The sequence below is a fragment of the Pipistrellus hanaki genome (assembly GCF_964339955.1).
Source record: "Pipistrellus hanaki genome assembly, chromosome: 11".
In the NCBI taxonomy this organism is placed as follows: domain Eukaryota; kingdom Metazoa; phylum Chordata; class Mammalia; order Chiroptera; family Vespertilionidae; genus Pipistrellus; species Pipistrellus hanaki.
The window spans coordinates 68,960,402-69,103,862 of NC_140513.1; the positions used below are offsets into that span (position 1 = coordinate 68,960,402).

Below are 143,461 nucleotides of genomic sequence, written 5' to 3' on the forward strand. Positions count from 1 at the left end.
GCCTGTGAAGATCGTGGTGGCAGGGGCACAGCCCTACTTCAACGCTGTGCTGCGGGTCTTCGTGGAGCTGCTGTCCCACCAGCCAGCCCAGTGGCTGGACTACCTGCGCTTCCTGGTCATCCCTCTGGGTTCCCACCCCTTGGCCAGCTACCTGGGCTCCATGGATTGCCGCTACGACAACTTCTTCCAGGACCTGTACTGGTGGGACATGTTCAACAACCTGGAGTCTCTCAACATCTTGCAGGACACACAGGACGTTGTGTCAAGAATCACAGAGTACGTCACTGGGGCCAACTGGGTCTACCTGCTGCCCATCGCAGAGGCCGTGCTCATGTCTAAGCAGCAGCGTCCCGATGAGACGTCCTCAAAGAAGTTCATCCCCTTTGTGGGGGCAGTGAAGGTTGGAAGAGCGGACCCATCTTCAGCCATGTCAGCAGACTCAGATGATGCGGGCCCTTCCTGCTCCAGCGAGCTTCTGTCCCCCTCTGCCAGCAAGGCCTCATCCAACACACTTCCCCCCCCATCAATGAGCGGGGGCCTGTCCTCCCCCAGCCAGAGTGTCCATGCAGACATGATGGAGCTGCGGGTGGATTACTGGACGGCAGCCCAGCCAATAGACACAAAGAGAGTTGCGGAGAAGAAAGATGCACTTGTCGCCAAAAGCACACTCAACTGCTTCTTCCAGTCTGTCCAGGTCAGCAGGCTGCCCAGCGGTGGTCAGGCCACAGCAACAACCACCATGTCCATGACAGTGGTCACCAAGCAGAAGACAAAGAAGGCGCCCAAGAAAGCCAAGGACGAGGAAGTGGAGTGCACAAGCCAGTGCATCCATGGCATCCATCGCCTGGTTTGCAAGGCCAAGCACCAGCGGAGCATGCTGCCGGTCATCATCGATGATGTGGAGTGGAACGACGTGACATTCCTCCAGCTGGCAGCCCAGTGGTCCTCCCAGGTCAAGCACTTCCCCGTCTGCCTCTTCGGACACTCCAGTTCCACCTTCTAGCCCGCCCCCTCTCCCTGCCCTTCACCCTGCCTTGGACTTGCCCAAAAGCTGCTTTTCTGTGAACAGTTTGGTTTAGTAGAGACACAGACCCTGGAAGCACAAAGAGAAACCATTTGGGGTTTCGAATGCACTCACAGCCTGGAACCTAAGGCGGTTGCCCCTCACTCGGAGCTCCTCACGACTCTGTTCAGTAACCAGGACGCTCTGGCGGGTGGGATCCAGAGGGCAGTGCTGATCTGGAGAATCACGGGGGATGTGTTTTGGCCTCAGGACGTCCAACATTCCCGGCGAGAGGTTCTGGCCTTGAAGTCCTGCCCTTCCTAGAAGCCAGGACTCTGCTTCCCCGGCAGCCAGCTCCAGCCTGTATCCAGCCTCAGAGCCGGGTGGCAAGAGGTCAAGGGCTGGTCTCTGATTGGGGGCATCTGAGCAGAACATGGAGGCCAGTCAGCCAAACCTTAGGAGCCAGCTGCCAACCAGACAACTGGCCCCAGCACTACGTACTCGGGGTTCCCAATGAAGTTCAGCCTCACAGGGAGGAAAAAGAAAACAAAAACCAACCAGTATGCTGCACATTTCCTGGGACACTGGCGAGACAAAATGGTTGAATTTCTGAGCAAGGAACCCACCGTCGTTCCTGTCTGTTACTATAGATCGTCTGCTACCACCCAACAGCTGTGGGACCAATTCTTTACCAGGTGAGTCCCTCCCCTGCAGAGCACATGGTCACCAGGCCACCTGTTGGCTGTTGGCCTACAGGTCACTGCACTCTCTGAGTGTTTGTTGCTCTGAACCCTCAGTGAACCCGGGAGCCAGCTCATAGGGTTATTGTTGGGACTGGCTGGGGTCGTCCAGGTAAGTGTCCTCTGGGTGCCTAGACAGGGGAGAGGTCTGCTGGAGGGACTGTGGTTTAGCCAGTAGGTCATTTTCTCTTCCAGTTGAGGAAGCCTCTGCCAAATTTGTGATTCTCTTTGGGGCTTCGGGCTGAGCTCTTTTCTCATTTCATAAAGAGAACCCTGCCAGCGGTCCGTATCCAAGGTGAATCCTGATCAGAGAGGCCAGGGGTGAGGAGTGTGGCCCTAGGGTCACCCAGGTATCTGAGATGGGGCTGGTTTGGGCTCATTCATTCAGCAGATGTATTAGAAGCCCTGCCAGGTACAGACACGTCTCTAGGCACTGACCATAATCCAGTGCACAGAGCAGACCCCCAGCCTGCACTGCAGAGCTTCCTTGTAGTTGGGAGTGATTCAGTCACGCTAGGTTGCAAAGCTCTTAGTGTCCACAGAACAGCTGATGTGATGTCCTCCTGGCCTCCTCTACCCATGGCTGCGTCTTCCTGTACAGTGAAGAGGAAGGTGAACCTCTGTTCGAGCAGAAAACGTGAGTCAGTTTTGGGTCAGAGCCATGAGCGGAGTATGGGGCCTGTGAATTGAAGGTGCTGGCAGAACCCTGGATACCACACATGGTGGGATTTCTGCCAGAGTGCAGAGGTCTGAGGGCTTCTCCTAGACTAGAGAAAAGGACAGGAGTCAGAGCGCTGTGCATATGGATATGGGATGGGTGGTGCGGGCGAGTAGTGGGAGGTCAGTGAGAGAGTCAGACCCTCAGAAAATCTTTATCCTTTCGATCCTAATCCTAGCCCTCCCTGCACCCCTATCCTGAGGCCTTGCTAACTAATCTGGTAGAATCTCCTCAATGGTGGTTTGGAGGGTGTACCCCACCCTGCTGGAGTTTAGTTTCAGTGGGAGGCAAAGAACCACACAGCACAACTAGTGAATTATCCAGCATGTCGGTACAGCAGCCAAAGCTTGAGGTGATAGGAAGGCCCCGAGCTTCGTTGTTTCTCCATTGGTCGGTATTCCCGAAGCACCTACTCTGTGCCAATGAGTGACATGAACAGGGTAGACAGCAGCCCTCTCAGTTTAATGGGAGGGAACAGGGACACTGAGAGACCATACCAGGTTCCCTTGAACAAGGGGACAGGTGGTTCTCTCATTGATCCAGATCTGTCAGGTAGGAGTGCTTTCTACCAGACCCTTCTGGGTGACCAGGCACATCTCTTCCAGGACTGCCAGAATGAAGGTGGACAAGGAGTAGGTCTGGCTTCTATCGATAGATGGGCAGGAGCAGGAGGCAAAGGACCTCTGGGAGGAAAGGGCACACCTCATACTCTGCTTCCCACCTATCTCTCTCCCCAGGGCCATCTCCTGCCTCCTGGGCATCTGGCTGGACCAGCACCTCCAGAATTTCCCAGCCTGATGATGCTGTTGGCCTCCATAGAGCTCAACTTTCCAGACCCTGACCTGCCAAACCAGGCCCGGTGCCTCCAGCCAAGGCTGGAGCACCTGAGCCCCCTGAGGCTGAGACAGGAGGAGGAGGAGGCCTCTGGGGCGGTGTGGGTGAGTGTGCCTTTGGAAGGCACACAGCAGGCAGTGAGGGTGGTAACATGTCCTCTTCTTGGATCTGCAGAACCAGCTCCAGAGCAACATCAGGAAAACCCTCCAGAGGCCACGCCACCCTAGAGGACACACCAGAGCCACAGCCGGATCCAGGCCCAGCTTTCACTGAACTTCAAGAGGCAGAAGAAACAGCTGCAGCATTTCAGCAACTCTGCCAGCTTCTGCGAGGCCTGTGGTGCCAGATTCTGGGCCACAGCACATATCAGCTGCAATGGCAGAGAGGGCGCCCCATCCTCATTTAAATACATTGTTAAATGTTTTGTTTTTTTTTTATTCATGTTTTATATCCTTACAATTTTACTGAATTCTTATGATATTTAGTAAGATAGAGTGTATTGTAGAGAAAATTTATTGAAATCTCCTAAACATACCCTTAATTTAGTTTCTATAAAATTTAACCCTATAAACTCTCAGAACTGTGAGCAAGTCTGTTTTTCTGGACCCTCACCCACACAAGGCGAACTATCCTCACCTTTTCTACCTGCCCTTCCTTGAGCCAGGACTCTGTTTCCCAGGGAGCTGGCTGCCCCTGTGCCCAGACTCAGAGCTGGGAGCCCAGAGAACAAGGACTGGCCTCCCTGTGCGTCTTCCTGAGCCCAACATGTATTATAGGTCAGACATCCCAGCCCTGGGCCTTCATGTTGACCCCAACACCACTCACTTGGGCTTCCAAATACACTTGACCCTTGCAAGGCAGAAATCAAATAAAGGATGAACAGTGCAGGCTGCCAGGAACAGTGGGCAAACTGATCAAATACTTGGTGCCCAGCTTCCTAGGCAGCATCCCCGCCTTGGTCCCAACCCACCTTTCCGTGTTCATACAGAACATTTGCTACTAAACAACGTGGGTGGGACCAACCATGTACTAGATGAGCCCTGCCCCTCCAGAGCACAGTGGTCACTCCGCCACCTGCTTGCTGTGAGTCTTCAGGTCACTGCATCTCTCTGAGTGTTTGTTCTCTGACCATGGGGAATACTGAGGCCCAGCCTCATAGGTTATTGTAGGGAATTGGGGTGGGGGGTGTTCCCCTGGAAAAAAGGCCCTGCCAAAATTGGACACTGGAGAGGTGTGCTGGAGGGGCTGTGGTTGTCCTAATTGGCCATTTTGTCTTCTTCTTAAAGAAGCTTCTGCCTTATTTGTGATTCTCCTCAGGCCTTAGGCTGAGCTATTTTCTCTTGGGATAAAAACATTGGAGATTCCATTAGGGGTCCCTGTCCTGGGTGAAGCCAGATTAGAAATCCCGGGGGTGAGCAGGGGTCCCCCGTGTCATCTAGCTATCTGAGATGGGGCTGGTTGGGCTCATTCAGTCAGGAAATTCCCTGACCCCAGGACTGCACCCAAGAGCTTCCTTCTAGTCAGGAGTGATTCAGTCACACGAGGCTGCTCAGGCAGGTAGTGTCCACAGGACAGTCAGTGTGGCTTCTTTCTCCAAGTATTGCTGCATTTTCTCATGTTTTGAAGCAGAAAGTGGATCTCTGGAGCAGCAGAAAAAGTGAGTGGGCTTTGGATCAGAACCTTAAGGGGAGTATGGGGACTGTGACTTGGAGGTGCTGGTAACATTCTGGGTCCCATGCCTTGTGGCATTTCTTCAAGAGGACAGAGGTCTGAGAGCTTCTCCTGGAAAAGGAGAGCTGTGCATGAGGATTTGGTGGTGTGGGTGAGCGGGGAGGGGATGGGGCTGCCCACAAGGAGATGAGCTCCCAGAGGCTGGGGTTAGGTAGGAGCGCAGAGTCGCACAGGTCAGTGCCCGTGGCCTGCAGTGTGGAGGGCTCCGGGGTGGGGGCTTGAACTGGGACTTCAGTGATGGAGATGGGAGGTTCCCTTCCTTGGAAGGCACACAAAAGGCAGTCATGGTGTAACATGTTCTCTTCCTGGATCTACAGAAGCAGCTCCTGAGCAAGATCAAGAAACACCTGAAGAGGAAGTGCCAACTCTGTGTCCTCTCCAGAGCCAGTGCAGGCTCCAGGCACAGCTGCCCTTGAAAATCCAGATGTGGAACCACCTGCAGCATTTGAGCAACTCTCCTCAGTGCCTATGAGGCCGGTGGTCCTAGATCCTGGTCCTAGATGCCACGGCAGGGAGGGCTCCCTCCTCTCCTTTATATGAAGTGTTAAAATATCTGTATTTATCATCTATATGTTTATAACTACTGTATTTTTGTTATACTATTCAGTAACATACAGTCTATTTTAAAGAAAATGTAATGAAATACTCAAACATAAATTCAATTTAGATTCTATAAAATGTAACTCCGAGTAACCTCTGAGCAGGTCCTGTGTGAGGAGCAGGGCAGCCTGACCAGTGCTGCTCGCTCATTGGTACAATGAAAGAGGGGGGCGGGGTTGCTCGAACAGGGGGCGGGGCCAGGACAAGAGCTCAAAGAGGTCAAGTCAACGAGGGGGCGGGGTCTGTTGAACTGCTGAAGGCAGTCATTTCAACAAGGGGGCGGGGCCAGGTGAGGAGCAGGCAATTGTAAGCAGGAGAAAGGCTAGTCACCAGAAACACAGGGGAAAGGCCTGCCGGCCATCAGGCAGACCGCCCAGCAGCAGAGACCTAAACAAGGGGGCTGGAGGTTTTGGGGTCAGGCTAGGTGATCAGCCAGTAGTGGCCAAGCCAAGAATGGGTTGGGGCCAGAGGCAACACCTGGAAGTGGTCCAGTGGATAAGGTCATGGGTCCCTGTGAATGAGGATTGGGGCCCGAGTGGCCACAAAAGCCCCATCTTCCTGTGGTCCAGACTGGATGCCAGCAAGAAGGTCCCTTGTCCTCAATGAAAGGCGTTCCCAGTGAATGGGGCAGAAAGCCGGCCCTCAGGGCCCGGCGGCCAGTAAGTACCTCAGGAGGGGCGGGTCAGTGCCCCCAGAGTGGAAAGTGGTTTTCGGGAACTTGACACAGCTCTCTCCCCGATGTCAAAGCCCATAGACAGGGCTGTTGGGGTCCCAGACACTCCATTTTGAGATGCCCTGTGGTGGGGGCGATGGGGGCCCCCGGGGCTGATGGAGGCCCATGGCTGTCTGAAAGGGGAGGGGGGGCGCTGGTCTCCCCGTGCTTGTAGACCTGGCCCCTGAGTGGGAGGCACCTATGAGCAGGCCATCTGCAGTTGGGACTTTTAGGCACCAAACACCACCTCCAGAGGTGGGGGGTAGGCCCCTGTGTGAGGAGCAGGGCAACCTGGCCTGTTCTGCTCGCTCATTGGTCCAATGAATGAGGGGGTTGGGTTGCTGGAACAAGGGGGCGGGGCCAGTCTGAGAGCTGAAGGAGGTTAAGTCAAAGAGGGGGCAGGGCCAGGGGAACAGCTGAAAGCAGTCATGTCAACAAGGGGCGTGGCCAGGTGAAGGGCCAGCAGTTGTGACCTAAGCAGGAGAAAGGCTGGTCCCCAGGGACTGGATGCCAGCAAGAAGGTCCCTTGTCCTCAAGGAACGGCATTCCCCATGAATGGGGCAGAAAGCCGGCCCTCAGGCACCGGTGACCAATAAGTACCTCAGGAGGGGCGGGTCAGTGCCCCCAGAGTGGAAAGGGATTTTTGGGGACTTGACACAGCTCTCTCCCTGATGACAAATCCCATAAACAGGGCTTTGTGGGTCGCAGGACACTCCGTTGTGAGATGCCCCATGGTGGGGCGTTGGGATCCCCTGGAGCTCATGGAGTCCCATGGCTGCCAAAAGAGGGGCTGGTTTCCCCATGCTTGTGGACCTGGCCCCTGGGTGGGAGTCAACCTGTGAGCAGAAATCCATCTGTAGTTGAGGCTTTTAGGCACCGAACACCACTTCCAGAGGTAGGGTTATAGGTCCCCGAGTGTGAGGAGCAGGTCAGCCTGGCCAGTGCTGCTTGCTCTTTGGTCCAATGAATGAGGTGGCGGGGCCAGGTGAACAGCTGAAGGCAGTCATGTCAACAAAGGTGTGGGGCCAGGTCAACAGCCAGCAATTGTGAACTAAGCAGGAGAAAGGCTGGACACCAGAGACACTGGGGAAAAGCCTGCTGGCTGTCAGGCAGGCTGTCTGGCAGCAGCAACCTAAACAAGGGGGCTGGGTTTTTGTGGGGCTGGCTAGGTGATCAGCCAGTAGCACCCAACCAAGAATGTTTGGGGCCAGGGGCAACACCTGAAAGTGGTCCAGCGGATAAGGCCCTGGGGCCCTGTGAATGAGGACGGGGGTCCCTATTGGCCACAAAAGCCCCACATTCCCATGGTCCAGCCTGGAAGCCAGCAAGAAGGTCCCTTGTCCTCAAGGAAGGGCGTTCCCATAAATGGGGCAGAAAGCCGGCCCTCAGAGCCCTGCGACCATTCAGTACCTCAGGAGGGGCGGGTCAGTGCCCACAGAGTGGAAAGTGATTTTGGGGGACTTGACACAGATCTCTCCCCAATGTCAAAGCCCATAAACAGGGCTGTGGGGGTCACAGAACACTTGGTTGTGAGATGCCTCGTGGTGGGGGCAATAAGGGCCGGGGCTCATGGAGGTCCATGGCTGTCCGAAAGGGGGGCTGGTCTCCCCCTGCTTGTGGACCTTACCCCTGGGAAAGAGGCAACATGTGAGCAGAAGGCCATCGGCAGTTGGGGTTTTTAGGCACCAAACACCACCTCCAGAGGTGTGTGTGTGGGGGGGTAGGCCCCGTGTGTGAGGAGCAGGGCAGCCTGGCCAGTGCTGCTCGCTCATTGGTCCAATGAACGAGGGTGAGGGGTTTCTGGAACAAGGGTGCGGAGCCAGTCCGAGAGCTGAAGGCGCTCAAGTCAATGAGGGGGCAGGACCAGGTGAACAGCTGAAGGCAGTCATGGCAACAAGGGGCGGGGCCAGATGAAGAGCCCCTATTGTGACCTAAGCAGGAGAAAGGCTGGTTGCCAGGGACACGGGTGAAAGGCCTGCTGACCGTCAGGCTGACCGCCCAGCAGCATTGACCTAAACAAGGGGGCTGGGAGGTTTGGGGGACAGGCTAGGTGATCAGCCAGAAGCGGCCAAGCCAAGAATGGGTTGAGGCCAGGGGCAACACCTGGAAGTGGTCCAGTGGATAAGGCCATGGGGCCCTGTGAATGAGGACGGGAGTCCCGAGTGGCCGCAAAACCCCACCTTCCTGTGGTCCAGACTGGATGCCAGCAAGAAGGTCCCTTGTCCTCACGGAAGGGCGTTCCCCGTGAATGGGGCAGAAAGCCGGCCCTCAGGTTCCAGCTACCAGTAAGCACCTTAGGAGGGGCGGATCAGTACCCCCAGAGGGAAAAGTGATTTTTGGGGACTTGACACAGCTCCCTCCCCGATGTCAAAGCCTATAGACAAGGCTGTGGGGTCGCAAGACACTCTTTTGTGAGATGCCCTGTGGTGGGGGCTATAGGAGCTCCCGGGGCTCATAGAGGCCCATGGCTGTCCGAAAGGGGTGTTGGTCTCCCCATGCTTGTGGACCTGGCCCATGGGTGGGAGGCAACCTGTGAGCAGAAGGCCATCTGCAGTTGGGGCGGTAGGCCCCAATGTGTGAGGAGCAGGCAGCCTGGCCTGTGCTGTTTGCTCATTGGTCCAATGAATGAAAGGGCAGGGTTTCTGGAACAAGAGGGTGGGGCGGGCCGAGAGCTGAAGGTGGTCAAGTCAACGAGGGGGCGGGGCCAGGTGAAGAGCCGGGAATTGTGACTAAGGAGGAGAAAGGCTGGTGGGCAGGGACACGGGGGAAAGGCCTGCTGGCCTTTCATATGCAGGCTGTTTCTTTGTCTCTCCATGGTTTCTCTTTTCAAGATGTCTGGTTATGTAGTTCTCTCTCTCCTGTGTTGATTTAAATGCACAAAATACAACACAACCAGGTACAACACACAAGGCACTGAACAGAAATGTATTTGTGATATAAATAACCTGTAATAAAGGTGACCACTAGAGAAAGGCAAATTAGGGGGTAGGAGAGAAAGAAGAGTAAAAAGAGAAGGGGGTGGGGGGAAAGGAGTGTCAAAATGAAATTGGGAAACATGAAAAAAAAAAAAAAGAGAGACAAGAAAGAGACTAAGAGAGAAAAGGGGAACTAACTATATATATATGGGGAGAAAATTCCAATAGAAAACCACTAATCCCAGCAAATGCTAGCAACAGTATTTGGAGATTAATAAAACTACAACACCCACTAATGTCAAGCAAGGCAAGGAAAAACAGAAGAAAACCAAACAAACAAAAACAAAGCAAATAAAAAACACCAAGCAACAACAACAAAAGAATAAGCAAAATAATCTCACTAAAAAGCATAAAAATTCAATATAATCAACATTCACGCAAACAACAACAAAAGGACAGAGAGGAAAGCAATTTTTTTTTTTTTTAATAAGATGGTGAAGAGAGTGGTGTATAAGTACTTGGAGCAGGGGATTGAAAATTAGATATATAAGTAGGGTAAAATTTTTAGCAGGGGGTAGACAGAAACAGGGAAAATCTAAAGCAGGAAAGGGTTGAGATAAAGAGGACACCAAAAGGGGAAAGGTTAGGAAGAGAGTGATGGTGTAAAGGTCGTGTTGAGATAGGGTTAAATGATGCTAAAGAAGAAATGAAAATAGAATGAAGAACACTAATTCCAATGTAAAATAAAGAGAAAATAAAATTGCACTTAATAAAAAGAAAAGAAAAAGGAAATAAAAAAGTTAAAATAGCAGTAGTAATAATGCTGATTGAAACTAAAAATGTAATAATTAAAAAGATAAAATCAAGTGAGGAAAAAGGAAAAAATTTGTTTCTTAAGTAAAAGATGCAAAAAATGAAAATAAAATAAAATAAATAGCATAAAAAATGTGCAGTCGTGAAGGTCATTCACCTCCTCTGTTATTCTGTTTGGCAGATCAGTGTGATACTCTCTTTATCCCTGTGATACTCTCTTTATCCCTGTTTCTCAGTCCAGACAGTATTGCAGTTTCCTGCGTTTCACTGCACCTCAGTGTTGTAAGCTAGTCCTTTTTTTAAAGTAGGCAGTTTCTCAGTTTCTTGTGTTCCTTTATTTTTGATTAAATAAAACTAATAAGCCGAAACCAGGTTGGCTCAGTGGATAGAGTGTCGGTCTTCAGACTGAAAGGTTCGATTCCAGTCAAGGGCATGTACATTGGTTGCGGGCACATTCCCAGTAGGGGGTGTGCAGGAGGTAGCTTGTCGATGTTTCTCTCTCATCGATGTTTATAATTCTTTCTCTCCCTTCCTCTCTGTAAAAAATCAATAAAATATATTTTAAAAATAAAACTAATAATAAAAGCAGTTAGTTTGTAATTCAGCCCCTCAGTGGCAGTGTTTCTGGACTAAATTCCACGTCTTTTTGGCTGCTCTAGCCTTCTTTCTCTATGGCACTCAATACCGGTTTGTGGAGGTAGGCTGCCTCGGAGCTGGCTCCCAGATGGTCTCTCCCCACTTGATCCAGAAAAGTAATTTTTTCCTGCAGTCTCCCAGGGCATGCCAAACTGGGTGGTCTTTACTTAGTACTCAGAAGCAAGAGGATGCAGGGGGAAAAGCCCAGGTGTGCGAAGGATGGGTCTGTGCGCAAGTTCAAGCAGACTGCACACCTTTCAAATTCTTATGCCCTCCCTCCATGTCAGATCAGAGACCCCCTCTGTTAGCAACCTTGAGGACCCCCTTCCACATTCACAGATCACACCAGACCCAACAGCGGGGATTTTTGCGGGCACAGACTTCCCCGGTCCTCAGGGTCTTGCAGTGCGGCGTTTCTCTCTGCCACCACTGCCGCTGTTGCAGCCGTTGTGTCCGAGCGGCCGCCGCTGCTCCCGGGAGCCAGATCCTTCACCTTATCCCCGGCGAAATCTGACCTTTCCATGGCGGAGTGAAGAGCTCCCTTGAATCTGCAGGTTTGTGCCGACTGGGGCCTCACAACTGTTTTGTGGTCTCCACAGTTGTGGGTTTTTCAGGCCTCAGATACGATTCACTTTTCCTTGCATGATGGAACAATTTTTCCTCTGAGCCCTAGCTCCGGGAGAGGGCTCCGCCGCAGTGCGGGCTGCTTGGTCAGGGAGCAGCGTTCAGCAGCCCCCGCCTTCTCTTAGAGTTCTGCTATCCCTGAGCTTGCCAACAAACACTCCCCGAGCGACTCTCAGGTGCTCCTTTTATCTGCTGCAGAACCAGGATGGGAACAGGTCTGTTTATTCTGCTGCCTTTTCTCCCCCTATTGTCTACAATTGGAACTTTGTAGCTGGGAGCAGAGCCAAACCTGCTCACTCTGTGGAGGCAGCTATTTGTGTTGGGGTTTATGTATCTTCTATAATTGAAACTTTGTAGCCTGAAGCGAAGGCCAAGGCAGGCCAGGGCTTCAGAAGCTTGGCTTCCTCCATCTCCAGGGGCAACCCCAGCCTCCTGCTCTTTCCAGCTCCGTGGCTGCTGCCATTTCAGTTTGGATTTGTTTACCTTCTATCACTGAAACTTTGTAGCCTTGAGTGGAGGCCTAGGCCAGCAAGGGCAGGCGGAAAGCTTGGCTTCCTCCATTGCCGGGGAAACCCAAGCCTCCCTCCTGCTCTCTGTGGCAGCAGACATATTGGTTGGGTTTATTTGCATATTCACTCCTGATTGGCTGGTGGGCATGGCTTGCGGGTGTAGCGGAGGTACTGTCAATTTGCATATTACTCTTTTATGAGATAGGACTTTAACTTTTTTAACCTGATTAGAAGCTTATACATTTTATTGATCTTTTCAAAGAACCAGCTTTTAGTTTTGTTTATTTTTCTCTATTGATTTTTTATTTAAAATGTCATTGATTCTGCTATAAATTTTTTTTATTGCCCTCCTCTGTTTACTTTGGATTTAATGTGCTCTTCTTTTACTAGTTTCCTAAAGGGGAACCTTTTCTAATATGTATTTAATAATATAAATTTCCCTTAAATCAATGCTTTAATGCCTAACATTAATTTTGCTTTTATTTTATTTTTAAAATATATTTTATTGATTTTCTACAGAGAGGAAGAGAGAGGGATAGAGAGCTAGAAACATCGATGAGAGAGAATCATTGATCAGCTGCCTCTTGCACACCCCCCACCAGGGATGTGCCCTCAACTAAGGTACATGCCCTTGACCGGAATCGAACCTGTGACCCTTCAGTCCACACTCTATCCACTGAACCAAACCAGTTTCGGCTTGGTTTTATTTTTATTTACTTCAAATTATTTTTAAATTTCTGTTGATTTTTTTTTCTTTGACCCATCTGTTATTTAAAAGTATATTACTTAATGTACAAATATTTCAAAATTTTGTCTTTCTGTTACTGATTTCTAAATTCCACTGTGGTCTGAGAGCAGACATTGTATGATTTCTATTCTTTTACATTTGTTAACGTGTACTTTAGGGCCCCAAATGTGGTCCATCTTGGGAAATGTTTCATGTGAGCTTGACAACTGTATTCTGCAGAGTCTGCAATTGTCTGTTGTGTCCAATTGATCAATGGTGCTGTTGAGTTCAAATATGTCCTTGCTGATTTTTTTACCTTTGGATCTATTTCTGATAAGAGGGGTGTTCAAGTCTCCAACCAAAATAGTGGATTCATCTATTTCTCTTTGCAGTTCCACCAGCTGTTGCCTCAGTGTGATACTCTGCTATTATTGCAGCCACATTAAGGAGTGTTATGTCTTCTTGGAGAATCAACCCCTGTTGTTATGTAATACTCTCTTTATCCCTCGTAACATTCTTGCTCTGTTCCTTCTGAAAGTAATATAGCTACACCCACTTTCTTTTGATTGGTGTAGCATGGTATAGCCTTACTTTTAAGTTATATGTCTTTTATTTAAAATGGGTATGTGCTCTTTTGAGACAACATATATTTGGATCTTGTTTATTGGTCCTCTCTGACAGTATGTCTTTTAATTGATGTATTTAAACCACTGATGTTTAATGATTACTGCCCTGTTCTTTGTTCCTAAATTTATCTTCGGCCTTTCTTCAAATATCAATTATACATCTTTTCCTTTTTTAGTGGTGGCCAGAGAGTCTGTAGAATACATTCACAACTAATGAAGTCCATTTTCAAATAACACTATCCCACTTCACAGGTAATGCAGTACCCTAAAACAAAATATTCTTTTTCTTTTTTAAAAATATATTTTATTGAGAGAGGAGAAAGAGGGATAGAAAGCTAGAAACATTGGCCAAAACCGGTTTGGCTCAGTGGATAGAGCGTCGGCTTGGGGACTGAAGGGTCCTGGGTTCGATTCCAGTCAAGGGCATGTACATTGGTTGCGGGAATATCCCCGGTAGGGGGTGTGCAAGAGGCAGCTGATCGATGACTCTCTCTCATCGATGTTTCTAACTCTCTATCTCTCTCCCTTCCTCTCTGTACAAAATCAATAAAATATATTTAAAAAAAACAAAAATTAAAAAAAACCAAAACCCTGTATATATATAAAAAAAAGCTAGACACATCGATGAGAGAAACATTGGTCAGCTGCCTCCTGCACACCCCCTACTGGGGATGTGCCCACAACCAAGATACATGCCCTTGACCGGAATCGAACCCGGGACCTTTCAGTCCGAAGGCCGATGCACTATTCACTGAGCCAAACTGGTTTCGGCCTAAAACAGAATATTCATAATCCTCCCCTCTTATTCCTTTTATCATGGCTGTCATTCATTTCAGTTATATATAATCTACCGTGTTTCCCCGAAAATAAGACATCCTCCGAAAATAAGACCTAGCGCATGGAAAGATAAGACATCCCCTGAAAATAAGACATAACGTAAACTTTGGGAGAAAAAATTAATATAAGACACTGTCTTATTTTCGGGGAAACAGGGTATAATTATTTTTAAAATATATTTTTATTGATTTTTACAGATAGGAAGGGAGATGGGTAGAGAGTTAGAAACACCAATGGGAGAGAAACATTGATCAGTTGCTTCCTGCACATCTCCTTGAGGATGTGGCCACAACCAAGGTACATGCCCTTGACTGGAATTGAACCTGGGACCTTTCAGTCTGCAGGCCAATGCTCTATCCTCTGAGCCAAACCAGTTAGGGCCATAATCTATAATTATTAAATGCATTATAAGTGTTATTATTTTGAAGAACTGTTATCTATTAGATTAAGGAATAATAAAAGCTTTTTTTTTTTATTCCTTCTCCAATGTTTTTCCTTCCTTTATATTGATCTGAGTTTCTCATCTATATTACTTTCCTTCTCTCTGAAAAACTATGTAGACATTTATTGCAAGGAAGGTCTACTGGCAACAGATTTCCTTCATTTTTGTTTGTCTGAGCAAGTCTATTCTTTTTTTTTTTTTTTTTAAATCAATCTTTATTGTTCATATTATTACAAAGGTTCCTCATTTCTTCCCCCTCCACCAGGTTCCCACCCCACCCTCTGCCGCCTCCCCATCCCCCATTGTCCTCATCCATAGGTGCACAGTTTATGTTCAGTCTCTTCCTCCCTCCCTTTCCCCGATAGTAAATCCCTTTTCAGATAGTAAATCTGTTACTTAGCATTTTCTCATATCAATAATACCTCCTCATGCCCAATGATACACTTCACACAAAAGACATTTCCAAATAGGTCAACCAGCCTCATCCAGGCCCCACCCAAGGCACTCACAGATCAACACCCCAGCGCTATACTAACTCAACACATCCAGATCTAAGCCTTCATCACTTGATTCAGCAGACCCTCAAGTTCCCGCAAAAGTTTCCAGCCATGTCTGAGAGGCAGCCGTGGGCAGGGACAGGCGAGGAGCGAGCTGTTTCGGGCCTGGCTGCTCCGGGCCTGGCCTCTGTTGCTCTGGTTTGTTCCACAACCAGCTGCTCCGGGTCTGGTCACTGCTGCTCCCGACCTAGTTGCTCTGGACTTGGCTGTTGCTGCTACAGGCCTGGCCGCACCCGACCCAGCTGCTCTGGGCCCGGTTGCTCCGGTCCCGGCCGCTCCGGGCCTGGCCGCTCCCAGCCTGGCAGCCGCTGCTCTGGGCCTGGCCACACCAGACCCGGCTGCTCCGGGCCTGGCCGCTCCCAGCCTGGCAGCCATTGCTCCGGGCCTGGCCGAACCAGACCCGGCTGCTCCAGGCCTGGCCGCTCCCAGCCTGGCAGCCGCTGCTCCTGGCCTGGCCGCACCAGACCCGGCTGCTCCGGGCCTGGCCGCTCCCAGCCTGGCAGCTGCTGCTCCTGGCCTGGCCGCACCCGACCCGGCTGCTCCGGGCCTGGCCGCTCCCAGCCTGGCAGCCGCTTCTCCTGGCCTGGCCACTCCCAGCCTGGCAGCTGTTGCTCCGTGCCTGGCCGCACCAGACCTGGCTGTTCTGGGCCTGGCCGCTCCCAGCCTGGCAGCTGTTGCTCCGGGCCTGGCCGCTCCCAGCCTGGCAGCCGTTGCTCCGGGCCTGGCCGCACCAGACCCGGCTGCTCCGGGCCTGGCCGCTCCCAGCCTGGCAGCTGCTGCTCCGGGCCTGGCCGCTCCCAGCCTGGCAGCCTCTGCTCCTGGCCTGGCCGCACCGGACCCGGCTGCTCCGGGCCTGGCCGCTCCCAGCCTGGCAGCTGCTGCTCCGGGCCTGGCCGCTCCCAGCCTGGCAGCCGTTGCTCCGGGCCTGGCCGCACCAGACTCGGCTGCTCCGGGCCTGGCCGCTCCCAGCCTGGCAGCCGCTGCTCCTGGCCTGGCCGCACCAGACCCGGCTGCTCCGGGCCTGGCCGCTCCCAGCCTGGCAGCTGCTGCTCCGGGCCTGGCCGCTCCCAGCCTGGCAGCTGTTGCTCCGGGCCTGGCCGCACCAGACCCGGCTGCTCCGGGCCTGGCCGCTCCCAGCCTGGCAGCCGCTGCTCCTGGCCTGGCCGCACCAGACCCGGCTGCTCCGGGCCTGGCCGCTCCCAGCCTGGCAGCCGCTGCTCCTGGCCTGGCCGCACCAGACCCGGCTGCTCCGGGCCTGGCCGCTCCCAGCCTGGCAGCCGTTGCTCCAGGCCTGGCCGCACCAGACCCGGCTGCTCCGGGCCTGGCCGCTCCCAGCCTGGCAGCCGCTGCTCCGGGCCTGGCCACACCAGACCCGGCTGCTCCGGGCCTGGCCGCTCCCAGCCTGGCAGCTGCTGCTCCGGGCCTGGATGCTCCTAGCTTGGCAGCCACTGCTCCGGGCCTGGCCGCACCAGACCCGGCTGCTCCCGGCCTGGTCGCTCCCAGCCTGGCAGCCGCTGCTCCGGGCCTGGCCGCACCCGACCCGGCTGCTCCGAGCCTGGCCGCTCCCAGCCTGGATGCTCCGTGCTTGGCTACTGCTGTTCTGGGCCTGGCTGCTCCCAACCCGGCTGCTCTAGGCCCGGCTTCTCCGGGCCCGGCCACTCCGTGTCTGGGTGTTCCTGGACTGGCCACCCTGGGCTTGGCTGCCTCTGCCTCAGGCCTGGCTGCCACTGCCCCAGGTCTGGCTGCTCCAGTGCTGGCCGTTGATGCTCTTGTTCTGGCTGCTGCTGCTCTGGGGCCTGGCCACTGCTGCTCCTGGCCCAGCTGCCACTGCCTTGTGCCTGGCCACTCTAGGTCTGGTCGCCGCTGTTCCAACATTCTGTCCCTTTTTTCTCTTTTTTTTCTTTTTTTAGGAAAAAAACAACACATTTATGTTGCAATGTTGGCTGGTGCGTTGAGTTCTGACTTAGTCTTTGATTTTTCAAGATCTTCTTTGTATTCTTTCTTAAGTAATTTTACTATTTTTTGCTATCACTTGATTTCTTCACATTGAGAACTTCTTTGGTTTCTTCCTCCTTGTCCTGGGAGCTCAGCAGGTTGGCCTGTGGCACCCCTTTGTTCTCCGCGGGCTCCTGCGCTGCTTCAGCCTGTTACCGGGGTCGGCGCCGCCCAGGAAGCAGCCCCCATCCTTGGCTCCGTTGCCCGTGCTCAGCAGTCGAAGGCTCAGGGGCACCCCCCCCCCTGGGGGCCCCGTCACCCGGCTCCTTGCTGGTGCCCGGCTTGTTGGTGTCTGGCAGGGGCTCCTGCTCCTCGTTGCGTTCCTCCAGTCTGGAGCTTTCTTTCTCCCTCCCACTAGGGGAGTCCAGGATCAGAGTCAACAGACTGTCCTCTGCGCGCAGTGTGCGCGACTCTGGGGGCTCGGCCTTTCGCCACGCTCCCAGGACTCCACCTCACAGTCCCGTCTCCCCCTGCCCAAGCCTGGGTCCCCAGGGACTGGCCCAGACCTGGAGTTCGGGGCGGTCTGGGCTGAGGCTCAGCGCAGCCGCTGGAGGCTTTGTTTCTTCCGGCTAGGGTAATCCAGCATCAGAGTCAACATTCAGTCCTCTGCGCACAATGTGCGCGCGACTCCGGGGGCCCCGCCTTTCGCCGGCCCCCGGGATTCCGTCTCACAGCCCCGTCTCCCCCTGCAGGAGCCTGGGTCCCCAGGGTCTGGCCCATAACTTGGGGCTCAGCGCTGCCGGTTCGGGGGTTCAGCCCAGGCTGGGGGTTCTATTTCCTTCCTGCTAGGGAACGCCAGGCAGCACCCAGCCCTCTCCTCCTCTCCGGCTGCGACCTCTCCGCGTGTGCGTGCGTGCGAGCGCGCAGCATGTCTCCGTACCTTAGGCTTTTTTCCAGCTCCTCTGATTTTCCTTCTGGTTTTCTTCCCTCCTTCCTATTGTAGAGTTTTCAGTCAGTCGACTACCTGTGGCTCTGGGCAATGTCCACTCTACATTTTAGTTGTATTCCATTGAAATTGTTGTGAGCTGCTGCGGCTAGGTGTCTACCCGAGCAGCCATCTTGGATCCTCCGCAAGTCTATTCTTTACCTCTCAAGAATAACTTCACAGGCTACAGTATTCTAGGGGTTGTTTTTGTCTCTCACCAGTTTAAATATTTCACTCCCCTTTCTTCTTGCTTGCTTGCTTGCAAGGCCTCAAGAAGTCAGATGTCACTCTTATCTTTGCTTTGCTATAAGCAAGCCTTTGTCTACCGCGCTGGCTTCAAGATTCATTGTCTGCAGTTTGAGTATCATCTGCCAAGGTGTAGTTTTATTTTGTTTATCCTGCTTGTTCTCTGAGCTTTTTAGATCTGACAATTTTGGTAAATTCTGTCACTATTGTTTCAAATATGCTTCTCTTCCTTCACCTCCTGGTATTTCCCATTGTGCTACACTAGGGGTGTCGAACTCAATCAGAGAAGGGGCCAAAATCTAAAATCCAGCCTAAATCGCGGGCCGAATGGTTTACTGAACAGTCATAAACTGACAATGTCATAAACTGACAGCGGAGTGCAGTGATGACAGCGCGGTGCGGGCCACATTGCAAGGCCTGGATTTGGCCCGCGGGCTGGATTTGGCCCACGGGCCTTGTGTTTGACACATGTGCGCTACACCTTTTGTAGTTGTCCCAGTTTTTGGATAGACTTTTCCATTTTTCAGTCTTTTTTGTTTTGTTTTGGAAGTCTCTATTGACATACCCTCAAGCTTCCCTCAGCTGTGTCCAGTCTACTTATGAGCCAACCAAAGGCTTTATTTCTTAGTTTTTTAATTTCATTTTTTATTTTCCTAGATTCTATCTTTCTGCTTATAGTATGCATGTGTTCTTACACGTTGTCTCTCTTTTCCATCACTGCCCTCAGTATGTTTATCTGTTATTTTATGCTAGAGGCCCGGTGCACGAAATTCATGCATGGGGATGGGAGTGTTTCCCTCAGCCCAGCTTGCACCCTCTCCAATCTGGATCCCCTTGAGGGGTGTCTGCCTGCCTATTTAGGCCTGATCCCACTGGCAGTCAGACATCCCTCCTCACAATCCAGGATTGCTGCCTCCCAACTGCTCGCCTGCCTGCCTTCCTGATTGCCCCTGCTTCTGCCTGCCAGCCTGATCACCCTAACCACTCCCATGCCAGCTTGATTGATGTCTAACTGCCTGTTTGCCCCCAACTTCCCTCCTCTGCTGGCCTGGTCACCCGTAACTGCCCTCCCCTGCAGACCTGGTCCCTCTCAACTGCCCTCCCTTGCAGGCCTGGTGCCTCCCAACTGCCCTCACCTGCTGACCATCTTGTGGTGGCCATCTTGTGTCCACATAGGGGCAGGATCTTTGAGCATGTGGGGGCAGCCATACTGTGTGTTGGAGTGATGGTCAATCTGCATATTACTCTTTTATTAGATAGGATAGAGGCCTGGTGCATGGGTGGGAGCCAGCTGGCTTGCCCTGAAGGGTGTTCTGGATCAGGGTGGAGTTCCCTTGGGGCGTGGGGCAGCCTGAATGAGGGGCCTGTGGTGGTTTGCAGGCTGGCCACACCCCCTGGCAACCCAAGCAGAGGCCCTGGTAACTGGAATTCATTTACCTTCTACAATTGAAATTTTGTAGCCTGGAGTGGAGCCTGAGCCCGCAGTGTGTGGAAAGCTTGGCTTCCTCCATTGCCAGGGAAACCCAAGCCTCCCTTCTGGCAGCCATCTTGGTTGGGTTTATTTGCATACTTGCTGATGCGTGTAGCAGAGTGATGGTTAATTCGGATATTACTCTTTTATTAGGTAGGATTTCTGGTCTGGTACTTGCAACATTCTTGCCATATTTAAGGCTGTTTCTAATGCTTGTGTTTTTTCTTTTCTTCCATTTATTATGGCTAAGTTTTTGTTGAAAGCCAGACGTGATGTGCTGGGAAAGGGAACTAATGGTAGTGTGGGGAGAGGAAGAGTTCTATGGCTGATTGATCTGTTATCAGTGCCCCATGCTTCAGTTTTTTCTTTTCATCTGTTAGGTGGTGAAGTATGGCCAGAGGGGACTTGGAGATGAGTGTGTGGGAAAGGAGTTTGTCCTGAGGGAGGACCTTGTTAAGAATGCAAGGCTGGCGGAAACCAGTTTGGCTCAGTGGATAGAGCGTCAGCCTGCGGACTGAAGGGTCCCGGGTTCGATTCTGGTCAAAGGCATGTACCTTGATTGTGGGCACATCCCCAGTGGGGGGTGTTCAGGATGCGGCTGGTCGATGTTTCTATCCCTCTCTTCCTCTCTGTAAAAAATCAAAAAAATATATTTTTTTAAAAAATGCAAGGCTGTAGGGTTTTCCAAATGGCTCCTTTCCTTCTGTTGCTGGAAGATTTCCCTCCAGTCTTTGCTGTGGGACCTGGTAGGGCTCCTGGGGGAAAACTCAGGTGTGAAGTGTGAGTGTCCCCAGGAGTTTTTACCGTTCGCACTTGTGTGCACTGAGCCTGCGGAAGTCTGCCCTTCCCAGGCACTGGTCACACCTACTCGGGTAAGTTGCATTCTCTGTACCTGTCTCTACAGTGCTGGGAGGCATGGACAGCAGTGCACCGTCCTCAATTCTGTGCCGGGTCTAGAAAGTTTTCCAGTTTGCTTAGCACTTATTGTTATGGCAAAGTCATGAGTTCCAAGCTCCTTACAGGCTGGCCCAGAAACCAGAAGTCCTGTGGGAGGAGTTCTGATTGTTTCTTGTTAGAGCTATTAAGACTATTTCTTTGGAGTCACTTTTGGTAGGTGGTGTGGTTTGATTTGCCACTTTATTAGTTATCTAATTTGTTGACATTGTTATAATATTGTGTTATAATCTTTTCATGTCAAATTATTAGCAGTGTCCCATTCTCATTGCTGCTTACTATCATCTGTATGAGTCATCTGTTGTTTTTTTAAAATGTATTTTTATTGATTTCAGAGAGGAAAGGAAAGGGAGACAGAAACACCGATGAGAATCATTGATGGGCTGCCTCCTGCACGACCCCCATTGGGGATCGAGCCCCCAACCTGGGCATGTGCTCTTGATCAGAATCGAACCCGGGACCCTTCAGTCCCCAGGCCAACACTCTATCCACTGAGCCACACCGGCCAGGGCGAGTCATCTGTTTTTGTCTAGCTAAAGGTTTGTCACTTTCCCAGGAAACTACTTTTGTTTTTTTATTTAATTTTCTTTTATTAAATTATCTTTGTACATATACCATTGCCCACCTCTTCCTATACATGCCTTCCCTCCCCAGAGGAAACTACTTTTGGTTATCTTGATTTTCTCAACTGAGTTTTCTATTTCACTTACCTTTGGTCTAGTGTTTTCTATTTTCTTCTTGGCTTGTGTTTAGTTTATCCAATTTTTTTTGTATGTGATTATTCACAGTATTCTTTTGTAATCCTTCATATTTTTCCAAACTCGGTAATAATTTCTCCATTTTCATTTTTGATTTTTGTAGGTGTATGTTTACAAGACTTAGCATTTTTTAAAAATATATATTTTATTGATTTTGTACAGAGAGGAAGGGAGAGAGATAGTTAGAAACATCGATGAGAGTCATCGATCAGCTGCCTCTTGCACACCCCCTACTGGGGATATGCCCGCAACCAAAGTACCTGCCCTTGACTGGAATCGAACCTGGGACCCTTCAGTCTACAGGCCGACGCTCTATCCATTGAGCCAAACTGGTCTCGGCAAGACTTAGCATTTTTGATCATCTTTTCAAAGGTATAACTTTTGGTTTTGTTGATTTCTCTCTCCCACTCACATTTCCTATTTCATTTTCTCCATGCTAATCTTTGGTTTGAGAGCTCCTTGTCCTTCCTCTTGCTATCTTCTTCGTTCCATTATTAAAACATGCATTATCTCTTCTACATATATTTGTGACTTTCCTACATTTCATTATTCCTAATTTTATTCCATGGTCATTGGACAATGTTTAACTTCAACTTTCTTTAATTCCTTGAGATTTGTTTTGTGGTTTAACATATAGTCTATCCTGGAAAATGTTCTGTATGCACTTAAGAATATGTATTCTATTGTCAATTGGAGTGTTCTATAAATATATTAGGCTTGGCTTACACGTCTGTTCAAGTAATCTTGGCTTACAGTTCTGTTGAAGTATTCTATTGATATTTTGTCTTGTTCTGTAACTAAAAATGGGGTATTAAAGACTATTGTTGAACTATGTCTTCAATTTTGGCAGTTTTGCTTATTGTATTTTTGGGCTCCATTGTTTGGTGCAACCAAAGGTCTGGCTCCAAACCAGCTCTGTTGTCTCCAGCTCAGGAACCTGCTGTGGGAGGTGGGCGGAGCACTGCCCCGAAGAGGGAGGAGGTGGTGGGAATGAAGATGGTCCCGATGGAAGGGAAGGCTGAGCAGGCCTTTCAGCACCGAATGCCCCTCCCACAGGCGCCCAGATGCTGCCCACTTGGGAGGCTGCCTCTCCAGCCCTGCAATGCGCAAGGACCCAGAGCACACCGGGCAGGGAAGGTCTTGGCATCTGTGCTTGTGCAAATCACTCAACGCCCAGAAAGGACTGCTCTGCCTGGCCCAGGGCCACGGGCTCCTCCTCAGGGGCTCCTTCAGCTCTGCCGCTGAAGGGGCCTGGTGGGGAACACCAGCCAGCAGAGGAGGGCGATCCCAGAGTTAGGAAAACAAGTCTCTTTTGAAAGAAAGCTTCAAACTGAAGATAGTTCCAAGCTACAGCTACTAAAGAGGGATGGGACTCAAAAGAGGCAGGGGCCCTAGTGACCAGGAGGCCTGGGGCGATCCCAGCGGGACGGAAGGGTCCTGGGAGAGCCAGGGCAGAAAGACGCTGCCTCGGATGCACTTCCCGAGGCGTGGACAGAGTTGCTCAGGCCAAACTGAGGCCGTCGGAAGCGGGTGGCAGAGTATCCTGAAGCTTCCTGTTCCCTCTGCCAAGAACTGTCCCCAGCCCTCACCCAGCAGTCCCGGATGGAGCCAAGATGCCTTACGCACATCTCTGTAGAGTGTAGAGCAGTGTTTCCCAAACTTCTCTGTCTCAGAGCACTAGTTAAGTATACAATTTTACCTATATGTTCTCAAAAATTCTAGTTTAGCACTTCTTAGTTGGGATTCAGGAATCTGTGTTTTAACAACTCCACCAGGTGATTCTCATCATGAGAGAAGGTTGGGAAACACTGGTGTAGAGGAATAGGATTTGTGATGACAAACAGATGAGTCTTGTTAGCACCCAGTCACTCTTAGGCTCAGTGAGCACGAGTCTGGCCAGCAGAGGCCCCTGTGTTATGCAGATCTCTGCTTTCTGGCCAGGATGGCGTGAAGGCAGGGTGCTCTCCTACCACCGTTCGGGTGCTCACAGCCACCCACTCCCCATTTACTGAAGGCTGCTCCCCGCTCCCACCACAGGGCTCCCGAGGGGCTGGCTCGCTGTTCCAGGTGCCGGGCCGGTCATCCGGGGCAGTGGTCAATGCAGCACAGAGGACGCCTTGCTTGTCTTACTCTTTGTTTATTGGTCCCACCAGTGACCCTTCACCCAGGCCCACTGCTCCCACGCGCACCGGCGTGGAGCGGTTTCCCGCCACGCCTGTCCCACATCGTGACCGACGTATCTTCCCATTCCTTCTCCGTTCTCCAGCATCTGAAGCCACCGCTGTCTCTGTGGGTCTGCGTAAAGGTTCCTTGGCAGGAGGACATGCATACGATCTTAATAAAGACAACACCACTCTGACACTAGGCAATGCATAGAAAAAAATACAGTACTCAGACATTGCAAATAAATACCCCATATAGATGAAGTTATCATAAATGTAACATTTCTTATGAATCAGCACTGTAACAGAAGGTACAAAGAGGGTCCCTACAACTAGGAGTAAGAAATGCTCATTCCAGGAAACAGAACTCTTTCTATTCTTCCTACTTATTAGAATTTGTCCTGTATTTTGGAGGAGAAAGGACATTTGTTCTTCCTCTTTGAGTACCAATATGACCATACGACCTCACTTGGCAAACTGGGCAACCTAGCTTGCCAAGAAGTTTTATTTAGCAAGTTCTGTTTCCTGAAACTAACAGTGATTAGGTACACCAAGCAAGAGAATATATGACATCTTTTTCTCACGTTTGCGAAGAATACTATGGCCAGCCCCTCTCCCCACCGCTTCCTTGCTGCCCGTGGCTCTTCGCGAACACGGCACGGTCCTCACACCGCCTGCTTGGCTTGTCCCACAACGTCCGTTTGGTTCCTCAAGGCTTGTGTCCACTTTCATTGCTCAGCCCCTAAATCTGCAAGGGCCTGCACAGTAAAGGATCACTGACTAACAGAATTCTGTACAATTGCTGTTTTCTTCCCCTCAATGAAGATGCCCAGGTTCAGGCGTGAAGTGTACCCCCTTTCACACCTATTAGTCCCCACTGGCCTTCAACATTCCCAACTAGCTCTTCACGGTCCATTTTAGAGAATAAACTAGGCTGGGACACCTCCCTTAACTGATGAAGGCACTACTGGCAATGATTACTAAGAAAAAGGTGTTGAAATAAAACACCCTAAAATTTGACGGCTGTAGAATTTTCTAAGTGTACCACAATTTGGCACAAAACCAGAGTAACAAAACAATTCCAATTTGGAATCTTACTGGTACAGTTGTATAAAATTCTGTTAATCAGTCATGCTTCACGACATCCTAAAACCCAGAAAATTCTGGAATTTGTAGGTAATACTACTCATTCAATAATTTATCTTTTTTTTTCTCAAGTGCCTATAACTGTTTAACCAGAGCAAAGGTCAAGTTTTCTTCTTGTTACATTGAACTATTCCTAAGAATAATAATAATACAATATGAAAACCCCAGAATCAGAACACCCTGGATTTCTTAACGAGCATGGCGTTTGAAACTGTTAATTTCAAACATGAGCCACAATGCCGCACGAGCTAAAAGCTGCTGGCCTGCAGCATGGGTGTGAGCGAGCTCCCTGCAGTCGGAGCCGCACACTAGGACACTCTGCCACACGCTGACCCCAGGACAAGGCGACCACAGCATGAGACCATCTCTACGCAAGGGACTAAGGAAGCAAATGTTATACCAAAGTATCAAAGTGCACGGGTTGCTCAGTGAGAAGGAGCTTCTGTAACGGGAGCCCAGTGTGAGCGTTTCTAGCGGGTTCCTAAGTGAGCCTGGAGGCCGCCGTCCCAGCAGGTTCTTCAAGCGCTTGTGCAAGAGCCTTTCCCAGCAGCGGCTGCAGCTTTCTGAACGTGAAAGCTCTTTCCTCTGCCATTAAACACTCAGCAATGCTATCTGCAGTGGCATATCCAAAAACGTTTCTAAGTGGACTTTAGGCTGCCCTTCCTTCCTCTGCGTGGGCCCACGGGAGGGGAGGGAAGGGGTTGCGGAGTGACAGGGCCGGCGCCGAGTTCTCCCGGCAGCTAATCTACAGCTGAAAACGGGAGAAAACAAGACAGCGTTAGAACACTCAGTCACTCGTCGGACGGCTGAAGCTCTTGCTGAGCGCGTTAGTCAGCAGCGGAGAAGGCCTGCGTGTGTTAGGGAAGCCGCCAGCTCCCAGTGCTTCGTGAAGATTCCTTATCAGTGCGGAGGGAAGCTGTGTGCCGGCTCAGCGAGGGGCGGCAGCAGCTGTGGAGTCCTGGCCCCAGCAGTCCTGCTTGCACAAGGTGGAGGGCCTGACCCTTCTCTAGTGGGAGGGGAAGAATCCAAAACCGCCATCCCCTCAGCAAAGCCACCCAGGACCGGGCCAGGCACACAGAGGGGGCAGGTGCCCAGCCCGCATCTCCCCACTCCCGTGGTTGGCAAAGCCCAGGGAGGTCTGTGCAGCATGTGGAGCCGGGCGAGAACTGACACACGAGGGGACCAAGGGGAAGAGTGGCGCTGGGGCAGGCAGCTGTGTGAGCGGGCAATGCCATCTGCCCCTGAGCCGGAGCGCCCTCAGGGAGAGGCCCCGTGGGTGAAAGGGAGAGAAACACTGAAAAAGGTCCGCTTCCGAACGTGGCCAGGCCTGGTGTGGCAGCAGCTTCCTCTCCTGCCCGCCGCCAGCGGCAATGACAGTGACTCGGGAGGACCACAGCCCTCCTCAGCGAGTCCTCGGCCTGGCGGGCCTGGGCCCACCCCGTCTCCTGTCCCACACTGGGCTGGGCCGGCTGGGGTTCCAGAATACTGTTTCTTAGGGTCTGAAGCCCCTGGGGAGGAAGGCCTGATTATGGGAAGCTGGGGACACCCTGATACAAAAGGATGGGCTTCCCCCAAGGAAGGGACTCTGGTCAGGCACTTGGGAAGATTTTCTCAGGGAAAACCCCAGGCTTCGGGCCTGCTGCTGTGTTACCTCGCAGGCCACCAGACCAGTGCGCCCATCTCAGAGAGAGGAGCCGAGGCTCTGAGCTGATCTCGGTGTGGCCGGACGTGCCTCTGCTGCGCGTGGCTGGTGCTCGGCGCACACACATGCCTGGGCTGGAGGGCTTGGGGCTCAGGGCTGTGCTTTCTCTGGGGGAGAAAGTTGGTCCTTTAGTCCCGAATAGGATTTGCAGTGAGATGGTGTTCAGAGGCAGCAGCCGGAACTCTCAGAACCTCTGACATGCTCCCAGGTGCCGGCAACACAGCTGCCCTACACACATGCACATTTCATCGCAGCCGATGGCACCCAGGCCCTGGAAAGCCACAGTTTTTCAAGGACTCCTGGCTCTGACCCCATCTCGACCCCTACCCCTTCCCACAGGACAGCCGCTGCCATGAAGGGGGTCATACGTAGGGTGAGCTGCAGACGCCCAGCTGCACTGTCAGTGGAAGGAAGCACCATCTCAGTCAAACCCTTCCCTCCGCGTTAGTCCCGGGAAGACCACCTAGCGCGCGATCCCGCTGCTGCTGGGTTAGTGGAGATGAAGCAGATAGGTGGTGGCGACAGGTGAGCTGCGGTGGGTGGCCCGGAGGCCTAATCGCAGCAAACGTTATACTTCTCGCCGCAGAGCACCTGGGCAGTGAGCCCGGCGCCCTCGGTCCTGTCGCTGGCACTGGCACAGGTGTGACTTACGCTTGGGGTGCTGGACTTGACTTTGGGGGTGGCCTTGGTACGGCCCCGCCGGGTCTGCTCATGGTCCAGCTCCAGCAGCTCCAACCGCTGGGTCAGCGCCAGCTTCTGCTGGATGGCCATGCGCAGCAGGGAGTTGAGCGTCTTCTTCTCATCCTCGGCGGCCGCCAGCTGCCGCTGCATCTCGTCCAGCTGTGTGATGTATTCGTCACACCTGTGGGGACACGGAGACGCGAGTGTGACTGAGGCCCGGGAGGAACGTGGGCGCTGCTCCTCAGGCTGGGAGGGAGGACCTGCCCTCAGGAGTGGCTTCCTTTGGGAGGGACTCCACAGAGCTGGTCTTCGCTGACGGCCTTCAGGTAACCGGGGAAGATGGCTGGAGGCGGATGTCACCTGGCTCTCTGTGTGGGGTAAAGCCCGGGAAGGGACGTGGCTCGCTCCCACGTGAGCACGTGCGCCCAGGAGGAGCTCGGGAAACCTGCACCCAGTGGCCAACCTGAGCCTGGGAGGCGCACGTGGGTGAGCGAGCAGCCCTCGGGTCTGTCCCGAGGAGGGAGTGGCCTGGGCAGAGCTGCCTCCACGCTCTCCTTTGCCGGGGCCCCGGCCACCAGGGAGTTGTTGCTCTTGCCCGGAGGGAGCAGTGCATCTCCGCTCCGAGAAGGCGGCTTGTGAACGGGTGAGGAAGCGAGTGTCCATGTGCCAGAGCTGAGTGACCCCCTTCTGCCCACTCTGCCCAGGACAGCACGCTTCCCAAGGAGCCTGGTACTTTCTTTCCTTGTCCTCACCCTCCCTCTGGACAGCACGGTCACCCAGCACCAGGGGGAGGAAAAGCAGGCCCTGAGCTCATTGACAACCCATAACACAGGGAGCCTCCGACTCCTGACCCTGAGGGCATGCCTGGACCATCTTGGGGCTCCGGCCTCTGACCAGGGTCTCCTGAAGCCGGCAGCAGATGGCACCAGGCTGCTCCAGATGGCAGTAACACCAGGAAGCCGTGACCTTCCCAAAATCCCGCCCCCCCCCCCCCCCCCGCAAATCTCTGCCAATCAGAAGGAGGGGGGATGGGCTGAGAAAGGCCTTGCTTCTTAATCCACAAACTTCCAGCCAAATTTGGGGGGCAGGGGGGAGGAGGGGGCAACTCCTCATTTGTCAGTTACTGGCCCCAATCTCCCCACTAGGGACCTGTCCTCTTTAGCTTTTGCCTTCAGCTTCCTCATCCAACGTGAACACACACTATGCCCTCTGGGGTGTTCGCAAACCCAGGAATGGCAGGTCCCGGGGAGCAGGTACCTGGTGGCGAACATGGCGCGCAATGAGGAGAAGGTGGCGGCGTCCTCCTTCAGGGCCTTGAGTTCGTTGCGCAGCTTCATCATAGTCTCCGTCACCATGGCCTTCTCGTTCTCGTACTTGCTCTTCAGGTTGGCAAGGGCCACCTCGGCTGTCTGGGGGTCAGAGAGACACAGGTGGCGGGTGAGGCGTCTGCTATTTCATGGAGTGCCATAGCCAAGACCCCAACCTGTCTGGCCCCTCAGCACCCAGCTCCTCCCCATGGCACTGAGTCGAGGCTCTCCCACCTTCAGTAGCACAACCAACCCGATCCATAGCCTGAGGCCTGAGCGGACCAGGGGCAGGGAGGGCGAGCAGCCTGCCAACCGGCGGGCCGAGCGCACGCACCTGCTTGTTGGCCTTGAGCACGGTGCGCAGGGTGGTGATCTGCTCCCGCTTGGTGCTGAGCAGAGACTTGAGCTTGAGGATCTCCTCCATGAGCGCCTCCCGGTCCTTGTCTGTGCCAGGGCCCAGCTCCTGGGAGGCCAGGCGCTGCCGCGACAGCTCCGTGGTGCGGTCCACCGCCGCCTGCAGGTGCCTGATCTGGTCACGGATGATGGCAATCAGGTTGTAGATGTTCATGGGCTCCCGGCGAGGGTCACTCAAGGGTGAGGGCAGTGAGAGGCTGCTGTCTCCAGCCCCGCCCTCTGCAGCCAGTGGCCCCTTGGACAGGACTGGTGAGCGGTGTCCGTGGGCTTCGGGACTGCAGTGGCCTGCGCCAGCTGGGCCCTCGCGGTAGTAGTCCAGCACGACACGGGTGGGCGTCTCGTTGTTGCACATGCACACGTGGTGGTAGAGGCTGGCCAGCTCCTCACTGAAGGTCACCAGCTCATCCTGGGCCACACTCAGGCTGCCCTGAGTCTCACCCGCGACGTCACTGACCTTCTTCAGCTCTGTCTGCAGCCGGGCCAGCAGCTCGCGGTCCTGGCCGCTGGCCTTCTCCAGCAGAGACACCTTCTCGGCGAGCACCTGGCTCTCGGCCTCGTGGCGGCCCTTCTCCTCAGCATGCCGAGCCTCACTGGCCTCGTGTGCGCTGCGTAGGGCCTTCAGCTGCTCCCGGAGCTCGCCGGCCTCTGCCAGGGCCACACGGTACTTGCAGGCCAGGATCTCAGGCCCGTTGATGTCCACCTCGTAGTAGTCGCCATCCTCATGGCTGTCGCGCTCCTTCTCACTGTCCAGGGCTGTGCGTCGCTCCTTGCCAGCCTGCAGGCGCTGCAGAGCACTCAGGCTCTCGGTGAGGCGGCTCACCTCCTCCCGCTGCTCCGACAGGGCCCCTCGAGCCTGCTCCAGCTGCTTCTGTGCGTCCTGCAGGGTCGCTAGCAGGCCAGCCTTCTCCCGCTCCATCTGCAAAGGCACAGAGAGGGCCCGTCAACAGCCCCACCTGTCATGCTGCTGGCCTGGCACTGAGACGGGACAGGGTCTCCAGGCCTGGGCAGTCTTACTACATGCTGGTGTGCTAAGTGCTAAGTGCAGCACAGTGTTTTGCAGAAGCAGTGGTGAACAGGATGAGCTTGATAGGCACTCAGCCTGACAAACATCTGCAAAGAGAACACCAAGGTGTACTTGGCAGTGTGCTAAGCAATGGCTCAGCCTCCTTCCTGCAGGCAGCACCGAGGCTATGAATCCCCTTTACTTGCTGCAACTAAATAAAACTGCCTGTAACAACCACATCTCGTTTTAGAGCACCCCGAGTGCAGACCCCTTGAGTTCAGTAACATGCCTACATGGGGTGCTATGAGTGGGTCCTCCACTGTTGGTCCTCCCCTGCCTAGGCTTGGGGGGCCATGAAGGTCCCTCAGAGACATGGGCAAACTGCAGGTAAGACACTGGGGTTCTGTTCAGTCCAGGAGAAAACCCTCTGAGACATGTCCACAGGACAGAGAGGAAGGCTGCACGTGCACTGCAAGGGGCCACGAGAATACCTTGGCCAGCACGCAGAATTCAACCCCATAACCAGGAACCCACCCCTCTGGGTACCTTTCACTCGTAATGCTGCAGTTGCACTTACACCACGGTGAAGGTGGGACAGAGGGAGGTGGCCCTCACCTGCACCACCGTCCCCCTCTCCGCCCACCTGCTCACCTGCACCAGCTGCTGCGTCAGCTTCTGGACCTCCGAGAGGTTGAGCTCACTGAGGAGGTCGGACACGAGGCCGGGGCAGGGCGGGGCCAGGCCGTCCTTGCTGGGCGTGGAGGTCTTGTTGTCCAGGGGCAGCTTGGCCAGGCAGCCGTGCTCAAAGCCGTTGGCCAGGGCCTCGGCGTCCTCGCTGAGCTTGAGGCCATCCAGAGAAACGTGCAGGTGGCTGGTGTAGAGGGAGTCGTTGATGCTCATGTAGTGCGACAGCTCCTTGCGCAGGCTGTTCTTCTGCTCCCGCTCCGTCTTCAGCGTCTCCAGCGCCTCCTCCAGCTGCCGCTCCGAGATCTCCTTGAGCCGGATGGCGTCCTCCAGCTGGCTGTTGAGGTACTCGGTCTCCTCCTCCAGACGCTTGATCTCATGCTTGAGGCCCTCAAACTCCACCTGGGAAAGAAGCCAATCTGTCTCAGCCAGTGATGAGAGGAAACACCCAGGACAGTGTGCACAGGTGTGTGCAGAGCACCAGCCAGGGCTCGAAGCAGAGACCCCATGGGAATCTAAACGTAATGGTTTAGATGACGTGATGGTTACCAAGTGTCTACTGACATTGAGTGCTAAGCAGCTACTGCACATCAACAGTTTAAGGAACGTAAAATACGTGTCTGGATGTGTGCTGCGACCACTGATCCCAATGATACTTCAAAAACAGCCCGCAGTTCCCACGGAGTCAGGATGTGCTCAGCACACCCGCAGGCAGCCCGGGGAGGAGGAGGCGGATCCTACTGAAACTGCGTGTGCAGATGGACGAGGAAGGAGCAGGCAGAAGCCTGTGCTGGACATGGGGGGTGGGAGATCAGGTCTACGCGTAACTTAACAAAACACTGCTAGTTATTATGCGAGATTTGTGAGAAATAGAAGGAACCCACTGAGAGGCAGTAGTGGGCGCTTCTTGGATGGCTGAGGCCAGAGGACAGTTCCTAAGATGGAGCTGGATTCCACTACATGCCACCCAGACTGGAGGCGAGGTCTCCCTTTCTTGGGGCCCCTATGCAACTCGAGGCAGAGCTCTGTGCCGCGTTCTTGGGGAGAAGTGTGCTCTCTGCTGGCTTTTGCAAACACGGAGGTTCTGTTGTTGGGATAAGCACATGGCCCACACCCCCTCTGCAGAATTCCCACCGGGGGAGGAGGCCCCTCAGTGCCCACTGTAGAGGTGCCAGGGATAGCACTGAGACCCTCGGGCCAGAACCACCTGGTTGGCCGGTCACAGGGGAAGATGAGCCTCCTCATCTCACCCATGGCTGAGTTACGAGGACAGATGATGGCTCGAACATCCCCACTGCTCCTCAAGGCAGGCCCTGTCTTTACCCAGAGGGTCCCTCGAGGCCGGGACCACAAAGGACCACAAGGCCGGCACCTGAGACAGCAGGAGGGATGTGCAGGCCAACACCTCCCAAGCACCCAGGGCACGGAACATCGGGCTTCCTGTCAGCACCTCGGAGGGGACTGGCTAAGCTGGATGCCCAGCATCTGAGAATTTTTGGTGTCACCTCTTCAGCAGCGCCCGCATCCCCCATTTCTGCTGGCCAGGAGGCCGAGGCCCAGGCCGTGCTCAGCCAACACTGAAGCCAGAGGCCCTGTTCTTACGGCCGTGGGGGGCCCAGACCCTGCCCCACACTTCCTGTCAGCATTAGTGTGTGGCATTCTGACAACGCAAAAAGGCAGAGTGAGGGGGTGTGAGGGTCGCGGCCCATAGCTAACCCGGCCGCCACTTACCTGGTTCTGCCTGAGCACAGACACCTGCTTCTGCAGGCTGATGTTCTCCTCCTCCAGCTCTGAGTAGTCCTGCAGCAGGCGGGCCTCCCGGAACTTGTATTCCTTGATGTCATCCCGCAGGCGGCCCCGCTGAAGCTCCACGTTCTGATTGATCTGCCGGGAGGAAGGCAGGTGTGCCCAGCTGGCCCTGCCACCCCGGGGACTTGGGGGGCTCAGCGCAGTCAGGCCAAGCGTGGCTGCCTGCAGGGGAGCAGGGGCCCCAGGCAGGGTGAGGGGTGAACAGGGAAGGGCTCTGACCCTTGATTTCTTCATCTGTAAAATGAATTACAGTGGTGTATCCTGTGGGAATAGCTCAGCAATTACCACCTGCCCTGGCAATGTGCTCCTCAGCTGCACCCCGAGAAACGAAAGCACAGACTGAAGAACAGAGAAGCACATGTGGGCCAGCGTGGCTCAGGTGGTTAAGCAGTCATCCTGTGCAGTTTGATTCCAGGTCAGGGCACAGGCGAAGACTTGGGTTCAATCCCCAGTTGGGATGCGTGCAGGAGCCAACCGATCAATCTTTCTCTCTCTCCCCCCCTGCCTCTCTCTAAAATCAATAAAAACATTTTAAAACATTCATACAATTGACACAATGCCACAACCCAAATGAAAACATTATCATGAGGAAAAGAATCCAGACATAAGAGGTCATGTATTGCATAATTGATTCCGCATAAATGAAATGTCCAGAAGAGGCAAATGCAGAGATGGATAGTAGATGAGGCCAGAGGGTATATGAGGTTTATAGAAGGTAGGGGGAGATCGGTTTGGGTGGGTGGATAGTGTCTGCTAATGGGGCTTCTTTCTGGAATGATGAAATGTTCTAAAACCGATTGCTGATGGTACATAATCTGTGAATATACTAAAGCCCACTGACTTTAACACTTTAAGTGGGTGAGTTGTAAGGATGTAAATTATCTCGACAAACCTGTTAGAAAATAGTTCCCGCCTCCAGATTGCCTGGAGGATTCAGGTGTCCTGCAGGGAGAGGCTGCGTGTACACCATATAACAGAACCTGTCCCTTGGCCCTCGACTCTGCGACATCCTGGGGTCAGATTTACGCCGAAGGATGTTTAGTAGTTCCCTGCCCCCTGCCCCCTGCCCCCCAAATGCAGCCCCTCCCTTGTGGAAGCAACAGAAACAGTCTCCAGACGGAGCCAATGACCCCTGGGACGTAACTGACCCCTGGACACACTGTCTCCCCTCCCTACCCTGTCGCTCCAAGTGGCTCCCTGTATATTGGCAAAGATGCCGCCGCCCCTGGGCCCTGGCACTGCAGGGCCCCCAGCTTGCTCGGCCTTCTCAATGTACAGGCCTCTCCGTGGGAACGGGGGTGGGGGTGGGGGGCCCTGGTGATGGCCTCCATGCACCCAGGGCAGACCCGATTCCCAGGCCCACGCAGGCACACACACAGCAACGTGCACTATTGAATGAAGGGGATTGTAGCAGAGCAAAGAAAAGCCACAGGGGTCATCACGTACACTCCCACTGACAAAGGCTTTCCACCACGACCTCTAGCAAGTGGAAGGGCGCAGGCTCTGCAGAAGGGCCCTAAGGTGGGTGCCGGGAGTCAGCACCAGGGGCTGCTGGAGAACAGGCCCGGCCCAGAGCACAACTCCCGGCAAACAGGCAAAACGAAGCATGATGGCAGCATGAGGGCCGCTCCATTTACCTGGAGAGGCACTGGATCTCTATGCACACGCAACCTCGCACTGGGCAGCGCATGCGCGTGCGCACACACATCCACACCATCTCCTGCACACACCCTCCATGACACATACATGTACACCGGCCATCTCACGCACTCACCCTCTATCTCACACTCATACTTTCCGTGACATACACTCTCTGTCTCATGAGCACACCCGCCCCATCACGTGCACACCCTGTCTCACACGCATACCTTCCATGATATACACCCTCCGGCTCACACGGCACCCTCCATGACACACATGTACACTCTCCATCTAACACACACACCCTCCATAATACACACATGCATACCCTCCATCTCACATGCCACCCTACATAACACATATACACACTCTCCATCTCACACGCACACCCTCCATAACACATGCACACCCTCCATGACACACACGTACACACCCTCCCCATCACTCCCACACACATCCCTCTCCCACACACACCTCGTCGGTCTGATTCTCTACGAGCCTCACCACCATCAGAATATGGGCTACGGCACGGTTTTGTGAGGAGGGCGGGGTGCTCCTCCCTGCAGGTCAGCCTTCCCTGGGCAGACAACACATGTGGACAGCTGCCCGTTCAGTGTGAGGAGACTGGGGCAACGGAAGCAAACTCTGTCCCTGTCAGTGGGCTTTGTTTAAAACTGAGCAACTCTGGGAGAAACCAAGATGGCAGCATAGGTAAACCCCTAACTGCAGCCTCACACAACAATTTCAAAAATACAACTAAAATACAAAATGGACATTATCCAGAACTACAGGAAAGTTGACTGACTGAAAATTCTACAACTAGAAGGAAAGAGAAAACCAGAAGGAAAATCAGAGGAGCTGTAAAAGCCTAAGGTATGGAGACACAGAGCGCACGTGGAAAGAGGACTGAGCCGGAGAGGAGGGACGGCTGAGTGCCTGGCTGGCGTTCCCTAGCAGGAAGGAGATAAAAGCTCCGGACTGTGCTGATCCCCAATTCGGACTGTGCTGAACCCCAGTTCCGACTGTACTGAACCCCAAATCTGGGCGAGACCCTGGGGGCCCAGGTTCATACAGAGGGAATCTAGGCTATAAGGCGGAAACTCAGGCGAGCGGTGAAAGGTAGAGCCTCGTATGCACGCAGAGGACAGATTGTTGATTGTGCTGCTAGACTGCCCTAGCAGGAAGGAGACAAAAGCTCCGGACTGTGCTGAGCCCCACTTCCAACCCCACTTCCAACTGCACTGAACCCCAGTTCTGGGCTCACTGGGGGAGAGACTAGACTGTCTGGTAGCGGGCGAAACTCGAGGGTACCTTTCTCTCAGAGGTGCTTGCAGCGAGTATCGAAGGGCACTGAGACTCAGGAACCTCATAGGGCAGGGCTGATGGGAAGCCAAGGCTGAAGGCTCCACCCTGAAACTCCACCCCATCCAAGCTGAGCACAGAGGCTTTGCAATTTTCCAAGTCTAGTCTAATAAGGCTGTCTCCCAGCATAGACACAGCTGATCCTCACAGCCAATTGGCTTGGAGGTCAGTTCCTCACAGTGATACCAACAAAAATCAAGACTTAACTACAACAAGGCTGTATACACAGTCCACAAAGGGGTGCACCAAGAGTGTCCACCTCAGGTAACTGGGAGACTGACTCACTGAACCATATAGGACACCTTAGCACACAAAGCCACCCTACCAACTCAGGGAAACTGTGAAAATGCCAAGACAAGGAAACAGATCACAAACGAAAGAAAAGGAGGACAAGCGACTGAATATAGAGTTCAAAACCACTGTTATAATGTTCTTTAAGAATTTCCTAGAAAAGGCAGATAAAATAAATGAGTCCTATGAGGATATGAAAAGGGATCAACTAGAAATAAAGAATACATTGTCTGAAGTAAAAAATATTATACAGAGTCCCAAAAACAGAATGGAAGATTGTAAGAATCAAGTCAATGATTTGGAACGCAAAGAGCCAGAGGATACTTCTCTGCAGAAGCAAGAAGAGAACAGAATCCAGAAAGTTGAAGATAGTATAAGAAACCTCTGGGACAACTTCAAACGAACCAACATCAGAATTATGGGGAGGGGGGGGTCCCCAGAAGAAGAGAGAGAGCAAGACATCAAAAACATACTGGAAGAAAGTGACAGAAAACTTCCCCCACCTGGTGAAAGAATTAGACTTACAAGTCCAGGAAGCCAAAGAGGACCACACCAAGACACATCATAATTAAAATTCCAAGAGCAAAAGACAAAGAGAATATTAAAAGCAGCAAGAGTAAAGCAGGTAGTTACCTATAAAGGAGCACCCATATGATTGTCAGCTGATTTCTCAACAGAAACCATGCAGGCCAGATGGGAATGGCAAGAAATATTCAAGGTGATGAATAACAAGAACCTACAGCCAAAATTACTCTACCCAGCAAAGCTATCACTCAGAATCAAAGGCTAGTTAAAGAGCTTCACAAATAAAAAAAAGCTAACGGAGTTCATCACCGCCAAACCAGAATTATATAAATTGCTGAAGGGGGTTATTTATTTATTTATTAAATATATTTTATTGATTTCTTACAGAGAGGAAGGGAAAGGGATATAACATCGATGGGAGAGAAACATCGATGGGAGAGAAACATTGATCAGCTACCTCTGCACACCCCCCACTGGGGATGTGCCTGCAACCAAGGTACATTGCCTTGATTGGAATCGAACCTGGGACCCTTCAGTTCACAGGCAGACACTCTATCCACTGAGCCAAACCGGTTTTGGCTGTGAAGGGGGTTCTTTAGGAAGAGGAAAAAGATAAAGATAAAAATTATGAACAACAAATATGTAACTATCAACAAGTGAATCTAAAAACCAAGGGAATTAAAAAATCTGATGAACAAAATTAACTGGTGAATATAATAGAATCAGAGGTATGGAAGGGGAATGGACTGACGAAAAAGGGAAGTAGGGGGTGCGGGAACACTGAACATAAACTGTGCACCTATGAATGAGGACAATGGGTGGTGGGGAAAGGGCAGAGGGTGGGATGGAAACCTGGTGGAGGGGAGCAATGGAGAGAAAAAAAAAATGAGGAACATTTGTATTGTAATAATATGAACAATAAAGATTATTAAAAAAAAAAAAAAAAAAGCCAAACAAAAAAAACAATAACTGAGCAACTCCCCTCAAGTGGACCCGGTGCTGAGCTGGATCCGCACAGCCTCCTTTACAGCCCCTGCTCTTCATGGCGGGGGCGTCACACACCCAAAGGGCCGCCCACAGAAAGCGCAGGAGCCAGCAGCCCGCTGGCGCAGAGCTGCACACCACCACCCAGCGCCAGGGCACCGTACTGCCCTAAAAGGAACCACACGGCCATTAGCGACCATGGGCCGGACGGGGTGTGGACCTGCCTGGCTCAGGACCTTCACCGGCCCCGTCTCCACGGGCACTGTGCTGGGGCTTGGCCAGTGAGGAACTCCCTGCAGCTGAAGCACCGCAGGCGACCCCCAAAGAAGATCCCGGGTGGGGGAGGGACAGGGAGCATGTTGTGCTGCCGCAGAATCTGTCCCCGCAGCACGGCCTGGGTGCCGCAGGGTGCCACCTGTGCGGGTGTCCCACAGCCCGAGTCCCAGCCCTGAGCTGTGGGGTGAGCACAGGAGAGGGGACCGCTGAGGAAGAGACAGGCATGGGGTGGCCACAGGACTGACATGCCGAGGCGGCCACCACCAGGCGGGAGGCTCCACAGGGGCAGAGCCCTGCTGGCACCTTCATTTCAGACAGGAAATCGAAGAGCACAGTTTCTGTCTTTTAAGCTGTGTTCTGTGCCAACCTGTCAGAGAAAGCGAATGCAGGCTTGCTACTAGCAGCGCTGCTGTAACAAACACCTGGGCGTGGAAGTGACCATGGAGTCGGGATCTGAGGCTGGGCGTTCTGAGCATGACAGGAAGAGGCCACTGCCCCCGCATGGCTGCCACGCCTTGGGGAGCCTCTCAGAGCCTTGTCTCCATTCTGAAGGCTGTGGCAGGGAAGCACTGGCTTTGTGCACATCCATCCAAAGCACCTCCAACCCGCTGCAGCCGCACCACAGGCAGCACCAGCTGCAAAACCAGTCTTCCCACCTCATCGGCCGAGGGACGCCACGCCATGGCTCTGCTCTCCCGTCTCTCCCCCCTGGTCCCCCGGCTCTCTGCAGGCCGTGGCTGTGCGCCCCGCCTCCTGCACACACAGCGGCGCGCGCTCCTGAGCTCACAAGCAGGGCTTGCTTATCCTCTGCCGAAAGGTCTGATCAAACCCTCCCTTTCCTTGCTCAGTCACGCACCTGGCATGCAGGAGTGCCCAGACACGGGCAGCACCCAGCCAGGGCCACTGCAGAGGGGAAAAGAGGGACATGTCGGAACCCCACGAGCTCCCCAAAGATCTCTGCACCAGGACTGATAACACATACGGACCCGAAGGCTGTGGAGAGAAACTCGGAGGAACGGCCCATGTGGGGGTGCAGACTTGACTTTCCCAACTGGGAACTGGAGTAGGTGGTCCTGGGGCAGGGCCTGTGCGCTCCCCAGGACCCAGGCGCCGTGTCCTGCCTTGCTACAAGGCAGACCTGCAGGTGGGCCTGTGAGCAGTGAGGCGAGGCACCACATGGCAGAGGGTGGCACCATTTGCTGAACCTGCAGGACTCACAGGCCTGCACGTGGTTCCCATGGCAACCGGGCTTCCTCCCTCCACCATATGTGTGGGCCCCTCCACTCTGGATGCCTGGCCATCACAGGCCCTGCATGCAGCTCGGCCCAGCTCCCTCTCTATGCTCCCTTCTCTGATGCTCCCTCCTGTCCTTGTCTCCTTGCTTCTCCCAACCCCCACCTTATCTGTTCTGGGGCCTGGCACCTGCTGGTGCCTCTCACCCTGAAGCCACCTCCCTGATGGTCCCAGGATAGGCCAAGGAATGTGGTTCCACAAGAACATGGAAGATTCCAGAGCTCTGCTGTACACACTGCAGCCACAAGGCATGCACGATCAGGGGCACTTCATAAAAACGAAGTGTAACCTATATATTATATAAAAGCCTAAGCAACCATCTGACCATTCAACCGTTAGCTATGATGCACACTGACCACCAGAGGACAGATACTCAACACACGGGCATGGAAACATGGAACAGATTGATGAATCGCAGAGGGAAGGGGGAGAGGGGAGGGCGGGAAGCGGGTAACCATGATCTTATATGCATATTAGAGACCCGCCAGTGGGGTCCCTCAGCATGGCCTGTGGGGATCAGGCCGAAACGGGTAGCCCGACACCCCCCCGAGGGGTCCTGGATTGCAAGAGGTCACAGCCCAGGCCGAGGAACCCCACTGGTGCCCTGGGCCTCTAGTAAACTAGAATTCATCTCCCAGGAAGTTCCAGTGCCCAGAGCTGAGAGCCAGGCTCTGAGGGAGCAGGCGCATCTGCCTGGCGCTGGGGGCAGCGTTCCCTGGACGTCTGGGAAGGCGCGTGTTTTCACGGGCCATTTTAGAGCCTGGGAGTGGAGCGAGCCTATCCCATGCAGGATGCCTAGGCAGGGCATCCCCCGCCCCCTGCGGACCCTCTCTCACCAACTCCCCGATCTCCTGGGATGGCACACCAGAGCACTTCAGGTCCTACTTCCTGGAGGAATGTGTGCTTCCTCATGGGGTTTGTTCCCTCAGGAACCACATCGGAGCCCACAGCTCCTCCACCCCTGCAGGGCCCTACCCCTGCTAGCTCCTTCATACCCTCTTACCCCGGCTGTCTGCTGACATGACAGCCCCCAACTTCTGTCCTCCATTCTGGACCTAGGCATCTACCCCACAATGCAGTGCTCACCTGGTGCCCGGCACTGCTGCTCCTGACCCGCCACACACCTCAGCTTGTGACCAGACGCCCTGCTTCCGTCCAGGTGCTCCTGGGGCCCAGAGGCCACCACAGAAGGAAACAAGCCCTTTCCTGGTGGTTCCTGGCCTGGAGTGGAGGGGACATCCCTGCCACTCACTCCTGGAGCTGAACTGGGCCCAGGACACAAAGGGCCCATCAGAACAGCAATACCAGGGGGTAATGGCCTCCAGGACAGGAAGGCCATGGGGTAAAGACCCATAAGGACAGGAAGGCCAGGGGGTAAGGGGCCCCACTTGGTAGATGAGGCTGACCCCTCTCCCAACAGCAGTCGTGCTTCTCAAGGGCCATCCCCAGCATATACACAGGCCTGGCTCTGCCTCCAGCGGCTGCAGACCTGGACCTAAGCGTCTACCCACACTGCAGTGTTCACCTGGTGCCCGGGGCTGGCCTCCTGGGACTCTACTTCTCTTCCTACAAAATGGAGACCAAGGCCACGTCCCAGGACAGAAGCTAGCTGGCCTGTCTACATATAGTTCAGAGGTCAGGACCCTAGGCTACAGGGTCCCCTGGGTTAGCGGGACACGCGGGACACAAACACCTAAGCCAGTTGTCACAAGGAGGATAGACAGACTGGTTCATCATCACTGGACATAGGTCAGGACTGGGCACCAGGGAACACAGATACACTCCTCATGAAAGGGGCATCACGTGGGGTGACCCACAAGGTCTGTGCAACTGGGTTATCCTGAATCAGCTGCAGGTTGGTGTTCATTAGGGACAGTGCTTGGTGTTGTGTCCTCATGATCCAGGCTCCTTAGCCAGGCCTGAGCCCTGGCACAAACCCTGTGCAAGAGGGGTTTGGCCATGCCAGAGGCACAGAGCAGCTGGCACAGCAGCTCGGGGAGCAGCGGCAGGGCCAGGACTGGTAGGAGAGCCACAGTCTCCTCGGGCTGGGAGCAGGATACGAATGGAGCCAGCAATGGAAGGGACTGACCAGGACTCGGTCCAAGCTGGTGGCCGGAGGGAGCTTCCTCCGCGACAGGAACCAACGGCTCCCCATGGCCTGCACCACAGAGACTTTGGGGATACAGGGTGTGCCTCAGGAGAAAGGCGGCTGAGGGCTGGGGAGCGGCAGGCTTTCTCCTGAGGCACTGACAGGGATAGCAGGGGTCCCGGGCCCACCAGACCTGTTCTTCTAACAGCCTGTGGGACCAGCTGCGCTCACCTCCTGGCACCCAAAGCCAGGAGTCAGCAGGTCCCAGCACTCTCCGCACAGCCCAGGACAGGCGCCTCTGGGAGAGGGAAGAGGCAGAATGAACCGGCTGGGCCATTTCTCACCCTAACAGCCCCGCCCGCAACCTGGACCAGGGCAATCCTGTGGGAGGAAATGGGATCACACATTCCAGCTCCAGGCCCACAGGGTTGTCTGCCTCCAGGTCTAAGCCAAGCTCCTCCTAGGCTCACAGGCCGCAAAGCCCTCGGACCCAAACAAACCACAGGGGGAAGGGCCGGTTCATTTGGGTCAGAGGTCATTGAGGCTGGCCCAAACTTTGCCAGTGTCCCCTCCCAATCCTGTGGGACCATCACGTCTAAGGTGTGAACCCCTATCTAGCTAGCACTCAGAGCCGTATGCCTGCCTGTCACTACCCTCCCAGGAAACAGAGGTGGGCCTCTAGGCAGCCAGACAAGCTCGTTGCTCGCCCTGAGCACCTGGCTCTGAGAGGCCACGGCCACGGGTATGGCTGCAGCTCACAGAGTCCCAGCTGACCTGCGTCCCTGTCCAGCTCTGTTTAGAGGTCAGTGGCCCGCCTTGCCCTACCAGGGTGGTGGTGGAGCTTGGTCCCAGTGTCATCTGCAGTGCCCCTTCTGACTTCTTCATCACAAGATGGCAGGGACGCTCCATCCCACTTTCATCTGAGGAACGAGCTGCGCTGAGACCAGGATGCACAGCTCAAGCGGAGCCAGGACACTTACTGGCTGGACCACATGAGGCTGGAGCTGAGCAGGTGGGACAACTGGTGGTGTGGGCACCCCCCGCCCTGCCCCCGTGCACACCGGGGCTGCCTCCTCACGCAGGGAGCAGTCTGCCCGTGCCCAGCCCGAGGTACCTCCTTCAGCTCCTGTGCCACCGAGGCCAGGCGCTCGCCCTCCGACTGAGCGTTGGCGAGCACGTTGCGCAGCTGCTTCAGCTCCGTCTGCAGCTCCAGCACCTTGCGCTCGTAGTATTGCTCCTTGGAGGCCGACTCCTGGATCAGACTCTCCTCCCGGCTCTCACCATCCGCGGCCACCTTCCTGTGGTTTGTGTGCACCTGTCCAAATGCCTGCGGGGGAGAGACACCGAGTAGGTCAGGCCAGCACTCCTGCAAGTGCAAGTGGAGCCAGACATGGGGTGGAGGGTGGGGAGCGGGGGTACTGACTGTGGATCTGCCCACTCATCCTGGGTAGACACCTATGCCCAAGGGGGCCAGGCCTGCATGAAGGGACCAGAGCATGAACCAGGACACTCAAAAGCAGCCAACAGGCCACCACATGTGCCTAATGTGAGAATCCACCTGCCTGCCCAGGACCTGGGCACAGAGCTGAAATTGTCTGACGGGAGAGGATGCCGCCACCCCAGACCCAGGGAAGAGCCCCCGTGGGTGAGACGAACGAGGCCCGAGTGCTGTGCCGGCAGGCGCCTCCCATCGCGCTTGTCCTCCAGGCAAGTGGCAGGCCCAGGAAGTACCTCTACTTCTCCCTCCCGCCCTCCCATCCTGTACATCCCAGCAGGCAAAATGGAACCCCCACAGGCCAATGCTGTGTGCCCTCCCAGTGCCCGCTTTCCACAGGCTGCCCTATGCACACCTCAGGAGAGGGGGAGACCAGTCCCTTTACAGGGTTGAGTAGCAAGGAAATTAATGCCTTTATTTCAGGAGAGAAACAAGAACATTTCCACTCGTTTACTATAATCCAGGTCTAGGCTAACATGCCAATATGACCAGACAAATTATAATACTAAGTCCAGGAATTTAGTCCAAGAAGACAGTTGGGGAAGCAAAGTTATGTATAAGATGCTACTAGCAAGAGTGTTTCTAATAGAACAAATTAAAACATAGTGACTGGCCAGCCCTGTCTGGTTTGTCTCAGTGGCTAGAGCGTCGACCTGTGGACTGAAGGGTCCCAGGTTCAATTCTGGTCAAGGGCACATGCCCAGGTGTGGGCTTCATCCCCAGCAGGGGGAATGCAGGAGGCAGCCGATCCATGATTCTCTCTCATCATTGATGTTTCTCTCTCTCCATTTCACTTCCTCTCTGATCAATAAAAATATATATATTTAAAGAATAAAGTTAAAAAAAGAAGTGACGGGCCAAATAAAGGAGGGTCTGGCTAGGGTTCCGGCTCGCCCTCCGAGGGCAGGTCTTGCTTACTGTCTCCAGCCCTGGCACAGCCATTCGGTAAAGATACTGGTTTATTTTCAAACCAAGTTAGTCAGCCCTGTGATTTCTATCATCCTCCTCCTCCCCCTTCCTTCCTCTCCCCACTCCTCCCTTTACTTCCCCTCTCCCCGCATCCTGGTCAGGGAAAGCCCAGAGCACAAATCATGTCTATGCGGATCTGCCCCTTCCTGGGCTGCACACCAGCCCGGGCCTGCCAGAGCCTTGGGCTCCAAGAAGTGCAGGAAGCATCAGCCAGCCATGGTGTCTCTCCAAACCTCCAGACAAGCCTACCTGGGCGAACAGAGCAGAACACACTCACGAACCTTAAGCCAAAATGCCAACATCTCACAAGGCATGGAGTCACCCCAGAGGCGCTCCAGAGGGGGAGAGGCACACACACTTGCAGCGCCCAGGTCTGCCAGCTGCAATCTGACCCTCAGCCTCAGCCCAGCTCCCACTCCCGCTCCTGCTGGGGGGCCTCGGAGCACCCAGGCAGCCTTTCCAAGGTCATGGAGATGGAGACTTATCCCACCTGCCAGGACGAGGCTGTGGCAGGGACTGATCTAACTGGGAAGTTGATGTGACTGAGCAATGGTTTTCCAAGTGAGAGGCAGGCACAGGTGACAGTCCCAGTCCCTCCCAGAAGGAACTCCAGCCACAGAACAGAACGAGAGCAGGAGGCATCGCGGAAAGTCTGTGGCCAGGCAAGGAAGGCAGCAGGCCTGTGGACAGAGGGCCTCAGCAGGGGATGGCAAACCTGTGAGTGAACCCCCAGAGCCAGAAAGGTACCACCAGCAGGACAGGGGAAACCATCCCATCACCCACAGGCCTGGCCAGAGTGGAGCCAGCAAATCCTCAGTCCTGACCAACAACACTTAGGCAGAGCCTGGAAGGATCCAGCCACATCTCAGAACAAAGCACAGAACATCCACAGCCAGAGCCCAGCTCACCGCAAGCCCAGGGCTCACAAGGGCAGGGCGGCCCAGCAGCACCTGAGACCTGAGTGCGGTGACAGCTGTGGAGCCCCCCTGTGGGCAGGACAGACGCCACAGGTTCAGGAGGCCCAGGTACAGAAGACGAAAGACAACATGTGGATGAAAGGGGCCCTGGGTGGGATTAACGGCGACCTGCCTAACAGAGAAAGGGGAAGAAACCTGAAGAAACAGTAATCAGACCACCCAAATGAAACGCAGGAAGAAGACTAAAGGCCAAACAACGGAATGAGCTGTGGCCTTCAAGGAGCCGGTGCGCAAGTAACCAGAGTTCCGAGGGGAGGGGGGGAAGATGGAAATATACTTGAAGAAATAATGGCTGAAAACCTTGCAAATTTGATGAAAACTACAAATCCACAAACACTAGCATCGCACCAACCCCCCAGCACAAAAAAACATGCAGAAAACTATATGCAAACTGTTTAAAACAAGCAATGCTTATGAACAACAAATACGTAACTATCAACAAGTGAATCTAAAAACCAAGGGAATTAAAAAATCTGATGAACAATATTAACTGGTGAATATAATAGAATCAGAGGTATGGAAGGGGAGTGGACTGACGAAAAAGGAGAGTGGGGGGTGCAGGAAGAGACTGAACATAAACTGTGCACCTATGGATGAGGACAATGGGGGGTGGGGAGAGGGCAGAGGGTGGGATGGGACTCTGGTGGAGGGGAGCAATGGAGGGGGGGTGAAATGAGGAACATTTGTAATAATATGAACAATAAAGATTTATTTAAAAAAAATAAAATAGAAAAAAATAAAAAAAACAAGCAATGCAGAGAAAACACTAAGAGCAACCCTAGGAAAAAGAACACTCCCTCAGAGAAGCCAGCACACAAGGGCGGCGGGGTCTCGGCCAGCCTCCTGACAGTGGCTGTCAGGAGGACAAAACCAAAAGCCGGTTTACACACAGTGACAACTGCTCACAAACAGGTGAGATACACATTTCAAATATACAAAAGCAGACCTGCGTACAAGATGTTAAATAAAATCCTTCAAGCAAAACAAACAAGAAAACAATCCAAGATGGAAATCTAGATTTACAAGGAGTCTGTGTGGGTAAATATAAAAGACTTACTTATCTTAATCTTTAAATCCCTTTAAAAGATAATTAGCTGAAGATGCAATGCAACCCCTATCAAAACTCCAATGGCCTTTAAAAAAAAAAAAAAAATATATATATATATTTTATTGATTTTTTTTACAGAGAGGAAGAGAGAGGGATAGAGAGTTAGAAACATTGATGAGAGAGAATCATTGATCAGCTGCCTCCTGCACGCTTCCTACTGGAGATATGCCCGCAACCAGGATACATGCCCTTGACCGGGATGTATGACCTGGGACCTTTTTTTTTTTTTTTTTTTTTTAAATTTTTACATATTTTATTGATTTTTTTTATTGCCCCCATCCTTCCCTCCCACACATCCCCTCCCTCCCCATAGTTTTATGTCCATTGGTTGTACTTATATGCATTTATACAAGTCCTTCGGTTGATCTATTATCTCCCCCTGATCTCCCTACCCTCCCCACTGTAATTTGACAGTCTGCCTGTTGCTTTACTTTCTCTATATCTGTCACTTGGTTCATCAGTTTATAATAATCTTTATCATCCACCAATGTGTGAGGTCATGTGGTGTTTCTCTTTCATTGATTGGCTTATTTCACTCAGCATGATGCTCTCCAATTCCATCCAGGTTGCTTTTCTGCACAAATGAAGTTCATATGCAACTGTAAGGGCAGAACACCTAAGACAATTTTGAAAAAGATCAAAGTCGGAGACCTTGAATTCTCAAATTCAAAACTTATACGAAGCTCCAGTGATCAAAACAGTATGGTGCTGGCATGAGAATAGACAAGAGACCAATGGAACAGAAGAGAACAGAAATAACTCTCACATATGTGGTCAATTGATTTTGGCAAGGACACAAAAATAATTAAGTGGTGAATTTTTCAACAAATGGTGCAGTACGAATGGACATCCATGTGCAAAATTATGAACTCAAAATGGATCAAAGATCTAAATGTGAAATCTAAAACTACAACACTCAGAAATAAAATCTTCATATCTTGCCCTAATTGGTTTGGCTTAGTGGATAGAGCGTCGGCCTGTAGACTGAAGGGTCCCAGGTTCGATTCCGGTCAAGGGCATGTACCTTGGTTGCAGGCACATCCCCAGTGGGGGGTGTGCAGGAGGCAGCTGACGATGTTTCTCTCTCATCGATGTTTATAACTCTCTATCCCTCTCCCTTCCTCTCTGTAAAAAATAAATAAGATATATTGGGAGGAGGAGGGGGGAGAACCCGACAACAGCCAACACAATAGCTGTCCGATGTGAATGAATTAAATTTAATATATATATTTTTTTTATTGATTTTGTACAGAGAAAAAGAGAGAGAGATAGATAGTTAGAAACATCGATGAGAGAGAGTCATCGATCAGCTGCCTCTTGCACACCCCCCACCGGGGATATGCCCGCAACCAAGGTACATGCCCTTGACCGGAATCGAACCCGGGACCCTTCAGTCCCCAAGCCGACGCTCTATCCATTGAGCCAAACCGGTCCCGGCTGAATGAATTAAATTAAAAAAAAAAAAAAATCATCTTCATGACCTTGTTCACAATGGCTCTCACAGGTGACACTATAAGCATAAGCAACAACAACAAAAATAAATTGGACTGCATCAGAATTTTTAAAATGTATGTATCAAAGGACACTATCAAGTGAAAAGACAACATACACAATAGAAGAAAAGATTGTAAATCAGCCCTGGCCGGTTTGGCTCAGTGGATAGAGTGTCAGCCTGCAGACTGAGGGTCCCAGGTTCGATTCCCGTCAAGGGCACATGCCCAGGTTGTGGGCTTGATCCCCAGTAGGAGGCATGCAGGAGGCAGCTGAGCAATGATTCTCTCTCATCACTGATGTTTCTTTCTCTGTTTCCCTCTACCTTCCTCTCTGAAACCATTAAAATATATTTTAAAAAGCTGTAAATCGTATTTTTACAAGGATCTAGTATTTAGAACATATAAAGAGCACCTATTACTCAACAATAAAAAGATAATGGAAAATGCTGGCCAAGATCTGGAAAACTTGGACCTCGTACACTGGTGCTGCTGCTGTGGAAAAACAGCACGACGGTTCCTCACATGCCAAACACACATCACCATGTGAGCCTCAATTCCTCTCCTAGGCTGAGCTCCCAAAGAAATAAAAGTGTCCACACAAGCACCTCCTGGATAGAGCTGTTTATCACAGCCCAAAGCAGAAGCAACCCAAATGCCCCCCACTGATGAATGAATAAATGTAGTCTACCATAAAATGGGAGTACTGGTTGTTCACAAAAAGAAATGAAGCACTGATACATGGTACAACATATAGGAGCTTGGACAATTTTCTTCTAAGTGAAAAAGGCCAATCACATGGGACCATATGCTGAATGATTCCATGTACATGACATATCCAAAACAGGCAAACCTACAGACAGAAAATGTGACTGGCAGTTGCCCGGGCTGGGGAGGGAGTTGGGAGGTAGGAACAGGTGAAAGCGAAGGGTCCAGGGTATCTAACATGGGTTGTGGGGATGGCTGCAAAGCTCTGTGACTGTACCAAAAGCCACTGAATTGTATTAGGTGGATTACAGAAATAAGTAAAGCTTTAAAATACAGCTGTTTAAAAAATTTAATGGGTGAAAAAAGAAAACCATGTTAACACTCATCAAAAGAAAGCTAGTCCTGGCCAGAGTGGCTCAGTTCATTGGGTGTCACTCAGTGCATCTAAAGGGTACCAACCTGAATCGTGGTCAGGGCACATGCCTGGGTTGAAGCTCGATGCCCAGTAGGGAGCATGCAGGAGGCAGCTGATCAATGTTTTGCTCTTCTATCAGTCTCTCTCTCTCTCTATCAAAAAAAAAAAAAAGGGTAGGGTGCTCTGAGCCCCAGGCTGGTCCCGAGGGACACTAGTTCCAGGCTGGTGTTATTGCCAATGAGCTTGGTGACTGGCAGATTACTTATCTTCTCTGGACTGCTGTTCCTCATCAACAAAAATGGAGATGGACTACAATAGGGATGGTCAAACTCTGATGTGTGTACGAGCCCCTGCTCTAGATGACTGCTCAGCTTCCCTTACACAAGGTCACTGGCTCAGAATAAAGTGCTTGGTAGCAATGTCTTTGTGGAAGACCCGACAGCATTTCCCTTTGGCACATAAAAAGAATGTGGACCCCCCCGGCCCAAAAAAAGGGAGATGAGGTGTTTAATTGGTATTTAAATTGTCCTCAACCAATACTAGATGACCGCCTTCTCCTTCCTTCAACCCTGAGCAATGTTAAGCATTAACACTGGACTAGGAATTACATTTATATTTAAAAAAAAAAAAAAAGTAGAAGGGTTCTATTAATATCAAATAAAGATTTCACAGCAAAAAATACTACCAGAGATAGAGGGTCATTTCATAATAAGAGGTTAATTCGATGAAAGCGGTTTGGCTCAGTGGTAGAGCGTCGGTCTGCGGACTGAAAGGTCCCGGGTTCGATTCCGGTCAAGGCCATGTACCTTGGTTATGGGCACATCCCCAGTAGGGGGTGTGCAAGAGGCAGCTGATGGATGATTCTCTCTCATCGATGTTTCCAACTCTCTATTCCTCTCTCTTCCTCTCTGTAAAAAATCAATAAAATATATTTTTTTAAAAAGAGGTTAATTCACAAAGAGAACATAACAATTCTAATTGTTTGTATACCTAATAACAGAACTTCATAATACATGAGCAAAAACTGATAAAAAAAAAAAATACACAGTCACTAACTTGTAAATAGCAGCAGCACATATATTCTTTTCAGGGGCACATGGTACACTTACCCAAATAGACCAGATTCTGAGCCATTAGACATGTCTCAAACTTAAGAGAATTCAAGCCATAAAAAGTATGCATTCTGACCAAAGGGAATTAAATGAAAAATCAATACTGAAAGACATCCAGAAAATTCCAAAATATCTGGCAATTAAATAATAGACTTCTAAGTAACTCATGGATCAAAGAAGAAATAAAAAGGGGAATAGAAAGTATCTGTAACAATGAAAACGAAGTGATATGGGGTCTAGGATACCCTAAAGCCAAGAACTCAGGGTCTTCACAGCACTAAATGACTGTATCGGAACAAAAGAGCAATCCAAGCAACAACCTCCGCTCCCATCTGAAAAACCAGACCAGGACCGTGTGCAAAGCACAGCTAACAACCTATGGGGCTGAGCCCTTTCAACAGATGAGAAGACTGAGGCTAACAAGGCCGCGAGCCTGGGCCCTGTTCACAGCTGGTAAGAGCCTGGTGTTCACCCCAACTCACTCACTCACTTGGTTTTCTCCAGACAACGCTCCCCCAGGCCTTTGCCCAAATGGCTTGTGGGCCTCCTGCAGACCAAGGGATGAAGGCCCCAAGTCCTGCCTGCCAGCCGCCATGCTCCTCAGCTCTGTCCCAGACACCACAAGCTCACTTGTCCGGGACAGAAAACCCACGCCTCGCTGAAGCACGGTGTTAAACCCTCCACACAGCTGCGAGGTCTCCGGAAAGGGGCTCTTCCTGTTTTGGCTGGTCTTTGGGCCCAGATGGTGTTCAGCCAGCCCCAGTCAGACTCTCTCTCTTCACAGTCACCCAACAAACACTGAACAGCATCATGGACAAGGCCTGCCAAAACCCTCCTGAAATCTCATCTTCTGGTGGTGGGAGTGTAACTGCAACAACCACGCAGGGAAACTGTTACTAACGCTAAGGACACACCTGTGCTCCAGGACGCTTGCACATGTGCGTGGGAGAACGCATTTATAGGAGCATTATCTTCAGAAACCTCAAACCACAACTTCCCAAGTGTCTGTCGACAGAAGAAAAGATATAATCACATGACAGAATACTACACAGAAATGAGTAAATTACTGTTATACAGACAACAAAGAAGAATCCTATCCTATCTAATAAAAGTAATGTGCAAATTGACTGTCACTCCAACACACAAAAGGCTGCCCCCATGTGGTCAAAGATGGCTGCCACAAGATGGCCAGCAGGGGAAGGCAGTTAGGGGTGACCAGGCCTGCAGGGGAGGGCAGTTGGGAAGGACCAGGCCAGCAGGGAAGCAGTTAGGCGTCAATCAAGTTGGCAGGAGAGTGATTAGGGGATGATCATGCTGGCAGGCAGAAACAATTAGCAGCAATCAGGCAGGCAAGCAGGTAAGGGGTTGGGAGCCAACAGTCCTGGATTGTGAGAGGGATCCCGGATTGGAAAGGGTGCAGGCTGGGCTGAGGGACACAACTTATATATATAAAAGCCTAAGTGACTATTAGACTGGTTGACCATAACGACTGGTTGCTATGGCACACACTGACCACCAGGGGGCAGACGGTCAATGCAGGAACTGCCCCCTGGTGGTCAGTGTGTTCCGAGCACAGCTCAACTAGAAGCTGGGCTCATGGCTGGCAAGCACAGCTGCAGTGGCGGCAGGAGGTGGTGGCAGGTGGCAGGCAGTGGCAGCCGGTGCAGTGGGGCGCCCAGCCCTGGCTCAGGTTCCTCCCCAGCCACCTGCCACTTTGGCACTGCTACAATCCCTCAGGGGATGTCGGACTGCCTGTTTTGGCCCAAGGGGTCCTGGATTGTGAGAGGGCAAAGGCCAGGCTGAGGGACCCCACCGGTGCACGAATCCATGCACCGGGCCTCTAGTCATACCCAATAATAGACAAACATGTAAACTGACTGTACCTCTGCTACGCCCACAGCAAGAGTATGCAACTTAACCCAACGAAGAGGGAGGTTAATTTGCATACGTAAGTGCCCAGCAGCCTGGCCCCTGGGAACTTTCTCAGCATCCAGGTCACTCTCCGAGGTAGGCCCCGAGGGGGCTCCTGGGCAGGGGTGGAGCCAGGATCGGAGGGAGCTGGAGCACCCCTGCCCAGACCCGAGGCTTTAGTCCTTGGTAGGGTTGGAGCTGGAGATCGGAGGTGATAGGTGTGAACTACAGAGGAAACACCTTTTCTGACTGCGCATTGGCTAAGCTTTCTGTATGCCACTGGTACTATTCTTGGTAACTTAGGTAATAAGAATCCAAAAAGGTGATCTAGGGTTTTGCCACCTCACACCTGGAGAAAAAAACAAAGCTCCGCTGCCGGAGGGCTAAGAAATGTCATATCCTGCCCTAGCCGGTTTGGCTCAGTGAATAATGCCCAGGCTTGCCCACTGCAGGGTCCAGGTTCAATTCTGATCAAGGGCGTGTATCTAAGTTGCAGGTTCCTACCTGGCCAGGACCCAGGTCAGGACTCATGCAGGAGGCAACCAAACAAAGTGTTCCTCTCACTTTGATGTTTCTCGCTGTCTTTCCCTTTCTCTTCCACATTCTCTAAAAATCAATGGAGCCGAAAACGGTTTGGCTAGGTCGATAGAACATCAGCCTGTGGACTGAAAGGTCCTGGGTTCGATTCCGGTCAAGGGCATGTACCTTGGTTGTGAGCACATCCCCAGTAGGGGGTGTGCAGGAGGCAGCTGATGGATGTTTCTCTCTTATCGATGTTTCTGGTTCTCTATCCCTCTCCCTTCCTACCTGTAAAAAAATCAATTAAAAAAAATATATATATGAAGACTTGCAGTTAAACCTTAAAAAAAATAAGTAAGTAAATAAATGGCTAATATGCAAATCCACCAAACAATGATGGTCACTGTGCTCCCACGTGAGAAGCTGGGCTCACGGCTGGCGAGTGCAGCAGCGGTGGGCGGAGTCTCTCCCACCTCCGTGCCAGCACTAAGGATGTCCGACTGCTGTGCGGAATGGGCCTAAGCCATCAGTTGGACATCCTCCAAGGGCCCTGGGACTGCGAGAACACAGGCCCTGATGCATGTTTTTCATGCACTGGGCCTCTAGTCTCACATAATGTTGAATGAAAGAAGCCAGACATAGAAGTGTGATTCTGTTTATAGATACAGTTGCAAGAATAAGTAAAACTAACCTATGCTAGCAGAGGTCAGGGCAGTGTGAGCCCTGGACTGAGGGAGGGTCAATTCCTGAGCAGGCTCTTGAAGGGACTTCTAGGGCTGGAGACAGTCTGATTCTTGAACTGGGTGTTATGTGTGTGTGTTCAGCTACTGAAAGTTCACACTTATGATTTATACTCTATAAGCTTTTTCTCAATAAAAAGTAAAATCAAATAAACTAGAATAAGAGCAAAGGAAACCCAGTAAAAACTGATCAGAGTAGAAGTCAAAGAAAGAAAAAGTAAAGAGAAAAATCAAAAGCAAGTTCTTTGAAAAGATCAAATCGATAAACCTTTAGCCAGCCCTAGCCAGTTTGGCTCAGTGGCTAGAGCTTCAGCCTGTGGACTGAAGGGTTCCGGGTTTGGTTTGGTCAAGGGCATATTGGGTTGTGGGTTCGATCTGCAGTGTGGGGCGTGCAGGAGGCAGCTGATCAATGATTCTCTCTCATCATTGATGTTTCTATCTCTCACTCCCTCCACCTTGCTCTCTGAGATCAAAATATATATATAATAAAAAAAAATGTATACAAAATAGCCGAAACCGGTTTGGCTCAGTGGATAGAGCGTCGGCCTGCGGACTCAAGGGTCCCGGGTTCGATTCCGGTCAAGGGCATGTACCTTGGTTGCGGGCACATCCCCAGTAGGGGGTGTGCAAGAGGCAGCTGATCGATGACTCTCTCTCATCAATGTTTCTAACTCTCTATCCCTCTCTCTTCCTCTCTGTAAAAAATCAATAAAATATATTTAAAAAAATGTATACAAAATAAATGAACCTCCAGCCACACTAATGGGAGGAGGAGCACAAATTACCAATATCAGGAATGAAAAGTAATAGCAGTACAGATATTAAAAAGAATAATAAGGAAGCTTTATACCAATAAATCTGGTAACTTAGATAAAATGAACAAATTCCTTGAAAGACAACTACCAAAGTCCACTCAAGAAGAAACAGAAAACCTGGATAGTCCTTTATCTGTTAAAGCAATTAAATGTGTAATTGTTAAAAACCCACAGAAAACATGCTGGGCCCAGATGACTTCACTCCTCAAGTCTACCAAACATTTAAGAAAGAAATCCAATTGTACACAAACTCTTCCAGAAAACTGAAAAGGAAAAAATACTTCCCAACTAATTTTATGATGTCATCATTACCCTGTAAACCAAAACCAAAGACAGTACGAAAAAAGAATACAGATGCAAACAATTCTTCAAAAAAGTTTGTCAAATAAAACCCACCAACATATAAGAAGGATAAGAAATCACAACACAGTGGGACTTATCCAAGGAATGTAGGGCTGATTAACATTAGGGGGGGAAGCAATGTAATTCAATATATTTACAGACAAAAAGGAAAAGCCACATGATCTCGAGAGATGGAGGAAAACAATTTGACAAAATTCAACATCCATCACTGATAAATACCTTCAGCAAACAGAAAGGAGCTTGCTCCACCTGATTCGGTAAAGGCATTTCCAAAACCTCACAGCTGACGGTATTTAATGTGAAACACAGAGCCTTCCACTTCTGCTCAGCACTGTGAAGGGTTCCCCGCCTGCAGTGCAATGAAGCGAGGGAAACGACTTCCAGATTGGAAAGGAAGAGGTAAAACTTGTGTGATGTGTTTTAATCACGTGTCACATGAGAGTCTATACATAGAAAATACAATACAAAGGAATCTACAAAGGAGCCACTAGACCGAATAAGTGATGTTAGCTAGTTTGCAAGATAAAGGATAAAATGCAAAAATCAAACTTATTTCAATATACTAGGAATGAACAATGAGAAAGTGAAAACAATTTTAATGCTATTTATCAGAACATCAGAAATATTAAATGCTTATAGACCTGACAGAGGATATACAAGGCCCACACATCAATAGCCACAAAACACTGTCAGATCTAAACATAAGTATTTAATATTTTTGATGCTCTGGTAAATAGCATTAAAATTGTTTTCACTTTCTCATTGTTCATTCCTAGTATACTGAAATAACACACTAAAAACATTGCTGGAAGAAATTAAGTAAATGGTAAGATATACCTTATCATACCTTGTTCATGGGCCAGAAGACTCAATGGTGTTAAGATGTAGATTTTTCACAAATTGATTTTTCAATTCATCACAATGCCAGTCAATCCCCACCATTTTTTTTGTTGTAGAATTAGACCACCTGCTTTTAAAATTCATATGGAAATAAACACTACCTGATTTCTATATTTATCAACACTGGAATAAAGATAGACAAATAGATCTGATCAGAATAGAGAATCCAGAAATAGGTCTGGATTTAATAAGTGTTTATTTACTCATATAGCCAACTGATTTGACAGAGGCACAAGGCAAATTGATGGAAAAGGATATCCACCCATACCTCAGAGCACATATGAAAATTAGTTAAAAATGAATCATAGGCTTAAACATTAAAAGCATAAGATATCCAGGAGAAGACAAGAGAAAACGTGACCTTCGACCTGACCCATAAAAGAAAAAGTTGGTAATTTGGACTTTAAAACTAAGAATTTATGCTGTTTGAAAGACAAGTTATAGACTAGGATAAAATCCCTGCAAATCACACATCTGATTAAAAGACTTGTATCCAGAATATAAGGACTCTCAAAACTCAGTAAGAAAAACATCCCTACTACCACCACCAAAAAAAAGGAAAGTGAAAAAAAAAAACAGTAAAAAAATTGGCAAGAAGACTGAACAGATGCTTCACCTACAAAGATATGTCTATGGGAAAGGATGACATGAAAAGATGCTCAACAACAGAAAATGACAACCACAAGAAGCTCCTACTACACATCTGGAATGCTGACAACTACAATGCTTTGCCCTACCGCGTGCAGACACAAGGGGGAGCAATGGGAACTCTCCTAAACTGCTGCTGGGGAATGTACAATGGTGCAGCCCCTGGGGAAAGAATTTGGCAGACTATTTTTTTCTTTTTTTAATCCTCACCCAAAGATATGTTCCCATTGGTTTTTGAGAGAGAGAGAGAGAGACAGAGAGAGAGAGAGAGAGAGAGAGAGACAGAGAGAGAGACAGAGAGAGAGAGAGAGAAACATCCACATGAAAGGAAAACTTCAATCAGTTACCTCCCCAAGTTGGTAATGAACCTGCACAACCTATCCTATATAATAAACAGCTAATATGCAAATGGTCATCACGCCCTCAAGCCGAGACTGCTCAGATATCACCACTGGGGAGAGAGGATTGGGGACCAGCTAGGCACAAATGGGCTCACAAAGGAGGAATGGGGACCAGCCAGGCTGCGGCCCAGGAGAGGGACAAGCCGCCTGCCCCGCAGTCCTGGGTGCCAGCAGTTGTGCCTGGGCCTGTGGTCCAGAAGAGAACAAGACACCCACTCTGCGGTCCCGGGAGCCAGCGGCTGGGGCTGTGGCCTAGGAGGAGAGGGACAAGCTGCCTGCCCATGGTCCCCTGCAGCTGAGGCCAGCCTGGGTGAAGCCAGCTGGGTCATGGGTGCCTGCAATCAGCCAGAGGAGGGAATCCTGGGTCCTGGGTATGGGGCGAGGCAGAGGTGGTTAGGAGTGATCAGGCCAAGAGGGGAGCAGTTAGGGGACTATCAGGCAGGTAAGCAAGCAGGGGTGGTTAGGAGCGATCAGGCAAGTAGGCCAGAGGGGTTAGGGGCCATCAGTCAGGCAGACAGGTGAGCGGTTAGGAGCCAGCAGTCCCAGATTGCGAGAGGCAGTCGGACATCCCCCGAGGGGTCCCAGATTGTAGAGGGTGCAGGCCGGGCTGATGGACTCCCCCACAACCTGTGCACAATGAATTTCATGCACCGGGTCTCTAGTATAAGGACATGCCCTGACGGGGAATTGAAACAACCTTTTGGTATATGGAACAATGCCCACCTGACTGAGCCACCCAGACAGGGCTGGCAAATTCTTGAAATTTAAGAATGTATCTGACATATGGCATAGCAACCCAAGAGAAATAAAAGCACATATCCATACAAAGACTCAGAGAGAAAGATTTCTAATAGCCAAAACAAAACCAACCAACCAAAACCACCCAACATCCATCACTAGGAAAATGGACTTTTTAAAACTGGTGCAGCCACACAACAGACCACCACAGGCACACCTCATTCCATTGCACTTGGCTTTGCTGTGCTTCGCAGATGTGTGTGTGTTTACAAACTGCAGGCAAGCCCCTCCACCAGCTGAAGGATGGCAACTGACTTTATGCTCACTCTGTGTGAGAAGTCTGGAACCCCACCCCTAATGCCTCTGAGGCACTCAGCAATCCAAAGGGAGCAGCTATTAATAAGCACAAACAGATGCATCTCAAATCATGCTTAGTGGAAAGCCAGACCAAGAAAACAGTACATGATTTCGTTTATATAAAAACTAGAAAATGTGAGTAAGTATTCCGAGCTTGCCTGGAGAGGAGGGAGAGATTGCAAATGGCTCCAGAAAACATGTGGCAATGAATACTTGCATCATCTCTCCACTATGTTGTTGATCTCCTGAATACACACACGCATGAAAAGTGACCAAACTGAATACTTTTAATATATGCAATTTACTGTTTTTTCAATTATGCCTCAATAAAGCTGTTTAAGACATCTTGGGTGTTTCTGAAGCATTCTACCCACAACCTGCAGGATGTGAACCCAGGATGTGCTCTCTGCTCCAGTCACAGGCCAGGAAGCTGAGGGTTAGAGGTAGAGACCCTGGTCACTCGGTAGACCTGTCTGAACAACTCCTGACCAAAGCACCCTCACTCCCACCTTGCACCATCCTGTGTGACCTTGAATCCATCTCAAACCTGCCTCCCCATCCTGGGAAGTGCTCAGAGCAATGACATTCACCATCTGCCTGGCCTCCGCCTCCAGAGGGGGTCCCGCCTGGCCCCCTCCCCAGCCCTGCCCGCACACTTGGGAAGAAGGGCAATGTCTTCTTGACTGCAGGACACTTGTTTGGGCTTCAAGGAGTGGTGGCATTGTCTCTGGGATGTCCCCAGGGGACGCGCTGGCTGTGGGCAGCTGACTGCTGCTCCTGACTCACTGCTTTGAAGCTGCCCAGACTGGGCAAGCCCCGACACAGCCCAGTGAGCCCAGGTGTGAGGTCACAACTGGCCTCCCTTCAAGTTCATCCACACAAAGGGACACTGCCCAACGTCCCGGCTGAGTGAGCCCCAAGTCTGGGGGAAGGCGCCGCTGAAGGCGCCACTGATGCAGTGAGGCGCAGAAGCAGCTGCCTTTGAGCCCAGGGGTGACACTGCCTAGACAGTGCCAAGAGCATGAGGCCAGTGCCTGAGGAGCCCACAGAGGAGTGGAGTGAGCACAGGGCCCTGGGCTCCTGCTGAGGTGTGCTGAGCTACAGTCCACAGAGTCAGCCACCGAGAAGCTCCACACCCTTGTCACCAAAATCTATAACAGTCATGGTTCCCCAGGGAAACAGAGTCAAGAGGACATGGAGATACATACATACACACATATATATACACGTATATACATACACAAATACACATACATGAGCTCCAATGCCCAAGGGCAGGAGACGGATGTCCCAGATCAAGAAGGGACAAAACTCCCTTTTGTTCCATTTGGGACCCAACAGACCGGATCACGCCACCCACATTGGGACGCATCCACTGAATCGAATGCTGGTCTCTTCCAGAATCAGCCTCAGACACGCCCAGAAATGATGCTTCACCAGCTGGCCCCCTCAGTCCACAGACGTAACCAACACGCAGGCACGGGCTCTGCTGCAGCAGCGCTCCACTCCATTGCTGTGGTCGAAAGCATCCATTAGCATGTGCAATCTGAGTAGAACGTTCTTCACAAGACCAGGCTGAGGGCCGGATGTGACACGCAGGGGCCAGGGCCTCATCACCTGGCACCCACCTAACAGGCCCTAGCACCCGGCAGCCGGAGAGCAGTGTGAGCACCATGATGCCTGCGGCCTGGGCCCGTCCTGGCTGAGTCAGGCAGGTCCCTCCCGCTGACTGGGCCTGGTGTAAACTGGGTCATTTGTGTGGCATGCCCAGCCCAGTGCTGAGGCAGCTGAAAGGGCCCGGTCCACAGGTGAGCCACGTCAAGCCCAATTATGAGGTGTGCCACGGCTGGAAAGCAGCCTGCGAGTTCTGCCCCTGAGCCCCGGTGGGCAGTGGCTCACTGTCTGCCCAGCAAGACAACAGCGTGGACATCTCTGCATCGCGCACTGGTCTCTGCTCACAGAGGCTGCTGATCAGACAGCTGCAGCTGGAAGCGGTGCTGCAGGAGGGGAGGGTGGCCTCCTGGCCCCGCAGGGAGCGGGGCCTGCAGTCTGGCATCTGAAGCAGCAGGCACGCCACAGGCCAAGCCAGGAGCGCTGACTTCAGCATTCCCACAAGGAAGACAGGGATTCTTACAGAAAGCAGAACCCACAAGGAAGTTGGCATTGGGCATTCTCAGCTCCTTCCTGGGCTGACCCAGCCCCACTCACCACCAGCAGATCCCAACTCTCCCTTAAAGGGCCACCAGCCTACGCCTGGTAAGGGCAGCCCAGAAATTCCTGAGCTCTGCCAACTGCCCATCTTACCCTGCTGCTGAGCTCCTTGCCTGATCTTCACGGGCTCCTGGACCAGGGCCAGGAGGCTCATGGTGTCTTTCTATGCACTCACACCCTCCCATGCAGGCCTGGTGGGGCCTCACCAGACCTTACCAGTGGCCTGCTGCACCTGTCGCCCCTTACCAGTAGCATCGACTGCATGCCTGGCCCCAGATGAGTGCTGCTGGTGCAGACACCAGACATTGTCAGGACCCAGGACCCAACTCTGTCCCAGCTGAGACCCCAAAGCCAGGGATCCTGGGGAATCAAATGACCAGAATCACTGTGTTAACATAAGCACAGTCACACCTGTGAGGAGTTTTGTGAGTTTACTTGAGTCAAACTGTCAACAAATGCCAGGTACCCAGCGGACTGCGAGAATGGCATTTTTGCACCTTGTGTTACACATTGCAATCAACAGAGAAGACTGACGTATATGAGTGAATGAAATCCATTGGTGATAGGTTAGGGAGGCGGAAGAAAACAGAGTAGGGAAACCTGTGGGATTGTATAAAAAGCAAAATGATAGACACATACTTCTCTTACTTAGGTGGGTGCAGGAGAGTTAACAGATAGCAATAAACTCAGTAACAAGGAGAGGGTTTGTGCCTGTTTGAGGGATCTGGGCCTGTGGGCAGAGCTGGGCCATCGGGTGTGGTGCTCAGGAAAAGAGAGCAGTCACCATCTGCTGCCAGCCCCACGGAGCCGGCTGAAGATAGAATTCACTGCCTCTGCCCTGAGGGAGGAAAACTTAAGCTCCATGCTGGCCGGCCACACTCTGCTCAACAGATGCTGGTGGACTAGCGATTCCCACAAAGCCACAGGGCTCATCACTCACAGTCAGAGGGGGGCCTGGCCACGCTGAGGACATGGTATGCGGGGGCCACACTTGGACGTTTCTGTGTGGCCAACTCCCTCGGCAAGGGCCCGTCGGCCTTGCAAAACCCCATTTCCACTCACCAAACTCAAAAGGGGGCTCCGTCCGGTGAAGGTTAAGGACATTACTATTAGAGAAAGATTTTATAGCATTAGGAGATTAAAGTCTTTGTCAAAAGTCGATTAAACCTATCAACACTGCATTTGCTGGCCCAAACAGCGTAGTTACGTAGTAATGGCAGACACACAAAAATGTTTGACTAGGGACCTGGCATTTAGCAATCGCAATCTTTCCCAACACAGCACAGAAGACAACAGCGGGCTGAAGGACACAGCTTCTTCCAAGGCAGCTCCCTAAGGAAACGGCGTCCCGAAGGGCGGGCACACATCCCAGCAATGTAAAAAGGGAAGACAGGACACACCGCTGTGCACCCACCAGAGGAGAACAAGATGAACGTCTGTATTTAAAAGTTTTCTCTTCACCTAAAACTGCCCTATAAGAAAGCCAAAGATATATTAGCATGCACCTAAACCCATGAAAATTGATCTCGTCAATACTGTCTATATCAGAGAGGGCGGACAGAACAGCACAAAGGAAACTACATTAAAAAATAGAAACATCCATTATCAGACCCGGGGAAATCACTCCAGAGAGGCGCTGCACTAAAAACACACGTGAACGGTAAAGAAAGGCAGACACTGAGCAAGGAAATGAGGTGCACGCCTCCCACAGGGACAGTGGCACAGCACAAAAGGAAAAAGAAAAAGCAACCAAGCTAATCTATTTTCTCAACCGGCAACGATTTTATCCAGAAGCCGGCAGGCCGGGCTTCCTCCCACCCCGGCTGGCAGGCAGGCGCTGGCCGTGGCAGGACCAGGGCTGGGACTCGGCCTCCTGTCACATCCCCTCCCAGCAGGAGGCAGGAGGGGGCCGGGAGGACATCCCGGTCAGCACAGGCTCAACCAGCTGGGCCTGGCACCAGAGCTCCACACACCCTCCCTTCAAAGGAAGGCTCCTCAAGGCCATGCTGACTGAGCAGGCGAAACCGCAGCACACAGAAGCATCCATCTTGAGCATCATGATCCAGGAACACAAAGCCAGGGCAACATTAAATTCAACTTGAAAAGTATCGATCAGGCACTGGCCAGGGGTCAGGCTACGCCGAGCACAGGGGCGGGGGAGCCCCGACAGCATTGTGCAGACCGGGGGGGATGCCCTCTGCACTGGGACGGATTCCCTGGGACTGGCCGCACCCCTCCACTGAAGCTTCAGAAAGTGCACGCCATAAAAAGAGCGTTATGGCTACTGTAAATCTGCCCACACAGATTTAAAATGACAGCAAACAGCAACAACGGACAGAACGCATTAATAAACAATGGACAAGCACTGGTGTCACTCCCCTCAGAGGCTGAGGCAAGAAAACCTCCCCCACACTGTACAGAGAGCAGAAGAGAGGGTAGATTAATTCCACATTGTTTACAGGTGATGATTCCATCTTCAAAAAGATCATTTCGAGACCTCCAATCCCCCCAAATGAAACTTGGTAAGGAACACATAATAATAAAAAAAAAAAGCAGCAATTACATTTATAACATCAACATTAAAATCATTACCACTTGAATATCACTTTAACTAGTAACATGACTCAGTCAAAGAAAAGGATAAATACTCTAAGAAAGGCTGAACCCAGTCATTACATAAACTCACGTGACATGGGCAGCAGGCTGTAAGGCTGAAGAAAACTGCCCAAATCCTCTGGGACTACTTCAGAGTAACAGTCAAGTTTAACTAGTCCAGTTAGCAAGCAAAAAGACTCTCCTCTCCCCCTCATCGCCACTAAAAAAATTTAAAGATATAATTCACATGCTCTAACATCCATCCTTTTAAAAAATACTTTTATTGATTTCAGAGAGGAAGGGAGAGTACATCAATGATGAGAGAGAATCATTGATCGGCTGCCTCCTGCACTTCCCCTACTGGAGACTGAGCCCACAACCCAGCCATGTGCCCTGACTGGGAATTGAACCATGACCTCCTGGTTCACAGGTCAACACTCAACCATTGAGCCCCGTGGCTGGGCTTACAGTCACCCTTTTAATATGTATAATTCAGTGGGTTTTGGTAATTCACACGTTTGTGTAACCATCACCACTATCCAATTGCACATTTTCTTCACCCCAGAAAGACCTGACCCATTACCAGTCACTCCCAGCTCCCCTCCCACAGATCCTAAGAACCTCCCATGTATTGTCTGTTTCTATGGCTTCTTCCACTGAACATGATTTCAAGGTTCACCATGTGTACCACTGAGACAGGCTGAGCTTTCCTTAAAGATGCAAATGCCTTCAGTGATTTTTTGAGCCTTTCCTCAATTTGCTTAAAGTTCTCTTCAAGCACTCACTCCCCAAAGAGCTGCACGCCCACCTGCACCCGCTGAGACCAGCCCATGGCGGGACCGGAAAGCAAAGAAATCTGTTCTGCACTTGAGTGAAGAACACAGGCCAGAATAAGTTCGATCCAGCAGCAGTTCAAGGAGCCGTTTTCTTTTAAATTTTTATTTACTGATTTGTTTGTTTGTTTTAGAGAGAGTAGAGGGGAATGATGGGGGAGGAGAGAGAGGGAGGGAGGATGTTCTGCTTATTTATGCATTCATTGGCTGATTCTAGGATGTACCTTGACTAGAGATTGAACCTGCAACCTTAGCATATTGGAAATGACGCTCTAACCAACCAAGCTACTGGACCAGGGCGCCATAATCTTCACTAGTGACTGCTCCCTTGATGCATCAAGTTCCCTTTCTCCTTCCCTCTACCTCGTTTTCAGTAAACCTCTTCTTTTGAATCTGTTTCATCTCCTATTGATTCTATCTTGAGGGGGGGGGGGGCAAGAACCCCTTCACTAGTGACACCAGCACGTCTCTTATAGCCAAACACTATCCTGCTGTAAGAACAGACCACACTGCATTTATTCATTCATGTGGTTTCCACTTTGGGGAAGTTATGAATAATTCTGTTGTAACTTCACATATGTACATATTTTTGTGTAGACACATGCTTTCAATTCTTTTGGGCATATACATATAAGTAAATACATGGGACTTGTTAACTCTATGTTTAACACTTTGAGGAACTGCCAGACTATTTGCCAAGCAGCTGCGCCATTTTTCATTCCACCAGCAAAGTGTGAGTTTTTATTTCCTTACCAACACTTGATATTGTCTGTCTTTTGATTTTAGCCATCCTAATTGGTATGAGATCTCCTCCCATTAAAAATCTACATATATAGGAGTAGGGGACGCTGGGGGGAGGTCAGGGGAGAAAAAAGGAGACATATGTACTACTATTTGTAATCCTTCAAACAGTAAAAAAAATGGGGGGGAAAAACACCCTACATATATAAAAGCCTAAACGACCAAACAACTGGTCGACCAGTTGCCATGAAGTGAACTGACCACTAGGGGGTAGATGCTCAACGCAGGAGCTGCCCCTGGTGGTCTGTGCACTTCCACAACCAACTTCCCATGACCAGCCAACTTCCCATGGCAAGCCAACCTCCTAAAGGGGCCCCCCACCACCCAAGCGGCCGGCCGGCCCTTTCAATAGGCCTAGATCGCTGGCCAGGCCAAGGGACCCCCCATCCATGCACGAATTCGTGCACCAGGCCTCTAGTCAATTAATATTAGTAACAATAATAGTTACTACTCTCATAATTCTCTGTAAGTATATCATTTCACTTAATGCCTACTACTATATCAAAGTTTTCAGGAGAAATGACATTCTCATTTTATGAACAAAGAAACAAAGACTCCAAGAGGCCAAGGCCTCAGCTATTTTGGGCAGAGGGACATCTGGAACTCTGGGCCATACAGATCCCTCACGCCAGTTCCTACCACGGTACTAGCGTCAGAAATACTGCCAGAGAGCAGGAGGATCTATACCAGAATAAATAAATAACTCTGACATGTCAATAAGGAAAAGGCAGACACCCCATGGAAAAAGTGGCCAAGATCCTGAACAGGCTCTTCACAAGAGTCTCCAAATGGGGAAATGCAAATCAGCACCAGGCCAGAAAGAAAGACAAGATCAGAAAGGCTGGAATTTAATACAGAAAGTGCCCCTTTGGGTAGGGAGGATGGTGAGAGCCAGGAATACCCACACTGCTAGTGCAACTACCCTGGGAACTACCTAGCCTCCACTCAGACGGCCCAGCCCGTGCCATGCACACACATGCGTACAGTGGTACAGAGCCAACAGCTCAAACCTGGGGAGGGAAGCATGGTGAGTGCACAAGAGCCCTACCAGCAACGAATGCCGATAATCTACAAGTTCAGGCAATAGCACCTCATGACACAAAACGCTGAGTGAGCACACAAAGCCTGTGGACGGGGCTGCTGCGCAGGGGTGGGGAATCTTCTTTCTGCCAGGGGCCACTGGATATTTGTAACACCGTTTCCCACCACACAAAATTCTCAACTTAAACATTAGCCTGCTATGTTTGGTCAAACATTTAATTAACTCTCCCCTAATGCCTTGGCAGGGCCAGACGTACCCCACCCCTGGCCTACCGTAACTCAAAAATAGGGAAATTCAGAGCCAGAATCATTACCCCGGGACAAAGCCAGGGACCGGTCCTTGGGATGCTGACAACATGCCACTGTTCCATCTGTAGAGCTATGTGGAGCCATGAAGCGGAACAATTATGATTTGTGTACTTTCTGTATCTTATGCTATTGAAATAGAAGCAAACCATTAAAAAGGAAGCAGCCTCTGAAATGTTACCCAAATGCACAAAGCTAGGAGACAGATGTCTGAGAGGCCCAGGCCTGGCAGAGAGACAGAACAGGCAGCAGCAGGGCAAGCGTGCCCAGGGATGTGAGCAAAGACCAATCCCTCCTTCCTGAGGAGACAAGAGGCGTAAGAGACTAGATGAAAGGTCAACTTCCCATCATGCACTTCAGCAAAAACGTGCTGCGAGAATGCAAGGTCCCGCCAGGAAGGGGGAAGAAACAAGCTGCAGGTCCCTGGGCCACGGCTCCGGCACTCAGGCACACAGCCCTGCTGGCAGCTGGAGAGGAACAAGGGAAGCCCCTCCACCAAGCGTGTCAAACTTGCGGCCCCCAGGCTGCATGTGGCCCACAACGAATATTTTTGTGGTTCAGCCAACACAACAGTATGTAAGAAACGTTTTAATAAAAATTTCTGTAACTTGCCGGAACCGGTGTGGCTCTGTGGATGGAGTGTCGGCACCTGCGGACTCAAGGGTCCCAGGTTCGATTCCGGTCAAGGGCATGTACCTTGGTTGCGGGCACGTCCCTAATGGGGGTGTGCAGGAGGCAGCTGATGGATGTTTCTCTCTCATCGATGTTTCTAGCTATCTATCCCTCTCCCTTCCTCTCTGTAAAAAAAAATCAATAAAATATATTTTTAAAAATTCTGTAACTTAATTTTTACAATATCCTATTTTACATAATTATTAATAACGAACTACAATGTTCACTAATGGCTGATTATAGAATCCTATTGCATTCATTTCCCTTATGAGCAGGCGCACCATTTCCTTCACTAACACCAGCAGTGGATATTTTAGCAGCCGATGGCCACGTCATTAGTCTGGGACTGACTTGTTTGGTGTGAGCAACAGGAAATATATCACTTTGGAGAGTGAGAAAAATAGGTTTATTTGTGTTACACTTATAATTTGTGCAGTTATTCAGTGTCTGGTAAGTTACTATTCAAGAAAAATTTTAATTGTTATTAAAATGTTCAGTTATTTTATGTTAAGGATGACTCCTTTATTTCAGCCCTTTGTAATCAGCACGTCTCTATCGGAATAAACCTACGTTTCTATGAAAACGGAAGCTTTTTTTTGTGGCCACATACACTCACGCCTTATCTACGTGGCCCGTGGTAGCCTCTGAGTGTGGCATGTTTGCCCTACAGACACCTGAGCAGACAACCAGGTCAGGGGAGAGGGCATGAGGGGCTGGCACCCAGGAAGGCCACCTAAGGCCCCGTGGGAAGTTCTGAGGCACCCAGAAACAAAGTGGCACAGCAGGGCCAGCTCAGCTCTCTGCCCCCAGGTGCCCTCTGCACCCTCCCAGCTCTGAGGGGTCAAGGGAGGAGATGGAACAGCTGGGAGAGGCCGTGGAGGGGAGGCGGGCAACAGCCCAGGCCTATGCACTACACAGTCTGTGCTAACGGGAGCCTATTAGCTTCTCTCTCGGGAGGGATCTCCTTTCACAAGTAAGAAACTGAACCCTGAGAACAAACAACTCCATATCATTTCCCAGTGGAACCACCACAAAGACAGGAAAGAGGCAGAAGAGGCTGAAAGGCAAACCCAGGATCAGGACCCACAGCCCCACCGCTCAGCTGCCTGAGCCTCAGAACCACCCAGGCAGGCAGAAACACCAGTCCCAGCTGCAGGCACACCCGCCCGTCGGCCCTTCCCAGCCTTGGGTCTGGGCCTGGAGTCTGGTGTGCCTGGGACAGTGCCTGTTATCCCCAGAGCTGGCTAGGCCAGGCCTGCTTCCCACGGATTTATGGCAATGATCTCCCTCCTGGCACGCAGCCCCTCCCCCAGGTGCTGGGTAACTGAGAAGAGGCCGGTCTTTTTTGCCAGGGAATGGGGGTGGAGGGAGGGGGGCTGTCTGTGTGTCCATTCTGGACATGGGGAGATGGGCTTACCTCACAAGAATTGCCAAAAGGTGAGAGCTCAGGTCCACACGTGCCTGGGTGTTCACACAACTGTGATCCTGAGAGCCAGACATGGGCAACCCTGAGGTCCCCCAGAGGGAGGCGCTAGTGGCTCAGGCCCAGGCTCACAGAAAACCAACCAACACGGGCAGCTCAATGCCTCTCAGAGGAGCCGATACAAAAGCACCTGGGACAGCAGTCAGCAGGGACGCCTAGAACAGAGCCTGACCACCGGTGAGGCTGCAGGGCCCCTGGGCGGGGAGGGGGCTGGAAGGCACATGAGGTTGACCCTCACCAAAGGGCACCCACAGGAACGCAACAACTCTGTCTTCTTCTGGGCAAATTATTCCCCAATTTTAAAATGAGAGCTGCTGAGGAGACAGCATCATCTGGGCAGCAGCCAGAGTAGCTCCAGAAGCATCTGCCCCTGGAGAGGAGAGGCCAACAGTGCAGCCCGGCTGGAAGAGGTGCTCGCCCCACCTCACAGGGAGCCCCCATCCCGACAGGCAGTGGCTGGGTCTCCTGGACAAATAGGGCCGGGCCGGCAAGGGCTGTAGGAGCAGCTTCCTGAGCCTCCCGGAGGGAAACCACTGGGGCGGGCGGGGTGTCCAAGCTCCCACATAAGACACAGCCATATGTAGGGCTGATTGACTGACTGTGTGAGTCCCCCTTGGGCCCCCATCAGGCCACACCGCAGAGCCAGGATGTCACCAGGGAGCCAGGGGCAGGCAGGAAAAGTGCCAAGGGCTACCCAAGGGACCTTCCCTGCAGAACTCCCTCAGTGCCATGCCTCCTGAGGGCTGGCACTCTACCATTTCAACTCACAAACACAGACAGGGGCCTGGGGAGGCAAGGCCCGACACCCAGATACAGTACGGGCCAGGAGGGCCTCTTACACGGAAGGAGCGCAAGCACCGGTGCACACCTGGGCACCCCATGCCAGGCACTGAGAGCACACCTGGCAAGGAACAGGTACTCAGCAAATACCTGTCGATGAACTGGGGGTCAGGGAGGACATGGGACATGGCAGGGGGTGGAAGGGAACACCAGGCCCAGTGAATGGACAGTGCCTCCCAGGTCTGCTGGGAAGGCTGAGGGGCTGCAAGGTCTGGGGGAGGTGCTACAGGCGTCTCTTCTTTACTGCGCCCCCCTAGCCAGCAGGCACGAAGCCCCAGTGACTCAGGGCAGAACGGCCCCCAGCCTCACGCCTCTATCTGGGTGTATCCTCGGCTCACGCACACCTCCAGAGAGGAGCTCTCTCCAGGTCCGGCCCCGGGCAGCTGGTGGTCGTGACCTCGCAGGGAGATGCAGATACAGCGGTGGGCCCTCCCAACGGCACGTATGCACCTATGCTTCCCGGGCCCCAATGCGGACAAGTGCAGAGCGACATGCCGCCACGGGGCAGGAAGCCTCAGATCCCGAAGTAAGCTGCAAGGACAGGATGGGGCTCCCAAACTCTTCTGCCCCCTGGGGTCCCTTCGGAAGCACCACCCTGGCTTTGCAGGTGCTTCCACTGGAACCCAAGTCAGCCGAGAACCACAGAGCCAGGTGCTCACAGACCTGCCACCCCACCGAGAGGGACCCCCATGGCCACCCAACGAGAGACTTCACTCACCACCCTCAGCCTGCTCACCCTCCCCTCCCACCTGGCTGAGAGGCTCCAAGAAGGACCCCAGACCAACTCCCTCCTCCCTTGGTCTGAGGGCATGTCCTGAGCAGGCAGGTGGTGGGTATGGCACCAAGCCCTGGCATGTTTGGAGGCAGCTTGGAGGCTGGGCTACCTCCCCAAGGGGACACTGATTAAGTGAGACAGAGTGCAATCTCACTTCATCATCACAACAGCAGGCAAAGTAGAAATGTCACCACTCCCATTTCACAGGGGAACAAACTGAGGCTCAATGAGGTCGGATGATTTGCCTGGTTGGCACCACAGGGCTTCTCACTCCAAAACGTTTTCCTCTTCCCAGAGCTGGCGTGTCCCAGAAGGGGTAGAATGTGCGGGAGGAGTGGGTCGAGGATGAAGCTGGTCCCCAAGGAGGCCCAAAAGGCTCACCTAGCAGGTGGGCAGGGAGGAACCTGGGAAGCTGCTCCGGCCCTTGCAGGAGAGGCAAGTTCCTCGTGGAAATGGGGGCAGGACAGAGGCTGGCACACCTGCACACCTGCCTGGCTGTCCGCCCTCACCCCTCAGACCAGTGTGCCGAGAACGCCCATTCCAGTGCTCACGGGGTCACGTGTATGCTGTCCATCTCCCCGTTGGTCTGCCCTGCCCACTGTGTGGCGTCCAGCCTGTTTCCCTGCAGAGCCCTTACATGCTGGCTGCGGGAATCCAAGACTGGCTGTGACAGTCATCACACACCACCCGCCGGGTTTGTCCCAGCTGCCCACGTCCATCCCATCGCCTACTGCTCACCCCAGCTGCCCTGGGCAGCGTCCAAACGCTAAGCTGCTTTTACAAAACTGGCATCCACTCTTGGGTAGGAGAGATGTAGGCAGAATTCGTGCTATTCAGAGAAGATTACACCCTAATTGCCTCAGTGGCAGCAGACAGGCTTCTGGCCAGCTGAGCCCCGTGGCTGGTGGCAGCCTCCACAGACCCTGGCACTTCCACCCAGGGACACAGAGGCCAATCCTGGGGCCTCGGGACAAGCCACCATCTTCCTCAGCAGCTGGCTGCCTGACAAAACCTCCATTCAACGGCCTGCAGTCAGGCAGGAGGACAGCTGTCCAGCCCCATGTGTCCCAGGCCTGAGGACAGCTAGGACCGGGCAGCTGGGGCTGTGTGGGCTGGAAGCCCCAGGACAGCAGCCCGGCTGGAGTGACCAAGCTTTTTCACTTCCTCTCTGATCTCAGCGCGTTTCAGGAAGGGACACTCAGCAAGCTAGAGACTACTTCAGGCCAGGGCCCGGTAATGAGTTCTGCGGCGGCGGCAGCGGGGTGTGTGTGTGTGTGTGTGTGTGTGTGTGTGTGTGAAAGTGGGGGTGGCTGTGATGCTCACATGTCCCTCCAGGGGCTCTAGCAGGTGGATGGACCTGTCACAGCCAGGGTGAGAAAAGGTCTCAGGGACCACGTGTGCCCCACGCCTGGCATTCTGTCCTGGTCACCCTGGCAGGATCAGTCCCAGGTGCCCCAGGGACTAAGTATCACCTGACATTAGGGGCTCCCAGACCCCGAGGAAATGAGGACACTGACCATGAAAAGAGATGAGAGACGGAGGCTCAGAGAGGGGCAACCAGGACCCTGAACTAAAGCCGGGTATGTAGTGTCCCAGTCTCACCCCTCCACCCAAACACCTACAAGGCCTGCAGATCCTCCCAGTGCCACACTGCGCACACAGCCCGCTCCACCACAGCACTGGCATGAGGGTCCAGGGCCACCACTCCCGACTCATCCTGGATGCCATCCACAGACTGCCTGTGGCAAACTCGCAGCCCAGTCCCAACAGCACAACACTGCTTCCCTTGCAGCAGCCACTGCTCTGTGTAAGCAGATCGCAGCCAGGAGTGAGGTCAGGCCCTGACCAGTCCAGGCCTGCTTCCTCTCTGAGCCTCACTGCCATCTGGATCCTGAAAACAGGAAGGCACCGCAGACCTCAGCCGGCATGGTGAGGCCTGCCACAGTGGGGTGAGACACGTGCCCAGAGAGCGTGGGGGAAGGCGCGTGCCGGCTGGAACAGCCATAAATCTGACGGCGGTTCCTGCAGAGCTGTCCAGAAGCCAGTGAAGAGGACCAGGATGGGGTAGAGGTGGGGCTGGCACCTCTGGTGGAGTCCAGCTCTAGTACCAAAGAAGGACCAGACCCGGAAAAGATGTGCTCCTGGATGGCAGGGGCACCTGAAATGACAGCAGAGGCATCTGAAACGCATACGGGGACGCTGGTCACACTTTTGGAGGGACTGAGCAGCCAGCCCCGAAATGACAGCAGAGGCATCTGAAACGCATACGGGGACGCTGGTCACACTTTTGGAGGGACTGAGCAGCCAGCCCCGACCCGTGGGACAAGCAGCCTGTGAACGCCGAGCAGGGCTTAATCCCAGGTCTGACCAGTGGCTGCCTGCCTCCAGGGTCAAATGCAAAGGCAGTGAGTTAAGCAGCTTGCTAGTGGTGTCCCAGGAGGAACTTCAACCCTGACTGAGCCGAGCCCAATGGAAGTCCTGTGGACTGCCTTCCAGACACGGAGGAGAGAAGCCTCACGCGTGTCCTGCTGAGAATCTGACCAACTATTCTAGTGATTTTTCTTTCCTTCTTTTTTTTAAATCCTCACCTGAGGATATGTTTTTATTGACTTTTTTAGAGAGGAAGGGGGAGAGAAAGAGAAACATCAACAGTTGCCCCTGATGTACATGCCCTGACCAGGAGTCAAACCCACAACTTAGGTTTGTGCAGTGACCAGGAATCGAACCCGCAACCTTTTGGTGTATGGGATGATGCTCCAACCAACTTAGCCACACAGCCAGGGCATGATTTTTCTCTTTAACCATTTGCATTCTATTACTTTTTCTCAAGACGAGGAAAAAAATTTTAAAAAGGAACCATCATCAATTGATGGTGACCAGAACCAATCCAATGGTGACCAGGACTGTCGGGTGTGCAGTCACACAATAAAAACCACTGGGCTGAAGAGAAAGACTCACCAGTGTCAGAAAAAAGACAGAAACCCAATAAAACTAGCAACACATGCCAAAACCGGTTTGGCTCAATGGATAGAGCGTCTGCCTGCGGACTGAAAGGTCCCGGGTTCGATTCCGGTCAAGGGCATGTACCTTGGTTGAGGGCACATCCCCAGTAGGGGGTGTGCAAGAGGCAGCTGATTGATGATTCTCTCTCATTGATAACTCTCCATCCCTCTCTCTTCCTCTCTGTAAAAAATCAATAAAATATATTAAAAAAAACAACAACAAAAACTAGCAACACACAATCAAGAGCAGGGCGATGGCAAAAGGACAATCGCATGGATTAAGGGGGCAGAAAACGGAGGCAGGGGCCAGAAGCAGACTCACATAGTTGCTTACAAAGGAGCGAAAGCAATTTCGTTGAGAAAGTATAGTCTCGGCAATAAATGGTACTAGACATACACATGCAAAAAAAACCCAATCTGGACACAGATCTTAAACCTTTCACAAAAACTACTTGGAATGAACCACAGACCTAAATGTGAAATATAAAACTATGTCTAAATAAAATCACAGGAAAAAACCTATGTGACCTTGGGTTTGGTGATGAAAATCGAAGCATGATTTGCAAAATGGTATTAAATTAAAAACTACTCTGTGAACAACAGTTAAAAGAATGAAAAGACAAGCCAAGAATTACTTGCCAAGTAAAACTTATGCCCTAACAAACATGTGCACTGGATGCTTACAGCAATTTTCTTAATAATGCCCCAAACTGGAGGCCACCAAGATGCCCAGTCTGAATGGATAAACAAACTATGGTACATCTAGACCAGGGCTGGGGGACCTCCAGCCGCGAAGTCATTTGGTCTGGCCCTGCCAAGGCATTAGGGGAGGGGTGAGTTAATGAAATGTTTGACCAAATACAGCAGGCTAAATTTTAAGTTGATAATTTTATATGGCCAGAATATATTATAAATATCCAAATGGCTACTGACAGAAAAAAGGGCCCCCAGTCCTGATCAAGACAATGAAATATTATTCTGTGATTTAAAAAAAAAAAAAAAAAGGCTATCAAATCACATAACAACACAGATGAATCTTAAACACATATTGTTAAGTGAAAGAAGTCAGTCTGAAAAGGCTAAGTACTGGATGATCCATGATGTGATATTCTGGAAAAAGCAAAACTATGGAGACAGTCAACGATCAGCAGCAGTCAGGGGTTTGTGGAGGGAGGGTGTTGCATAGGTGAAGCATAGACTTTCTTCTATGATTGATTGATTACAGAGAGGAAGGGAGAAGGAGAGAAAGATAGAAACATCAATGATGAGAGAGATTCCTCAATCGGCTGCCTCCTGCACACCTTCTACTGGGGGGGTCAAGGGTTCAAGCCCACAACCCAGGCATGTGCCCTTGACCAGAAATGAACTTGGGACCCTTCAGTCCACAGGCTAACACTCTATCCACTGAGCCAGTGGTCGGCAAACTCATTAGTCAACAGAGCCAAATATCAACAGTACAACGATTGAAATTTCTTTTGAGAGCCACATTTTTTAAACTTAAACTTCTTCTAACGCCACTTCTTCCAAATAGACTCACCCAGGCCGTGGTATTTTGTGGAAGAGCCACACTCAAGGGGCCAAAGAGCGCATGTGGCTCACCAGCCACAGTTTGCCGACCACGGCACTGAGCCAAACCAGCCAGTGCAGAAGATTTTTTTTAAAGTAACAAAACAATTCTGTGAGATATTTAATGGTAGACAAATGACACTGCATCTGTCAAAACCCAGATGGTGGTATAGCCCGGAGAGCAGATGCAACATTCTTAAGTCACCTGGGAGGTCAGTGGTCCCCGATGAAATGCTGAATGTGGTCAACAGCCTCACTGTGTTCCAGATGGATAGAGCCCCTTCACTGGAGGGCACGGGGCACCAAGTGCTGCCTAAGTAACTTACTGGGGAAAAAGCAGTGTGTCAGACCAAAGCAAAGGGACTGCACATACGACTAGAGTCTAGTTGGTAAACTGTTCCCCAAGGGGTGCAGCCAGCAGCTGGGAAGCACTGTGAGGTGTGCGGGAAGAGAATGACTGCATCACTACGGCAGGGGAGACTCAGGTCGGCTGCATACACACAGATGCAGGCGGCTGCACCTAGAGGTGTTTATAGGCGTGTGTACAGAGCACACGTCTACCCCAGGCTGTCTACCCCAGGCGAGGGGCTGGGAAGCAGGGACACTCGGGCTACTTGGAGCTCACCCGGACGGGCAGGGGTGTAAAGAAGGCGCTGAGCACCATGGAGTGCTGGGAAGAAGGAGGTGCTGAGGAAGGCAGGGAGAGAGGGAGGGGACTCACCACAGGCATCGTAAAGGGCACAGGCGCCAAATGGAAGCGTTTCCGGGACCAGGTCAGGAACAAGAATTTAACAAACACGAACACCACGAGTCCACGTGGTGTACTGGAGGGTGAAAGAAGGAGGCGGGGCTCCCACACAGCAAAGTTCCACAGAGTGTCCGAGGGCGCAGTGCGAATGCTGCCACCGGCTCAGCCAGGCGTCCAGCCACCCTCGCCGGAAGCACGGACCCTAATCGGATGGGGGAGCTGGCACTGCCCCTCTGTGGTCTTCCTCCCCTAACCCATAACCCTGTTCCAATTGCAAGGAAAACATCGGACAAATCCTAAATGAGGGCATTCAGCACAATACCTGACCAGCACTCCTCAAAACTGTCTAAGTCACCAAAAGCAACCAAAGTCTGAGAAATTTTCACAACCAAGAACCAGAGGAGATATGACAACTGTCGTGTGGGATCCTGGAGTAGGAAAAGAACAGCAGGAAAAACTAAGAATGTCTAAACAAATCTGAACTCTGGTTAAGAAAGACGCATGGACGCTGGCTAACCACGCTCATGTAGGATGCTGGTGGCAGGAGGACCTCTAATAGCTTCACAATGGCTCTGTAAGCCTAAAAGTTTTCTAAAGTAGCTTAATTTTAAAAATTACCTGAAAAAGGCAGCACAGCCAAAACCGGTTTGGCTCAGTGGATAGACCATCGGCCTGCGGACTGAAGGGTCCCAGGTTCGATTCCGGTCAAGGGCATGTACCTTGGTTGCGGGCACATCCCCAGTGGGGGTGTGCAAAAGGCAGCTGATCGATGATTCTCTCTCATTGATGTTTCTAACTCTCTATCCCTCTCTCTTCCTCTCTGTAAAAAAATCAATAAAACGTATATTAAAAAAAAAAAGCAGCACAGTATAACATTGTTAGAGAATTCAAACAGACACAAATGCTGCCACACACACGGCTCTTTATCCTGTCAGCGCAGTGAGGCCGATGCCAGGCATCTCTGGGGGGAAGGGGCCTCTGAGATGGGATGGGAAGTGGCAGCAGATCTGGGGGGAGGGCGACTGGGTCAGGTTCTATGCTCATCTGGTGTTCTGGGGACAAAATCACACATAAGCAAACGCTAAAATCTCATTGTGCTCACATTGTTCCCTCAAATATGAACTGAAACAAATTGGCACTTCTCTTTTTTAAATCCTCACCTGAGGATATTTTCCATTGCTTTTTAGAGAGAGTTGGAGAGGGAAAGACAGAGAAACATCGATGTGAGAGAAACACACTGATTTGTTGGCTCCTGCACAAGCCCCGCCAGACCGGGGCCCAAGCTGGAGATGAGCCTGTAACTGAGATCCATGCCCTTGACCGGAATCGAACCCAGGACCCTTCAGTCCACAGGCTGATGCCTATCCACTGGGCAACTGGCTAGGACACAACTGGCACTTTGTAAACAAGTGTTACAGCATAAGTGAGTGCTTCACAGAAGAAGATAGAAATCAACCCCCCACAATACCATTTCTCCCTCAGAACTCTGGGCAGGATAATGGCCACAACAGGTGCTGGTGAGATGCAGACTGGCTCCGAGGCCGCTCAGGAGCTTGCCCTCCCAGAAAGGGGGGAACACTCGCAACCCCAGCATCTGCACAGGCGACATGGTGACTGATGGCAGGTGAGGCTTGGATTCAGGACTGTAGACAGTTTTCCTGGCACACGCCCCACCAGGGGGCAGTGTCCCTCTGACCACTCAGGTCACATTTTACAGCTCTCAGGGAATCACTCCAGCTGGTGGGATAATTTGGACTCTGCAGCAAGTGCAAGATAGGGTGTGAGGGGCAAGGAGGGAGGAGAGAGCCGAGCCAATCCCAGGCACAAACCACAGGAGTCTGCAGAATGAGGTCCCGGCTCTCCTACGCCATCATTTGAGAGGGAAGCTGGTCCACTCTCAGGGCTTCAGGGATGCACTGGCCAAAATTGAGACCCAGGGAGGGGACCACTCAGGGTCACATCAAGCATTGCTAGCACACAGCATGGGCTGTCACCCTCACTCTTTGGGCCCCTGCATCCCCTCCTGGTTCAGAGAGAGCTGGCAGCGCTCAGCATCACAGTCAGAACAAACGCAATGGGTGACCCAGAGCCCGGGCAGGCACAAGCAGGTGCCATGAAGGCTGCTGTCATGACTAGATGGGGGACAACAACCCAGCAACCCAAGAGCCAGGCCACATATCAACTGAAGGCATCATTCTGGCCCATTTTTCAAAGAAGAGAAAATTAAGACAAGACAGAGTGTGTGTCAGTCCTGATGGAGCTGGGAGAGCAGCTCTAGGCTTCCAACAGGAGGCGGGAGGGTGACTTCCAGACGGGCTGAGGTTCTGTCCATAAAGCACCAAGGCCTTCTGCGTGGAGTAGACCCTGCTGCAACTGCAAAGCTGCCTTCATGAACCAAAAGTGGGGAATGCAAACAATGACCGGATCGGAGACAGCACTAAGGAATCACTGTTAATTCTGGTAGGTGTGAAAATTCACCTACGGTTATCCTATCCTATATAGTAAAAGGGTAATACTATGCAAATTGATCCTAACAGTGGAACGACTGGTTGTTATGATGCGCAATGACCACCAGGGGACAGACTTTCAATGCAGGAGCTGCCCCCTGGTGGCAAGTGCACTCCCATGGGGGGGAGGGGCCCTCCACTCAGCTACAAGCGGGGCTGATGGTTGCAGGCACAGTGCCTCCTCAGCAGCGCAAACAATGTCCAACTGTGGCTTAGGCTGGCCCAAGCCACAGTCAGACATCCCCCAAGGGTTCCCAGGTTGCTAGAGGGATGTTGGACTGCCAGCTTAGGCCTGATCCCTTTGGGAAGTGGGCCTAAGCTGGCAGGTGGACATCCCCCAGGGGGTCATGGACTGCAGGTGCAGGCTGAGCTGAAGGGGACACCCTCCCCTCCCCCCGAGAGTGCACAAATTTTCATGCACTGGGCCTCTAGTGTTTTATAAAAGAGTTACTTTCTCAGCACAGCACACCAATGTACTTACAGAGAAAGTGAGGCAAAGAGAAGGCTGCTGGCACATTCTCTCTGCTCTGGTTACACTTACAACTTCCCCTAAAGAAGGTGGAACCATTATGAGGGAAGCAGTGCAGAAAACTGTCTTTAAAAAAGCAAATCTGTGAAATACAAACCACGCAATCATTTCACATGATCCAACAGACTCGAAGTGCATGCCTTCCGAACTATGGAAACTCCTGTCTTTATCCACTTGAATGAAACCTGTTTTCTGCAACTCAGAGAGTAATACCCAACTCTGTGTCTTTTTAAAAACTATTACAAATGCCCAGTCTACCTCCCATGGCAGAGCCCAGCGGACTGGCAGGGTTTAATGCCCAGGACAGCAGCTGGACAGCTGCACAGGGCCTGGGAGGACCTCATGTGTCAGAGCCTGCAGGGTCCGGGCCAGCCCCTGCCACGGGCCCTCTTCCCCTCACAGTCTAAGAAGAAACCCAATCTTTCTTTACCCCCAATATGTGTAGTGGCCCTTCACCCAGTGACCTGATATGGCGAAGGTCTAAGGGGTGACTGCCCCAAACTGATGAGGGGAAGCTGACCTCCACTGGAAATGACCGGGTTCAGAGGGTGGTGCAGCAGGAGCCCAGCTGGTCTGGCCATGGCTCTTCCCAGTCAGCTGCTCAGGCCCAGGGAGCCTCAGCCACTCCCCCCCTACCACTCCCCACAGGCTCAGGTGTACCAACCCATGCAGTGACCTGCACTCTTGCGACCTATCCTGGCTCCAGTGGGCAACGCTGCTTATCGAGAGCCACACAGCTGAGGGCCCAGCAGGATCAAACCCTCCTGGAGCCAGTGTGAAAACAGCCCATGCAGCACAGCAGTACCTCCTCCCCTCCCAGGCAAAAGCCACCTTTGGGCCTGGGCTCCTGGTCCCCGCCTGGCGACCCTGCCGCCTACCTGTAGGAAAGCAGCTGTCAGTGTGCCAGTCTTGAGTCCAAGGCCACACCTGGGGATGTTTAGAGGCACAGCTGCTCCCGCCAGGACAGCAGATGGCAGCAGCCCCGGTGCCGCGCAGTCAGTCTCGGCACTTTTACAAGGGCGGGAGCCCATAAGAGGGATTCATACCCTCTGCTTGTGGGCCAGCAGGGAGTGTCCAGCAGCAAGCCACAGTGAACCCTGGAGTCACAGCCTTTGGACATCTGTAGCTGCCTCTCCTGGCTGTGGACCAGCAGGCCACATCAGCACCTCAGGGTTCCTCAGCCCCCCAAGTCATGCCTCTCACGCAACAGCAGAACGCATCACACCCAGCTCCAGCTCCAGCTCCAGCTCCAAAAGGGCCTGGCCTCTCCCCGCTCCCCAGCCCCAAAGACTCTGCTGAGTTCTAGGCCTCTCAGAGGGCGGGAGAACCCTCCAGGCTCAGCCAAGCAGCGCTCTTCCTGCCCTGAAGCAGACGCTGAGGAGGCCGGGCCCACGCAGAGGCCTCCAATCGCCCTGCCTCCTCCGCAGGTGCCTGCCCTTTCCAGACAGGATGCCGGGGCATAGCCTTGAGCAAACATGCCTTCTCTGCACCTGCCTCAGTTTCCCCATCTGTACAATGGCTATAAGAAGGTGGTAATCCAAGGGCTGGTATGGGACTGCAGGAGTCAGTGGGGCCTGGGGAGGCTACGACAGGAGCAGCTCAGCTGCAGGGTGAGACCAAGTGGCAGCACTCCCCCACCCCATCTGTGACTTCTGCAAACACACGGCTGGGGAATCGGTGCCAAGGACCCCTTACCACGTTGTTTGAGCTGCTGAGTCTTCCTGAGTCGCTCCCACCCATTGTACCTCAGTCTCCCCGTCCTCTGCAAGGAGATGATAAGAGGGAGGGAAGGGAGCTGCTCTCATCAGCTCTGCCCCAACCCTCCCGGCTGCTGAGCCTGCAGGACAGGAGGGATGACAGATGAGTGTTGGGAGCTGGGCTCAGGCAAGTCCAGAGGGGGTAGCAGAGGGGTTACAAGCATCGGCAGTGAGGGCAGTACAGGCTGGGCCACCTGGAGGCCCCGGGCAGCAGGCTTGGGCTGCCCCTGGGAGATGCAGTGGGGACGCTACAGATCACACCAAGCCAAGGAGCAGAGCTGATGGCTGTGGGAACAGCAGGGAGGGGATCCAGGCCGGAGAGGTGGAGGGAAGAAGCTGAGGCCACTAACCAGCAAGTGTAAGCACTTCCTGTGTGCCAGGCAGGCACTATGCCCAGCCCATGAAACACCAGAGCTCACCAACTGCACCCACTGCTTCCCCAAGATGTATGTACACCACACAGTCAAGTTCCTGAGAGATGGCAGGGCTGACACTGCATCAGGAACCTGCTCCTGGCCTGAGGGATGCCATCACCCCCCCCCCCCAACCTGTGAGGACCACCTACTTCTGGCACTTACCTAACCCTATCAGACAGGACCTCCCACCCAACACGCCTGCACCAGTAAAGCTGCAGCTGAGGACACAGTGCTTGCACCCTGCCAGACAGCTTCCCTCCCTCAAACATGGTATTACCTACAAATGCTGCACAGGAGTACAGGCAATTGTTTGCAGCACTTGTTAGTAACTGAATCCACTTTAGTCCAATAGTTTTTTTTTTTTTAATTTTTATTTTTTTAAATATATTTTATTGATTTTGTACAGAGAGGAAGGGAGAGAGATAGAGAGTTAGAAACATCGATGAGAGAGAGTCATCGATCAGCTGCCTCTTGCACACCCCCTACTGGGGATATGCCCGCAACCAAGGTACATGCCCTTGACCGGAATCGAACCCGGGTCCCTTCAGTCCCCAAGCCGACGCTCTATCCATTGAGCCAAACCGGTTTCGGCTAGTCCAATAGTTTTAAAAGAATTCAGATAGTTCACTTCTCTACAGGAGAAAAAAAAATGGAGCCAACAAATTCAGGGTGGGACCAATATAGGTTTACAGCTGTTCACATGAAAAATAATACAATAACTAGTAATAATACAAGATTAACAGTTTCACGTACTCACAACTGTAAACCTACTTTTGCCCCACTCTGTATTATTTACTTAAATCTTGATTTTTAAAATAAGAGCCAGTGTTTCCAAATATGAAATGGACACAAAATAAACAGGTTGACAAGAGCCTGTACTGGTACAGGTATGAGTGAACTGGTGCAAGCTTTCTGACAACACCTACTGAAAGGATTCATCTTCTTCTAGCTTCTGCCAGAACTTCCCACCTACAACGGGGAAAACTGAATTCAGGACAGAGGGCAACATGTCCAGGGCCATGTGGTCAGTGTATGCAAAAGGCAGGTGACAGCAAGCTAAGCAAGCAGGCACCTGAAGGACACTGTGGAGACGGACCCACATCCTCCTGATTTCCCTGGGACCCACCTCCCAGACACACCCACTAAATGGAGCCAAGATGCTTGCGTGGGCCACAATGTCTGTCCACGTGGAAAAGGGCTAACGAATGAAAGGCCCCTGAGTGGAAGGCAGTTCCCTCTGCAATCAAGGGTCCAGTCCTCTCTTACAGGGTCACAAAGGCAAGCTTGTGAGCACAAGAGAAGGGCTGTGAGTGCTGTGGGGGGTGAGCCCCATCCAGGGAGGCCCTGGGTGGCTCCATCCCCTGCACACACACCAAATGGAACCCTTGTTGGAGGAGCCACATATTACTCCTCTTGCAGATCCAATGCCAGCCAAGGCTGGCTCAAAGGAGACCCAATGCTCGCCGACAGATGTCAGGACCTGGGGTTAGTAACTGCCACCTGCCTTCCCACCGCCCATGTCAGCTGTTTACTGATGCTAACGCCAAGCACCTCTCTGCCAGGCACGGATTCCTTTATTCTCTCCTCCCACCTTCAAAAGAGGACTCTACTGGACTCCCCAGTGAGGCAGGGAGGCTCTGACCAGGCCAGGCACCCTTCCCAGGCCACCAGGTGTGTTGGTGCCAGGAGGTGAGAGGTGGGGGAAGCAGATAGCATGGTGGATCCCAAGATCAAGGGCCAAGAGCCCACCAGGACAAGGGGAAAGTCAGGTGGGGAAGGGGCACCCTGTCAGGGAAACTGACACCATGCCTCGCCTTTTCAAATATAAGCCCTCCTAACAAGCCTTGTGGATGGGCCATGCTGCAGAGGAGGAAGTCAAGGCCCCTGTCCACACCTGGGTTCCAGCCAGAAGGCCTCTTCCTCACTCCCGCACAGGGCTGGGAGAAGCTGGCGTTCAAGTCACTGAGAATACGTCCCGGAAGGCTGCCGAGGACCTGACCTCCTCATCCCGGAGTGAAAACCCGACACACACCCAGAGCGGCTGTCCCATCTGCAGGGGAGAGCCGGGAGGGCGCCAAGACAGGAAGTGGGCGGAAGCAGCTCGCTTCCCAGGGCAGTAATGGGGGAATGGTCGGAGCTGACTCCGGAGACAGGCCCCCAGACGCAGGCCGGGCGACCTGCCCCAGCCCTGTCCTGGCCACTAGACCGGCTGAAGGCGCTGCGCCGCCCGGGGAAGTGTCCGCCGGAGGTGATGCAGGACCAGGCGGGCTTTCCTCGGCGTTCATCCCACGCCCACGCCCTCTCCCAGCCCGGGAGCCAGTGCGGCAGGAACACAGCCGTCGTCCGCGAGGCCTGCCCCCGGAGCAGGCAGGCTGGCGACGCGGCCCACCCAGCGCGGCCCGCAGCGGCAGGCCGGCCGCGCGCGCACCCGGGCGCCCGGGGCTGCCGTCGCCGGCGAGGGGTCGGCTGGGGGCGGGCGGGAGCCGGGCCGGGGCGCCGAGGGCGTGGCGGCGGCCGCCCGCGCCTCACCTCCTTGAGCTGCTCCATCTCGCCGCGGATGGCCTCGTAATCCACCTCGAGCTCCTCGAACTGCAGCTTGAGCTGGTGCTTCTCCTCGAGCACCGCCAGCCCGTACTCGGCCGCCTGGATCTTCTCGCGCGTGGTCTCGGCCAGCTCGTGCGACAGCCGCTTCACCTCGGCGCGCAGCCACTCGGGCTGCGCCTCCATCACCAGCCGCGCGTACTCCTCCTCCTCAGACGGCGCCGACATGGTGGCCGCGGACCGGCTCACGTTGCTCCCACCGGCTCACACCCGGCTCCGGTCCGCTTGGCCACCGCCCAGCCCGACGGCGCCCGGGCCGCCGCACAGCCGCAGTGCGCTCCCCCGCGCGGGGCGCTGTGGGTGCCGTAGTCCCGCCCGCGCGACCGCGGAGCCCGTGCGGACGCGAGCCCGCCGCCTCGGCCCTGGATTGGCCGCGCCGCCGCCGCCCGGGGTATTCTGGGTGCCGTAGTCCCGCCCGCGCACAGACTACAAGGACCGTCATGCCCGCGCCTGCCCGCCCCGGCCGTGATTGGCCCGCGAGGCCGCCGTCGTAGAGCCGGAAGTATGCTGTTTTCCTGCCCGCGCCCTAGGCCCGCGCCTCAGTCCCCTCCATCTGCGGACCTAGTCGTGGAGGCGGCGGGACGTGCGTGCTCCGACGTGCCCTCGCTGAACCTGGGACGCCGGGAGGTGCGCACGTCCTGGCCGCGCAGCCTGCCCCTGAGTCGCGGCTGGTGTCCCTTCGTGATCACCACCTGCGGGGAGACCTGCAGACACCCTCCTCGGAGGACTAACCTCAGTTTTCATTGCTGTGTGTGGTTCAGACTAACGAGTCCACGCTGCTTCTTCACTATTGCCACCATTCCTTCTCCACCTATGGCTTTGTGTTCTAGAGAAGAGGTTTCATTCGTTAGCATCATATTCTTACTAGCGGCCTGGTGCACTGGGAGGAGTCTCTTAGCCTGGATTGCAAGAGGGCGCAGGCCCGGCCGAGGGACCCCACCAGTGCATGATCTGGGCAGGGAGGACTGAGGAGGGCTCCAGGGCAAGTCCAGCCCATCTCACTCAGTCCCGATGGGCAGCAAGCTAACCTACCTGTCAGGCGTCTACCCCCTGGTGGTCAGTGCACTCCGTGGCTAGCAGCCTTAGCATACCATTAGCATATTATGCTTTGATTGAACTGGCAACTAGACACTTAGCATCTTAAGCTTTTATTATAGAGGAGGATTTTACTCAGCGAGTTTTTTTCTGTTACTCTCATTTCCTTAGATGCTCAACTGACAGGTGGGGCTCCTCCTAGCTGCCTCTCGTGTTCTTTCAATACATCATAATATTTGAGCATTTTCTTACTTTCTAGCACAAATTGTTCCAGAATTTTGTATTCTGTCCCAAACTGGAATCTGCTATTTCTCCAAGGAGTTCTGATTCCTTTTAATGGTTTAATGTTTCATTTGTTTGAGAAGAATGTCATAATTGTGAAATTTTTTAAAAATCAAGGCATTCAACCACAGTAAAAGCAGGATGCCCAAGGGGCCTCATTTCCCTAGGGCCACACTGGTTTTAGCTCTGAGAATCCCAAGTCTGGGAAACCCTCAGGCCAGGGCACACCTTTCAGCCTAAGGGAAAGATCCCAGGGAGAAGGGAGATGGAATAAACCTTGTTTGAGGGACTGTAGCATAGATCACACAGCCTCAGGATGGCCAAACTCAGAATCCCCACCACACTTCTCACCTTCAAGTAGAGCTAGCCTGAGGAGGGGAGGGGGAGACATTGACCACTGAGCTTTGAAGTTGGATAGGCTGCTGGTAGAAGGGAGACAGGTAGGGACTTCCAGGTGCTGGGTAGAGGACCTCTCATGGCTACTGTGGGCTTCCTGCAGGAGAGACATCAAGGCTAGAGCGTGAGGAAGAAGCCATGATGTGCGAGTGTTGGGGGCAGGGGCATCAGGGAAGAATGTCTTGAGGAGGTGAGACCTGTGTGGAGGCCCGAAGTGTGCTCAGGAGGCGGCTGCCAGGCCACCACAATAAGGGATTGGCAAGAATGAGAAGCAGGGCCATCCCTTGTTGAGTTCCAACTCCCCAACGTGGATAGGTACCTGACCTGCATCATCTCATTGAGTCCTCACAACACCCCAAGAGGTGGGAAGTACGCTATTTTCTTTGAGAAATGAGGAAACAGGCTCGGCAAAATGCTCAGTATGATCTCCAACTTCGAAAACCTCTCATCCGATTTCTCAGTCTGACAGCCTTCTGCCATCCTGACTGCCCTTTGTGGCTTGAGCCCCATTGCCTAAGAGGGGGCCCCAGGAGAACAGAGGCAGCCTTGGCATAGTGGGATGCCAGGGTACACCCGCCTTGTCCCCTCAAGAGTCACTGGGTGACCTCTAGCCTGGGAGCACAGGGAAAGGACATCCTCCCAGGAATCCTCCCTTCCTTTGTGAGGGAAACTCCCATCGCCCACTCCTCCCAGCCTGGGTGAAGGGACAGAAGCTCATGTGCTGGCCTTGCTGCTCCTTCCTTCCTATTCCCTCCACTTCCCTGCAGGAAGTGGCCTCTGGATCCGCCTCCAGCACAGCCAACGTTTAATGGAAGCGGCTACTGAATTTTTCCTGGGCACAAAGAATGGAGGGAGGATGGAAGAGGGTGTAGGAACAAAGAACTGTGCACCTGGGCCAGCACCATGTGGGAATCCCCAGGGCATCTACCTCAGCTAGACAGGGGCAGGTGGAGGCGACAAGAAAAGACCTCAGCAAGCCAAAACCAGTTTGGCTCAGTGGATAGAGCAGTAGATTGAAGGGTCCCAGGTTCGGTTCTGATCAAGGGCGTGCACCTTGGTTGCGGGCACATCCCCAGTGGGGGTTGTACAGGAGGCAGCTGATTGATGTTTCTAACTTTCTACCCTCCCTTCATCTCTGTAAAAAAAAGCCAAATATAGCCTCAGCACAACCTTTTTTTTTTTTTTTTTTTTTTTTTGATTTTTTACAGAGAGAAATAGAGAGCTAGAAACATCGATGAGAGAGAAACATTGACCAGCTGCCTCTTGCACACCTCCTACTGGGGATGTGCCCGCAACCAATATACATGCCCTTGACCAGAATTGAATCTGGGACATTTCAGTCCGCAGACTGATGCTTTATCCACTGAGCCAAACATAATTCGGCACAACTTTTTTTTAATGGCTCAATGGGAGACAGCAAGACCTGGGTGACGTATGAGAAAACAGATGACCCCATAGTACTCAGCCAATAGGAACTGGAGAAGGGACCAAGTAAATAGGCTGTGCTCACTGCCCCAGGAGTGCCTGTATAATGGGACAGATAACTACTCTTGAGAACGTATTAAAAGTCTCATGTTCACCATACTTCTGTCTCTGAATCTATTACTTAAATTTGGACAGGTGAGAATTTCTCACAATTTGAGGGCTCACTCAGGATTTTTATGCCCATATAGAGGGGCGCCATGGATGAAGGGGAGACACATCCCACCCAATTTTGAATGGCCCTTTGCCTGAGCCCCATCTCTTCATGGAAGACATAGAATAGGCCTGAGGCTGGTCCACCCCCTCCCCCTGAAGATGGCAAAACCAACATAGGGGACAACAAACATAAAAAACGGCACGATTCCCTGTAACTTAGAAACCAACATTGGAGAGAAACCAAGATTGCAGCATAGGTAAACCCCTAACTGCAGCCTCACACAACAATTTCAAAAAATACAACTAAAATACAAAATGGACATTAACCAAAACTACAAGAAAGTTGACTGACTGGAAATTCTACAAGGAAAGAGAAAACCAGAAGGAAAATCAGAGGAGCTGTAAAAGCCTAAGGTATGGAGACACAGTGCGCGCATGGGGAGAGAACGGAGCCGGATAGGAGGGGTGGCTGAGTGCCTGGCTGGCGTTCCCTAGCGGGAAGGAGATAAAAGCTCCGGACTGTACTGAACCCCAGTTCTGACTGCACTGAACCCCAGTTCTGGACAAGACCCTGGGGACCCAGGCTCATACAGAGGGAATCTGGGCTGTAAGATGGAAACTCAGGGGAGCAGCGAAAGGCAGTCTCCCGGAGGCGCGCACATTGCGCACAGAGGAAGGACTGTTGACTGTGCAGCTGTATTGCCCTAGCGAGAAGGAGACAAAAGCTCTGGACTGCACTGAACCCCACTTCCAACTGCACTGAACCTCAGTTCCGGGCTCATTGGGGGAGAGACTAGACTGTCTGGTAGTGGGCGAAACTCGAAGACAACTTTCTCTCAGAGGTGCTTGCAGCGAGCCGAAGGCCACTGAGGAACACTGAGACTCAGGCACCTCATAGGGCAGGGCTGATGGGAAGCCAAGGCTGAAGGCTCCACCCTGAAACTCCGCCCCATCCAAGGTGACACAGAGGCTTTTGCAATTTTCCAAGTTTAGTCGAATAAGGCTGTCTCCCGGCATAGACACAGCTGATCCTCACAGCCAATTGGCCTGAAGGTCAGTTCCTCCCAGTGATACCAACAATCAAGACTTAACTACAACAAGGCTGTACACACAGTCCACAAAGGGGAGGACCAAGAGTGTCCACCTCAGGTAACTGGGAGGCTGACCCACTGAACCATATAGGACACCTTAGCACACAAAGCCACCCTACCAACTCAGGGAAGCTGTGAAAATGCCGAGACAAGGAAACAGATCACAAACAAAAGAAAAGGAGGACAACAAGGGACTGGATATAGAGTTCAAAACCATGCTTAAAAGGTTTTTTTTTTTTTAAAGAATTTCCTAGAAAAGGCCGATAAAATAAATGAAACCTATGATGATATGAAAAGGGATCAACTAGAAATAAAAAGGGATCAACTAGAAATAAAGAATATATTGTCTGAAATAAAAAATAATATACAGAGTCCTAAAAACAGGATGGAAGATTGCAGGAATCAAGTCAAAGATTTGGAACATAAAGAGCCAGAAGACACTCCTCCGCAGAAGCAAGAAGGCAAGAGAACTCAGAAAGTTGAAGATAATATAAAAAGCCTCTGGGACAATTTCAAGCAAGCCAACACCAGAATTATGGGGGTCCCAGAAGAAGAGAGGGAGCAAGATATCGAAATCATATTGGAAGAAATAATGACAGAAAACTACCCCCACCTGGTGAAAGAATTAGACTTACAAGTCCAGGAAGCACACAGAACCCCAAACAGAAGGAATCCAAAGAGGACCACACCAAGACACATCATAATTAAAATTCCAAGAGCAAAAGACAAAGAGAGACTATTAAAAGCAGCAAGAGCAAAGCCGGTAGTTACCTATAAAGGAGCACCCATATGATTGTCAGCTGATTTCTTTACAGAAACTATGCAGGCCAGATGGGAATGGCAAGAAATATTCAAGGTGATGAATAGCAAGAACCTACAGCCAAAAATACTCTACCCAGCAAAGCTATCACTCAGAATCCAAAGCCAGCTTCACAAATAAAAAAAGCTAAAGGAGTTCATCACCACCAAACCATAATTATATGCATTGCAGAAGGGGGTTCTTTAGGAAGAGGAAGAAAATAAAGATAAAAATTACGAACAATAAATATGTAACTATCAACAAGTGAATCTAAAAACCAAGGGAATTAAAAAATCTGATGAACAATATTAACTGGTGAATATAATAGAATCAGAGGTATGGAAGGAGAGTAAACTGATGATTCTCAGGGGAAAAGGGGAGTAGGGGGTGCGGGAAGAGATTGAACATAAACTTTGCACTTATGGATGAGGACAATGGGGTTGGGGAAAGGGCAGAGGGTGGGGTGGGAACCTGGTGGAGGGGAGCAAAGGAGGGGGGAAAAATGAGGAACATTTGTAATAATATGAACAATGAAGATTTATTAAGAATAAAAATAAAATAAAATAAAAAGCAAGTATACATATGACAACCAAGCAAACCTCATGCGTGAGCCGAGGTAAGAAAATGGACTATAATGTACTGCCTCAGGAGTTGGATATCCTTTGTTATATGTGACTAAGAAGTGTCTTGGACACAAAGCAAGTGCAGAGTTCTGATCTGCAGTTCCATTCTCCAGCAAGAAAAGGACCAGATACAGATGAAGCAGATCCCCGGGAGTGCGAGAAATCTCCCGCAGGGGGCTTGAGCACAGTGCAAGAAACCTCCATGGGGGTTGAGCACATAGAATAGTCATAAGGGATTTGCTGAAACAAAAATTCTAGGCCTAGGAAGACATTCCCCCGGATAGTCCATTGGGAGAATGTTGAGATTTTGGGGGGCTTTTCCCAAAATCAGGGACAGGAGACATTGCTCTGCCTCAGTGTTTTTTTATGCAGGGCATTCTGTGATGTCTGTGACTGGACAGACAAGGAACATGATGTGAAGCTTTTGTCTGTGGGTTGTGCACACCTGTAAATATTGTATATGAGTGTTTCTGTCGATGTTTGTGTCTCTTTGTTTTTTTTGTCTAATTTATTTAAAGATAGGGCATGTCCCGCTTTGGGGCCCAGCTGTTTGTGGAGGGCCTGAACACGTGGCAAAGTTTGCAGGACTTCCTAGCAGATGCCAAGAATTCTTATTCTTGGGGACCCTTCCTGCTGTCCCTCTCAAGGCATTAGCCACCAGAAACTCTTAGTGAGAGTTCTCGTCTACCTGTCTGATGTAACTTGGTTACTGATGAGTTAGTATTCTGTTAAATGACACAGGGCAGTAATCCAGGAATAGGGAAACTAAGATGGATAAATAGCATTTGGAGCCATCTAGTAAATCCTCTCTTCCTTAAATCAAGGACACTTAAGGACTGATGATTTGCATTTTGCCAGAGGATAAGTGGCTTGTGTCAGCCTACTCAGAGAAGATGGATGGCAAAAATCCAATTAGTGTCATTGCTGGCCACAGATGAAGTTAAAGAATAAACCTCATTTTGGTTAGTCCTTTTCTAGTCTGTTAAAAAGGAAAAGGTCTTTCCTGTTTTTTGCCCAGGAAGCTGGAGTATTGTGTTTTTCAGGAAGGACAAAATTGCATGTCATTTGCATTATAATCAAATCCATAACTGTCATTCTAGAGACAGTCACTGTTTTGTTATGATGCACTTGAGAAAAGAAAAGTTACATCTTCTGAAGGATCCCTGGAAAAGATTGACATTTTCAGATCATCCCCTTTGAACTGGATGAAAATTATTAGAACTTTTAGGGTATCTAGATTTATAGAGGTACTAGCAGGGAAAATCAGGAGAAACAAATTGATGATTCTCATTTGCTTGTTATTTTGTTTTTCAGACATAAGGAAACTTTGCTTTCTTTTTTCCATTTTTTTATTAAGGTATTATATGTGTACATATCTTACCAATTCCACCCCCACACACAAACACACACACTCCCATACATGCCCTCCCTCCCCAGAGTTTTGTGTCCATTGGTTATACTTACATGCATGCATACAAGTTGTTAACGAAAAAAACCATTGAAACCTGTAAAGAATTTTTTAAAGAGTTTATTTGAGCCTTACTGTCAACAATTGCCGGGAAGCAGAACCTCAACGGATTGAGATAATGCTCCAAAGAATGGCGGGTTACATTTCTCTATTTATACACTGAAATCAAAGGAGGGACATAGGTGGGTTACATGAAATTCATTGGTGACGGAGTAAGAAGGCGGGAGAAAGCAAAGCGGTGGGAAACTCCTGGGATTGGATAAAAAGTAAAATGATGGACGTGTACTCAGGTGAGTGCAGGAACAATTAACATGATAACGAAGGAATCTGAGGCATTCATCCTGGCACTCACCACATTTGGTTGTTCCCCAGGGGCTCCGGAAAAAGGGAAGTTACAAGTTACCCAGACATCTCATAGATATGTTATTTTAGAGGCAAAAGGGCAAATGGGCTCAGTAAAAAGATCAAAGTTGATCTTTGTCTGGGAGAATATCTGGGACATGACTACCTACTATAACCTGTTAGATATTTAATTTTCAAACCATCCTTTGTGGTTATCTTAGGTCTCTGAGTTTGCAAGACTGCCATGCAGGCCTTCCCTGAGCTTGTCAGGTTAGCATGTGGCTTTTTTCTTTCACATTTCCCCCTTCTGGTCATTAATCAATCCAAAGGATGCATTGATGACCAACCTTTTGGTTGGATAATGGAGTCCCACGGTGCTAGAAAGGCTCATTCCTAGGATGTCTCAATGTCAGCATGTCTTGCTGAACAGGTGGACCACTGGGGATGTGAGCAAGACCATAACCTTAGATGGCATTTGAGGTCGAATTATATATTTTAAAAAGGCAGGTAAATGGGAGGCATTCAGATCCTATATGTCCTTATTAAAAGTATTCTGGATCATTTCTAATTTTTGAGCCACCATGATCCGTGTCTTTTTGCTGTTTGTCTTACGTTTTGCCTTTCTGCTTCTGATATAACATTTACATATCATGGACAAGAGCAACAATAATAACTAGTAACAGTGATTAGGAACAGAAGATGTCTAATACTAGACAAGGAAAAGTCTAAAGGGAGCAAGCATCCCAGACAAAAGAAAAACCCTTTACATGTATTATCATAATTTTTATTAAACTAATTAAATGTTTTCCTCCTTCATCCACTGTCATTTGTACTTTATGATATGTTTGGTCAGATGAATTGAGACTCTCTACTATTTCATTATCTAGAAGTTCTAATTTTTCTTCTGGCCAATTAGTTTCCATAGAAATGACTTCATGGGGAGGATTAAGTTCAATTTCCCAATATATTGGTTCTTCAGTATCAATATTATCATAGGTTTTATGAGCCTCAGGCAAAGATATTTTTCCTATAATTTCAGTATTACACCATATTCTAGTATTATTTAAAGTGAACTTGGTGTTATTACAGTAAAAATCACTTTACTGGGAAGGTTTTTTTTTTAAACCTTCCCAGTAAAAACGCCCCTTTCCCATATACCATATGTTGTTATTTACAGGGGTAGATACAATGGGCCAGGACTGAGTGAATTCAGTATTCCATATGGATTGGGGGCATAATCATTCACCTCTCTGACTTTCACAATCAGTGAAATGGGTTCCCATTATTTATTATTTTTAAATACGGCCCATCTACTTCCCATTGAAAATATTCTAGTATTATTGAGGATGGTTCCTATGCCAACCAGTTGAACTACTGGGAATTTAAGCCTAGGATAAACTGGCACCTGGGCTTTTAAGACACAACATCACAGATCGCATTTCCCATTCAAAATTTTCCAAATTCCTAGGAAACCATATGAGTCCCATAAGAGTCTGGCCTGGGCTCCTGTAGCCATTATAGTTGGCCATTGTTTCATAGCCACTTCAGATTCCATTTGCATTAGCATAGACAACAGGCCCTGTTGAGTTAGGTCACAGGCACGATCCCATTGTTGGGTTTGTGCATGAGTTTTTATAGTCTGTTGAGTCTGTTCTATCCATGAAACTAAGGCTTTAATTGTCTTTCCATGCTGCTTCCCACCCTTTTCCTTCTTCCTGAAACAGCATTCCCTCTATATGACCTATTTGAAATAAAGAATCTTTTTCTAATGAACGATGTTCTTCATTAGCTGCAAGTTCATCTTGTTCCAGAATACCATAGCCAGTCTTATTCCTCCAAGTATTCTCCTTTTCCTTCTTTTAGGGAGATCAATGTTGTTGGATCCACCAGAAATGTTGTTGCCATTGGGTAGCTATTGCGTAGGAGCAATTAGAGTATACTGAGTGGACCCCAAAATGTTGAGTTTCCTATGCCATAGTTAAATGGGTGGAGGTGACTCCCAAATGAGCTAGAGTTTGGGTATTCCATAGGGCACCTCAAGAGTCCAGGACACAAGGACGGTGGGGTAATTATAAACATATCTACCCACCAAGGGATGTCAATAATTTCTAAAATGGGGACCCATTAATTTCTTTCTTGTTTCACAGACATTCAACCATAAGAGCATAGCTGGAGAGTCCAAGGACTTAATATGCTATGACAGATAGGACAAGCAGCTACAAGCCTTTTGCCATCATGTTCAGGTTTTTTTGGTTTTGTTTTGTTTTGTTTTTTAGCTATTTATCACTTATCTCTATAGCCATACGATATTCATTAGATTAGATCCAATTACAATTCTACCAGTGGAATTCCAGGGAAATATTCTTGGAGGTATTTGTTTAAGATGGGTCCTTTATAATAGAACCAGAAAACAAACAACAACCACCAAAGCTTACATTGATGGTATAAGACTAATGTGTGGCTAACCAAGCATTAATTTCACTATCATACCTGATAATCAGAACACCATTGTGTACTAGGTGGGAAAGATTAGCAAGTATCCAAATTAAATTTTTCATATCTAATAAGGGAGGAGGTCTGGGGAGGTAGATATTGTTTCCACTAGGAAACTATAAGGATAATAAGAATATGAAAATCATTTTACGTACATTCAATCAGTAACAATCAGATGATATAAAAGCAAGCAATATCAGTTTGTGAGCATACAAGCCTTGTTGATGTCATCTTGGGATAGCTGTCTGTGGTTGGCAACTTCTCGTCCTCGAAAGTTCTCAGCTGTTTCTTGTCCTTAAAAAAGGTCTTTGATCTCCGCTGCAGACGGAGATGGTGTCAGAGACCACAGACGGGAGTAGACGTCCATTCACAGACAGGTGCCTTTTAAAATGAGAAATGTGAATCCATGAGCTAACTCCTTCAAGTTTAGCTGCACATGGGTTAGTTAGTAATACCTGGTAAGGTCCCTTCCAACGAGGTTGGAGAGTTTTTTTATTTGATGTCTTTTCCAATACACCAAATCTCCTGGTTGTAGGCCGTGATCTTTGAAATCTTCGTCTCCCTGGAGCACACTGTGAAATGAATCTGTTACCAATTTGTTAGTTCCTACAATGCAGAGTGTCTGCTCTTTACTTTTCCCTATATTCGGGAAACAAAAGATTTAAAAGTCAACAATATTTTAAACAGAATTATAAGAATAATTAACCTCAATTCATTTAGTCCCAGTTGTTTTGTTTATCCTGATTATTGGCCAGTACTTTCTGAATTGTTATTCCTTGAAGTTCTATAAATCTTCATCCAGTTCAAGATATGACCTGCTTAGAAGCCTGCAAGTTAGGATAAATTCGAGTCCTTTTCATGGATTTTCTAGACATATATACCTACAAATGCATCAGAATAAAGCTGTCCATCAATGACAAAAATTTTAAAGTGTCATGGTTATAGATTTGATAAAAAAAAAAACTGCTTTTCTATAAAACATAACATTCCATAACAACAATTTATTTGTTAAGTAATAGTCCCTGTAAAATGACATAGAGAATATAAAATTTGTATACCTATAGATTTAATTATAATATCAATATATAAAGAATAATATATATAAGATTTTAAAATCAGGCACATGACTTATTGCAAACAGTGTTTTGAGCATTGAAAATAATTAATAAACTCCCAACATGTGAAAATCAAATCCCCAGAGTATCATTGGCAGACGCCCCCACAGGGAATCATGACACTTGGCTTGCCAGTGTCCCAGCTGTACACATGCTATTCTCCTAAAGTTTCCTGTTTAAACTTGACTCTGAGAATCTTTGCAAGTTCCTTTCTGAAGCAGAGTGCTTTAACAATGCACATGACCTGTCCCTTGCTCTTGATTGGAGCACAGCCACACAGTCTTTCCCGACTGGCTAATTCAAAGGGAGGGGTTGGCCCTGTTCTTTCAATGGGAGCAGCCATGCGGTCCTGCTCATGCGGTCATGGCGGCTGCCAAGTCACAGTCCAAAACGGAGGCTGTCTAAACTGTTCTTTGACAGAAAAGGTGATTTTGTTTATTCTCACAATAAATAAGGAAAGAGCGAACTGAAACCCCTAAAAGATAGACAACCACAATTAGACTGCAGACAAACAGACAGAAATCTCACTATTTCTGGAGGCTGAACCCAGAGAGGGAGAGCAAGAAGAGTCCCCAAGAAAAAGGACTCTTCGCAGCTGCTGGGACGTTCTTGCAACCTCTCTTAAGCTTTCAGCCCCTCCACACACAACTAGGCTTCCCCAGAGTGGGACTTTCCTCTTCTTTCAACAAATTAAACAACAAAGAGACACAAAACATCAACAGTCTTATACAAGCGCACAGAACACACTAAAAGTTTACACCAGAGAATGTCCAGCATTAAAGATTCCAAAACAGTGTCTTTTGTCCCCGGTTCGGGAATTGACCCGCTCTAAATTTTTATTTTACTAATTTCCATCTTATTGGAAGAAACATTTTTCTATGCCTTTCCTTAGAAGCTTCTAGTTTCCAAATCAAGAGGTACTTCCCATATACTCAATTCAGTTTAATTTTAGAGCCGGCATTTTCTAATTTCTGCATGCAAGATATTAACATAGGTACCACAAACAAATTGCATTTTTGGCCATTCATTTCTCAGTTAATATTTTTCTAGTTAAATCTTCTCATTTCTGTAACGTACTTGCAAGTAAAGGCTTCTTACCAGGAGTATTAAATGAGGGCTGGGGTCTTGGGAGCTTCTTGCCTTGGAGACAAATTCCCCATTTTAATTTAATTTTTATTTTTGGATATCTGTAGTCTGAGCAAACTTTAGATACGTTATGTAGTGGGTCAAATGTGGCCTCAGTTTTCTCTCCCGGCTGTCTAAAACCACAGGAAAGGTTTGGGGCCTGGGCAGACCAAGCCTTATGGAGGCCCCCAAATAAGCCATTTAGTTAACAGTTGCATCGGAACTTCCAGATGGGGCTTCTGCATTTCTGACATCTCCACAAAATTCTTAGTCACCTGTGAACACCTCAGAATCGGACTTTTCTTTAAAAATTGCCCCTTTATCTTAGAAGCTGAATGAGTTCAGCTCATTTATACGGCGAAGGTTATTTTTGCTCAGAATCTCAGCTATTCCAATTGAAAAGCCAAAATAAAAGCAGCCACCCATTTCTTTCCTCCAGTTACGCCTTAGCCTGGGTTCTGCCAACCCTTAACCTGGGGTTCTGTCAACCCTGGTTCCACCTCGAGGATTTTAAAACAGCTCAAATAAAGTCAGACCTTCTACCAAACCGAGGGAAGGTTCTGAATCCAAGAGATAACTCACCCACGTTCACTCAATGGACGGAGAAACGGCGGGCTCAATGGGCCCTTGGCTGGCCTAGCTCCGAGTCCAAGTCCAAAGGATGATCGCTGGTGAGTTTTCTTTGGAATCCCTTCGTGGTCGCCAATTAATGTTAACGAAAAAAACCATTGAAACCTGTAAAGAATTTTTTTAAAGAGTTTATTTGAACCTTACTGTCAACAATTGCCGGGAAGCAGAACCTCAACGGATTGAGATAAATCTCCAAAGAATGGCGGGTTACATTTCTCTATTTATACACTGAAATCAAAGGAGGGACATAGGTGGGTTACATGAAATTCATTGGTGACGGAGTAAGGAGGCGGGAGAAAGCAAAGCGGTGGGAAACTCCTGGGATTGGATAAAAAGTAAAATGATGGACGTGTACTCAGGTGAGTGCAGGAACAATTAACATGATAACGAAGGAATCTGAGGCATTCATCCTGGCACTCACCACATTTGGTTGTTCCCCAGGGGCTCCGGAAAAAGGGAAGTTACAAGTTACCCAGACATCTCATAGATATGTTATTTTAGAGGCAAAAGGGCAAATGGGCTCAGTAAAAAGATCAAAGTTGATCTTTGTCTGGGAGAATATCTGGGACATGACTACCTACTATAACCTGTTAGATATTTAATTTTCAAACCATCTTTTGTGGTTATCTTAGGTTTCTGGGTTTGCAAGACTGCCATGCAGGCCTTCCCTGAGCTTGTCAGTTAGCATGTGGCTCTTTTCTTTCACAAAGTCCTTCAGTTGATCTCTTATCTCCCCCATATCTCCCTACCTTCCCCACTGTAATTAGACAGTCTGTTTGTTGCTTTACTATCTCTGTATCTATCTTTTTGTTCAATAGTTTATAATATTCCTTATTATCCATAAATGAGTGAGATCATGTGGTATTTTTCTTTCATTACCTGGCTTATTTTACTCAGCATAATATTCTCCAATTCCATCCAGGTCGCTGCAAATTATAAGAATTCCTTCTTGCTGAAACCAGTTTGGCTCAGTGGATAGCCTGCAAACTGAAGGGTCCCGGGTTCGATTCCGGTCAAGGGCATGTACCTTGGTTGTGGGCCCATCCCCAGTAGGGGGTGTGCAAGAGGCAGCTGATCGATGATTCTCTCTCATTGATGTTTCTAACTCTCCCTCTCTCTTCCTCTCTGTAAAAAAATCAATAAAATATATATTTTTAAAAAAGAATCCCCCCCCCCCTTTTTTTGTGGAAGCATAGTATTCCATTGTGTAGATGTACCATACTTTTGTGATTCAATCATCTGCTGACGGGCTCCTAGGCTGTTTCCAAATCCTAGCTATTGTAAATTGTGCTGCTATGAACACAGGGGTGCATATATCCTTTTTGATTGGTGTTTCTAGTTTCTTAGGATATATTCCTAGGAGTGGGATTACTGGGTCAAATGGGAGTTCTCTCTTTTTTTTTTTTTTTAGTAGAATGCTTGCAATTTTTATTTGATCAGATTTAGGTATACCTTTTTTTAAAATTATTGATTATGGTATCACATAATTGTCCTCATCCCCACAATCCCATCTCAAATCCTTCCCTACATATGCCCTCACTCCCCCGTTGTCCATGGGCACTGGCCAGGCCCATATGCATGCACACAAGTCCATTGGTTGATCTCTTCCCCTTTACCCCCACCCTCTCCTACTTTCCCTCTGAGGTTTGAAAGTCTGTTTGCTGCTTCTCTTTCTCTGGGTCTGTTTTTGTTCATCAGTCTATGTTGTTCATCATTTCCTCTAGATGTGTGAGATCATGTGATCTAAGAAATACCTTTGTAGGAACCGAAACTGAGACAAGCCATAATGGCTATGCTGAGAGGCAAATGAATCAGTCTGTAGTGAGTTCCTTTCTGGGCCAACAGTTCTTTTGAGTCCCAATTTCAATGTCAAATAGTTCCTTATGTGTACATGTCAGCCATGCTATTTCAGATCTGGTTGGTGAACAAATGATGGTGATGCAGGTCTGACCGTCTCTGGTTTGGTACTGGGCATTCTTCAACAACTCGCAGCTGCTGTCTGCTGGTATGGCGAGGTGTCATCAGCATCTTCCATCTCTGAATTGTTTGTCTTCATAGCTGGAGCACTTCTGTCTATTCCTATCTATTACAGGATTCCAGATGGTCTCAGAGTTGTTTTCTGAAAATATACAAACATATTCTCAAACAAAAGTTAATAAAGGGATATTTTCTATAAATTTGACTTGGAATCCTTTTTCACTTTCTCCCCCCCACCCCCCCGCAATGATTTCGTCTGGATTGTTTTGACACCATGTGTGTATTTTCATGGGTATCTTTCTGTTAGCATTTCAAATGAAGGTTAATTTTCTAAAGTACAAATTTTTTAGATGTAAATTATTCACAAGATATTTTTCCTTACATGATATTTTTCCACTGTCACCCCCTTTTTTAATTTAAATAACTGAGACTTTTGTAAATTTTATAATGTAGTCTTTTTTTAGAAAATATATTTTATTGATATTTTACAGAGAGGAAGGGAGAGAGATAGAGAGCTAGAAATGTCGATGTGAGAGAAACATCCACCAGCTGCCTCCTGCATCTCCCCTACCGGGGATGTGCCCGCAACCAATATACATGCCCTTGACCAGAATCAAACCCGGGATCTTTCAGTCCACAGACCGATGCTCTACCACTGAGCCAAACCAGTTTCGGCTATAATGTAGTCTTGATAGCTTTTACATTTTAATTATTTGTGCTAAACTATGACTGCTTCAGGTTCACATCATGTTATGCAATTTTACCATGAGATGCTCTGCCAATAAGAATTTTTGTTAACACTTTAGGAACAGCTTTTTGTATAGTACAATCAGTTTTTATAGAATATTCATTTATTTCCATGAGCCACATTAATTTCCTCTGAGAAATTGGCTACTATTCAACTGTCAAACTCAACACTCTAGCAACAATCTTTTTTTAAAAAATGTATATATTTTATTGATTTTCTACAGAGAGGAAGAGAGAGGGGCAGAGAGTTAGAAACATCGATGAGAGAGAATCATCAATCAGCTGCCCCCATTTTCAGATTTTTGAGGAAACTCCATACTGTTCTCCACAGTAGTTGCACCAGTCTGCATTCCCACCAGCAGTGTATGAGGGTTCCTTTTCTCCACATCCTCACCAGCACTTGTCATTTGCTTATTTGTTGATGATAGCCATTCTGACAGGTGTGAGATGATACTGCATTGTCGTTTTGATTTGCATCTCTCGGATCATTAGTGACTTTGAGCATGTTTTCATGTGCCTTTTGGCCTTCCTTCTGTGTTCTTTTGAGAAGATTCTATTTAGATCCATTGCCCATTTTTTAATTGGATTACTTATCTTCCTTTTATTAAGTTGTATAAGCTGTCTGTAGATGTTGGAGATTAAACCTTTAACAGTGATAACATTTGCAAATATGTTCTCCCATACAGTGGGGCTTTCTTGTTGTTTAGTTGATGGTTTCTTTTGTTGTAAAAAAAAAAAAAAAAAAAAAAGCTTTTATTTTGATGTAGTCCCATTTGTTTATTTTCTCTTTAGCTTCCATTGCCTTAGGGGCAGTATCAGTGAAGAAGTTCTTTTGGCTTATGTCTGAGATTTTGCTTCCTGTGGATGCCACTAGTATTTTTATGGTTTCCCATCTTATGTTTAAGTCCTGTATCCATTTTGAGTTTATTTTGTGTATGGTATAAGTTGATCTAGTTTCATTCTTTTGCATGTATCTGTCCAATTTTCCCAACACCATTTATTGAAGAGACTGTCTTGACTCCATTGTATGTTTCTGCCTCCTTTGTCAAATATTAATTAAGCATAGTGATTTGGGTTGATATCTGGATTCACTATTCTATTCCACTGATCTATATGTCTGTTCTTGTGGCAGTACCAGGCTGTTTTGAGAACAGTGGCTTTGTAATATGACTTGAAATCTGGTATTGAGATCCCTCCTATTTTATTCTTCTTTCTCAGGTTTGCTGTAGCTATTCACGGTCTTTTTTTGTTCATATGAATTTTTGGAGAGTTCTTTCTAGGTCCGTGAAATATGCCATTGGTATTTTAATGGGGAGTACATTGAATCTATAGATTGCTTTGGGAAGTACGAACATTTTGATGATATTGATTCTATCAATCCATGAACATGTTATGTTCTTCCATCTGTTTACATTTTCCTCTATCTCTTTTTTCAGTGTCCTGTAGTTTTCTACGTATAGGTTTTTTATTCCCAGGTATCTTAATTATTTTTATGGTAAATGGGATTGCTTTTTTAGTCTCTGTTTTTGTAAGTTCACCATTGGTGTATAGAAAGGCCAAAGATTTCTTGGCATTAATTTTGTATCCTGCTACATTGCTGAATTCATTTATTAAATCTATTAGGTTTTTGATGGAGTCTTTTGGTTTTTTTAAGTACAATATCATGTCATCTGCAAATAAGGACAATTTTACTTCTTCTTTTCCAATTTGGATGCCTTTTATTTCTTCTTGTTGTCTAATTGCAATGGCTAGTACTTCCAGTACTATGTCAAACAGGAGTGATGAGAGTGGACATCCCTTGTTCCTGTTCTTAGAGGAACTGGTTTTAGTTTTTGCCCATGGAGTATGATGTTTGTTGTGGGTTTATCATATATAGCTTTCATTATATTGAGATATGATCCTTCTATTCCCACCTTGTTGAGAGTTTTTATCAGGAAAGAGTGTTGGATTTTATCAAATGCTTTTTCTGCCGAGACCGGTTTGGCTCAATGGATAGAGTGTCGGCTTGGGGACTGAAGGGTCCCGGGTTCGATTCCGGTCAAGGGCATGTACCTTGGTTGCGGGCATATCCACAGTAGGGGGTGTGCAAGAGGCAGCTGATTGATGACTCTCTCTCATCGATGTTTCTAACTCTCTGTCTCTCTCCCTTCCTCTCTGTACAAAATCAATAAAATATATTTTTTTAAAAATGCTTTTTCTGCATCAATCGATATGACTATGTGATTTTTATCTCTCAATTTGATGTATCACGTTTATTGATTTGTGGATATTGTACCATCCTTGCATTCCCGGAATAAATCCTACTTGGTCATGGTGTATGATCTTTCTGATGTGCTCAAAATGTGCCAATTTGCTAGAATTTTGTTGAGGATTTTGGAATCTATGTTCATGAGGGATATTGGCCTGTAATTCTCTTTCATTGTGTTGTCTTTACCTGGTTCTGGTATTAGGGTGATGCTGGCTTCATAGAAGGAGTTTGGAAGTGTTCCTTCCTCTTGAATTTTTTGGAATAGTCTGAGGAGGATAGGTTTTAGTTCTTCCTTGAATGTTTGGTAAAACTCTCCTGTGAAGCTATCTGGCCCCGGGCTTTTGTTTGCTGGAAGTTTTTTGATGACTGTTTCAATTTCTTCCAAAGTCACTGGTCTATAGAGATTTTTAGATTCTTCCTGATTGAGTTTTGGAAGTTTATATTCTTCTAGTAATATGTACATTTCCTCCAGGTTGTCCAGTTTGTTGGAATAGAGTTGTTCATAGTATTTTGTAACAATCCTTTGAATTTGGTGGGGTCTGTTGCTATTTCACCTCTTTCATTTCTGATTTTGTTTATTTGAGTCCTCTCTCTTTGTTTCTTGGTTAGCCTGGCTAGAGGTTCATCAATCTTGTTTATCTTTTCAAAGAACCAGCTCTTGGTTTTGTTGATCTTATGTATTGTTTCTTTGGTCTCTATGTCGTTTATCTCCACTCTGATTTTTGTTATTTCCTTCCTTCTGCTTACACTGGGCTTTTCTTGTTGCTCTTTTTCTAACTCTTTGAGTTGTAGAGTTAAATCATTAGCTACCATTTTTTCTTTTTCTCTTTCTTTCTTTTTTTTTGCAGTAGGCTTGTAGAGGTATGAACTTCCCTCTCAAGATTGCTTTTGCTGTGTCCGATAGATTTGGATTGTTGTGTTTTCATTGTCATTTGTTGCCATGATGTTTTTATTTAGTTTCTTCCTTGATTTCTCTGGTAACCCAGTCTTTGTTTAATAGCATGCTGTTTAGTCTCCATGTGTTTGATTTGTTTGTATTATTTTTATTGTAGTTGATTTCCAGTTTTATGCCACTATGATCTGAGAAGATACTTGATATGATTTCTATCTTCTTGAATTTGAAGAGACTTTGCCTATATACAACATATGGTCTATCTTTGAAAATGACCCATGTGCACTTGAGAAGAATGTATATTCTGTGGCTTTGGGGTGAAATGTTCTGAAGATGTCAATTAATTCCATCTGGTCTAGTGAGTCATTTAGGATTGATGTTTCTTTGCTGATTTTTTGTTTAGGTGATTTGTCCAAATGTGATAGTAGGGTATTAAAATCTCCTACTGGTATTGTATTGCTATTAATCTCTCCATTAATGGCCTCTAGCAGTTTTTTGTTTGTTTGTTTGTTTGTTTGTTTATTGTTTTTATGTATTTGGTGCTCCTGTATTGGTTGTATATATGTTTACCAGGGCTATTTCTTCTTGTTGGATTGCTCTCTTTAGTATTATGAAGTGGCCTTCATTATCTCCTTTTCTTTTTTAAATATATTTTATTTATTTTTTACATAGAGGAAGGGAGAGGGATAGAGAGCTAGAAACGTCAATGAGAGAGAAACATCGACCAGTTGCCTCTTGCACACCCCCTACTGAGGATGTACCCCCTACTGGGGATGTGCCCACAACCAAGGTACATGCCCTTGACCGGAAGTGAACCTGGGACCTTTCAGTCCGCAGACCGACGCTCTATCCACTGAGCCAAACCGGTTTTGGCCATCATCTCTTGTTATGTCCTTCACTTTGAGATCTAATTTGTCAGAGATAAGTATTGCTACACCAGCTTTTTTTTTTCTTTTCTTTTTTTTCATTTCCATTTGCCTGGAAAACCTTTTTTCATCCCTTCATCCTCAATCTGTGTGTGTCTTTTTTTTTGTTTCTTTCTGAAATGGGTTTCTTGTAGATAGCAGATATATAGGTCTTGTTTTCTTATCCAATCCATTAGCCTATGTCTTTTGATTGGGGCATTTAATCCATTTACATTTAAAGTTATTATTGATAGGTAATTATTTTTATTCTATACCCCTGTGTTCCTTCTTTGCTTCCTATTTCTTTTTTATTTTTACAGCAGACCCTTTTAGCATTTCTTGTATTGCTAGTTTGGTGGTGATAAATTCCCTTAGTCGTGTTTTTTTGTTTTTGTTTTTTTGTTTTTGTTTTTTGTCTGTGAAGCTCCTAATTTCACCTTCAATTTTGATTGATAGCCTTGCTGGTTACAGTATTCTTGGATTCAGACCCTTCCTTTGCATGACTTTGTATATTTCATTCCATTCCCTTCTGGCCTGATGAGTTTCTATTGAGAAATCAGTTGTTAGTCTGATGGAGGTTCCTTTATATGTAACTTTCTGTCTCTCCTGGGCTGCTTTTAAGATTCTTACTTTGTCGTTGGCGTTTGACAATTTAATTATAATGTGCCTTGGTGTCGGTCTTTTAGAATTCATTTTGCTTGGGACTCCGAGATTTTTGGATTTGTGTGGGTATTTTTCTTCTCTATCTCAGGAAAGTTTTCTGTCATTATTTCTTGAAACAGGTTTTCGATGCCTTCCTCAGTTTCCTTTCCTTCTGGAACCCCTATTATGCAAATACTGTTTTGTTTTGTATTGTCCCAGAGTTCCCTTAGGCTCTCCTGCTGCTTTTTAATTTTTTTTCCAGAAGCTGCTCTAATTGGCTATTTTTCCCCCCATCTTGTCTTCTAACTCACTGATTCAGTCCTCTGCTTCTTCTAGTCTATTCTTGATGCTTTCTATTGAGTTCTTTACACTAGCGATGTCATTTTTCATTTCTTCTTGGTTTTTCTTCATTTCCTCTTGGTTCTTACTCATATTGTCAAATTTGTCTTCCATCTTTTTATCCATCTTATGATCATTTCTCTGAATTCTTGCTGTGATAAGTTGCTTGCCTTTAACTTGTTTACTTCCTTTTCTGGTGATGCCTGCTTTTCTTCACATGCGGGCTGTTTCTTTGTCTCCCCATGGTCTCTCTTTTCAGGATGTCTGGTTATGTAGTTCTCTCCCTCCTTTTGGTAGTGCAGTGGAGAGCTCCTTTGAGTCCAAGTGTTCACACCACCTGGGACCGGTGTTCTGGGACTCACAGCTGCTCAGCGGTCGCTGTGGCTGTGGATATTCAGGCCTTTGACAAGATTCACTTTTCCTTTAAAGATGGCGAGATTTCTCCATCCAAGCCCGTAGGTCTTTGTGCAAGCAACAGTGTCTCCTGGGGCAAGAAAGGAGCCAGCATGGCTTGGGCTCTGAAGCTGCCTCTGGTAGATGAAGTGATCGAATCCGGGTTGGTGTAGGACTTTGATGCTAGTCTGTCTGGAATCAGCCAGGAGCTCGGTGCTGGTGCCTATAGCATGAGGTGAATCAAAGCTTTGTTTTCTTAAAGCAATTTGGTAAATTGTGTATTTTTTTTTTCTCCCTACTGAGTACCTTCAGAATTTGGCAGGTTTTAAAAAATATATATTTTATTGATTTTATACAGAGAGGAAGAGAGAGGGATAGAGAGTTAGAAATATCTCTCTATAATGATTATATGATTCTATCTCATATACAATAAAATGATTCTCTCATAATATATAATGATTCTCTCTCATCGATCTGCTGCCTCTTGTACACCCCCTACTGGGGATGTGCCTGCAACCAAGGTACATGCCCTTGTTCGGAATCAAATCTGGGACCTTTCAGTCCTTAGGCTGATGCTCTATCCATTGAGCCAAATCAGTTTTGGCAGAATTTGGCAGTTCTTAATGAGTGAATCATGGCAATATGTTTCTTAATATGAATTCAATAAGATCAGTTTCCAATAATGGCTTTATTAATCAAGACTTTGACTGGAGTGTCATGCTTATGCGAGTCATGTCTGGACTCTGGATGTCACCAGAAGATTTGAAGCCAATAAGAGTACTTTGGAGAAAGCCTGGTACCTTGCTTGGTCACCTGGTAGCCCTGAAAATGGATGGCACTGGAGCATTGGGCCATATCTGGCTATCACTGGTTGTCAGGTGAAAAGAGATGGGATAAGCGAGGTGTCCCCTCCCATCCCATTGCACAAGTTATACAACAAGTAGGAAGGCTCCTGCAGAGAGCCTTGAAGTCTAGGGTGCAGGCACGGGTGGAGCCACTGCAGGTGTAGATCTTGTTGAGGACTTCCTCCTAGTCTTCAGGTATTTTAATATGAAAGACTGATGGCAGCTGGGTGGCTTGGCTTCTCTGCTCTGCGCGTCTCATTGAGACTCATCATAAAATTCCAGCAAAGCAGATTTTGAAGAGCCTGTGCGGTCAATTGCTATTCTTATTGTGTTTATGCAAACAATCAGGCCAAATTGAAACTAGACAAAATGCAATAGATAAATTGATCTAAATTTGGCTCTTTAATAAAAATAAGGGTGATTTTAGGGAGAAAAATTATATTTCTATAGGGAATGATTAGAACTGAAATGTTTTTTGTTTTGTTTTCTTCCACCAGACCATTTTTCATAATTCTTGCTGTTCTAACTTTTGAAAATTTTAAACACAGTTTGCCTCCACCAGGTTACAAGCCCTACTCACACTTAGAGATTAGCACCTCCAGTCTCCATTGCCACCTCCTTCCATGCCCAGGCCTCATGGTCCCTCTGACAGAGAGCAAGGATCTCTTGGCTCTGAAAGAAAACTCCATCCCTCTTCAGCATGAAGCGGTTTCAGAAGAGACTCTGTGGCCCATTTCCCTAAAAGAATTCAGAGTCCCTTGAGGGGATGTGGTAGACAGTTAAACAGACATGAGCCGAGCAACGATGATGGGCCAACTGGAAGAGAAATGGACAGGATCCCGAGATGTGCTTTCACACTCCAACTGCTCTGAAACTGGCAATGGAGGAACCTGTGTAGACGCTCTCTCTTTCCCTCTCCCTCTCAGAAATCCAACAGGTTTTAGAACACGATGAAGATAGGATTAATTAGTGTAAAAAAATAAAAAATAAAGAGGAGGGAATTTGTAGGATCCATCTGCAGCATTGCCAAGTCTAATGGAAGTGGTTGCTGAATGTCCCTGGGCACACATAATGGAGGGAGGAGGGAAGAGGGTGTAGGAACAAAGAACTGTGCACCTGGGCCAGCACCATGTGGGAACCCCAGTGCACCTGCCTCAGCTATACAGGGGCAGGTGGAGGCCATGAGAAAAGGCTTCAGGATAATTTTTTAAAATGGCCCCATTGAGACAATAAGACCTGGGCGACCTATGAGGAAACAGGTGACCCTATAGTACTCAGCAAATGAGGAACCACATGAGGGACTGGATAAATAGGCTGTGCTTGGTACTACAGGTGTTTCTGTACAACCAGAAGGACACTCGCTCTTGAGAGCATATTAAAAGTCTCATTTTCACCATACTTCTGTCTCCGAGTCATTTGTTTTAATTCTGACAGGTGAGTTTTTCTTACCTGTGTGCCCATGTGACTCCTCCTGGAATCCTGTCTCCTCTCTGCCTAATACTGTCTAGCTGTGGACTGAGTTCCAAAACGTCCTCTCTTAGGTGACAGGTGTACTTGGCTCTGTTGCTAGCACAGTGCATGTCATGGCGTCCCTCAAATATTCATTTTTTTTTAGTTTTATTTATTTTTTATTTTTTTAATAAACCTTTATTGTTCATATTATTACAAAAGTTCCTAATTTTTTCCTCCTCCACCAGGTTCCCACCCCACCCTCTGCCTTTTCCCCAGCCCCCATTGTCCTCATCCATAGGTGCACAATTTATGTTCAGTCTCTTTCCGCACCACCCACTCCTCTTTTCCCTGAGAATCATCAGTCCACTCCTCTTCCATACCTCTGATTCTATTATATTCAACAGTTACTATTCTTCATCAGGTTTTTAAATTCCCTTGTGTGTTTTTTTATTTATTTATTGGCTTACAAAGGGGAGTTTAAGGTCAAAAGGAGCTTTCAGTGTGCCCAGATCCCATTCATCAAAATCTGGGTAAGCTCCCTATTTTTTGGTACAAGATTTAGCTTATTGAGACCTGGGTGAGTCAAGGTCCTATTTGTTCCTCATTCCAAGCATATGGATTAAGAAATCAGCACTGATAAGAGGATTCTGCCAGTGACCTCGGGCTCAGCTGATAAGAATTAAAAGAATGTCCATGTGCCTTCTCAGGCGGCTCTCTACATCTCACCTTTTTTTACTAATTAAAATAAAATTTAAACATCAATAATAGGGCTCTAAAATTAAAAACAGTTGCAAACAATGCCAATGCAAAAACTAAACCACATACATGCTATTTTCAAAACTTGAATATCAAGAGCAAAACTCTGGCTATTAAATAATAACAACAATGACAATGCAAAACAACAAAATGAGAAATCAGAATTATGAACATATTAATATTTTTAGCTACTAAATGGGTCTCTCTTGTTGCTGGTGTAGATTTACTCAGAGTCCTTGGACTTGCTGCACAAGACTTTGCAGAAGACTGGACGCTAACAGATGCATGAGCTGGAACATGCTGCTCCGGGCCTGGCTGCTCTGGGCCCGGCTACTGCTGCTCTGGGCCCAGCTGCTGCTGCTCCGGGCCTGGCTGCTTCAGGCCTGCCATTCTTCCATTTCTCCAGCTGGTCACATTTTAAGATCCCCATTGGTCCCTCATTGCTCCCAATTGTTGACTATTAACTACCCAGCACCTCCCTCCTGTGGTTTTGAATGATAGATGTCCTTCATATTAGTTTCAATTTTAAAATTGTTGTAGGAGCGGCGCCATCTTGGTTTCTCCTCCAATCGGTACTCTCACTGGTGATCTACTTCCTTGACTCGGCATTTTCGCAGCTTCCCTGTGTCGGTAGCCTTAAAAGTCTCTGTATTCTGCTTGGATGGGGTGGAGTTTCAGGGTGGAGCCTACAGCCTTGGCTTCAGCCATGCCCTATGAGGTTCCTGAGTCTCAGTGTTCCTCAGGGTTCCTTGGTCCTCGCTGCAAGCACCTCTGAGAGTGAGGCGCCCTCGAGTTTCGCCTGCCACCAAACAGTCTAGTCTCTCCCCCAATGAGCCCGGAACTGGGGTTTAGTTCAGTTGGAAGTGGGATTGGAAGTGGGGTTAAGAGCAGTCTGGAGCTTTTGTCTCCTTCCCGCCATGGCAATCCCGCGGCACAGCCAACCGTCCTTTCTCTGCTCGCAATGTGTGCGCCTCTGGGATGTCCTTTCTCTGTGCGCAATGTGCGTGCCTCCGGGACATCCTTTCGCCGCTCCCCTGGGGTCCCCTCCTTACAGCCCAAGCTCCCTCTGTATGAGCCTGGGTCCCTGGGGTCTGGCCTAGAACTGGGGTTCAGTGCAGTCGGAACTGGGGCTCAGCACAGTCCAGAGCTTTCGTCTCCTTCCCGCTAGGACAATCTAGCAGCCGAGTCAACAGTCCGTCCTCTGCATGCAATGTGCGCGCCACCGGGGGCTCTGCCTTTTGCCGCTCCCCTGCTATTCCACCTCACAGCCCCGGCTCCCTCTGTTTGAGTCTGGGTCCCCAGGGTCTGGCCTAGAACTGGGGTTCAGTGCTGTCAGGTCTGAGGTTCAGCACAATCTGGAGCCTTTATCTCCTTCCTGCTAGGGAACGCCAGCCAGGCACTCAGCCTCCCCCTCCTCTCCGGCTCTGTCCTCTCCGCACGCACAGCGTGTCTCCGTACCTTAGGCTTTTACAGCTCCTCTGATTTTCCTTCTGGTTTTCTCTTTCCTTCTTGTTGTAGAATTTCCAGTCATTCGACTTTCCTGTAGTTCTGGGTAATGTCCATTTTCTATTTTAGCTGCATTTTACTGAAATTGTTGTGTGCGGCTGCGGTTAGGTATTTACCTGTGCAACCATCTTGGGTCCTCCTTCCACATATTCATTTTCTACGCCGTAGGCTGAGTCTTTGGCCCAAATGTTCTTTATTCAATAAACTCTGTGCCAGAGCTAGGGCGTTCAGACACAGTAATTATGGAGGTGAAGAACCCAACACTTGGGGTGGGGGGGTCCCTTCAGTCTGGCCTGTGCCTTCTTGCAGCCCAGGACCCCCTCAGGGGATGTCCGCCTGCCAGCTTAGACCCACATAGGGAGCAGGCCTAAGCCAGCAGATGGACATTCCTCTCACAATCTGGGACACCTTGCTCCTTACCGCCCACTTGCTCACTGGTCCTTACCGCTTGGTTTGCTGCTCCTTAGCGCTGCTGCAGAGGCAGGAAAGGCTCTCACCACCACTGCTGCTCTCGCCAGCTGTTAGCCCAGCTGCTGCCTGAGCTGCACTCCTCCTGTTGGAGCTCACTGACCACCTGGGGTCAGTTCCTATGTTGAGCATCTGCCCCCTGGTGGTCAGTGAGCATCATAGTAACCGGTCGTTTGGTTGACTGGTCGTAATGGTCACTTAGGCTTTTATGTATATAGACTAGAGGCCAGGTGTACAAATTTGTGCATGGGTAGGATCCCTTGGCTTGGTCAGTGATTGAGGCCAGTTAGCCCCTGGCCAGTGATTGGGGCCATTTAGCCCCGTCCCAATCAGGGCCATTGAGGCTGGCCAGCCAGGGGGAGGTACCGCAGGAGGTTGGCCAGCTGCAGTAAGTTAACTGTAGGAGCACACTGACCATCAGGGGGCAGCTCCTGCATTGAGTATCTGCCCCCCTAGTGGTCAGTGCACGTCATAGCGACCAGTCGTTTGGTTGACTAGTCGTAATGGTCACTTAGGCTTTTATGTATATAGACTAGAGTTCCGGTGTACGATATTCATGCATGGTTGCAATCCATAGGCCTAGCCAGCGATCAAACAGCCAATGAAGAACCTGTGTGGTATGGAAGGGCAGGTCTCAGCTGACTCTAGACCCTGGGCAACACCTAGACCCCAGGCTCCCACATGCCCCCCTCTGCCTGAGTCATCGGGCCCCTACCCAGCTCTCTCAGTGCTTGGGATCCGGACAGTGGCCCTGCCCCCTGCCACTGTGGCCGGTCACCGTCTGTGGGACGACGGCAGGGCAATCAGGCCCTGTTCACACCCACCTTGACCTGGCGCCGTCCGCTTACCTGTTCCACCATCCCGCCATGGTTCCACTCTCGTCAGGGCCCATCAGGGCCAGCAGCACCTCCACTGCCATCCGCTGCCAGTGCTGTGTCTCCTGAAATCCGCCATGTCCCACACCACCCTTGGTGGTCAGTGCACATCATAGTGAGCAGTTGAATTCCTGGTCAAACTCCTGGTTGAGGGGACAATTTGCATATTAGGCTTTTATTATCCTATATATTAAAGGGGTAATATTCTAATTAAACTGGATGGCAGAACAACCGTCCAGACGAACTTGTGGATGAAACCAGGGCTGCAAGGGCCAAGCCCCTTGCATGAATGTCGTGCATTGGGCCTCTAGTAGAGGACACTATCCCTTTGTATGGCACATTCTGTTTATTCATTCTTCTGCTGATGGACACAGGTTGTTTGCACCTTTTGGTTATTATGAATAATGCTGCTATATACCTTGGTGTACAAATATCTGAGTCCCTGCTTTTAATTCCCTTAAGTGTAAACTAGGAGGGAATAGGTGGATCATATGGTAACTCTAGGTTTAACCTTTTGGGGAACTGCCAAACTGTTTTTGCAAAGTGGCTGCACCATTTTATACTTCCATATCTCCATTCTCACCAACACTTGTTATGTTCCATGTTTAAAAATATAGCCATACAAATGGGTGTGACATGGTATATTATTATGGTTTTGATTACATTTCCCTAATGACTACTGACATTAATCACCTTTTTATGTGCTTACTAGACGTTTGTATATCATCTTTAGAGAAATTCCTATTTAAGTCCTTTGCCAATTTTTGAATTGAGTTGTTATGTTGTTGAGTTGTAGGAATTATTTCTATATTCCAGATATTTATTGCTTATTAGATGTATGCTTTACAAATATCTTCTCCCATTCTGTGGAGTCTCTTCAGTTTTTGAAAGTCTTTCCATATGCAAATTTTCAACTTTGAGAAAGTTCAATTTGTCTATTTTTTTGTTTGTTGCCTGTGTTTTGGTGTCATATCAAAGAAATCATTGTCAAATCTGATGTCATGAAGATTTCCCCTTAGGTTTTCTCCTAAGAGTTTCACAGTTTTAGCTCTTACATTTAGGCCTTTGAACCATTTTGAGCTAATTTTTGTATGTAGAATGAGGTAAGAATCCAACTTCTTTTGCATATGTTGTTTATCCCATTTTCCCAGTGCCATTTAGTGAAAAGGCTGTCCTTTCCCCAGGAATAGTCTTGATGCCCTGTCAGAAACCAGAAGCCTTATCCACGAAGGTTTATTTCTGGGCTCGCTCCTGTTCCATTCGTCTCCGGTCTGTGTGCATGCCAGCACCACTCTGTTTTGTTTACAGTAACGCTGTGTACATTTTGAAATAGGGAAGTGTGAGTCCTCCAAATCTGTTCTTTTTCAAGATTGCTTTGACTCCCTTAAGATTCCAAATGAGTTTTAGCAAAGTTTTTTCTATTCTGTAAAAAACGTTTGGATTTTTGGAGGGATTGCAGTGAATCTTTAGAATGCTTGAAATAGCATCTTCTTAACCATATCGTCTCCCAGTCCTTCCATATTTATGTCTTCTTTAATTTATTTTAGCATTGTATTACAATTTTCAGTTTACAGATCTTTTGCCTCCTTGGTTAAATCAGTTCCTAAGCATTTTTATGCTTTTTGAGTGGAATTGTTTTCTTAATTTTCTTTGTAAAATGTTCATTGATAGTTAGAGAAATGTAACTGACTTTTGTATGTTAATTTTGTATCTTACAACTTTGCTGAATTTGTTTATTAGCTCTCATAGGTTGTCTTGTGTGTGGGAAGTTGGTGTGAAATCTTTGGAGTTTTCTATATGTAAGATTGTGTCATCTATGGACAAAGATAATTTTACTTTTTCCTTTTCAGTTTGGATGCTTTTATTTTTCTTGCCTAACTGTTCTGACTAGGACTGCTAAGACCATGTTGAACAAAAAAGGCAAAAGTGGGAATGTCTTGTTTCTCATCTTAAGAGTGAAACTTTCAGTCTCCCACCACTGAGTATGGTGTTTACTGTGGGTTTTCCATATATGGCCTTTATCATGTTGAGACAGTTTCTTTCCATTTTTAGTTTGTTGAGTGTTTTATCATAAAAGGGTGTTAGACTTGGTCAGATGTTTTTCTGCATCAACTGAGATGATCATGTGGCCGTTTGCCCCCTTCATTCTGTTACGCCCAGATTTCGTGATCCCCAAGGACCATCAGGGAGCCGAGTCCAATGCAATAAACAAAAGAGCCTCTTTCATGCTAGCATGGATTCTGTCCCACTTATGCTGACAGCATGGCAGAAGAGCACGGACTTCAACAAGTCAAGGGGTTTTATAGGGGTGGTGATGTCACTGCTTTGGCTGACCCTGATTGGTTGAGTGGGAGCTAAAGTCCAGTTACAAAATGGAGGATAGCTCTGCCCTGCCCCACAGTACAAAATAGAGTCAGGAGTTAGCCCCACCCCACCCTGCCCTCTCATTCCCCCCTTGTCTTATGTGCATGAGTCAAATCATTGACTCAGCCCACTTCCTTTAAGGGCATTCGCTATTCTGTTATCTAGCCTTACTTAGCCCTGGACTTTCTCACTGGCTAGTAAAAACGTTCTTGACAACATGAGTAAGAATCAGCATAAACAACAAATACAGTTACCAAGACCCTTAGTACCACAGTTCCCATCAGTATTGTCCTCACTGAAGTCCAGTTCCCCTCCTGCAGGCATCAAGTCTTCTCCTGGCCTGCGTGGAGCCCAGGCTGAGGATCTCACAGGTGAGGCCGCTAATTGCCAGGATCCAGGCCATGCAAGAGCTGGGAGTCATGTCTGGGTGCTGTCTACTTCAACAGCCATGGGCTTGCTCAGGATAGCAGTGTAGCATCCCTTTGAGTCCTTGGGCAGTGAATTTCTTTACCCACACTGAGTTCCTGGGCTAGAAGGGGTGTACAGGGTCTGCGGTGGGCACTGGCAGTGCATCTGGAACAAGAAAACTGCAGAGCCTGTAAGGACTTGAGCAAGGGAATGGTTATGAATTCCAGCTTTCAGTTTCTCCCTGACCCTGGGAAGGATGAAGGGAGGTTTACCATACATGATCCCCAAAAAAGGGGTTGGGGAACCCATCCCAGTAGGGGGGACACCTGGTCCATAAGAGGGTGAAGGGCAGGGGTTTGGTCCAATTTTCACCAGTTCTAGGACACATTTAGTTAAACTCCTTTTCAGAGTCCTGTTCATGCCTGTCCTAAGGCTTGAGCTATACTTTGAGATACCTTGGCTATAAAGGTGGGGCTGTTATCTGATACTGGCAGTCCAAATCTAGGTATAATCTCCTGGCGTAACCTCTTAACTACTATAGAGGCAGTTTCTGTCTTAGTGGGGTATACTTCAACCTTTATTGTTCATATTTTTACAAAAGTTCCTCATTTTTCCCCCCTCCATCAGGTTCCTACCCCACCCTCTGCCCTTTTCCCACCCCCCCACCTTGTCCTCATACATAGGTGCACAGTTTATGTTCATTCTCTTCCCGCACCCCCCACTCCTCTTTTCCCCGAGAATCATCAGTCCACTCCCCTTCCATACCTCTGATTCTATTATATTCAACAGTTAATATTGTACATCAGGTTTTTTAATTCCCTTGTTTTTTTTTATTTTATTATTTATTTATTTATTTATTTATTTATTTATTTATTTATTTTGTGTGTGTGTGTGTGTGTGTGTGTGTGTGTGTGTGTGTGTGTGTTTTTAATTGGCTTCCAAAGAAGAGTTTAAGGTCAAAAGGAGTTTCAAGTGTGTCCAGATCCTACTCATCAAAATCTGGGTAAGCTCCTCATTTTTCAGTGTAAATTCTTGACAACCTATAATTAAGTCACTACCTCTTTCCCAGAAACTGGTCTTGCAATTGTGAACAATGCACTGCCCTGGAGGGAGGGTTATCGCCAGGCCAGACCACCGGATATGGCCTTGAGACCACCAACACCTGGGGGCCTTCTTGCAAGGCCCTCGGAAATGGAAACATAATCCATATTTGAGGGACAAAGACCCCAGAAGGATATAAAAGAGAAGCCCCCTGCATGTTACTTTACTCAGATTTGGAAAGTCATTCCCTGAGTCTGCTGGCATAAATAACAACTGTCACTCCTTTTCTCTAAAGTGTTGCTTGGTTTTTCTTTGGTCTTCTGCAACAGTGTGGCTCACCTCCAACTTGCACCAGCACTATACTTTATTACTATTGTTATTTTTATAATAATTAGCTATCATTTGTTGAGCACCTCCTTTGTTCTAGATTATATTTAAGTTACTAGCATTTATCTCATTTAATTCCTACAAAAGCCTTGTGGACTCGCTATTATTCCCATTTTTCCGACAAGGAAACCAAGGTACGGAGTTAGAATAATTCAGCCATGAATTTGAACTCCTGAGCTCCGGGAGGTGGGGAGGGCACACTCCCTCCCACTCATTATCACCTTATTGCCCATAAGCTGTTCCTCAAGTCTTTCTTCGCTGTGATTCCTCCCGGGACCCCAGCCACCACGGTAGTTCTGGCTGGATCTCCAAGGCTGTGCTAAATCCTCCTCATGTGCGCTCCCCACCTGTCAGGCTCTTATCCAAATGCCGCTGTGAAGACTGTGGTGTTTCGGGGCCCCCAGGTGGGAGCCTTTTCCCGTGTTGGGGGGCTTCTGCACTGTGTGAGTCCTGATGGAATCATACGATAGGTAAATTCTTGGGACTGCCTTATTTCACTCAAGATAATGGCTTTGGGATTCATACATGTCGTGTCATGTACCAATCCGTTTTCCTCTTCATTGCTGAGTGTTCTGTTGTATGGAAATGCCACAGTTCATTCATCCGTTTACCTGTTGAAAGACATTTGGGTTGTCCCCAGTTTTTTTACTATTATGAATAGCAGTGCTATAAAGGGTTGTGTAGAGGATTTTGAGTGAATATAAGTTTTCATTTCTCATAGTTGGGGATGGACAAACTTTGATTCACAGACCAACTGCCTATTTTATTTATTTATTTATTTATTTATTTATTTATTTATTTTTTATTTATAAATTTTTATTGTTCATATTATTACAAATGTTCCTTCCCCCCCCCTTCTCACCTCACCCTCTGCCCTTTCCCCACCCCCCATTGTCCTCATCCATAGGTGCACAGTTTATGTTCAGTCTCTTCCCACATCCCCCTCTCCCCTTTTCCCCAAGAATCATCAGTTCACTCCCCTTCCATACCTCTGATTCTATTATATTCAACAGTTAATATTGTTCCTCAGATTTTTTTTTTTTAGTTTCCTTGGTTTTTAGATTCACTTGTTGATAGTTACGTATTTGTTGTTCATAATTTTTATCTTTATTTACTTTCTCTTCTGAAAGAACCCCCTTCAGCAATTTATATAATTCTGGTTTGGTGGTGATGAACTCCTTTAGCTTTTTTTTTTTATTAGTGAAGCTCTTTATCTGACCTTCGATTCTGAGTGATAGCTTTGCTGGATAGATTATCTTTGGCTGTAAGTTCTTACTATTCATCACTTTGAATATTTCTTGCCATTCCCGTCTGGCCTGCATGGTTTCTGTTGAGAAATCAGCTGACAATCGTATAGTGCTCCTTTATAGGTAACTACCTGCTTAGCTCTTGCTGCTTTTAATATTCTCTCTTTGTCTTTTGCTCTTGGAATCTTAATTATGATTTGTCTTGGTGTGGTCCTCTTTGGATTCCTTTTATTTGGAGTTCTGTGTGCTTCCTGGACTTGTAAGTCCAATTCTTTCACCAGGTGGGGGAAGTTTTCTGTCACTATTTCTTTCAGTATGTTTTCGATATCTTGCTCTCTCTCATCTTCTGGGACCCCCATAATTCTGATGTTGGATCGTTTGAAGTTGTCCCAGAGGTTTCTTACATCATCTTCAATTTTCTGGATTCTCTTGCCTTCTAGCTTCTGCAGAGGAGTGTCTTCTGGCTCTTTATGTTCCAAATCTTTGACTTGATTCTTGCGATCTTCTATTCTGTTTTTAGGACTCTGTATAATATTTTTTATTTCAGACAATGTATTCTTTATTTCTTGTTGATCCCTTTTCATATCCTCATAGGTCTCATTTATTTTATCAGCATTTTCTAGGAAACTCTTGAAAAACCTTATAAGTGTGGTTTTGAACTCTATATCCAGTCGCTTTTTGTCCTCCATTTCTTTCGTTTGTGATCTATTTGGTTTAGGCATTTTCGCAGGCAGCTTTCCTGATGGGGCGGGGTTTCAGGGTGGAGCCTACAGCCTTGGCTTCTCTCAGCCCCGCCCTATGCGACTCCTGAGACTCAGGGTCTTCAGTACTTGTTGCAAGGGCCTCTGAGAGAAAGGTGCCCTCGATTTTCACCTGCTGCCAAACTGTCTATGCTCTCCCCCAATGAGTCCGGTATTGGGGTTCAGTTCAGTTGGTAGTGGGATTGGAGGTGGCGTTCAGAGCAGTCTGGAGGCCCTGTCTCCTTCCCACCGGGGCAATCCTGCGGCACAGCCGGCCGGCCCTTCTCTGCGCGCAATGTGCGCGCCTCCGGGACCTCCTTTCGCTGCTTCCCCGGGGTTCCGCCTTACAGCCCAGCTCCCTATGGATGAGCCTGGGTCCCCAGGGTCTAGCCTAGAATTGGGGTTCAGAGCAGTTGGAGCTGGGCCCAGCACAGTCGGAGCTTTTCTCTCCTTCCCACTTGGGAACACCCACCAGGCACTCAGCCGCCCTCCTCTCCGGCTCCGTCCTCTCCGCGCGCGCCGCCTGTCTCCGTACCTTGGGCTTTTACAGCTCCTCCGCGCTTCCTTCTGGTTTTCTCCTTGCTTCTCGTTGTAGAATTTCCAGTCAGTAGATTTTCCTGTAGTTCTGGGTAATGTCCATTTTATATTTTAGTTGTATTTTATTGAAATTGTTGTGTGCGGCTGCGGCTAGTTGCCTACCCGAGCAGCCATCTTGGATCTATTTATTTATTTATTTATTTATTTATTTATTTATTTATTATGGTTTAATGTACTACAAATAGTAGTGCATATCTCTTCGTTTTCCTCCCCATTGACCTTCCCCTGGCCTCCCCTGACCCCTGGTACATGCCCTCAAACCCGCCCCGCCCCCCCGCCCCCCCCCCCCCCCCCCCCCGTCTCTTGCGTCCATTGGTTATGCTTATATGCATGCATACAAGTCCTTCAGTTGATCTCTTATCTCCCCTCCAGGCTTCCCACTGTAATTTGACAGTCTGTTCGATGCTTCTATGCCTCTGTATCTATCTTTTTGTTCATCAGGTTATAATGTTCTTTATTATCAATAAATGAGTGAAAACATGTGGTATTTATCTTTCTCTGACTGGCATATTTCACTTAACATAATGTGCTCCAGTTCTATCCATTTGTTGCAAATGGTAAGAATTCCTTCTATTTTATAGCAGCATAGTATTCCATTGTGTAGATGTACCACAGTTTTATAATCCACTCACTTGCCTATGGGCATTTAGGCTGTTTCCAAATCTTAGCTAGTATAAATTGTGCTGCTATGAACATAGGGGTGCATATATCCTTTCTGATTGGTGTTTCTGTTTTCTTGGGATATATTCCTAGAAGTGGGATTACTGGGTCAAATAGCAGTTCCATTTTTAACTTTTTGTGGAAACTCCATACTATTCTTCACAGTGGCAGCACCAGTCTGCATTCCCACCAGCAGTGAAGGAGGGTTCCTTTTTCTCCGCATCCTCGCCAGCATTTGTCATTTGTTAATGATAGCCATTCTGACAGGTGTGAGGCGGTACTTCATTGTTGTTTTGATTTGCATCTCTCAGATGATTAGTGACTTTGAGCATGTTTTCATATATCTCTTGGATTTCTGAATGTCCTCTTTTAAAAAGTGTTTATTTATATCCTTTGCCCATTTTTTGATTGGATTGTTTATCTTCATTTTGTTAATTTGTATGAGTTCCCTGTAAGTGTTGGCGATTAAATAGTTATCGTTCTCCCATACAGTGGGCTTTCTTGTTGTTTTGTTGCTGGTTTTTCTAATTGTGCAGAAGCTTTTTTTTTTTTTTTTTTTTTTTTTTTTTAAACGTATCAGTTATTTAATCGGGTTCTTATAAGAAATTCAGAACACCGGTTTGTGAGGATAAAGCCCATTGGTGAGAGCAAATGTAGAGTGGAGGTAGCCATGGAGCTGAGGGACAGTTTTGATTTTTGGCAGAATTTGAGAGTCCACAACTTTCTGGTCAACCTCGAGCTGTTCTATAATCTCGTATTTCTCCATCTCTGTGTCAAAGATCTCACCCTCCTGGTGTTTGGGCTTGCGCAGCTTCTTCTTCTTGAAGTAAGCATCAGTGAGATGTTTGGGGATTTTCACACCACTGATATCAACTTTGGTGGAGGTGGCGATGACAAATTTCTGGTGTGTTCTACGAAGAGGAACTCGATTGAGGGCCAGAGGTCCAGTCACAAGTAGCAAGCCACTGCTCAGCTGCTTCAGGAAAACCACCCTCTTGCCTCTGTTGCGCCCTGGGGGGATGATCAGCACGGTCCCAGGAGTGATGCTGGCCCACAGTTTCCTCACATGCTGGCTGAAGGGCTTCTTGCCATGGCTCAACAGCTTTCAAGGCACATCTTCAGTAGGATAATATCTAGGCATTTTGAGGAGTTTAACCACTCGGGTACCACCATTCTTGTCGCCACCAACTGGTTTTGTGACAGTAGCAAGGACTTTCTCCTTTTTCTTTTCGATCCTGGATTTAGGGGCGGAATACTTCCTCTTGTACATGGCCTTTCGAGAATACATAGCCGACCAGGAATATCTGCCGATTCCTCTGACGAGGACGGGGTTTCGGCTGCAGGGCGGCTTCCCCTTCTTAGGGGCCTTAACCTTGCCGCCGGCATCAGCCTTCTTCTTGGCTTCAGGTTTCTTCTCCTTAGTGACTGGCTTCTTCTCCTTAGTATCAGGCTTCTTCTCTTTAGTATCCAGCTTCTCTGTTTTCTTTCCACCCGCCATCTTGCAAGATGGGACCTGTGCAGAAGCTTTTTATTTCTATGTAGTCTCATTTGTTTATTTTCTCCTTAGTCTTTCTTGCCCTAGGATCTGTGTCTGTAAAGATATTGCTATGACAAACCTAAAGCAATTTTGCTGCTTATGGAGTCTTATAAGATTTTTATGGTTTCCCATCTTATATTCAAGTCCTTTAGCTATTTTGAGTTTGTTTTTGTATATGGTGTAAGTTGGTGATCTAGTTTCTTCCCCACCCCCCCCCCATGTATCTGTCTAATTTTCCCAATACCATGTATAAAAGAGACTGTCTTTACTCCATTATATGCTCTTGCCTCCTCTGTCAAATATTAATTGAGCATAATGGCTTGGGTTGATTTTTGGGTTCTCTAATCTGTACCATTTGTCTATATGTCTGTTCTTATGCCAGTACCAGGGAGTTCTGAGAACCATGGCTTAGTAATATAGCTTAATGTCTGGTATTGTGATGCCTCCAACTTTTTTCTTCTTTCTCAGGAAAGCTGTGGCTATCTGTTTTTTTTTGTTTTGTTTTTGTTTTTATTGCAGATGAATTTTTGTAAAGTTTGTTCTAGATCTTTGAAATATGTCATTGGTATTTTAATAGGTATTGCATTGAATCTATAGATTGCTTTAGGTAGTATGGACATTTTAATGATGTTGATTCTACCAATCCATGAACATGGTATATTCTTCTATTTGTTTATGTCTTCCTCTATCTCTTTTTTCAATGTCCTGTAGTTTTCTGAGTACAGGCTTTTTACATCCTTAGTTAAGTTTATTCCTAGGTATCTTAATTTTTTTTATTTTTTTATTTTTTGGTGCAATGGTAAATGGAATTTTTTTCATTTCTCTTTCTGTTAGTTCATTATTGGTGTATGAAAAGGCCATGGATTCCTGGGTGTTAATCTTATTTCCTGCTACAGTGCCAAATTCATTTATTAGGTCTAGTAGTTTTTTTATGGAATATTTGGGGTTTTCTATGTATAGCATCATGTCATCTGCAATAAGGACAGTTTTACATTTTCTTTTCCAATTTGGATGCCTTTTATTTCTTCTTGTCTGATCCCTATTGCTAGTACTTCTAGTACTATGTTGAACAGGAGTTGTGAAAATGGGCATCCTTGTCTTGTTCCTGTTCTTAGGGGAAATGGGTTTAGTTTTTGCCCACTGAGTATGATGTTGGCTGTAGGTTTGCCATATAGGGCTTTTATTATGTTGAGGTATGATCCCTGTATTCCCACTTTGCTGAGAGTTTTTATCAATAAATGGTGTTGGATTTTGTCAAATGCTTTTTCTGCATCAATTGATATGATTATGTGATTTTTGTCTCTCAGTTTGTTTATGTGATGTATCACATTTATTGATTTGAGAATATTGTACCATCCTTGCATCCCCAGAATAAATCCCACTTTGGTCATGATGTATGCTCTTTCTAATGTAATGGTGGATCTGATTTGCTAGAATTTTGTTGAGGATTTTAGCATCTATATTTATCGAGGATATTGGCCTGTAGTTCTCTTTTTTGTGTGTGTTGTCTTTATCTGATTTTGGGATTGGGGTAATGCTGGCTTCATAGAAAGAGCTTGGAATTGTGCCTTCCTCTTGAATTTTTTAGAATAGTCTGAGGATAGATTTTAGTTTTCTTTGAATGGTTGGTAGAATTCCCCTGTAAAGCTGTCTGGACAGGGCTTTTGTTTGCTGGAAGATTTATGATCAATGTTTCAGTTTCTTTGGTTGTTATCAGTCTATTCAGTTTTTTTTTTTTTTTAATTTTTCTTGGTTGAGTTTTGGGAGCTTGTATTTTTCTAAGAATATGTCCATTTCATCTAGGTTATCCGTTTTGTTGGAACAGAGGTGTTCATAGTATTATTTTCATAATCGTTTGTATTTCTGTGGGATCAGTTGTTACTTTACCTCTTTCATTTCTGGTTTTGTTTATTTGGGTCCTCTCTCTTTGCTTCTTGGTGAGTCTGGCTAGAGGTTCATCAATCTTGTTTATCCTTTCAAAGAACCAGCTCTTGGTTTTGTTGATCTTTTGTATTTTTTTTTCTCTATGTAATTTATCTCTGCTCTGATCTTTATTACTTCTTTCCTTCTGTGTATGCTGGGCTTTTCTTTTTCTTTCTTTTTTTTTTTTAAATATATTTTATTGATTTTTTACAGAGAGGAAGGGAGAGAGATAGAGAGCTAGAAACGTCGATGAAAGAGAATCATCGACTAGCTGCCTCTTGCACACCCCCTACCGGGGATGTGCCCGCAACCAACGTACATGCCTCTGACCGGAATCGAACCTGGGACCTTTCAGCCCGCAGACCAACGCTCTACCACTGAGCCAAACCGGTTTCGGCTATGCTGGGCTTTTCTTGTTGCTCTCTTTCTAACTCTCGCAATTGTAGGGTTAGATAATTTATTACCATTGTTTCTTATTTTTTTGAGGTAGGCCGGTAGAGCTATGAACATCCCTCTCCAGACTGCTTTCACTGTGTCCCATAAATTTTCGATTGTTGTGTTTTCATTGTCGCTTGTTGCCATAATTTTAAAGAATTTCTTCTTTGATCTCTCTGGTAACGCAGTCATTGTTTAGTAACATGCTATTTAGCCTCCAGGTGTTTTATTTTTTATTGTTTTTATTGTAGTTGAATTCTAGTTTTATGCAATTTTGATATAAGATGCTTGATCTGATTTCTATTTTCTTGAATTCGAAGAGAATTTGCCTGTGTCCCAACATATGGTCTGTCTTTGAAAATGACCCATGTGCACTTGAGAAGAATGTATATTCTCCGTATTTTGGGTGAAATGTTCTGAAGATGTTGATTAATTCCATCTGGTCTATTGAGTCATTTAGGATTGATGTTTCTTTGCTGATTTTTTATTTAGAGGATTTGTCCAATGGTGATAGTGGAGTATTAAAGTCCCCTACTATGATTGTATTGCTGTCAATTTCTCCTTTGATACCCTCCAAAAGTTTTTTTTTTTTTTTTAATGTATTTGGGTGCTCCTGCATTGGGTGTGTATATGTTTACCAGAGTTATATCTTTTTGTTGGATTGCTCCCTTTAATATTATGAAGTGGCCTTCCTTATCTCTTGTTATATCCTTCACTTTGAAATCTAATTTGTCAGAAATAAGTATTGCTCCACAAGCTTTCCCCCCCCCCCCCCATTTCCATTTGCTTGAAATATCCTTTTCCATCTCTTCACCATCAGTCTATGTGAATCCTTTCTTCTGAAGTGGGTTTCTTGTAGACAGCAGATATATGTATCATGTTTTCTTATCCACTCATCTACCCTATGTCTTTTGATTGGGGCACTTAATTCATTTACATTTAAAGTTACTGTTGATAGGTACTTGTTTGTCACCATTTTTATTCTTTATGCCTGTGTTCCTTCTTCGCTTCCTATTTTTTCTTTTTACAGCAGACCCTTTAGCATTTCTTGCATTGCTGGTTTGGTTGTAATAAGCTCCCTTAGTTCTTTTTTGTCTGTGAAGCTCCTGGTTTCACCTTCAATTTTGATTGATAGCCTTGAGGGGTACAGTATTCTTGGATTCAGACCCTTCCTTTGCATGACTTTGTATATTTGATTCCATTCCCTTCTGGCCTGATGTGTTTCTGTTGAGAAATGAGTTGCTAGTCTGATGGGTGATCCTTTGTAGTTAAATTTATGTCTCTTTCTGGCCACTTTTAAGACTTTGTCGCTGGTGTTTGCCAATTTAATTATAATGTGCCTTGGCGTTGTTCTTTTGGGGTTCATTTTGTTTGGGATTCTATGAGCTTCTTGGACTTCTGTGTTTTTTCTTCCCTATATCAGGGAAGTTTTTGGTCATTATTTCTTCAAACAGGTTTTCTATTTCTTGATCAATTTCCTCTCTTTCTGGCATCCCTCTTATGTGCATGCTGTTTCGTTTCATGTTGTCTCAAAGTTTCCTTAGGCTCTACTCTTGTTTTTTAAGCTTTTTTTTCTCTCTCTAGATGTTGCTCTGCTTGGGTAATTTTTCCTACCTTGTCTCCTAGCTCACTGATGCAGTGCTTCACTTCTTCTAGTCTACTGTTGATTCTTTCTGTTGAGTTCTTTATTGCAGTGATGTCATTTTTCATTTCCTCTTGGTTCTTACACATATTATTGAATTTATCTTCCAATCTTTTCAGGGACCTTATGACCATTTATCTGAATTATTTCTCTGACATATTGCTTGTCTCCATTTTGTTTACTTCCTTTTATGGTGATGCCTCCTTTTCTTTTGTATGAGGGCTGTTTCTTTGTCTCCCCATGATCTCTCCTCTCTGGGTGTTTGGTTATATAGTAAGGAGGGCAAAACAAAACAAAACAAATAGTTAAAAAAACAACAACAAAAAGGGAAGAGAGAAAAAATTGGATAGTGAAGAAAGAGAAGAGAGAAGTGTGTATGGACTTGTAATAGGGATTGGAAATTAAATATATAAGTTGAATGCATTTTTAACTGGGGTAAACAGAAGGAATAGGGAAAATCTAAAGCAAGAATAGGATAAGAGAAACAGGGCAACAAAAGGGGAAAAGTGAGGAAGAGAGTGTTGGCATAAAGGTAAAGTTGAGATAGAGTAAAATGATGCTAAAGGAAAGATGAAAATAGAATGTAGAACACTAATCCCAAAATAATATAAAATAAAGAGAAAAGAAAACGAAAGTTTAAAAAAAGGTAAAATAGTAGTAAGAATGCTGATTAAAAATAAAAATATAATAATTAAAAAGGTAAAATCAAGTGAGAACAAAAGAAAAAAATTAGTTTCTTAAGTAAAAGATAAAAAATAAAATGTGCAGTATTGAAGGCCATTCTCTCTACTGTTCTGTTTGGCACGCCTGTTTCCTGTCAGGTAGTGAGGACAGTATTGAAGTTTCCTGTGTTCCACAGCTCCTGTGTGTCGTAAGCCACAATCCTGTTTGAAGCAGGCAGTATTTCTTTGATTCTCAGCCTGCCTGTGGTTGTATTTACACAAGAGCCAGTTTGTGATTCCATCCCTGGGTGGCAGTGTTTCTGTATTGACATCAGGGCTGTAATTCCTGTACCCAGTATTTAGAATTTGTTTTCCCTGCTGCACTTAGTACTGGTTTGGGGTATGGGCTGCCCCAGAGCTGGTTCTCTGATCATTTCTCCCCTCTCTGATCTCCAGGTTCCACAAAAACAACTTTCCCCTGCATCTCTGAGCGTTTTTAATGGCTGATCGATCCTATGTGCTGGGCTCAGTAACCAAAACCAAGGATTTAGAGAGAAAAAAGAGCCAGAATAAGTGCACGAACTCACGCCTTTTTCACCCCGGCGTTGCATGGGCCTGCTCACGTCTCTGCATGTCTTTCCCTGGCACAGCGCAGCCGGTTTACTGCAGAACTCCAGGCTGCCTTTCTGTGCCCAGCCCAGCTGCGGGTTGGTTTCTAGAATCACCTCCTGTCAGCATCCCTGTGGACACTCTTCCACGTTCGCGGATTACGCTGGCCCCAATGTCTGGGGACTTTGTGGGGCGCAGACTTCCTCTGAGCCTCTAGATCCCGCTGCGCGTGTTTCTCCTCCAGCCTGGATCGCAGACTTCACCTTCCTCCGGGCCAAATCTGACCTCTCCATGAGCAGGTGCAGGGCTCGTCCGACCCGGTGTTTGTGGGTTCACAGCTGGTCCCTGGGTGTTGTGGTTGTGGGGTCCCGGGAAGTGTCCGATTCTCCCCCGTTGAAGGTGAGGCTGGGCTTCTATCACAGCCTCTCCCCTTCGAGATGGCGCGGTCTCTGCAGCAGAGCCGGCCGCTCCGGGAGGGATGTCAGCAGCCGTGCAGGCTGCCCGTCAGGGGGCCCGGTCCGGCAGTCCCCAACAGTCCCTGGAGTATAGCTGTCCTTCACCCACAAATGGACACCCCGCGTACGTCCACACACTCTCCTTTCCTTCTCTCACTCACACTCTGTCTTGCAGCCTGCCTTCCCGTCGACAGCCATATCTTTTTTTAAAAAAAATAAATTTTTATTGTTCATATTATTACAAGTGTTCCTTTCCCCCCCCTTCCCACCCCACCCTCTGCCCTTTCCCCACTCCCCATTGTCCTCATCCATAGGTGCACAGTTTATGTTCAGTCTCTTCCCACATCCCCCTCTCCCCTTTTCCCCAAAAATCATTAGTTCACTCCCCTTCCATACCTCTGATTCTATTATATTCAACAGTTAATATTGTTCATCAGATTTTTTTTTTTAAATTTCCTTGGTTTTTAGATTCACTTGTTCATAGTTATGTATTTGTTGTTCATAATTTTTATCTTTATTTATTTTCTCTTCTAAAAGAACCCCCTTCAGCAATTCATATAATTCTGGTTTGGTGGTGATGAACTCCTTTAGCTTTTTTTTATTAGTGAAGCTCTTTATCTGACCTTCGATTCTGAGTGATAGCTTTGCTGGGTAGAGTATTTTTGGCTGTAGGTTCTTGCTATTCATCACCTTGAATATTTCTTGCCATTCCCGTCTGGCCTGCATGGTTTCTGTTGAGAAATCAGCTGACAATCGTACATGTGCTCCTTTATAGGTAACCACCTGCTTAGCTCTTGCTGCTTTTAATATTCTCTCTTTGTCCTTTGCTCTTGGAATCTTAATTATGATTTGTCTTGGTGTGGTCCTCTTTGGATTCCTCTTATTTGGAGTTCTGTGTGCTTCCTGGACTTGTAAGTCCAATTCTTTCACCAGGTGGGGGAAGTTTTCTGTCACTATTTCTTTCAGTATGTTTTCGATATCTTGCTCTCTCTCATCTTCTGGGACCCCCATGATTCTGATGTTGGATCGTTTGAAGTTGTCCCAGAGGTTTCTTACATTATCTTCAATTTTTTGGATTCTCTTGCCTTCTAGCTTCTGCAGAGGAGTGTCTTCTGGCTCTTTATGTTCCAAATCTTTGACTTGATTCTTGCGATCTTCTATTCTGTTTTTAGGACTCTGTATAATATTTTTTATTTCAGACAATGTATTCTTTATTTCTTGTTGATCCCTTTTCATATCCTCATAGGTCTCATTTATTTTATCGGCCTTTTCTAGGAAACTCTTGAAAAACCTTATAAGTGTGGTTTTGAACTCTATATCCAGTCGCTTTTTGTCCTCCATTTCTTTCATTTGTGATCTATTTGGTTTAGGCATTTTCTCAGGCAGCTTTTCTGATGGGGCGGAGTTTCAGGGTGGAACCTACAGCCTTGGCTTCTCTCAGCCCCGCCCTATGCGACTCCTGAGACTCCGGGTCCTTCAGTACTTGTTGCAAGCGCCTCTGAGAGAAAGGTGCCCTCGATTTTCGCCTGCTACCAAACAGTGTAGGCTCTCCCGCAATGAGTCGGGTATTGGAGTTCAGTTCAGTTGGAAGTGGAGTTGGAGATGGCGTTCAGAGCAGTCTGGAGCCCTTGTCTCCTTCCCGCCATGGCAGTCCTACGGCACAGCCGGCCGTCCCTTCTCTGCGAGCTGTGTGCGCGCCTCTGGGACCTCCTTTCGCCGCCTCCCCGGGTTCCGCCTTACAGCCCAGCTCCCTATGGATGAGCCTGGGTCCCCGGGGTCTGGCCTAGAACGGGGGTTCAGAGCAGTTGGGGGCCCAGCACAGTCCGAGTGTTTATCTCCTTCCCGCTAGGGAACGCCAGCCAGGTACTCAGCCGCCCTCCTCTCCGGCTCCGTCCTCTCCGCGCGCGCCGCGTGTCTCCGTACCTTGGGCTTTTACAGCTCCTCCGCGCTTCCTTCTGGTTTTCTCCTTGCTTCTCGTTGTAGAATTTCCAGTCAGTCGACTTTCCTGTAGTTCTGGGTAATGTCCATTTTATATTTTAGTTGTATTTTATTGAAATTGTTGCGTGCGGCTGCGGCTAGGTGCCTACCCGAGCAGCCATCTTGGATTCTCTCTCTTCCTCGACAGCCATATCTTTTAACTTCCTATTTTTATAAAAGTTTTACTAAGACACAGTCATATTCACTCCTTTGCCTGTTGTCTATTGTTGCTTTCATGAGGTAATAGAAACCATATGGCCTACAAGCCTGAAATATGTTCTGTTTGCCTTTTAAGGAAAGTTTACTGACCTGTTCTAGGGTGAATACCTGGGAGATGGACTGGCGTAGGTTTTATTTATAAGAAATTGCCAGGCCGTTTCCGGCGGGTGGCACCGCTGCCTTGGAGCAGCAGTGCCCGAGGGTCCGGCAGCTTCACATCTCCCCAGCACTGGGTATGTGAGTGTTTTTGATTTAGCCATTCCAGAGGGAGTGCAGATTAGATCCCTTTCCTAATGTTAGTAATGCCAACATTTCACATGTGCTTACTTGCCTTCTGTGAATTACCATTAATGACATTTAAGTCTTTTGCACATCGCTTCATTAGGTTATTTGTTTTCTTATGGTTTTGAGTTTTGTTTTGCTTCTAAATACATTCTACATATAAGTCCTTTGTCATACGTGCAATTTCCAAATATTTTCTTATTCTGTAGCTTGCTTTTTCATTTTCTAACACATATCTTTCAAAGGGCAAAGTTTTATTTCATTTCAAGAAGGCACCATGTTTTTTGTATAATGTCAGAACTTTTTGCTTAACCCCTGGCCATGAAGATTTCCTTCAAAATTTTTAGAAATTTTTATAATTCTCTCTTTTACATTTAGATCTATGACTCATTTACATTTAATGTAATTGTTTATATGTTCAGATTCAGGTCAACCCATTCAGTAGTTATTCTTTTTTCCCTTTTCTGTATTCATGCACATTGAAAGGAAATTAATTAGCCACCCCCTGGGGCGGCACTGGGGCTCGAGGGTGTCTGCAGAGTGAGCAGGGTCCCTCCAGCAGGTGGGGTCCCTCAGCCTGGCCTACAGGGATCCGGCCCAAACCAGCAGTCTGACATCCCCAAAGGGGCCCTGGAGTGCAAGAGGGCACTCTGCAAAGTTGCCGTTGCTTGGCAGCTCCTGCGTTAAGCGTCTGTTCCCTGGTGGTCAGCATGTGTTATACCTACCAGCCAGTCACTTAGCGCTTTATATATAGATTTTTAGTATTCCATTTTAATATGATTTGCTGTCTCTCTTCAATAACATATATATTATGTTTTACTAGAAGTCCAGTGCACAAATTCATTCATGGATTGGGTCAGGCCGGCTGGCCTGATCCCAATTGGCAGATTGGGGCTGGGGCTGTCAGAAGGAGGAAACTGCAGGCGTTTAGCCTGCAGGCTCACCCCGATCTCGGGGATCTGATTAGGGCCGGGCCGGCTGGGGGGATAAGCTGTGGGTGATTGGCTGGGGGGTCCTGGGGAGGGGCTGTGGATGGTGGGCCGACCCTGGGTGGTGGGCCGACCATTCCCCAGGTGGGGCGGGGGAGGGGCCAGGAGAGGTTGCTCGGCCAGCCCCACCCCCGATTAGTGTAGGGGGCTGATTGCAGCAGAGCTGGATGGGAGGAGGGGCTGCGGCCGATGGGGTCGTGGGGGTCCATCGGGGGCAGAACCAGCCAGGGGAAGGGGCTAAAGACAGTTGGCCAGCCGGTCCAGCCCCTAATCAGGGTTGTGGGGTCCATCTGAGATGGAGCTGGATAGGGGAAGGGGCTGCAGGGAGGTTGACTGGCTGGCCTTGCCCCCTATTGGGGTAGGGGGGCGATCAGGAGTGGGGCTGGCCTGGGGGAGGAGCTGCAGGCTGATTAGGGTGGGGTGGGCTGATCAGGGGAGGGACTAAGGAAGGTTGGCCGCCAGCCCGCCCCCAATTGGGATGGAAGAGGCCAATTGGGGGTGGGGCCAGCTGGGGGATTCCTGTGGGAGGTTGGTCGGCCATGAGCCAATGAGGCCACTTTGCTGGCCTCAGTGGGCATCATAGCAACCAGTCATTACAGTGTTATAGTCACTGGCTTTATATATATATAGGCTAGAGGCCCATTGCACAAAATTTGTGCATGGAGGGAGGGGTTCCCTCAGCCCAGCCTGCACCCTCTCCAATTGGGGACCTCTTGGTGGATGTTTAACTGCCAATTTGGGATCAGGCCTAAACTGGCAGTTGGACATCCTTCTTGAAATCTGGGACTGCTGGCTCCTAACTGCTCACCTGCCAGTCTGGTTGTCCCCAACTGCCCTCCTCTGCTGGCCAATTTGGTTCTTCTGATTGGTCAGTTCTATGCCAGTCAGTGTCAAAAGCTCTGCCTCCTAGGAAGCCATTGGCTCTTCACAGCACCCAGATTTGGTTCTGATTGGTCGGTTTCTATGCCAGTGAGCATCAGAAGCTCCCCCTCCTAGGCAGCCATTGGCTCCCCACAGCACACAGATTTGGTTCTGAGTGGTCAGGGTCTATGTTAGTCAGAGTCACAAGCTCCATCTTCTAGGCAGCCATTGGTTCTTCACAGCACCCACATTTGGTTCTTATTGGTTGGTTCCTATGTCAGTCAGTGTCTCTGGGCATATTAACGGGGCCTGATCAGAAAGGTGGGGCTGATCAGCAGCCCTGGTGGAGGCCTGGAGAGAAATGGAGGTGCAGCTGCTGGCCAGACTAGGAGAGAAAGAGAGAAGCGAGTTCTGGTCAAAAGGTACAACAGAGGCAATGGATCAGTCCCTGCTTCTCTCTTCAGGCCTCTCTCTGGCCCTGATTTGCAGACCCCTCAGCAGTCAGTGCTTGGGCACCACACTTGCAGCAGAAGCAGGACTGACTGCAGGACTGATGTCTGGTTGGTTGAGCCTTAGACCTTACTGGTTGTTACAAGGGTTTTTGTATATTAGGATATGTAAATATATATTACTAGAGGCCCGTTGCAGGAAGATTCCTGCAAAAAAAGGGCTTCCATCAGGCTTTCCTCCTGCCACCGCCACTCTGCCGTCCCCCCACCCTCCATGCTTTCCCTCCTCCTGCCGCCACAACCCCTGCACTTTCCCTCCCACACCTGCCCTGTGAGCCCTTCCACTGCTGCCCGGCACTCTTCTGCCGCCCACCACCACCACTGCCTGCGCTTTCCCTCCCTCAGTTGCCTTGCTTTTCGCTTTCCCTCCCTCTTCCTTCTATGCTGGCTTCAGTCTTCACTCTTCCCTTCCTCAGTGTATGCAAATTAACTGCCATCATTGTTGGCGTGGGCGTAGCACAGGTATGGTCAATTAGCATTTTTCTCTTTTATTAGTGTAGATGTGTATTATATATTATTGCTTGCTTTAGAGATCACAGTCTACTTAGAATTAATATTTTGTCACTTCGAATGGAATATTGGAACCTTATTCTAAATAGATCCCTTTACTCTCATCTCTGTATATTGTAGTTTTCATATGTATTCTATATACATTGAAACCCTCATCAGAAATGTTATAATTATTACTTCTGGTTTTTGCATATTTTAAGGAATTTAAGAGGATAGTCTGATACATTTATGCAGATTTTTAAAAATCATTTTTTGTTTCTCTTCCTTCATTTCTGATATTCCAGGTTTCCCTTCAGTATCATTTCTATTTCATCTGAAGAATTCTTTTTAGTATTTCTTCTGAGTAGGTTCATTTTGGACAAATTCTTTTTTTTAAAAGAAATCATCACCTGAAGATATGTTTTTATTGATTTTAGAGAGAAGGAGGGAGTGAGAGAGAATCATCCATCAGTTGCCTCCTATTCACACCCTGATTAGGAATTGAACCTTCAACCTTTAGGTGTGTGGGACAACACTCCAACAATTGAGCCACCCAGCCAGGGCAACACAATATTTTGGTTTTCTTTCACTTGAGAAGATCATTATTAAACCTATGCTCCTGAAGGATATGTTCACTGGATATTAATTCTGGGCTGATAATTATCTTTTTTCCCCATTATTTAAAAAAACTGTTTCACTTCTGATCTCCACAGTTTCTGTTGAGAAATCTACCATCTTTGAATCCATGTTTCTTTGTATGAAATCTGTCAGCTTTTCTCTAATTGATTTCAGGATTTTTTTTCTTTAATTTTTAGTAATTTGATTATGATGTGTTTAGGAATGGATTTCTTTGTGTTTATCCTTTCTGGTGTATCTTAGCTTCTTTAATTTGTAAGTTTATGTCTTTTTACCAAATTTGGCAAGTTTTTCTTCAAATATAGATATATATTTCTTGCTCAGTTATGTTTTCTCCTCTGCTTCTTGGTCTCTGATGACATAAACGTAAAACTTCTTGGTTTTGTCCCATGTGTTCCTTTTCTTTTCCTTCAGATTGGCTGGTTTCTGTGTACTCACCACACAATAAAGATATTGCATTGTTCCATCAACACAACAAACCTCTCAGGTTCTCCCTTTATAGTCACACCCTCCCCTAACGCTTAGTGCCTGGCAAAACCTGCTCTGATCTTCATCAGTCGAGTTTTGCCGTTTATAAATGTCAAGTAAATGAAACCCCAGTGTGTAACCTTTTGAAACTGGCTTCTTTACTTAGGACGGTGCCTTTGAGATTCATCCATGTTTTCACCTCCAGGGAACGTCCATTCTTTGGACACTCGTTTGTTTATTCACTTGCCCTCGGAGAACATTTGGGTTCTCGCCTGTTTTGGTGATTATGAACAGAGCTGCTGTAAACATTCAGTGAGGTTTGTGTGTGTGTAAGGTTTCTTTCTCTAGCGAACAGAACCAAAAGTGGGATTGCTGAGTCATGTGATAGACATGTTTAAATTTATAATAAACTGACAAACTTTACCAGAGCAACCATACTATTTTACAGTCCTTTCCTACCAGCAATATGTGAAAAGAATTTTGAGTGCATTATCTTCTGTTAATCACCTGAATTGGGCCTAATATTTCTAGGAGTTTGTTTTTGAAATAAAAGTTTAGGGTTTTTATTCTAAAGTTCTCTGTTTTGCTATATTACTGAGAAGGAGGCAGTTGGGTTTATTTTATGTTTCTGGCTAGTGGAAATTGAAATGTGTCACTGCCAACATTTTGTGAAAAAAAACAACCCTGTCATCTGTTTTGCATTAGTAAAGTTTGGACTGTGTTTCGGAAGAATAGATAAATTACCATCACTCTTTACAACTATAACACACACACACACACACACACACACACACACACACACCACACACTTCTTTCTTAAATGGGAAGCTGTAGATTATATAATGAAGTACTCTTTATGGAGATGGTGATGGGTTGAAGGAAGTGTGACTTAGTCCACTTTTAAATAAAGTTCTTTTAAAAACTTATGTCCCAGAGCTGTCTCTTTTCTCTTTCCTTCCCTCTGAGTGCCTATAGTGAGTATGTATTTATGCTTGGCCATTGTAATGTTTGTCAGATGTTTTTCTCTGCTCACTCCCTCACTGCATGATCAGGTGCCTAACTGGCTATCTTGTTTGATGGAGATTAAAATATCATGTCACTTTCACCTGCAAGCTCCAATGAACTCACTGCTGCTCATTATAGGCCTGTATTCTTCGGAGAGTCATTTGTTTGCTCAGACGTTAGAAGGGTTTTTGTACTACTCTTTAGATCCTAAGCGAAATAAGCCAGTCAGAGAAAGATGAATATCACATGATCTCACTCATATATGGAATCTAAAGAACAAAATAAACTGATGAACAAAACAGATGCAGAGACATAAAAGCATAGAACAGACTGTGGAATCTCAGAGGTAAGGCTGGGGTGGGTGGGGAGAGATTAACTGGGGAACTTGTATGCATACATGCAAAACCCATGGACACAGACAAAAGTGTGGTGAAGGGCTGGGAGGGGTGGGAGGGGTGGGAGTGGGCAGGAGGGGTGAGCGAGGAACAAGGGGAAGCATCTGTAAAACTTTCAACGAAAAAGATACATTTTTTAAAAAATACAGAGCTCTACTGCTTCATTGATGAAAGTGAAACACTTATTACGTGGGGAAAGAGGGTTGAGATTTGCTGCGATGAAACCGAAGGACATTGTGCTAAGGGAAGTGAGCGGACAGAGAAGGAGTCTTCCTCTTGTCACCTGCGTGGGTTCTCAAACCACAGGTGAGCTCACTGAGGGAGCACAGCGCCTGCCGGGGCTGCGTTGGCAGAAGTCGGGGGAGGCCCACAACAGGGCAAGCTTCTGCAGATCTACAGCTGACAGCACCGTATGGTACCTGCTGGAGTGGACTGGAAGTTTTCTCACAGGAAATGGGGAAAAGTAAACATGTGTGGTGAAAAACAGTGGAGTGAGGACTGAGGAGACTCTGAGGATCAATCCCTGTGAAATCCCCGAAATTCCTGGAGCACTGCAGGCTTTCAGCAGGGACAATGCTGGAGATTGGTGGACTAAAGCCAGACCTCCAGGAGCGGCAGGAGCCGGGCACTACCTGGCTTCTGAGTGGAATAAGTAGAAAGCTGACAAAGGCAGACCAGGGGTGGGAACATCCAACCCACAGGCTGCACACGGCCTGTGAAATCATTTGACCTGGCCCTGCCAAGGCATTAGGGTGAGTTAAACATTTGACCAAATATAGCAGGCTGGTTTTTAAATATATAACCTATCTAATAAAAAGGAAATATGCAAATTGACCATCATGCTATATTTTTGCAGCGCTTATAGCCACAAGATGGTGGAGCCCAGTCCCCTCAGCCCCACCAGAATCCCCCAGTCCTTTAAGCCCTCTAGGGGGTGACAGGGGGGTGGTGTAGCTGGATCCACCCTCAGCCCCCCAGCTGCGCAGGGCCAGCCTGAGGTTCAGGCAAGCCTTGGAAGGCAGGTGTCTAGCCACCTAGGGTGGGCCTGAGGCAGCTGCCCAAGGGTCAGGTAACCAGGGCTGGCCAAAGCTTGTGCTGCTGGCAGTGGCAGCAGGAGAGGTGTGATGGGGACATCGCCCTCCCCTGATCGCCAGGTCACCTCCCGGCCCTGAGGGTTCCCGGACTGTGAGAGGGGGCAGGCCAGGCTGAGGGACCCCCCACTCCAGTGCATGAATTTTCATGCACCAGACCTCTAGTGTATGTATGTATGTGTATATATACACATGGATTTCAGAGAGGAAGGGAAATGGTGAGAGACAGAAACATTAAAGATGAGAAAGAATCATTGATCAGCTGCCTCCTGCATGCCCCTTATTGGGGATGATGTCCACAGCCTAGGCCTGTGCCCTGAATCGGAATGGATCCATGACCTCCTGACCCATGCTGGCCGGGCAGGAGGCTAACGTTTAAGCTGATAATTTGTATGGCCTGAGAATGATGTCATAAATACCCACGTGGCCCCTGACACAAAGAAGGTTCCCAGGCCCTGGTCTAGGTCCAGGAGAGCAGGGATGGGGCCTGCTGGCAGGGAGGGAGGGGCAGTGCTCAGCCTCCCCTCTCATGGCCTCTCTTTGCCTCAGGAGCCCTTTGTGACCTGGCTTAGCTGTGATGTGAGCCTGAGCCTCCAGGCCTCCATGGCTGCCCGTGCTCAGTTGCCTGTGGGCAGCAGTGCGATTCAGATCATGGAGAACCTTCTCTGTCCTCTGAAAAGCGCCATTGCTACCTGGAAGCACTCCAGCCCTTGCTGGGTGATGGAGGCCATCCTTGGCATCTTGTGTGGACCCCATATAGACCCCACAGAGACCTCTCAGAATCCAAGATGGCTGCTTAGGTAAACACACCTAAACTGCTGCCGCACACAACAATTTCAAAACTACAACTAAAAACAAAATGTTTATCATCCAGAACCAGGGGAAAGCTGGCTGAGTGGAAGCTCTACAACTAGATTGAAAGAGAAAGGAGCATTCAGGGCACAAGCGCTGAAAAACTGAGGCACAGGGGCATGAGCGAGATGCGGGCTGGTGGCGGATCCCGGCTGGCAGAGGGCATTGCTTTCTTCAACTGAGAGAGACAGGCTCCCAGTCTCTCTGAAATCCAGTTTCTGGGGAGAGGCTAGACTGTCTGCCATCGGGTCAGAAAGTGGGGGTGGCTTGCTTTCAGAGCTGCATGCAAGAATAATTGTTTGCTGTGCTGGGGCATGAGACGCAGGGACATGGTCAGAGGCAGAGATGGCTGATGGGCAGCCATCGCTGTTGGCCACGCCCCAGACTAGTGATGAACTGAGCACAATCTACAAACACACCCAAGCTCCACGCAGCGGCTTTTGCGTATGAATGACCTTCTCTATTGCAGTTTAACCTAGCAAACTTGAAACCTGGTGCAGACAGCTCCAAAGCCTCCAAACTCCAAGAAGGGAGGAGAGGACTGTGGTTCTTGTTGTAGCTCCTGCAGGGAGGCCTCAGACAGTAGCTGAACTGCACCCAATTGGAGATCCGGAAACTAGTGTATCTAGTGGTCGGTGTGAGATGACACCAGATTTCAACTACTCTCATAAAGGACACATTCAAGAGGCAGACTCAGTGAGTACCAAAGCCCCACTGAAACAAGGCCTGCACCAAAATGTGTCTCCAGCGCAGCAGTTCTTCCATTATAGACACAGCGGGTCCTCACAGCCAATTGGCCCAGCGGTCAATCTCTCCCAGTGTACCAACAGCAATCAAGGCTTAATTGAACCAAGTCATTGCAATCAGCCCACAAAGGGGTGTACCAAGAGCAACCACCTAGGCTGATTGGGAAAGCTGAGCTACTGGCCCCTATAGGTCACCTACCACACAAAGCCACTCCATCAACACAGGGAGGCAACCAAAATATGGAGACACAGAAGCATGTCATGAATGGGAGAAATGGAGGAAAGTAAACTACTGGATGACACAGAGTTCAGAATCACATTTATAAGAATACTCAAGAATCTTCTAAAAACCACTTGAAGATTTTCAGGACCTTAATGAGAATACAAAAAAAAAAAAAAAAAAAAAAAGGAAAAAAACCAGTTAGAAAATAAGCATACACTGTCTGAAATAAAGAATATACAGAAACTAAACTGTAGATCAACGTACCCCAAGAGTCAAACCAAATATCTGGAATATGAGGAAACAAAAACACCCAACCAGAGAGGCAGAAAGAAAGAAGAATCCAAAAGTGTGAGGATAGTGTAAGGAGCCTCTGGGTCGGCTTTAAGTGTACCAACATCCGGATTTTTGGGGTGTCAGAAGAAGAGAGAGAGCAGGATATTGAAGGCCTATTGAAAGAAATAATGAGCCAAAACTGGTTTGGCTCAGTGGATAGAGCGTCGGTCTGCAGACTGAAAGGTCCCAGGTTTGATTCCAGTCAAGGGCATGTACCTTGGTTGTGGGCACATTCCCAATAGGGGGTGTGCAAGAGGCAGCTGATCGATTTTTTTCTCTCATCGATATTTCTAGCTTTCTATCCCTCTCCCATCCTTTCTGTAAGAACTCAATAAAATATATTAAAAAAAAATAATGACAGAAAATTTTCTCTATAAAAAAGAAATAGACTCACAAGTCTAGGAAGCACACAGAACCCCAAACAAGAGGAATCCAAAGAGGGCCACACCAAGACACATCATAATTAAAATGCCAAGGGCAAAAGACAAAGAGAGAATCTTACAAGCAGCAAGAGAAAAACAGTTAGTTACCCACAAGGGAGTACTCATATGACTGTCAGCTGATTTCTCAACAGAAACTATGTAGGCCAGAAGGGAGTGGCAAGAAATATTCAAAGTGATGAACAGCAAGAACCTACAACCAAGATTACTCTACCCAGCAAAGCTATCATTCAGAATTAAAGGGCAGATAAAAGCTTCACAGATCAGAAAAAGCTAAAGGAGTTCATCACCACCAAACTAGGATTACATGAAATGTTGAAGGGTATTATTTAAGAAGAGGAAGAAGAAGGAAAAGGTAAAGGTAAAAACTACGAACAACAAAAAGACATCAAATACATACCTACCAACAAGTGAATCTAAAAATTAAGTGAATAAAAAATCTGAAGAACAGAATGGACTGGTGAATATAATAGAATCAGGGACATAGAAAGGGAGTGGACTAACAATCCTCAGGGAGAAGGGGGTCTGAGGAGTGCGGGAAGAGATTGGACAAAAATCTTACACCTATGGATGAGGACAGTGGCAGGGGGTAAGGGCATGGGATGGGGTGAGGTATCAGATGGAGGGGAGCTATGAGGGGAAAAAGAGGAACACCTGTAATAATCTGAACAATAAGAGTTTATTATATATTTTTGAAAAATAATAATAAACTCAGAGACCTCTCACACAGCCTATGAGAGGGACCTTATATAGACCCCACAGAGACCTCTCACACAGTATATAAGAGAGACCCCATCTCTCACAGAGACCTCTCACACAGCCTATAAGAGGGACCCCATATAGACCTCTCACAGAGACCTCTCAGCCTATAAGAAGGACCCCATATAGACCCTATATAGACCTCACAGAGACCTCTCACACAGCCTGTAAGAGAGACCCCACAGAGACCTCTCACACAGCCTGTAAGAGAGACCCCACAGAGACCTCTCACACAGCCTATAATAGAGACTCCATATAGTCCCCACAGAGATCCTACAGAGACCACAGAGAGACCTCCAACACAGAGGACACAGTTGTGCTATATCTAGTGTATATTTGTGTGAAAACCTCCCACCATACTTTTGCAAATACCTCTTCCATCCTGTTCTCTGTCCTCCATCTTCACTTACACACGGTGGACAGTCTGAGGTGCTGCTCACTGCTTGGCTGTTGCTCTCTTTTCTGTCCTTCCGTGTCCATCTGGGTGACTGTCACTCTGCCTCAGTGTGCAGCTCTTTCCTCATTGGAAGTCTAGTCTCCCAGTGAGCCCACTGAAGGACTCCCAGTTCAAATGTCATGCGTTTGTTTGCAGCATTTCACGTGATGATTAATTTCTCCCTCTGCTGAAATTCCCATTTGTTCACGTCTGTCTTTTCTAACATTAATTATCATTATAGACCTCGGTTCCTGAACTTCTCCATCTTGAACGAGTTGGTTCTTAATCAACTTGTTCAGAGAAAAAATGTCTCAAGTTCAATTCTTGACCTGACAGCCCTTTCACAGAAAGCGTCTCTCAGGCCATGGACAGAGTGGCCTCAGTTTGTTACATCTCAGGAAGCTGTGCTGTGTCTTTTGTTGTTTTTTCTTGTGTTGCTGGTAAAATGGGTGATTAGCACAATTTTAGAACATGAAGAAGCCGCCAGACGGGACATTGCTGAGTGTGAGAGCTCGGGAAGCACTGGCCCAGGCCGCCTGCCCGCCCGGGAGGGAGGAGGTCGATGTGGGGGACAGGAAGCCGCACCCCTAGGCCGGGCCCTCCCACCAAGGGCATCGGAGCAAGGTGGCTGCGTCTAGTCTAAGGCGAGTCAGGGGCTCCACATACTCAGGAAAAGGCGTATTTGTTTACAGTTAAACAGACACTAGACACAGACTGTGTGTAGTCAAGGCTATACAGGGAGAGTCTGGAACAAATTAATCCAATTTACGTTTTTTCTAATGGGGAACAATGATTCAGTTTTCGAACAAATCCACAAGGAATTCAGTTTGAGGACGGAGGTTCCCGACTTGCCCGCAGGCCGCCCACCCGGAGGGGAGCTGGGCGGTGCGGGTGTTCGAGGGCCGGAGGGCTGGTCATCCTTGTCTGCGCCTGGCTGGCTCCCACCCCGGGGAGGGGAGGCCTCTCCTCAGGAGATGGGAGGGCGGGAGGGTGTCCTGCTCCTCACACTCCCACAGCGCAAGCAAAGCAACCACTCCTCTACCTCAGAAAAGACTCGGGTTTTTGTTTGTTTTTCTGCACTGATTAACATTACATGTGTGTCTAACAGACTGGTTTTTGACAAAGGTGCTGGGAGGTCCCTGTGGGTTAGACCCGCTGTGTGCTGACAGCCACAGGCTTGTCCTCAAGCACAGCCTCTTCCCGTCTCTGCCGGGGAGTGCACAGCCCTGAGGGGGGGCAGGGGTGCTGCCTGAGGCTGACACCCCAATGGCACTGCCCTGTGCCCCCCCTCCAGCACAGCACTGTACCCCCGGGACAGACAGGATGGCGGGTGGGGTGGGGTGGGGGTAATGTACGGGACTAGTGGCACGTGTTGCAGGAAGGTTCCCCCAGACGGGAGGTGGAGGCACCTAAAGGCCCAGCGTGAGGAGGCAGGTGACCCCACAGTGCTCACCTGAGGAGCCAGAGGAGGCGTTGGGTCTGACCAACAATTGAACTGATAACCCTCCCCTGGGAACTGACCTTCAGGCCACTTCACAATGGACATCCCACTTGCTGAGACCACATTCCGCCCGCTAAGACCATTATCTCTCCCTCTGGAGATTCCCAGAATCCGGACCTGCGGAGAATTCTCTGCCCAGAAAAAGCCCACCTAGAGTCAGGGGCTCAGCCCATCTGGTTTCCAGATGACCTAATAAATTCACAATTCTTTACCCCTTTTGGCCTTGTGTGTTCCTCCTTTGGCGACCCTAACATTTGGGGCCAAAACCTGGGAGGGTTCCACGGGGAAGGGGAACCATCACCCTGGCTTCGTTCCCATAGGCAGCGGCAGCTCGTCCTGGGCTCACTTCCCGATCCACTCGGTGACATGATCACAGCCTCTATCAGCCTCCCTCCCTTCTAGACCCTCCGGAACCAGCCAAGGAGGACACTGGATGGGGAACCTCTCCTTCTCCACTGCTGACCCTCACCCCGCACCGGCCAGTCTTCTCTGGGCGAGGGACGTCCCACCATTCCCCTCGTCTGGAGTCTTCTGTCCACTCTCCCTCTCTGACTTCTCCAAAGTCTCTCTTCTAGAAAGTCCTAGCGCTGGGCCAGAAGACTCCTCAGCCATTCGGCCTCGGGTCCTCTGGACTGGGTTCGCCCAGTCTGAGGGTCACCCCTGGGTTCCCGTGGGGACGCCTGCCCTAAACAGTCCCCGTTGGGTCTGTGGTCTGTCCTTCACCCTTCCTCTCTCGTGGGCCACGGCACCTCCCTCTGACACTCACAGGGAGGTCAGGCCCAAGGCCCTCATTTTCCCTCGTAAGGCTGTTTGGCCACAACATAAAGGAGATGGTAATCTCATGGCCTGAAAATGCACTTTCCATGTTACCACATCGCGCTGTTTAGGTAAGTGCTGTCACCGCAATGGAAAGTGGTCAGATTCCCCACGTCCAGGCCTTTTCACCCTCCGTCCCCACCCTCTCTGCCAGTCCTGCCCAGCCCACCAGACCCTTCTCCTCACGTGAAACAGCCCCCAACACTTCTTTTTTTCTCTTCTCATTTTTTTAATTAAGGTATTATATGTGAACACACCTTACCAACCGCCCCCCCCCCCACGCCCATACATGCCCTCCCTCCCTAGAGTTTTTCGTGCATTGGTTATGCTTATATGCAGGTATACAAGTCCTTCGGTTGATCTCTTATCTCCCCCGTATCTTTCTAACCTCCCGCTGTAATTTGACTGTTTGTTTCTTACTGACTCTGTATCTATCTTTTTGTTCATCAGTTTATAATGTTCCTTATTATCCATAAATGAGTGAGATGATGTGGTGTTTTTCTTTCATTGACTGGCTTATTTCACTCAGCATAATGTTCTCCAATTCCATCCAGATTGCTGCAAACGATAACAATTCCTTCTTTTTTATGGAAGCACAGTATTCCATTGTATAGATGTACCATACTTTTGTGATCCAATAATCTGCTCACGGGCACCTAGGCTGTTTCCAAATCCTAGCTATTGTAAATTGTGCTGCTATGAACATAGGGGTGCATATATCCTTTTTGATTGGTGTTTCTAATTTCTTAGGATATATTCCTAGGAGTGGGATTACTGGGTCAAATGAGAGTTCTATTTTCAGTTTTTTGAGGAAACTCCAGACTGTTCTCCACAGTGGTTGCACCAGTCTGCATTCCCACCAGCAGTGTATGAGGGTTCCTTTTCTCCACATCCTCACCAGCACTTGTCATTTGCTGATTTGTTGATGATAGCCATTCTGACAGGTGTGAGATGATACTGCATTATCGTTTTGATTCGCATATCTTGGATAATTAGTGACTTTGAGCATGTTTTCATGTGCCTCTTGGCCTTCCTTCTGTATTCTTTTGAAAAGATTCTATTTAGGTCCATTGCCCATTTTTGAATTGGATCATTTATCTTCCTTTTATTAAGTTGTATAAGCTGTCTGTAGATGTTGGAGATTAAACTTTTATCAGTGATAACATTTGCAAATTTGTTCTCCCATACAGTGGGTTTTCTTGTTGTTTTGTTGATGGTTTCTTTTGCTGTAAAAAAGCTTTTTATTTTGATGTAGTCCCATTTGTTTATTTTCTCTTTAGCTTCCATTGCCTTAGGGGCAGTATCAGTGAAGAAGTTCTTTTGACATATGTCTGAGATTTTGCTTCCTGTGGATGCCTCTAGTATTTTTATGGTTTCCCGTCTTATGTTTAAGTCCTGTATCCATTTTGAGTTTATTTTTGTGTATGGTGTAAGTTGGTGATCTAGTTTCATTCTTTGGCATGTTCTGTCCAATTTTCCCAACACCATTTATTGAAGAGACTGTCTTGACTCCATTGTATGTTCGTGCCTCCTTTGTCAAATATTAATTGAGTATAGTGATTTGGGTTGATATCTGGATTCTCTATTCTATTCCACTGATCTATATATCTGTTGTTGTGCCAGTACCAGGCTGTTTTGAGAACATTGGCTTTGTAATAGATCTTGAAATCTGGTATTGAGATCACTCCTTCATTATTCTTTTTTTCTCAGGTTTGCTGTGGCTATTCAGGGTCTTTTTTTGTTCCAAATGAATTTCTGGAGAGTTCTTTCTAGTCTGTAAGATATGCTGTTGGTATTTTAATGGGGAGTGCATTGAATCTATAAATTGCTTTGGGAAGTATGGACATTTTGATGATGTTGATTCTACCAATCAATGAACATGGTATGTTATTCCATCTGTTTACATCTTCCTCTATCTTTTTTTTCAGTGTCATGTGGTTTTCTGCATATAGGTCTTTTACCTCCTTAGTTAAATTTATTCCTAGGCATCTTAATTTTTTCGGTGCAGTGGTAAATGGGACTGCTTTTTTAGTCTCTGTTTCTGTAAGTTCACCATTGGTGTATAGAAAAGCCAAAGATTTCTTGGCGTTAATTTTGTATCCTGCTACATTGCCAAATTCATTTATTAAATCTATTAGTTTTTTGATGGAGTCTTTTGGTTTTTTTTATGTACAATATCATGTCATCTGCAAATAAGGACAAATTTACTTCTTTTCCAATTTGCATGCCTTTTATTTCTTCTTGTTGTGTAATTGCATTGGCTAGTACTTCCAATACTATGTCAAACAGGAGTGGTGAGAGTGGGCATCCCTGTCTTGTTCCTGTTCTTAGAGGGACTGGTTTTAGTTTTTGCCCATGGAGTATGATGTTTGTTGTGGGTTTATCATATATAGCTTTTATTATATTGACATATGATCCTTCTATTCCCACCTTGTTGAGAGTTTTTATCAGGAAAGAGTGTTGGATTTTTTTTTTTTTTGAGTGTTGGATTTTATCAAATGCTTTTTCTGCATCAATCGATATGACTATATAATTTTTATCTCTCAATTTGTTTATGTGATGTATCCTGTTTACTGATTTGCGGATATTGTACCATCTTGCATTCCCAGAATAAATCCTACTTGGTCATGGTGTATGATCTTTCTGATGTGCTCAAAATGTGCCAATTTGCTAGAATTTTGTTGAGGATTTTGGAATCTATGTTCATGAGGGATATTGGCCTGTAATTCTCTTTCATTGTGTTGTCTTTATCTAGTTCTGGTATTAGGGTGATGCTGGCTTCATAGAAGGAGTTTGGAAGTGTTCCTTCCTCTTGAATTTTTTTGTAATTATCTGAGGAGAATAGGTTTTAGTTCTTCCTTGAATGTTTGGTAAAACTCTCTTGTGAAGCCATTTGGCCCCGGGCTTTTGTTTGCTGGAAACTTTTGATGACTGCTTCAATTTCTTCCAAAGTCACTGGTCTATAGAGATTTTTAGATTCTTCCTGATTGAGTTTTGGAAGTTTATATTCTTCTAGGAATATGTCCATTTCCTCCAGGTTGTCCAGTTTGTCGGAATAGAGTTGTTCATAGTATTTTGTAACAATCCTTTGTATTTTGGCGGGGTCTGTTTTTATTTCACCTCTTTCATTTCTGATTTTGTTTATTTGGGTCCTCTCTATTTGTTTCTTGTTTAGTCTGGCTAGAGGTTCATCAATCTTTTTATCCTTTCAAAGAACCAGCTCTTGGTTTTGTTCATCTTTTGTATTGTTTCTCTGGTCTCTATGTTATTTATCTCCACTCTGATTTTTATTATTTCCTTCCTTCTGCTTACACTGGGCTTTTCTTGTTGCTCTTTTTCTAACTCTTTGAGTTGTATAGTTTTCTAATTTGTTACCATTTTTTCTTGTTTTTTTGCAATAGGCTTGTAGAGATATGAACTTCCCTCTCAAAACTGCTTTTGCTGTGTCTGATAGATTTTGGATTGTCGTATTTTCATTGTCACTTGTCGCCATGATGTTTTTAATTTCTTCCTTGATTTCTCTGGTAACCCAGTCTTTGTTTAATAGCATGCTGTTTAGTCTCCATGTGTTTGATTTGTTTGTATTATTTTTATTGTAGTTCATTTCCAGTTTTATGCCACTATGATCTGAGAAGATGCTTGATATGATTTCTATCTTCTTGAATTTAAAGAGACTTTGCCTATGTCCCAAAATGTGGTCTATCTTTGAAAATGACCCATGTGCACTTGAGAAGAATGTATATTCTGTGGCTTTGGGGTGAAATGTTCTGAAGATGTCAATTAATTCCATCTGGTCTAGTGAGTCATTTAGGATTGATGTTTCTTTGCTGATTTTTTTTGTTTGTTTAAATGATTTGTCCAAAGGTGATAGTGGGGTATTAAAATCTCCTACTATGATTGTATTGCTATTAATCTCTCCATTAATGTCCTCCATCAGTTTTTTTTTTATGTATTTGGGTGCTCCTGTATTGGGTACATATATGTTTACCAGGGTTATTTCTTTTTGTTGGATTGCTCCCTTTAGTATTATGAAGTGGCCTTCATTATCTCTTATTATATCCTTCACCTTGAAATCTAATTTGTCAGAGATAAGTATTGCTACCCCAGCTTTTTTTTCATTTCCATTTGCCTGGAAAACCTTTTCCATCCCTTCACCCTCAGTTTGTGTGTGTCTTTTTTTCTGAAATGGGTTTCTTGTAGACAGCAGATATATGGGTCTTGTTTTGTTATCCAATCCATTACCCTATGTCTATTGATTGGGGCATTTAATTCATTTACATTTAAAGTTATTATTGATAGGTACTTATTTGTTGCCATTTTTATTCTATACCCCTGTGTTCCTTCTTCGCTTTCTATTTCTTTATTTTTATAGCAGACTCTTTAGCATTTCTTGCATTGCTGGTTTGGTGGTGATAAATTCCTTTAGTCTTTTTTTGTCTGTGAAGCTCCTGATTTTACCTTCAATTTTGATTGAGAGCCTTGCTGGGTATAGTATTTTTGGATTCAGACCTTTGCATGACTTGGTATATTTCATTCCATTCCCTTCTGGCCTGATAAGTTTCTTTTGAGAAATCAGTTGCTAGTCTGACGGGGGTTCCTTTATATGTAACTTTCTGTCTCTCTCTGGCTGCTTTTAAGATTCTTACTTTGTTGGTGGTGTTTGCCAATTTAATTATAATATGCCTTGGCATCAGTCTTTTAGGGTTCATTTTGCTTGGGACTCTGTGAGCTTCTTGGATTTGTGTGGGTTTTTTCTTCTCTATCTCAGGAAAGTTTTCTGTCATTATTTCTTGAAACAGGTTTTCTATGTTTTCCTCAGTTTCCTTTCCTTCTGGAACCCCTATTATTCTAATATTGTTTTGTTTTGTATTGTCCCAAAGTTCCCTTAGGCTCTCCTGCTACTTTTTAATTTTTTTCCAGAAGCTGCTCTAATTGGGTATTTTTTCCATCTTGTCTTCTAGCTCACTGATTTGGCCCTCTGCTTCTTCTAGTCTACTCTTGATGCTTCCTATTGAGTTATTTACAGTAGTGATGTCATTTTTCATTTCTTCTTGGTTCTTCTTCATTTCCTTTTGGGTCTTACTCATATTGTCAAATTTGTCTTCCGTTCTTTTTAGCCATCTTATGATCATTACTCTGAATTCTTGCTCTGGTAGGTTGCTTGCCTCTAACTCATTTACTTCCTTTTCTGGTGATGCTTGCTTTTCTTTCATATGTGGGCTGTTTCTTTGTCTCCCCATGGTCTCTCTTTTCAGGATGTCTGGTTATGTAGTTCTCTCTCTCCTGCATTGATTTAAACGCACAAAATACAACACAACCAGGTACAACACACAGGGCACTGAACAGAAATGTGTTTGTGATATTAATAATCTCCAATAAAAGTGACCATTAGAGAAAGGCAAATTAGGGGGTAGGAGAGATATAAGAGTAAAAATAGGGGGAAAAAGAGTGGCAAAATGAAATCAGGAGAAGGAGAAAGAGAAAAGACACACACACACACACACAGAGAAGCTAGAACGATACTTAGAGAGAAACAAGGAACTAACTATATATA

At 48.2% G+C, this 143,461-nt stretch overlaps 2 protein-coding genes and 1 pseudogene across 4 annotated transcripts in view; 1 reads left to right on the forward strand and 2 right to left on the reverse strand.

Moving 5' to 3' along the window:
• The window catches only part of LOC311629642 (phosphofurin acidic cluster sorting protein 2-like), a 14,177-nt gene extending 13,138 nt beyond the window's left edge, over positions 1-1,039 (forward strand). The window contains 1 exon segment of the mRNA XM_084897909.1: positions 1-1,039. This exon segment is cut by the window's left edge and continues 1,499 nt beyond it. Within this exon segment, the coding sequence (XP_084754035.1) occupies positions 1-1,003 (1,003 nt within the window). The 3' untranslated portion in view covers positions 1,004-1,039.
• Positions 1,040-23,472: 22,433 nt separating this feature from the next.
• BICD2 (BICD cargo adaptor 2) lies at positions 23,473-82,261 on the reverse strand. Of its 2 annotated transcripts, XM_084899015.1 has the most exons (8): positions 81,020-82,255; positions 41,857-42,069; positions 32,204-32,356; positions 30,440-30,874; positions 28,706-29,701; positions 28,322-28,473; positions 27,035-27,245; positions 23,473-25,432 (listed from the first exon to the last, which is right to left on the reverse strand). In XM_084899015.1, the coding sequence occupies exons 1-8, from the start codon at positions 81,257-81,259 to the stop codon at positions 25,427-25,429; spliced, it is 2,406 nt and encodes an 801-aa protein (XP_084755141.1). In that variant the 5' UTR covers positions 81,260-82,255; the 3' UTR covers positions 23,473-25,426. The 2 variants fall into 2 exon arrangements, with proteins under 2 accessions (XP_084755141.1, XP_084755140.1); XM_084899014.1 differs by lacking the exon at positions 23,473-25,432 and having other exon boundaries at positions 25,461-27,245; positions 81,020-82,261.
• Positions 82,262-116,162: 33,901 nt separating this feature from the next.
• LOC311630309 (large ribosomal subunit protein eL6-like) lies at positions 116,163-117,123 on the reverse strand (annotated as a pseudogene). Its single transcript has one exon. The product of its transcript is annotated as a large ribosomal subunit protein eL6-like (transcript).
• Between the last annotated feature and the right edge of the window lie 26,338 nt (positions 117,124-143,461).

What these genes read in the sequence shown, in the direction of transcription:
- BICD2 (XM_084899014.1), bottom strand. Translation starts at nt 81,259, where the DNA reads ATGTCGGCGCCGTCTGAGGAGGAGGAGTACGCGCGGCTGGTGATGGAG. An exon ending in AGATGGAGCAGCTCAAGGAG is followed by an intron (nt 42,070 to 81,019) that starts GTGAGGCGCGGG and finishes TCTCCCCCGCAG; the next exon opens with GCATTTGGACAGGTGCACAC. An exon ending in TGCTCAAGGCCAACAAGCAG is followed by an intron (nt 28,474 to 28,705) that starts GTGCGTGCGCTC and finishes TCTGACCCCCAG; the next exon opens with ACAGCCGAGGTGGCCCTTGC.